The following is a 129,648-nucleotide window of genomic DNA, read 5'->3' on the forward strand; positions in this document are numbered from 1 at the left end:
AAACACATATTTCCAATGGTCTTAGGAATAATTTTATGGTTGGGGGTCACCACAATATGAGGAACTGTATTAAAAGGTCACGGCATTAGGAAGGTTGAGAACCACTGAAATATAGTGAATAATGTGCCCCATGTTGTAAAATATAAGAATATTGTAAGTCAAAGAGGAGTTTCATGACCATGTAAAGGCATGAGGGCGAAGCCAGAGAGGATGTTTTTATACATGTCATGGATCTCCAAGGTGAGCTGCATTTTTAATTATCCTCATATTATATAACAGCGGTGCATTTTTTCATTATAATACATCTATTTCAGTGAGTCATGTGACAGAATTTACATTAGGGAGCACCAATTATAAGGATATAATTCATTGATCTTTTGTATTATATCCTTATGGAGTACAAGGTGGACATCTCACATGCATCAACTTTCAGTTCTTTGTAACTTAAGCAATAGCAGCATGACAGACAGGACTATATTGTAATATATGCCCCCAACCATTAAAAGACTATTAAAAGTTACCTTGGAGTTCTGTGACCTTATGAAAGCTCTAAATCTGCAGAATTTTTTATATGGTCTCAAACCTTCTTTGTAAAACTGTGCTTAGCAACATAACTTGTATCAAATGCCTCATTGATTGAATTGTATTATAAAAAAAGAAAGAATAACCTAACCCCTTTGTATCATATGAGGATATTCGAGGTCACCTTGGTTACACAACCTGTATAACAGCACCCAGACTTGTACCTTAAGGCTATGGAACCCCTCAGATACTTCTTATATTTTACAAAATATGCTTCCCAGTAGTGGATGTGTAATCCCTTGTATCTTTAGAAAATAATAAGAGCAGTGATGGCACAAATAGACCTGTATCCAGGACACTCTGGATAGCATGTGATAAATGTTAAACTGATGGCAGTACCTTCAGCTTCTATGCAGTGTCCTGCAGTGCTCTAATAACAATATGCACTTATTGCAATTGTTATCTAAAAATGCCCACATGCAGGCAGATATTGGCAGGCAACCACTTCTGACATTGCAGTTGGCATCCTTTTGGCATCTGTATGGTCACAAAAAAAGTTGCCCTGCCCAAATGATATCTAACAGGGCATTGTGTTGATATCCATACAGCTGTCTGAAAAATTCCACTTGCAGAGAACGGCATCAGGTGTATGCTGTCTGTTATTAAAATTCGGTGCTGTTATGTGATATAATACTTGTCCCCAGGGTCAGCCAGACCTTGCCCAATGGGTGACCAAACTGGAGAAAGATCTACTGGTTTGACCTACTTGCCAGGTGGACATACTCTGACCCATTAAGACAAATGGGCAAACAATTCTATTCGCCTTCCTTGAGAACAAAAACTGGGTGCAGTATGCATAGGGTCCAGTAGATGGCGCTAAATGACTCCTACTTTCCCCGCTCCATAAACCCCAGTATATAAAGAGTGAGTCAGTCGTTGCGAAGCAGGGAAAGCGAGTCACATAGACGCTTATGAAGTTTTCTTTAACCCAAAGGCTGCGTGACACAGAAGAGACGAGGCCAGTTTGGATGATAATGAAGGATTGTCTCTGAAGCTGTTATGGTCCTTCCATCATAGCCCTGCCATCAGGTCCTCAAAGGTGCCCAGTGCAGAGTGCCAGGCACATGGATATGCCAGAATGATGTTGGTGCGAGTTTGGGGCAGAAGGTTTACCTGTCATGCTCACAGCTGAGTCGGGATAGCAGACAAAGAAAAGGTGAATTTCCATCAGGGCTACAAGTTAATTTCAAGGAAAAAAAGAATCTGACAGGTTGTTTTTTTATTTCTGTGCCAATTTTTTACAAGATTTTATTATTTTTTGCAATCTACTGTAGAGAAACGTCACCATCAGGCAGAGGGCAGGGCACTCCCTTAGCTGTGAGGGATGCTGGACCAGGTGGGCACCTTTTGTGGCAGTCAGCAGCAGTGAAGGAAGGGTGGGACACTTGTGGGTGCACCTGCTTTCTGACAAGGAGCATGTGGAGGGTGGCATTGCCTCTCTGGGGGGCACTTTGGGGCTTCTACACCCTGCTGACCTTGGCACAGGGGACTTTGGTGGACAAGAGATCCAGCATGGACAGTGGATTCCTGTACAGGCGTCTCAAGAGCCATGAAAAGCGAGAGATGCAAAAGGAGATCTTGTCCATTCTGGGGCTTCCCCACAGACCCAGACCCATCCATGGACTGAGTCCTTCCCAACTAAACCAGCCCGGGAAGCTCAATTCAGCTCCCCTGTTCATGTTGGACTTGTACAATGCCATGTCTGGACAGGACCAGGGAATGGACTTGAAAGACTGGTCACACAGGGCAACTTTGCACAGCCATCAACTCAAGGTCAAGAGCCTACTGGGCAGTCATTTGGGCAGCGCTCAGGACAGTGCCTTCCTCAGTGATGCAGACATGGTGATGAGCTTTGTCAACCTGGGTGAGTGCTGCCTGCTAGGGCTGCTGGGTGAATGTGGTCTAATGGTTAAAGAGCTTGGTCTTACTAATGGGTGCTACAGCTGTACTGGTGTCCTTGCTGCACTTTATGCCAGTCTACTGATTTCTGGCATTCACTGCCTATTTGTAATGATTATGAATTGCCTTAGTAATACTTGTCTAATGCACCTGTCCCTTCCCAAACGCTGTGCAGCTGGAAACATAAAGATGCATTTTATTTTACATACTAAGTGCTGACAAGCATATGGAGAGGGTGGAATTACAGGTTGCTGCATTCCCCTCCAGACCAAAAAGCAGAATGCTTAAAATATAAATCTAAGCTGCTGAGCTTTTCCAGCTTTGTAAAAACTACTGGTTCTCTTTTCAGAAGCACAAAAATTCCCGATTATATGGTAACTTGAAGCCATACAAATATAGATTTTTTACATTTTTTTGTGAGATGCAACGAAGTAACCCCTACCTGCGGAAAGACTTTTGCTTCTCCCAATTTTTTGTTTGGATACTGAATGTCCGGTGTATACAGTACATGTTGCTTTCTTGCTGTAATGACTTTACCACGGCATTGTAGAAGTTTCAGGGAAGAATATTCAAAATGTGAATTTAGAGCTCACCACAGAAATATTCAAGCACTTTCTGTTCATTCCTATGGGATTTTTATCAAATATCAAATGGTGAACACAAACATTCACCCATTAATCAATACGTTTCTAAAAATATCATAGGAATGAATAGAAAGTGGGTGAGTTTTTCTGTTGTGAGTTCTAATCTCTCTTTTTGATGAATCTGCCCCTTAGTCTAAGTGCGCATCAGGAAGTTCTGCTTTGGAGACAGCAATAGTTGCAACATCACTAGCGTAGGTGACACTGCAGTTTTCTTTTGGGCACTGGATAGGAATATGGCTCTTGTACTGAACAAAACAGAACATAGCCCACAGCAAAGATATTGATAAGTTAACACATTTTATCCTGGCATATAGCAGTCACATTTATTAAATAGATTCTTATGCATGGTTCCTGTGCCGTTTGTCAGCAGCCTGGAGTCAGCAGCATAAAAGCATATGTAGAAGTTTAAAGAACCATACATATATGTGAGGACACAGATGCGCTGTGGCACCCATCACCAGATTTATAGAGAAGCTTTTGTGTGTCATGAAGTTGAGGTCTCATGCTTCCCGGTATTGCACAGATTTATTTTCATACATGCGATGGCTATTACATTGATCAGTTGCAATACCATTTCTATGTAGCCTTTTTTAAGGCAAACTGTCATGTTTAGAAGTAATCATTTGTTTAACCAAGCAAACACCCTTGCATTTTCATGACAGCTGAGGCAACCTATGAATGAGATTTTACTGGTCACTCTGTTTGGGACAATGTGGCTTATTCCCTTCAGCTGAATAAAGAGACATATTTAGATATATCAGACTCCTGGGCAGATAACCCATTATGTAGATATTTCACTATTTTTAAGTAAATTTATAGCCAGCTTGAAGCAATGTTCCTTAAATCTTTGAAATTCTCGCACAATAGTGCTGTGTTGTTTTTTGTAATGTCCGTATGTTCACTCTGGTTTGGTCTTTCCATGCTACAGTATGCCAGAAATGTGAGTGTCCAATTAGGGCACAGTTTGGATCTAACAAGTAATGCAGTTAATACATACATTCCAAATGAGGAATGCATACTGTAGCTTTGTTACAAGGAGTGTTCTATTTCTCCAATAACTCATAGAGTGCTTTCTGACACTCCGGCAAATCAGCTTTCTAATCAGTGTGACACCAACCTATGGCATAGGATTCTGGCACAAGGAAGCCCATCCAGTCCAATGCACTATGACAGTAGTGAAAATATTAATATGTTAATTTGATTTAATTTAGCTGGGAATCACTTTTAGCCCTTTAAACTGAAAATCAATCAAAGAATCTCCTGGTGGTCTGGGAAAATTCCTTGTACACACCATGATCCTTTCGTTTTCTGTATTACTTTGCCTTTATTTAGTTCTTGTTTACTTATGTGTTGCATATTGCTATTCTGGGGAACAACGGCATCCATAGAAAATGTTATACTGCATTTACAAATTCCACGCCCAGTAGGCAAAACTGTAAACAATTATGTGAAAATTCATATATAAACATTTTCACTGCAAAAACTCAAAACCCAAACTTCATCCTCTTCAATAAATACCAGGTTCCAGTATATTCCTCTCTGACATTGCACAGTGCTGAATATCTAAGCTGAAATATTATGCAAACTGGTGCTGAAAGCTGCCATTACTGTGGTTCTTGCATTGTTTAAAGGAAAGCAGAAGGAACATTCTTAAATATGTTTTGTTGTATAATATAGTTTCATATTTTAAATCATATTTTGCATGTTGTAGATGTAGATTGATAGATAGATTGATATTCTTAATTAAATAAATAAATAAATAAGGGCACTGAAACATAAGCTTGTGGTCAAGCCCTGGCTGATACATCCCAGTACATGACTGTTCAGCTTGTCTAAAAGTTGCATATCATATTAGTGACTATTGATGCAAACCAAAGATTAGTTCTTTTTGTTTTCTTGTTATGTGTACAAAATGATTACAAAACACAGCAATCAGTTAGGTTACACTTGCCTTTATTGATGCATACATGGTTGACACTTGAGTTCATCAAATCCAAGGAAATGCCAATTTTTGGCCCAAACAGAAATCAGAGATGTGCAGAAAGATATCCAAGAGAAAAAGGGTGACATTCTAAGAAACAACCATTGAGCAGGGTTTTTTGTCACCCTCTCTTGGGGGACAGGCAAAAGGGAAGGATGAAGTTTTCAGAGTGGTAAAGACAGAAAAATACAGGAATAATAGGAAAATTACCAGCTGTGTGAAGAACAGCCATACAAAGCTTCCAAGTATTCTTACCATATGATACAAAATAATAATATATAAATAAACTTTGTCCATTGGCATTTTAACCCCTTTTAAGATTATAAGTGGGGTTGTTTAATGCTATAATCTTCACAAGTCTAATTTTCCGATTGCTCCATTTGATTAGGCCAATAGTGCAATCAACTGGAACTGCAGGAAGTGAAGAAGAGAAGTCCTCTATACTTCCCTGTGCACTCGCTGACTTGGTGCATCAGCAGATGGAATTTTCAAACATATCTGATCATCTGTGATCAAAAAGGATAGTAGGATAATCCATTAAATTAGCCATTCTACCTGCAATACATGTCCAGGTGGTCAGGCAGTATAAAAAAATAGGCCAAACTGTTCAACCAAATCTGGCTGTTTTTCCAAGAAATATTAGTAACCTGAGAATTGTCTGTCTATAAGAATCTATAAGAACTACTAAGAACATAAATAAATTAAAGCTGCCAATATAAAGAAATACCTTCTTGTGTGGCCTGATCAACAAATGAGAGATCTGTGCTTGATTTGGCCAGGAATGTTGTGCACCAAAGTGAACTGATCCTGTCTTTTGACCCTCCAACTGTAAATGTATTATGTAAATTATATTTTTGATAAAAGGTGATAGCCCCTTCAAGGCTTTTTGAACTAACCTTATATAGAAGGTGTCATAGATAAGTAGCCATGGTAGGCAACCATAGCATTGTATTTGGCCTTTGTAATATATTACTTTGGAGCTTTATAGCATCTGCAGCTATCACGCAGAACAACAGTGGGTATAATTAACATTTTCTAGTTTACTGTTATTGTACTTTATTTATACATGGAAACCAGGTCTGGACTCGCATTCTAAATAGGCCCTGGCATTTAAAGTACACAGAGGTCCAAATAGCCCCCTACACTGGCCCACTAAATAGTGACTGTCTATGGCTATTTGCCAGAATCCACAGATTGCCAGTCTGGGCATGACTGCCAAAGAAATATTGGAAATACCAATGACATATCTCTGTTTGATGTTATTTAGCCTACTTTCTAATGACTTGAAGTATTGTTGGTTTGATGCATTGGGGAGGATCAGAATCCCAGTGGCTTGCTGATGGATCTACTGCAGATAAGAGATCTGCTACAGGCTAATAGTAGTGGACACCGGGAACAACCCTACATGATATAAAGGAAGTGGCAACAAAGCTACAATTGTGTGAAGCAGACTTCAGGTAAAACCTCAAGGAATACAAGGAATATAATAAAAGTAATACAGTTGGATGTAGAATATAGGTCTGTTAGCTTTAATAACTGCTTTAGTTCAGCATCGTTTCCTCATAACAGATAACTTAGGAGCGACGTGTACATTTCTGCTGCCATTATACTGCTGCACCTCACTGGACTGACCACTGTTGGTCTAGAACTAGATATATAACAGAGGGTCAGGTCTTGGAGTCTGCACAAGTTTGAAATGATGGAAAAGAGCCATTTATAAGGTTGTATTTCCATGACATAAATCATGGCATTGCTGTGGCTCACATGTTCTCCTTCAAATGGATGATAAGTTACAATCTCCACTTGTGTCAAGATATGTATGTCACTGCTCAGTTTGAAAGAAATTGGAATCCTATCAATAAAATATTGTTTTTTTAAATTAACACTGATGCAAAACATCACTTTTCAAATAAAAACATGATGTCATTGTTTTACTGTAACTGTTTCTTTTTTACTAATGCTTGGCAAGAGTACCTGTAATTCACAGCATTTGCTCAACTTCAGACCTAAAATAACTGCAGTAGCAAAGGTTGTTTTGGTTACTCATTATTGGTCTTTATTTGTTTATGGTGCTGCATTCTGCAACTACCCCCTAAGCTCTGGAGTTTGAGGGAGTAAATACAACTGTGTTACTCAGTGAACATACAACTTGGAGGTCCCATTTAGTTTGCTGTTTTGCGGACCATTTAACCTTAAGGCGGCAATAAATACCATGGAGGGTTTGTTGGAGCCCCTGTGAACACTCCTTGAACATACATCAACCCAATGAGTTGTGGAAAAAAGCTGTATACTTTATGACATTTGAGTTTTATGGTATGTTTAACATTAAAGGTTCCCCTTATCCCTCTGGGATGTGAAATGTAAGGTAACATTAAAGGGGTGGTTCACCTTTAAAGGAAAACTATACCCCCAAACAACGTAGGTCTCTATAAAAATATATTGCATAAACAAACTCATGTAAAACCCTGCTTCATCTAAAGAAACCATTTTCATAAAAATATACTTTTTTAGTAGTATGTGCTATTGGGTAATCCTAAACAGAAAATTGCCATTTTAAGTTCTAAGGTCTGCCCCCTGGTATCATAGAATTCACAGCGCACACAAACAAGCCAAGGCACACATGCATGCTAGGCCATATCAGCCAATGAATGGACAAAGTTCTGCCTTTTGTTTCCATATTACTTCCTGTTACAGTTAGAGCTGCATTATTTATAGCCATGTGATCTCTGAGGGAGCACGCAGCCCATCACTAAATGGTGGATCAAGGGAAAGGATATAAAAGGGCAATATTTACCGATATATATATCCCAGTTTGGTGATAATCTTTCATAGGTCTCTTAACATAATATAAACAATCTGTTGGGTAAGTATTTATTCTGTGGATATAGTTTTCCTAGCAACTCTGCCACTGGTTTTCATTGTTCCATTCATTTTTTTTTTTTAAAGTTTTTATTTTTCCATTTTTCAACTTAACATAAAAGTACAAAAAGGACAATAATCAGAGGGGAAGCAGGGTGAAAGAGTATGGAAGAGGAAAGAGAGGCATAGTGTAGAGCTGGGGAGATTGGAACCAGTTTATCTTCATTGTTGTGGTATACTGTCTGTGGAGTTTTCTGGGGTTTCATGCAAGATCAACCAGGGGCCCCATATTGAATGAAATTTTTTTGGACAACCCCGTGCGAGGTAAGTCAGCTTCTGGTTGGTAAGAGTGTTGTTGACTAGAGTTCTCCAGAACGGTAGGGTTGGGGGGGCCAAGGATTTCCGTTGTAAAAGAAAGGCTTTTTTGGCGTAGTATAGAAGCTGGAGGTAGTAAAGTCTGTGGCGTAATGTATACCCGGTTGAGGAACTTCATTTGTATATACTTGTCCGCTATAGATATCGTCAAGTCTGGAATTTGCTTTAAAGCATCTACCCACATTTCTTCAGTTAAGCTAGGGATGTCACGCATCCATTTCTCACGTACCTTAGCCAGGGGTATAGTTCAGGATAGGGGCTTGATGAGGTTTTCCCTGCATACGTATTTTTCTAGGGTGGTGTCTTTCATTTCCACCGGTTTGGTGGGAAATTGGGAGTGAAAGGCGTGTCTGAGTTGGAGATAATTGAAGTGCATTGTTTGCGGGATTTGGTGGCTTTCTTTGAGTTCTTGGAATTGTTTGAGGTTCCCATTTACTAGTATGTTCCATTCATTTTTAATAAGGCAAAACACTTGAATGCTTTAAATAAAGAAATAAATAAAGTTGTTAGAGACTTCTATTGAACCATGGCAAATTTTACTTGCAGAGTTTCTTCTGGCAACTCACCTATTTTTACTTTAACAAATATTGGCTATTTGTGGTCGTAAAGAAGTATATTCACATTCTTCTTTTTCGTTATGTTTTTTTTCTCGAATTGTGAAAAAAAACACTTGGATTTTGATAAATCTGCCCCTAAAAGTTAATTTAAAGGTAAACAACCCATTTAATGAAGGAAAAAAACATCTATTGGTACTTTATATATTGCAGGTCTACAACTGCCAGAATTTCACCACTACATGATCTGATATATGGAGGCTGGGAAGTGTAGTTTTGCGTCAAAAGTTGCCATTCTCGTGTTTAATGCATGTTTTAGTGCCACATTTTTAGCTTACTCTCACAAATTAGCCTCTCACAGGCCAATGAACACTGTATGTGTGTTTGACCAACATATAGTTTGGCCTGTACAGTCTTGTACATCTGCTAACATGTTGGATCCTAACATCACATCTTAGTAGCAGAATAAAGCATCTAGGTGCTTACTAAAATTGAAGGGAAATGTCATTAATTATATCTTTTTTGCTGTGTGGTCATAGGTGTCACCTCTTGTGACTTCTGTGGTTTTAATATTATTATTATTATTGGTATTAGTTCTTCAGACTTCTGTGGTTATTCCTGAAAACAAGCCAAATGTTTGACACAAGTCCTTCCGGCAGGTGAGGGTTAAGTAGGCAGTATGCATGTTCCCTGTCTGTCTATACTACCCCTAATACTATTGAATATACATTTTCCTATTGAATGCAGATGTTTCACCAGGCAGGGTGCTTTACATTCAACAGTATTAGAAATAGAGATGAGTACATGGGCATTTTGTCCACTCGATTTTTTCGCCAGATGGCAGTGGTGGACAAAACACCATATGTGCCACTGGCCTTAGATGTGCTCCATGTCTAATAAACCATTGATATCAGCAATAGCTGGAGCAAACTTTGAACTTATACATTGTCTTACTCTCTTGCTAACAGGTGTTAGTGAGAGGTGAGCTAGACCTGTCCTTCACAACTGTAGAGTGAACCAGGTTCATCTTGGGCAACTTGTGGCAAAAGCATGATGACTTTCCTTTTCCATGATGTCTGGAAATACATCATCACAGTGAAAGTGGGCCTGAAGGGTGCATAGTTCGCATTACCACCACTAATGTGTGCCACTAAAATTGTTCATTATTAACTTGCTAAAACCCTATGCATATCTAGCAGCTGTGTAATAGTCATGTCCACAATTATTGTAACCCAGGCAGTACTAACTTAAATGTAAGTTGAGGTCACACACCAGGACTGTTCATACCCCCTGCCATGAGGCAGGCTTTAAACACTTCAGACATTTGTTATTGGGTTAGGACAGACCATGGAGACAGAAAGAAAACACAGAAGGCAACTGTAAATTAATTAGAGACTTGCAGAGACAAACATCATGAAAGTAAATATTTTGGAAAATCACAAACATTTTGTGGGATTACCCATTTTATAAATAGCAGATCTCATTTATCCTCCTTTCCACGCCAGAGGGAAGGCTAGTTCTTTGCATCATTATGTTCTCTGTTGAATTTTTCCTTCGTCCAGGCAGAGTTTCAGAATTCTGGTTTTGGGTGAGATCTGTGCTGAAAGGGCAAGGACATCACCATGACAGAATTATTACAAGAAAAATACTATTTACAATATTTCCAAATAGTATTTATTATATGGTAACATAGTAAGCACTCAGTGCGCTATACACATATGGTATTTTTAGCGAAGGCATATTAACATTTCAGATGCGCAAACAAACCAGACTAGGCCACAGTAATGATCATATTTGTATTTCTCAAATATTCCAGTCAAGGTCCAAAATGATTAAGACAGCTAATATTTAAAGAAGAAATAACTTGAATTCAGTGTGTGTTTTTATGCTATTTCTATTATGTGTTATGCTATTTCTATTATCTAATTAACCTCTCTGTCTATAGAGAACTAGGGGGCACAGTTAGGCAGTTTTAAGGAGAGATTAGATCCCTTTAATAAACTAGTCTTATTTCTAATGCTTCATCATATGAAAATGGGATAAACCAGCATTCCTGGGCACTGCCATTACTTTCTTTTAATCTCTTTGTGACCTGCATCACAGCTTGGAGTCACATTCTCTATGTTCCCACTGATTTACAGCTGCTGTAACTTTTTAAATTGTGTTATTCTTACTGGAATGATGAATTTAACTGGTTACATGAGAACAGGATGTGCCAAAAGAAATTTTCACATGGTGTTGATAAGAGAATGCACTCAACAACACATACTCAGTTGTTGCTGGACTACAAATCCCTCCATACTGTACACATTTTAAAGTGTTAACACATGCTAGGAGCTGTAGTCCAACAATGTCTGAGTTGTAGTCTTTAAGGAGAAGGAAAGAGTTAATCACTGCCAATTATTATTGCTAACCTTAGAGCTTTGCCGGCAGTCCTCTTCTCTGAAAAATTAGAGCTTGGAGAGTAAAATCCAAACTTTTAGTCTACTTCAAGGACAAGTAGCAAAATGCTGGTGTGTTCTTGAAGAGGAGTGCCAACCTGGTGTCAGAGGTTAGTTATAATCACTGGGGGATACCAAACAAATTGGTAAATTCGTATCAACGGCATATGTCTCCCATTTCAGAAATGCACGATAATCTTCTTATGAAAGATGACTGACATAGTGCTGGTTAATAGGATTCTAATTCGTGAATTTCTTTGCATCTGTAATATTTAAAAACTAGAGGGGTGTCGTGGGACAGTTCACAGAGGGTATCATTTTTTTTTAAGCATGGATCAACTGAACGTGATGTTTGATTCTAGTCAGTGGCCTCACTATGGAGGAAGCAGACCCCGTGGCATAAGCCATTGATTCTAATGCAACAATAGCTACATATGACAGGAAGATGGACAAGATGATGCTGGTATTGCAAGTGTTATTAAAAGAAACATATTGTTAGAACAGGCCCACCCTTTGTTTGAAACACAGACAGGGACCAGAGAGGATCTATAAAGAATTCCAATAAAGAGACCATTTTTAAATGTAATGACCATTATTAGCACAGAGTGAAACCAGCACTATGTATTATTCATTATTGCCTACAAGATTAGGGTTGGTTATTTATGCTTTATGTCTCCTTTAAGGTTCTGGTCTGCTTAAATCCTTAGATATTATGGTTAATTTATGTCTGCTGATGCAGTGGGAAACTTGCTCTTTTCCCTGAAGTCAGTTACATGTAAAACCACTTTTATTAAATGTACATGACCCAAAATGCTCACACTTCCAGATAGTTGGGCTTGGCCCTGCTCAGTCCTTCCTACTTTCCTTCCATTCCGTATTGATGCAGGGGGTCAGAATGTGGCAGTAGTTCCAGGGTTTCTTTTGTGCCCTGCATCAATAGGTGCAGCCGACTTGCACTTAAAATATTAGGTGGAGACGTCACTCACATGATGAACACTGGACATGACACAAGATAGGCTTCTAAAATATACAGCACCCAGTTTGCAACAAAGCACACACAGTTGCTTCAATTTTAGTTACTCAGAAGGCATTGCATTGTTAAAAAAAAAGCATGGCAACTGTGCTGCAAATTGCCCTTTGCGCATGGTGACTGCGGACGTAATTGAGCACTACTGTCTTTTCTGAAGGGAGAGCTCTCTCATTTGTCCCCTTCAATTTCCACTGAGACCCTGCGAACTCCACACAGATATGACAGGATTTTTATTTGTATGCAAACCTTTCTAAAACTGTCGGCCTCAGTAGCTATGGTTTACATGGTTTCTAAGTTTGTAGCTGCTCATCGGCCACAATTTTTTTGAGCATATGTTGATAAGAGAACTCTACTGAAAGAAGACAAATGATGTTGACCTTCCTTTTCACCCAGGATTCTGAAGGTAAATGCCCTTATACTGTAGATTGCATTATTGTAATATTTCCTGCTTTTCATATTGTATTTAATTACTGGGTTTCTGATGTTATCAGTTGTTCTTCATACAATAACCAAGTTGTTTACATCCTCAACAAAAGCTGAAGTTGAACTATTTTACTGGTCATTTTAAAGGGAAATTGCATCAGCAGTAACAAAAGGTTATTAAACTAACCAAATGCCTTGCCAGTAATACTTTGTCAGAAACATGGCATATATCATATATTCCTGTTAAAAATATGAACTGCATAATGAAGACTTTTACTCCAAGGCTGGAGTAGTGACTGCTCTATGACTTTTGAAAGGAATCTAAACTCAAACCTAAAGCTGCCCTACTGCACCCCCAGGTCCCTGTGGAAGTTAATGAAAAAGCAAAAGTTCTTTAACAATACAACCCTGATGGTGCTGAACTGAAGCCCTATAATGCCTTATCTTTATGCTATTATTTGTCTCTGTTTTTAAGTAGTCTCTTTAAGCACCCTGCAGTGTTCACTAATGCAGTCAATTTCCTGCAAATACTGCAGGTGGGGACATATTTACACCTATTTACCCCTGCAAGTGGGGACATATTTATACCTGTGACCCCATTTGCCCCCATGGCAACCAATCAGCACCTTCAGCTGGATAAAAAATCCAAAATTGAGCTTAGATACTTGAGGCAGTTATGTTATATTGTAGATTGTGCCTGTTTTTTTACACTTTGTACTCTGCACTGCAGGTAGTAAATACCTATAGCTTTCTAAGTAGACCTTGCTTATCTCCCAGGAAACACCATTTTGGGTTGCTCTGAGTATGGAAAACCTCAGCATTTGTCTGCACCACAGTAGTAGATGATGCAGCCAGCTGGCAGAAGACTTCTCGCAATCAGCAATATTGCCATGTAACCTTGCCTCATCTGAAACCATCTCTTATACAAGACACATAGACTTTCCATAAGTCTGACACTTCAATGAATTCTTCACCATCCTTACCAGAGCTGTCAGTTACCTCACTGATGGCTACCATATTGGGATTTACATGCAATTATTATCCAGAGTATCTTAGTAAATACAGTACTGATCTACTTATTCATAGTGTATAGTAACTATTGCAATGTACTGTATTCATGATATTCTTTCTGTACTCCACAAACGTATTGCACAATACGGTATTTCATTATAACATGATTTCTAAGAATTATAAAATACACTTGAAAACAGATCTGCAAAGGCTTTTGGGATTTCAGTGGCATTAATCATGTTAGCTAAATCCCAATTCATTATTTTGCTCTACTAAAAACTTGTGTCACCCTAAACCTGTTGTGTTTGATTACAAAACAACTTAACATTTTGCTCTTTGTTAAAATGTATAAATAAGAGTGTAAATGTGTTATAAATAAGTAAAAAAAAAAACAAACCCATTTAAAGTAAGTGCCAACTTTGCACTGTGATTTTGGCCCATTGCTCCAGGTCAATTTGTTTTAGGTTAAGTTAGTAGGATGACACTTATGCACCTCAGTTTTCAAGTAGTCCCAAGGATTCTCAGTCTGATTGGGATCAGGGCTTTCACTGGTAATTGCAGGGTTTTTTGTCCTTATTGTTTCTTTGGACTTGTCTTTGGAATCATTATCTCTTGTAGGATTTCTCTGTGCATTGTGCACCATCTAGTTTTCAATAAGTTTTAACAAGATTCACAGTCCAGGCTAATGTAACATACCCCACAGAATAATTCTACCCCCACCATGCTTTACAGTAGGTACGAGGGATTGCATGTGCACAAATGGGTGCAAAATTAAGATTGTAGTCTTGCCCAATAAAGCTCTTTCCCCTCTCCACAACCAGTAGCAGCATTAAAATGCAAATAATCTAAGAGAATCCCACCCAATCTGTGTATATCTGACTCCATGTTTCTTGTTTCTACAGCTGGAGTTGGAAGCACTGACACAAGTCTGTCTTTTATTCCTATTTCTGATTACAGTGTAAAAAACAAAGTCAAAATGACACAATACTCTCTAAATAAGATAACAATAAGATGCCTGACATTGTGCTGGTAGTCAAAATTCTCATTGGTGAATTCTCTTGCATCTACAATTACGGTTTTGGTCAGTAGACTTCTCAGTGGGGAATTTCTTGCATGTGTAATTGAATTTTTCATCAACTTTTATAAAAAAAAACTAGGGGGCACAGTGGGACTGATTTATGGTGGGGTTTAGATACCCTATAACAGTTGCTTTTTAGAATGGTATGTACATGTTCTATAAGTATTGCTCTAACTCAGTGCTGTCCAACTGGCGGCCCGCGACCCCCCTCTGTGTGGCCCCCCACCTGTCTGGCTGCTTTGATGGCTTACTCTTGTGTAAACTTTAAATGGTATCAGCACTGAGATTAACTGCCTGGTTCTCACCTCAGATTCAGGCTGTAATCAGGCTGTATTGTTTAAATATGTAATCCCCTGTGTTGTTCACACCTTTTAATCTCTGCATTGTTCACCTCCTGCAGTGTTCACACCTCAGGCTCAGGCTGTAATCACCCATATTGTTCCCCTGTTCACACCTCAGGAGCAGTAGAAACCCACAAATAATCCCTGCACACTACAAAAAGAACATATACTGAGGTGGTACTTCAATTAAAAAGTTTTTTAATATATAGTTTTTTAATATACAGTGCAGACTGTAGGAGCAGTGCCAGCATTGTGTCACTGAAGGCTGCCTGTGTGTGCCATACACACAGGCATCATAGGGCAAGCAGAGTATGGCACACACAGGCAGGGTAGGGAAGGCAGAGTATGGCACACACAGGCCAAGTATGGCACAATCCAGCCAAGAATGGCAAACACAGTGAAAGTATGGCACACGCAGGCAGGATAGGGAAGGCAGAGTATGGCACACACAGGCAGGGTAGGGCAGGCAGAGTATGGCACACACAGGCCAAGTATGGCACAAACCAGCCAAGAATGGCACACACAGTGAAAGTATGGCACACAGACAGGATAGGGAAGGCAGAGTATGGCACACACAGGCAGGGTAGGGCAGGCAGAGTATGGCAGGTTTTTGCTGTACTACAACCATTAATATGGGTATGGTCATGTGATAACATGGGTGTGGTTTCAAGTGGGTGCGGTTTCAAAAAGGGGAGTGGTCAAAACTGGCTTCCATTATCGGCCCTCCATCATGTAGGTCGGAAAAATTCTGGCCCTCGGTACAACAGAAGTTGGACAGCACTGCTCTACCTTATAACAACAATGGCAGACAAATAGCAGAGTGCTCCAAGTCTCAGCTCTAAGGGGCAACCATTTATGCCATAGCTTTGGTTCGGTAAAATGTTTTATTTTGCCTGAAATTAAGAAACCTTTCAAATATTTTTGCCTTTAATGCCCCTTTAAGAATAAAAATGTTGCAAATGGAAAGATCTTCAAGCAACATTAAGGCCTGAAATGGTTTGGAAGATGGCTTTCATAATGTATTTATTTAAATATATAAGGGTTAGTGGGAATAAACTGCTCTTTCATATGCTAAGTTTAACTCAGAGTGGATTTTGGGCTTGGTTACACCTTTACCACATGTGATATTTGTTCTGTAGTCTCAAACCATTTCTTGCTAAGTCCCCTAAGTGTTATATTTGAACTCTTTGAGCCACCCAGATCAAAGCCTCTTTAAAAATAAATAGCTCCCTCAATCTTTTGCCCATCCTAATTATGACTTTCTAGCTAAAATTAATTGCTTGGTTGACTTGGCATGAATTCTTTTCCCTAATGACGTGTTAGTGAGAGCAAACCTTCAGTAGGTTCCCTGTAGATGTATTTAGGATGAGGAAGTCCTCACTGATTCAGAAGGCAGACGTCAAGTATAGCTGTCTCTATTTATTTTAAAGACATGTTGCTTCTTACACCTTCTTAAGCAAATACAGGTTATATGTTTATAAAATATTTATTAAAGGGGATATGAACTTTATATAGTAATATAACTTTGCTTGGCTATTGCTGAACTACAACTCCCAGCCTACCCTTGCACATACTTTGTGTGAGTGAAGGAGATCTAAACCCTTTGTAACAATGTTGCATGTATCCTCTAGCTCTCCAAAGTAGCTCCTTAAAACATTATTACCGATGCAAAAACTATTCACCAATTAGAAAACAGCTCACCCAGGCCCGGATTTGTGGCGAGGCCACAAAGGCCCGGGCCTAGGTCGGCATAAACATAGGGGCGGCATGCCGCCCCGCCGCACGCAAATTTTTAAAATTTTGCTCCCATACGGAGCAATGGGGACCTCTCCCCACTGCTCTGTATGGGAGTTTTAACTTTGGCGCATGCGCATGCGCGTTAGCGCGGCGGCAGGGGAGGAGGAGGTGGTTTGCGCATGCGCGCTCGTACTGCGGGTGGGGGCGGTAGGGGGCGCCGAATGGGGGCGGCCTCGGGGCGCGTCATTTAGAAATCCGGCGCTGAGCTCACCAGTGAACATTTAGAGTTCCATATAAGCTGTGACCACCACAAATTAATGTACTCCAGGTATATTTTTTGAAAATACAATATTTTGTACTTTTTCTGACCAATTCACTTCTCTGCACACAAAACAGTTTCGCTAAGAATGCTGCTCCCAGAATGCATCAACCGTTGATAATATTTTGGAGCAAACTGGAATGTATGCTTAATCAACAGTTACCTTTACATTTTTTTTTTTTTCAACTTACTTTTTTATTAGTTTTTACAATACATGTAAACCATAATAATTATACCACTTAGTTTATCAATATATGGGTTCCTAACCCATAATCTCTGAAAGCCACTGTTTTAGAAAACAGATTATGGTAATTGATCACTAATTGATCTTCTAAAGATTAAAAAAGTGCAAAGAATATATATTCCCCTTGGAAGTCCCCTTGGAAATCTCTAAACTATATAATATAAATTTCAGATTTGAAGTTGAGGGTCTGTAAACTATGCCCTGTGGGAGGGATATTTTACCATTGTCAGTGGAGTTAGGACTCCCCAGATGACCCCCTATCTGAGGGGCACATTCATCAAAGTACGAGTTCAAATTACAAAATTTTCGCATCGAACAGTCGTAAACGGCGGGACAACCTTTCTGAATTTGACCCTTTTTGTGGATGATTTTGAAAGCCTCCCATAGGACTCAATGGCACTCTGCAGCTCCAACCTGGCCCAAGGAAAGTCACGATACCGAAGCTTGAGTGAATCTTAAACTTTCGTACTCGGCGCAGCAATACGATTTTGTTTGTAGGGGCCACAAATGGAAAGGAACTATTTTCTTTCCTGACAGGCTTCTACTGGAGGTAATCCATTTCCCTCATGTGTCTATTTACTGGTGAGACCATACCTTTACATCTTTACTGTCTCCTAAGGGTAACAGAGTATTATCCTTTGTAAACTGCTTAACATTTGTTATACCACTATGCTCTCACATTTGCTTCACTGCTCTTGTATTCAGGAAGTACCTTTGTCAGGTGACTGGGGATTAACAAATCACCTGTTTAATTAAGTTGACCGGTGCCAACTTCTTTCTACATATGATCTATGTGTTGAGAGTTAGAGTTTTCAGTAATTATTCCACTGTTATCTGACTAGTGCAGGTTTCCACTAGGGACCCCCATTTTCAACCATCAAGTGGGCTAAGGACGCTGGGAGCTGTAGTTGACAGCTGAAAACTGTTGAATTTCTCATCCTACTATTCCAAAGCTGTAGAACATCTGCTCAGTTTGCAATTTTAAATCACAAGACTTAATTTAATTTAAGTTAGTATTTTTATGGAACATTGGCATTCTGTTTTCCATTATTATGTCTTAATGTGCCTTTAAATGTAATTAATTCTTCTGCGCATGTTGCCCACGTTTGGAAAGCATAGACTGCTTAGCTATTTATTTCCCGTGAACAGCTGCATAAAACCAGGAGGAGCAGCTAACGGCCCCCATTTTGTTCATGTGCCCCAGTTTGAATAATTCTTCCTGCAGGTGCAAAACTGTGTACTTATCTTGTCAACATTAGCATTACGCTTGCCTGGCACAAGTTATTTAGGTGTTAGACGTTATGTTGACTTATGCCAAAGAGGTGACATAATGTCTATTGAAACGTAGTCACTGGTGACTGACAGGGAGCCTTAAAAACAGAAAACAGATCAAAGTTTTAAGAATGCTAGATTCACTCAATTAATTTGCAGCAGCAGGAGGGGAATCAAGGGAGCCATATTACGTGCTGTTGGTTTCATATAAATAAGCCACATTTAAATCATGTACTGACAAACTTACTAAACTTCTCAGCCATGAAGAGCTTCCTGTTATTTGGTACTACCATAAATTATAGCCTTCAAACAGCATGTGCAACCCGCTCAATATTTATATTGTGCACTATAGCATAGAAACTACACAAACAGCCAAGACATTTGCCAAGGTACACTTTAAAAAAAAAGTCACACATTTTATGATATATTCATAATAAAAGTTTTCAATAAAAAATCAAGTGGGTACAACCAATTAGGCTATTGTTGCATGATATCTTTTCTCTAATGGTAAAAAAAAAGTCAAAGGAGAAAACATTGCTGCTGCCCCTTTGTGTCGTTATAGACTTGAATACGATCTGCCTGTCACTGCTCACGTGAGGTGTGTTTTAGCCACGCCCATATTTTGCTCCCTGTATGCAGTGACAGGTGGATCCTATTCACACCTTGTACCTGTAGTCTTACATGGGCAACAGTTTTTCCTCCACTTGTATTTTTCTGCTAATGCACTGCTTGTGCACTTGGCACAAGTAAGGTGCCCTATTTGTATTGCCTATGCACTCCTTTTTAAAATGCTGAGACGTGCATGCCCCTTGAATCGACACTGCATGGTAGACAGCACTCAATCCAAGAGGGGTGGGCCAAGAGGCGCTTGCACCCCTTAGCGCTCTAGCATTTGTGCCCCTGGGTATAGCAATTGATTCTGTTATCCAGAATATTTAAGACTGGGGTTTTCCCAAATAAGGAGTATGTACCCTATTTAGAAAACCATATATTTTAGGTGATCCACCTGATCAGTTCTGGACATTTATAAACAGATGCCTCCTGATCCTCCCAAAAACCATCTACTGTCTGGCAAGTCGGCCTCATTTGGAGTTTGCAATTGCATCCCTGCCCAGCACCTGTCCAGCATAAACTGAAAATAACAATTAAAATGGTCTCCTGGGGAAAGATATCAATGTCTCAATATGTCCAACTTATTTCTTCTCAAAAATGATAAGTTTAGGAATAAATCATGAAAGAGTATCTGAGTAAAGACAAATAGACACTGGCATAAGCAAGAGACAGACTATCAATTCTATTGAGATCCACCCCTGAGGCTCTGCTACACTTGTACCACAACCTGTAAAGCCCACCTTAACCAACCTAAGGGTGAATCTCAGTAAATACTGCGATACCTATTTTAGCTACTTTTGTTTTTTCACTACTTCATCTTGTTAAATTGTACATTCTTGAATTGGGAAGCAGATAGATTATGTCATAGCTGCTGTTCTTTCCAGGGTATTGACATTGTTTCTCAGCATGTTTTAATTGCAAGATGTATCTTCTCAAGATTTCCATTGCAGTTAGTATATGGGACCTCCCATTGTGTACATCAGAAAAGTCCAGCTGGCAGTACATAAGCCACACACTGCCCTCGGCTGCTCTTGACACTGATAATTGCACTAATCAGGCCAGGAATAAAGTGGCAAATACAGACTGAAACAGGCTGAATGGAAAGGACATTTAAGTGACAAAATAGGATATGTATTTATAAAACAAGCATAAGTTCAAAGCACACAATCACCCACATTAAAATTTGAGTTACAAAGGTACTTCGCTTGTTCATTCTCCTTATGATTTGCACAACTGAAGTTATGCCATTTGTGGCTAAGAAATACTAGCCCACAACTTGTAGGCAACCTACCTACCTGAATGATAATATTCAGCTGCACTCAAATCCCTGTACCCAGGAGAACCGATCCCTACTGTAACTCACAACAGTGCTTTGCTGAAAATTTGCAGATATTTCTTAGAAGAGTGAAAGAAGCTATAATGCAGCACTCCTAGCTCACTACCCATGGAACTTATATTTTCCAGCTACAACATATGCATAACATTTGCAGAGATTTAATTGCAAAGTAGAGGAATGTACAGGGCAGCTGGATAAGTTTCATTTGGGTGAGTAAAGCAGCTGCGAGTTGCCAGATACTGCTTAAAAAAAAAATGAGAGGGGCTTATACAGGCACTCTAATTACACACGCAAATGAAGTTAAATTATTTGTGCTTATTAGTTCCGCTGATCATAAACCTCCATTAACACACATGGCAAAGATACAATTTTGCAGACTGTACCTAGGAAAAGGACAAAATAAGATGACAAAAAAACATGATTCTTTCAAAAACCACATACAAACCATCAGCTGTGTCCCATTTCATTGAAATAGGCTAGGGGGCAATGGTATCCTTAAGCCTTTGAGTTAACTTTTAATATGATGTAGTGAATTATATTCTAAGACAATCTATTATTTCACTTTTTGTTCGGCAGCTCTCCAATTTGGAGTTTCAGCAGCTATTTGGTTGCTGGGGTCCAAATTATCTTAGCAACCAGGGAGTAATATGAATGAGAGACTGCTATATGAATAGGAGAGGACATGAATAGAAAAATAAGTAATAAAAAGTAACACTAACAATAAAATTGTAGCCTCACAGAGCAATAGGTTTTTGGCTGCTGGGGTCAGTGACTCCCATTTAAAAGCTGGAAAGAGTCAGAAGAAGGAAAATAATTCAAAAAGGATCAAAAATAAATAATGAATATCAACTGAAAAGTTGCTCAGAATTGGCCATTCTTAACTTAAAGGTGAACCACCTCTTTAATACAGTGCAACACCAATGGTGCTTATGATTTAGCTGGAGTTTAATTGGATCCAATTTAAAGGGTTGGTTCACCCTTAAAGGACAATGAAAGGTTAATATAAATTAAAAGTAAGTCTAAAGGCATTCTTTTTAAGTACTTACTGCATATCTAAATTCCCAGATCCCTGCTTGCTTCTCTGAGATATGGTGCTGGCAGCCTACAGCAGTGTGAAGACTACAGTGACATCACTGAAATCTCTCTGTCCTTCCTGTAGGTGCCAGCGGCAGCCTTCCTATTCTCTGAGCATGTGTGTAACTTGATCCTGTCTGCTGTTCTGAGCTACACATGCCCACCAGCCAATCAGAAGCGGATCTGGCAGAGGGGAGGGGGGGGAGGGAATGAAACACATGTGCAGTATGAAGCAAGGAGGGAAAGGAAGGGAGAATACCTCTTTAGAGATGGCTGCCTGTTCTAGAAAATGTGAAGTAAGTGTGACTGAGTAAATATTTGATTAGGTGAGCCAAAAGTGTGGCGTTTTTACTAAACAATAGGAGGACTATTGGGCAGTATGCTTTTTAAATTTTGACTTGCATTATCCTTTAAGTGAAATATTAGTATGTTAACTCAAAGGTGAACAACCCCTTTAAGTGCTCTCTCTAGGAGACAAGCACTTTGATTGATAAATGTAGTTTAGTCTCCATTATGTGTGTTATCATTTGCCTTTAGTATGTCAGTATCCAAAGGTTAACTAGTCTGCAGTTTAAAACGCCGGTCTGCTGGTTAAGGGAATGACAGTTGCACTCATTTATAAATTAAGCATAATGCAGAATGATCTGCACAGGGAACAGATTTGCCTTGCATATGTTTATATTAAAAAAGCTGGACAAGATTGGTGTATGTACTGTGCTAACATAATGGAGATTTTTTTATTTGCACTGTGATAAAATTGCCATCAACGTTATATTTGCTCACAGTAACCGTTTCAAACACCAATCTCTTTTGTGAGCCATTTGTAAATATTTGTGTGCAATCTCACTGCAATAAGCAAGATAGGAAAGTAATATTTAAGCATTTAGGAGAAAACATGCACAACTATATGTGACTGAATATGCGCTGCACTACTTTTATAAATGACCCCCAATATCTCTCATCTAAATATCACATTAATTTGTGATGCAGCAGTATTGGGACTACCTCTCATCTCTCACCTCATCTGTGATTTTTGTTCTTAGTACTAAACAGTTGTGGTCCCCAGTACCTCCACTGCACTCCCACAGGCTTCCCCAATCTTTGCATCAGCCCACTCTCCCCTCCAAGCTGATAGATAGATAGATAGATAGATAGATAGATAGATAGATAGATAGATAGATAGATAGATGATAGATAGATAGATAGATAGATAGATAGTTAGATAGATAGATAGATAGATAGATAGATAGATAGATAGATAGATAGTGATAGATAGATAGATAGTGATAGATGATAGATAGATAGATAGATAGTGATAGATGATAGATAGATAGATAGATAGATAGATAGATAGATAGATAGATAGATAGATAGATAGTGATAGATGATAGATAGATAGATAGATAGATAGATAGATAGATAGATGATAGATAGATAGATAGATAGATAGATAGATAGATAGATAGATAGATAGATAGATAGATGGATGGCTAGATAGTAGAGATGTAGAGTTTGACAGGCAGTGCACTCACCCAAAAAAGGCAAGAAAGGCCCAGGTTCTGCCACTAAAAATAATATAATGTAGAACACAGAGCATTCATGGGAGTTTAATTGTGTGCAAACATTTATTGGTGTTAGTCAAGGTTTCAGTCCTACACAGAGGACCTTTATCAAGACATCACAAAAAGATAGATAGATAGATTGATGATAGATAGATAGATAGATAGATAGATAGATAGATAGATAGATAGATAGATAAAATTTTAAATGCACTTAACATCTGATTTTCTTAGTTTCTCAGTTTAGTTCATTTTATGCTCAATTGATTTCACACTTGAAATGTCTTTTGGATCATTTGTACCATGCATTCTTAGGCAGATTTATTTCAGTGAAATATAGTAAGCCTTGTTAATAATCACTGAATTTAAAAAAATGACTCCGGAATTTATTATGACAACTAGACTTTCTGTGACCTTTTGAAAACTTGTTCAGACCAATTAGAAATAATTTTGACACCTTAATAAGCACTGAGAATTTATGGTATTATGTCACTCAGTTTTTACCATTTACTGTGGAAAGACAATTAAATTACCAGACTGGTAGGCTTTGATTTCTCTGCTATTCAAATGAGTGACTACTTTCCAAATCATAGCCTTTTGTACATGGTGAATAAAGGAAAAGGGATTCTAAATAGGATATGTGGCTGAGAAGGTGAGGTAAGTGGGAAGAGACTGTTAAAATGAACATGTACCATCAAATCAGCCAGTGGAAAAGGAATTGTGAGGGGTGGGGATCCTATATTAGAGTAGAAATATATATCCATATCATTTACTTGAAAGGAGAGATCATTTAATGCAAGAAGATTACTCTGTATATCAAGAACAAACAATGTAACAAATGATTTTGAACAAGCAGTTGTGTCTTGGCTATAGTATTGTGTCATGGCTTTAACATCACTTGTTTAAGAAGGAACAGTACTCCCAGCTTATATGTATAAGCATATCAGTAGCCATATTTGCCTTTACAATACACATTGGTATATATGTAATAAAATAGGTGCTAAAATTGCACCAGTGCAGTTACACCATGCAGCACCACACAGCATATGATCAGACTACTGCAAGCAGGGACATACATGGGAAACTGCACTGCTTCAGCTTAGCACAATGGCATCATTTGAGACCATTTAAGGTTTATATCAGGGGCAATTTTTACTATATCAGGGATATTTTTACATAAATTGAAGCCAAACTGCATTTATTAGTCAGTGTTTGGATACATTCCGATAAAAGGGTTCCATTACCGAACCAAAAATGTCCCCGACATTTGTACTGAAAGGCATTTTTGGAAAGCAGCTCAGCTCCTTCAGATGCCTGTAGTGCACAGATGTGTTAAGGGACGTGTTATTCCCTGTGTTGGAGACTATGAGTCAGGTCACTTGTGCCAAAATGTTTATGTGAAATCATTACTGAGTCATATATTTGCATCATATACAACCTGTTTTACAATCAAAACAGTGTGCAACTCTGCCGTCAGCGAATGATTTGACTGTGTTTTCCCTCACGGCTCTCCAGCATCAAAGGGATGCAAATCACCTTCACCACTATTTCCTAGTATCTTGGTTGTTTGGGATGCTGCTAGCCCTGGCGTATATAGCATTGTTGTATTGTCAGATTTCAATACTAAATTGTTTGGCCTTGTAGCGAACTAACTAATGGCAGACTGAAGTAAATGTTAGGTGGGCTTTGATCATTGTGTATTTTTGGAGTCACAGCAGCTTAAATTTCTCTTTTTACTGTCCTGGGTATTAAAGCCCTCCACGGTAAGCACATTATTGGGGTTTAAAGGACTATTGAAATCTAATTACATTATTATTATCAAAAAAAGGTATTTATAAAGTGCCAACATATCCTGCAGTGTTGTACAACATAAGTTCATACACAAAAGAGATCACAAGTACAATGTGCAGAGTTTTACTTAATTCTACTGCAATTGTGGCCACAAGGAGGAATTACAAATGATGTGTAACAGAGTTGAATCAGATGCAATTGTGCTAAAAAAAAACTGGCAAAGTTTCATCATTTTCTGAACTTAAAATGGTGTCTGCACATTGGTTAGGTGCAAGGAAACCCTGGAATTACCACCAGTTTAAAGGTGGCGCTAGCTGCAAGGTCTCCCTGCTTCAATTGGCACATTTGCCTTTGGTGCAGCTTTGCCCTAGAAGGGGAACTAATTTATTCCAAAGTCTAAAACACCAATAAAACCAGTTCCTGGATCAACTTGTCACTAGAGTATAAATATGTGTAGCCATATATTTTCTTATTTACTTATAAGGTAAATGATGCTCTTTAGGCTACTGGTCGATGTATCGAGTTAGCCACCCGCAATAGATCTCTGCTACCGCGGGCGACTAATCTTTTAAAAATGCCTTTCCACCAGCCACAAGAGTCGCCAGTGGAAAGGCCTACGTTTCAGCAGGGAGAGAGCATCACAGGTATCAGATGAAACTTCCTTTTCTAATCCCATATTCTTTTGTTAAATCATGCATTATAAGTCTATTCATGTTTGTTGCCAAGTCCGTATATGTCATTTCTCTGGCCTTGTTGACTTAATGCATGTTAGTAATACCAGTCTAGCTTTTCATATGGATTTGGGATGCTCTGAGCTGGAAATAAGAGTTTACATACATGAACGTGTTACACAACAGCACACTGATTGCGTAGCATGACAATGTCTTGCTCAGTACTGGTCTTAGACATTTAATAAAAGATGCCAACATATGTATATTAGCCCTTGGACGTTACCAGTGGTAAGTTTATGATCGGGAGCATATTTATAAAGTGCACTGACTCTTCCAAAAAGCCACTGGAATCTGTCCATTAGTTCTGTGTTAATTTCGAACCCTGTAAACAAACACAGCTGCTGAGTGTTGGAACAGTGCTTAGGAGAATTAGCAAAGCACAGTCAAAAGGCTCCCAAAACCTAAAGTGACATATGCGTATGCATCATACCCTCAACAACCATTAAAAATGTTCCAATAACAATGATGAAATTGCAGAATTACAAACATACACATACAACATTCTAATGAAAAGCGAAAATGTTTTACATTTTATTGGTAACTAATAGTGGGCAGCAGCCTTATTGTAAATGTAATGCCTGAAACTCTTAGGCTTGTATTCATTTTTCACACTCAAGGCAAAGGAACAGTTTTTATCAGAATTTCATAAGATTTAGTATTTCTGCTGTAATAAGTTAATTCTTCAGGTCTGCATTTAGTTTAAATGTTTAGGGATAAATGAAAAAGACTTTTCCTAAACTCCAAACTTGGGAGCTGCTAAACAAAACTTCAAATAATAAAAAATGAAGACCAATTGCAAAAAGTCTCAGAATATCTCTCTCTACATTATACTAAAAGTTAACTCAACGGCGAACAACCCCTTTAACACAAGTGGTATATAAAAATATACCAATTCTCAGCGCTCTCGGTGGACTGTCTTGTGTGTGATCTTTGGTGCTGTTAAGATGTCCAAATGTATGCAGCTCCCTCTTAAACAACCCCTTTGATTGGGTCTCAAGAATGTATACAGATGCAATGATGGAAGCACATCAAAAACACAAAAATAAAACACATATAGTGCAGATGGTAAAGGCAAACTTGACAATAGTGTCCAAAAAAGCTTGACGCCTTTCACGTGCTGTATGGCACGCTTCCTCAGGAGCAATGAATCAAACACAGTACTGACAATAGTTATATATGGTGTGTAGATTAAGATAAGTACAAACGGAAGTGGAACGCGTTGAGCTTTTTTGGTCTTCTCCACTTCTCCAAAATTGTGAATAGCCTGCTCTATGCAGCTTTTGTTCTTAATAAACGTTGTTACACTATCCCGTGTTTCTTTTTCTATTATATCCTATTGAGGATCCTGGCTCTACCTTCAATCAAAGTTCTACCTTATCTATTTTGGTCCTCATTCATTGATATCTGATGAGCATATATATATCACTAGCATTAGTGGGTGTGAATTTACCGTGCATACATGACACTATTGTCAAGTTTGCCTTACCATCTGCACTATATGGGGGAGATTTACTTATCCACGAACGGACCGAAAGCGTCCGAGTGCGTTTTTTCGTATTGATCGGTATTTTTCCGACTTTTTCATCGCCGTTGCGAATTTGTCGTATATTTTCCGCGACTTTTTCGTCGCCATCGCAAAAAAATTGTATTGTTGCGCCGAGTACGAAAGCTTCGGTATCGTGACTTTCCTTGGGCCAGGTTGGAGCTGCACAGTGCCATTTATTCCTATGGAAGGCTTCCAAAATCATGCAAAGTCGGAAAGGTTTTTCCGCCATTCACAATCGTTCAATACGAAAAAATTGCAACGGCGACGAAATAATCGTGCAAATACGAAAAAATCGAGACGGCGCCGAAAAAGTCGCAACATTTTAGTTTCCAATCCGATTTTTTCCCTTTCGGGATTCGGATTCGTGGATTAGTAAATCTCCCCCTATGTGTTTTATTTTTGTGTTTTTTTATGCGCTTCCATCATTGCATCTGTATATAACCCCTTTAACACAGGCTGCAAAGGGAACCTTGGAGCTACCCCCGTTCAGAAGGTGGAGGCAACTCCAGGGTTCACCTGTCAATAGGCTCAGCAATGCTTGGTTCGAAATAAAGACAGTATGGACTGAGCAGCATCGACTGCAACTAATATGGGAAGTACAAGGAGAGCATTTTGATGGAAGTACACTGAGTGCAAGTTGCAAGTGCAAGCCCACTGTGGACATAAATGAGCCATAATGATTTATTAGAATAACATGTATTAAGGCTACATACAGTATACCACATTGACAATATATAGTTATTATGACCAAATAATGCACATGCAAAAACTGCAAGATTAATATATATGTAAAGCATACAGGTACAGGATCTATTATCCAAACTGCTTGGAACCTGTAGTTTTCCAAATAAGGGATCTTACTGTAATTTGGATCACCATACTCTATACTTTATACTAAAAAATCATTTCAGACGTTTAATAAACTTTTTTGCCAACAATATGGATTCATTCCACTTAGTTACCCTCAAGTAGTCAGTTTTTACCTCAACTGGCAATCTGTGGATTCTGGCAAATGCTAGAGGGACTGCTGTAAAATGCTATAGAAGGTCACTATTCATTGGGCAGATGGGAGGGGGTATTTGGGCTTCTGTGAATTGAAATGCCAGGGCCTATTTTATATCCCAGTTCAGACATGGATAGGGCATCGGAGAGGGCCTATACACAGGCATATAACTGCTTTTTAGGTCTAGAGGGGCTGAATGAGCAGCTTAAATCTGCTTGTACAGTATATGGGCACCTTATCACCTGTACAGGCCTCAAAGCAGTCCGATGGTCAGTTAATGTGAGATTGAAAGGAGAATGCAAGTCAAAATTTAAAAAGCATACTGCCCAATAGTCCTCCTATTGTTTAGTAAAAACGCCACACTTTTGGCTCACCTAATCAAATATTTACTCAGTCACACTTACTTCACATTTTCTAGAACAGGCAGCCATCTCTAAAAAGGTATTTCCCTTCCTTTCCCTCCTTGCTTCATACTGCACGTGTGTTTCATTCCCTCCCCCCCCCCCTCTCCTCTGGCAGATCCGCTTCTGATTGGCTGGTGGGCATGTGTAGCTCAGAACAGGAGACAGGATCAAGTTACACACATGCTCAGAGAATAGGAAGGCTGCCACTGGCACCTACAGGAAGGACAGAGAGATTTCAGTGATGTCACTGTAGTCTTCACACTGCTGTAGGCTGCCAGCACCATATCTCAGAGAAGCAAGCAGGGATCTGGGAATTTAGATATGCAGTAAGTACTTAAAAAGTATGCCTTTAGACTTACTTTTAATTTATATTAACCTTTCATTGTCCTTTAATACAGCAATTTCGGATCACGATGTGCTCAATGGTTTCATGTGTGCTCTGTGGAGTAATTAGCTATTTTTGGAATATGGCTCCATGATCATTATGCCATTGGGTGATAAATATAGGCAGGTATTGATGTCTGTTTGGCCATATGACTGCACTTTCTGAACAGATTTGTACCATTAGAGTGATACACGTTTTGGTACTAATTTGTAAAACACGTGTAGCACACTTTTAGCAGGAAGATGGTTGATCCAAACAAAAAATCATGATGAGAATTTCATAGTATACAGGTATCTGTGCGCTTGGTAGCATTACAGAACAGCTATAGGATTACATACATACTTTACAACAAATTATGACATGTAGTCATCTGATTGACTTGGTTTAATTTTACATACCCTAAACCACAAATTGTGTTGTGCAGTACTCATTTTAGGTTATAATAACTGCAAAATGCTGAGCAGCCGCTTATACCTTTATACGTTACATACTGACATTGCAGAGCACAGAGAGCAGCTGTGCACTGGCTCCCAGATGTCATGTTCTGGCTTTGACAAAAAGGAATCAGCTTTAAATAAGCCACATTGTTCACATTACACAGACAGACAATGATTTAGATAAGCAGTATGGTATTCGAAAAGAAATGTGTCTGAATTTGTGTGTAATTTCCACTTCTGTAAAGTTTTATGACTCTAATGGGCTGATGTAATAAAAGGCACTTAATTTGCCCAGGAGCAGTAACCCGTAGCAACCAATCAGCAAGTGACATTTACTGGTCACCTGTTTGAAAGCAAACATCTTATTGGTTGCTATGAGTTACTGCTACTGGGCAAACTTAGTATCTTTTACATCTCCTTAGGTACCAAGATAAACCATTCTTAATATGAATGCCACAGGTTTATTGAGCAATTTGATTTGCTTAAGGCTACCTTGAGGTTCTGGCCTCAAAGGGCAGACTAAACAAATCATAAGAAACCAGAATTGTCACTGGTGCAGTCTCTCCTGTAGACAGAGCTGGCAGTTTTATCAAACAGTGTTGTTTCAAGAATTCATGTCTGATGTTGCTTGACTACAGTTCCAGCTTGTTTTTATACTTGATAATATGTTAGAATATGCATGGAGTCATTGCCCAGAAATATTTGGGTGGAACATCACAGTGTCACGCAAAGTTTATGTGCCCTTAAATTTCTTTGTAGTAGTGTACTTTGTTTTTTGAATCACTTCCAAGCTGCTTCCATCTTTACCCATCCTTTCAGTCTAGGTTTAGATTTCCCTTTAGTCCTGTAACTATTTTTCCTAAATTAAATCTCATGTAGAATATACAGAGATAAATAGTTCCATTCCTGAAACCACTTATGGGGAATAATCCTCATAAATCAGTTCTGACAAACCTCTTTTTAATTTGGATGAAATGACTAAAAGGTGCTAGCAAAACAATAGGAGGAGCAGACCAGTGCGGAATCTGTTCTTCTGAGGAAGTCCAAGTAGAAGTCCAAATAAAACAAAACATTTTTTTTGTAAAACACAACCTGCAGATAGAAAAATATTACTAATATAAAGTAAAAATGGTATAATTGCAGTTTAACTGATCAAAACCTTTCTCTTGATTGATAGAGACCTCAAAGACCAAAAATCCAATTTTTCCTTTATTTTCCCATCTATCACCAGCTGTCATATCTGCATCAAAAACCACCCCAAACACTAGATTCTCACCCTTGCATACTGACCAGCCACACAGATTAGTCTCACTCCATTCTCCAAAAACCTTGCATTCACTATTATCAACATTTAATTTTAAGCCACTTGCCATACGGAAACACGGAATTAACAACTTTGCTCTTCTCCGACCCTCTTGTGATTTACACATAAGTCACATCTTCCATATAGCCAAACACTTTCAAATCTCTCCCACCAACCTCCAGTTACTTCTATCCCACGTATAAGAGACAAAAGGCATCATTGACTCATTCCAGATTTAATACACAAAACTGAGACAAAAACCTATTCACTTGTATCTTAATCACAATGTTCCAATCACTGGATTTACCTAAACATATGTTCATATTTTTTAATAAGCTAAACAAAATTTAAGAACCATTCTATGTTATGCTATTTGAATGCCATTGTTATAACTGCCACTCTTTGTTTTTTTCCTTTTTTCTTCCACAAAACATCTCATAACCATACAAAAGAGATGAGGTTTATGAATACATTTTCCCTGGATCCCTGTTTCATTAGTAATGTAGTATTGGTGCAAATGCATATGTGTATGCATATCTTTGTAATTAGGGCTTGTGTAAAACATACATTTTTTACAAGCAGTACCCTTGTAATACCCCTTGTATCTAAACAAAACAGTCACAACAAATGTGAAAGGAAGGGGCCAGGTTGGTCAAGTGCCCTAGGAAACCCAGCTGGCCATGTTGCCCCCACATGTGCATTAACTACAGAGGGGAGGTAAGCAACAAGAGGGTGGGGGGGGGGGGACAAAGACAATAGAAGAGGTATATGCACAGTAGTTTCTTAAAGAAACAAATCCCATTTATATTTCCACTACATTCCCAGATTTCTAGGACACAACTGGACAGTAGACACATTTTTGACTGCATTATTTTGCACTCAGGTCCATATGGAGTCTTGATACAGTCTGTTCCTTAGCTTTTTTTGTACTCTTCTGAGTACACAAATTGAACCATTATGCAGAAACCTGCAAACTTAATTTAGAAGTCAATTTGTTCATCCTGAATTGCAGGCAATAAATCTCAGCAGCCAGACAAAGGATGTCTACAACAGCAGCTGTTACTATTCTGGGTTATAGGAGAGTAACTAAACCCAAGAACCATAAAGATTAGGCTGATGTGGCCTTTACATAAAATATGTGAATACCTGCTGTTTAAAGGGGACTTGGAAGTTTCTTAACAGTACAACACCACCCAAAAGGTACTGTGCTGTGCATCACAACATATTAGCAAGGAAATACTTTTGTACTTGCTGTAGCTCAGCAACATAAAGAGGGAGGAAAGATTTCCCTGTGTGTTTTAATAGGCAGTAGCCTTTTTTACCCAACTTTATCCCAGCCTTTCACGTTCTTCCATAGACCCAGACCAAACATAAGATGAAAAGTGCCATTAAATCTACTTCTTTTATCTGCTAGACTAGCAGTATTTTCTATATAGATTGCATTTTGTAATATGTGATATAATTCTAATGCTTTATAAATAAAAAAGATATATTTACATTCTCAAAAATAACATTTAGTGATGAGCAAAACTGTACTATTTTGCTTCACAAAAACATTTGCAAAACTGCAGAAGAAATGCATTTGAATCAATAGGTACTTTTCTTGAGTTTTTTCTTGCTCCAAATGCATTGAAGTCAATGGGTGTTTTTCTTGCACAACATGCTTTGGAATCAGTGGGTGTTTTTTTCTCACACCAAGCACATTGAAGTCAATGGGTGTTTCTTTAAATGTTTCCAGTGTGAAAAAACTCAGTTGTTTTCCCAGCAAAACAAAACAAATAGCAAAATCACTAATTTAAAAAGGCAAAGCCAGACGCTGGAGGGTAAGGTAAGACCTTCAGTGTGTCCCAGTAAGCAGAATGATTATTTATATCTTTAGAAAGAGTTATGTCCACTGTTGTAAAACATCAAGAACACTTGTGTTTCATGCAGGAAAGACACATTAAACATATTCTACAAAAGTAAAAAAAAAATCAAAGGTTTCTAATCTGACTACGAAGCAGACTCAGGAACATTTCAATTGTTTCTCTATAAAATGTATCACCCACACTGTGCAGCCACAACATTGTTTTCTGTTCACACAGTATCAAAGTTGCATGATTCATTTGCACCCAGATGACTGTAGGCTCTCAGCATGCACTAGGGATCATGGTTCTCCATATCGTACTACAGTGCTCTGAATTTAACCCTAAACACCATTATTGATTTGACAGTTTAGTTATCCAGGGTGGCACTGATGCCTTGCAGCACTAGAAGACAGAAGGCAATGCGAGGACACTTTATAGATTCCGATAATACAGAGGCAGGCTGCTTATTTTGGAGAAACACAATCTTTTTGTTTCTTTTTCAAGACATTTCCCAAACTTTTAAAGGTGTGTCTCTGTGGTGCCCCACTGTTTTAAGTAAAGATAAACTATGTAGAATGGCCACAGACCAAAAATAAGAAATCTTTATATTTTATCAAAATGTATTCTTGGAGCACCAAAATAGTTCTATATAAGAGGACTGGGGAGAAGAGCACAAACAGTCACTACAGCTCCACCTCCCCTTTATTGCAAAACAACAGGAATTCTGGAAATGAGGTCATTTTTCATTTTCTATTTTTCATGGAACACCCTAAAAGCTGTTGCTTACCAACTGTTATTTAAAAAGGTCATAGGACTTTCCATTGCAGTGTTTCTCCACTCTAATGGTGGCTCGACTGTAACTTTCACCATAGTCCAACATAAGCAAGGGTGGAAGTATATTTAAATCTTTTGTAGCAACATCACAATGAATTATTCAAGCCAATAGCCAAATTAATTGCAGAGAATTTTCCAATGAGAGTATTATTATTATTAACATTTATTTATAAAGCGCCAACATATTCCGCTGCGCTGTACAATAAGTGGGTTTCATACAGTGGACATACAGAGTAATATATAAAGCAATCAATAACCGGTACAAGAGCTGAAGAGAGCCCTGCCCAAAAGAGCTTACAGTATTGTACATTATATGGGTGTACACAATGAACAATCAAAAAACTGCCTGGTGTTTTTACACCTGTCCATATTATCATTCTTTAAATACATTTTTTAGAGGAGAACACTATTGGGGTTATTTATTAATTTTCAAGTTTGTGATTTGGAGCGTTTCATTCTAATTTGAAAAAGCGTGCATTTAAAAAAAAAAAAAAAGGTTTGCGTATTTATTAATATGGAAAACTTGTTTAACTGTATTGTTATTATTATTCCAAAAGAGTTTTTAGTATTTGCAGTCATCTAAATCATTTTAAACCCTAAAAGTTTAACTTAGAAAATGTAACTGGCATATCATAAGTAATCATGTTACATATGAGATGACTGATATCTGGTTGAAGCAATTGCCATAGGAGAATATTATTGCATCTATTGGTATGTCTACATTGGAGCGTTGGAAGAGTTTTAAGGAAAGGTTTATGACTCCTCTAAAGCAAAGCAATGGCTGGTGCTGATTAGATCCTTGATTCCAAATTTTTTGCCATTGTCGGGCTCATCTTTATAGTACAGTGTTATGCATATATAATAAGCCAAAGATGTGTTCACACAAAAGCACATTTATAGCAAAAAGAGAAAAATCATCACCATCAGCTCCAACTATCATCTATTGAGAAAAGCAGGAATTAAAGCATAAATGCTGTTTGCCCCACAAAACAGAAGGGCCCACCTAGGTCCACTTGTGAGTTTGCTATTGTCCTGATTGGCCATTCCAGCCCTGACCTTTCTAATGAGCATATATAAAGCCAAAGCACATTCTCTCTCTCTCTGTCTCTCTCCAAATCTTCCCCCTCTACCATACCAGGGTTCTACAGGTACAGACTCTGTTATCCAGAAACCTGTTATGCAGAAATTTCCGAATTACGGAATGGCCGTCTCCCATCGACTCCATTTTAATCAAATAATTTGGGTTTCCCTTTTCTCTGTTATAATAAAACAGAACCTTGTACTTGATCCCAACTAAGATATAATTAAACCTTACTGGAGGCAGAACAATCATATTGGGTTTATTTAATGTTTGAATAATTTTTTAGCAGACTTAAGTTATGGAGATCCAAATTACAGAAAGATCCCTTATCCTGAAAACCTCAGGTCCAGAGCATTCTGCATAACAGGTCCCATATCTGTGCAGCATTTCTGTACTGGACAGGAAATATCTTAAACATATTACCACATTGTTATACCAATTTCTAATTATATAATTACTTTCATTAAAAGAGTTTTATATAATGTTTGAAGCTAGCATACTAAAGGACAGATTTAGTAAAATGTGAGATTAGATCTCACAGCCTCACAGCAGAAATATGTCTCCACTTTCTATTCATTCCATGTAGGATTTTTAAAAAGCGGATTTATCAATGGATGAACTCTAACTTTCATCCATTGATAAATACACTCCTAAAATCCCATAGAAATGAAGAGAAAGTGGGTGAATTTTTCTTTGGTGAACATTAATCTCACATTTTAATAAATTTGCTCTTAGTGTTTCTGGCATATTTTGTCACATTTGTAGACATGGCTGATGAAAATACACGTAACACTGGTAGCATTATTCACTTATGTGTCATTTGATATGATTCTTTAACAATTAAAAGTATAAAGTTAAATTTCCTCCCTGAAAGAGTGTAAGTAAACAGTCAAGTAGTACTGAAATATGACTTTTACAACTACGTCCCTATGGACCTCAAGAAAATATCTCTTTCAGATTCCTCTTGATTTTGGTGTAGGTGGATTGTGGCTCTTTACAGATGTTAATTTACTTTCCAAACAGCTGCATTTCTTTTCTTTTTCATGATTTTTTTCATATTTGTCAAGTCTCTGTGGAATTTTTGAGCAACAGCAAAAGATTCCTCCACAGAGGTCCTGAGTATCATTTCATATTGTGCTTATGGCTGGCACCTGTTATCCAACTGGGTTATCTATTTAGCATGTTGCTATTGACACTGAGTGCACATTCTGTGGATCTAATCATCCATACAACCTTTATTCCAAATGGAATGTTAGACAAATCTAGCGGCTTATGTTATAAACAGTCTACCTTTCCTTAACCTCCACTTCCCCTTAATAATATGGTAAACCGTTCAGTTTTATGTACATTACAAGCTGCCAGCAGGTAACTGCAGATTTGTCAGTGCGCTAAGGTCCTGTCCATTCTAAGAAAAGTAAACAAGCGATTGGCTTTTGACCAATATCAGCCTTAAAACAGAAGTGGTTCCTAATTTTGTCAGTCAGCTGGTTTGCCGTGTATTTTTTTTCTGGAAGTATACATGGTGAGCAGAAACTGAAACTAAACCAAACACATTTTTTAAAAAAAAAAAGCTATGCAGAGTAAAATTTCAAACAAATAAACAAAAAAGATACTTTATGTCATATCATAATTATTATAATAGGCTGCAATAAAACTGCAGTTAATTCATTTGTATTTCTTGCCTGCAAAAATGTGCATTAGTGTGTTTCTCAAACAGGAATATAACAATGCACAGTATCTTAACTGGCAGACTCTCAGTAATCTGGAGACAACCACAGACCATTACAGCTGTTGGAATGGAGTTTTGTTTTCTGTTCATGCTCATTGTAATTACTTTTGTGAGCAGACACAACATGTAGTTCCATTATGATTAATCCACCTGTTACTGTGTTTTATGTATCAGTTTAGCCACATTATGTGCTAGATTTTATTAGAAGGTACTGAAATGTGTTTGCTTGGGGTTGTTATATTTATCATAATATGTATTACTGACCCCAAAATACTACAGTACAGTATCTCAAACCATATGATTCTATCAAAATATATCAAAATATTGTTGCAGATACATATTGCTCGTGTGCTGTATTAAATGTTCCAGACTAATAGGCTGTGTGGGTTTTTATACTCACCAGGTTAATATGATGAGTATATCTCTGAGTGCTGTGCTCACAAAAGCATTGTGAAAGCCACTGAAGTAACATATAGTAAGATACACTGTACATACAAAAATTTTGTGGCATCTTACAAGCAACCTTCTGTTGGGAATAGAAAGGGAAATGGAACACATGCAGTTGCCATTACACTTGGTCAGTGCTACCATGAGGGACAAATATATACTGAGGGAAAGTTAGGAAGTGGCTGAGTTTTTTTGGACCCTACAGAAGAGTTCAAGTGTCCTCTTCAGTGCTTTTTGGCAGATAGCCATTAATGTGGTCCTTCCCTCTTGTGTGGTATAAATAATGGAAAATGGAACAGATTTGTGATTATAGTCCTGCGAATATCTCAAGTCAGTTATCCCAAGTAAAAAGTGTTTGTCTATGCTCAGATTTACTGCTGCTCATGAGACTAATGGATGGCTCTACAATAAATGGTTACTAGAAAGAGATAGCAGTTTCTGTTTCATAGTTCCATAAGTATCTGCTCCCTTGTTACCCAAAATAATGAAAAAAATGTCCCACTTGAGAGGCAAGAGGCAAATTTATCAAATCAACTAAAGACCACCACAGCAACATTCCATTGCTCTCTATTCATTTCTATGGGAATTTTAAAAACCTATTTATCAATGGGTGAAAGTTTGAGTTCATTATTTGATAAATATGCCTCTAAAACCCTAGGTGAGTTTTAGAAGCATTTATAAAATGGCATAAGCTAGAGTTCACCATTTGATAAAAATGCTCCTAAAAATCCCATACAATGAATAAAAAAGTGGGTGAGTTTTTCTGTGGTAAATCTTAAATTTTCATATTTTATTCTTTGTAGTATTTCAGTTATCAAACCTTTTGTGTAGCAGCTCTCCAATTTGGAATTTCAGCCACTATTTGGTTACTGGGGTCTTGTTTGGCTTAGCAACAGGCAATGGTTTGAATAAGGGATGGGAAGATAAATAGGAGAGGGGATAAATAGAAAGATAAGAAAAAAAAGTAATGCTATTACTAAAGTTGCCCTTTAACATGTATTTATTAGACATGTTCCTGGATTTTCAAGTGATCTGGTCCCTCTATCACATGCCCATATTCATATTATATTCAGATTTGTGTAGGAAAGGTGTATGTTTTCAAATTTGACAGTCTAAGGCAGTGGTTCTTAACTTTCCTAATGCCGTGACCCTTTAATACAGTTCCTCATGTTGTGGTGACCCCCAACCATAAAATTATTCCTAAGACCATTGGAAATATGTGTTTTCCGATGGTCTTAGGCGACCCCTGTGAAAGGGTTGTTTGACCCCCAAAGGGGTCCCGACCCACAGGTTGAGAACCGCTGGTGTAAGGCTACTATCCATACAACTACACATGCTTCCTTCGAAGGTAGTGAATTTCAGTAATGAAGATCGAGTCCCTGGTTGTGGTGCCCATCTTCAGTTGATGACTGCATGTTAAGTTATGCTTTAAGCACTGTCCACTGACTGTTAATGGTATTTGACCCATGGCATTAACTTTTATATTAATATTCGCAATAGCATTTTCTTCTTTTGCAGTGTTCCTTTAATGTTGATTATTTTGTGTAGGATATATGCATTTTTATAGGGATCTCCTTAGACTAGGCTTAGTCACTTCCCCCACCCTTTCTGACTTATGCATTTCCAAAATCAATACAACTGCATATCATCTGTGTTATAGTTGGTACCCTTAAGCGATTGGCTCACATCATGATTTTTTTTGGATGCCAATACATCTTTAAACACCCACTCCTCCTCATTGCTGCTTATGTGAATTGCTTGAAATTAGACATAATCACATTTGTGGTGAGAATCACAAAAGAATAACCCCAGCTGTGCTTCACACAATTTACAAAGACAGAAGTAAGGAGCAGTGGGAGGTGATATGGGCTGTTTTCATACAAAATTGTGTGGAACAAAAACCAGAAAAATTATGAAAGTGAAGATAAACAATAAGAACCATAGCAACTTTAGAATGAACATTACTTTTCTACTAAAAAATAAAAATACATTGCAAATCCCATGGCTAAACAAAGGTTAGCATAAGTTAGCATAAGTAGTTATAGTGTTATTAATGAGGTACAGATATTAATCTTAGGGTTATGTCCGACAGGGAGATTAGTCACCTGCAATAGATCTCGTGGTGGGAAGGCATATGCATTGCTAAGTTGCCTGAAGTTGCCTGCGTATGCTTTTCCACTGGCGATTTTGGGGAGATTATTTGCCCGCAGTAGCAATTTAACCACGGGTAACTAATTTCCCTGTTGGGCATCAGCCTAAAGATACTGAAGCTGTTAGCCAAAAAGGAATTGATAAGCTCTGAACAAGAAGAGAGACAAAGTTACACTTGTTAACACTAGAAAAAAAGTCTCTGTAATAGTTCTACCACATGTTGATTGGACACTGGATAGTGTCCTTAATACCAGTTCTTTTTGTGCAAGCACCTATACATCTGAACATTTATACTCCTGGCTACATGAACAAGTGCTGTTTCTAACAGAAACCAACAATTAACCCAAAAGAATCAGAAAAGAATGCGCAGCATGAACATTGTTTTTCTTTGTGGTCATGTGCAGGCGGAAAAGGACGAAATGTGGTTTGAAAATTAAATGCAGACAACCATTGCTCTCCTCTGAGGTCAGGAAGAAAAACATTTAACCCCCACACATAGAACAGTGGGTTTTCCTACTGATCTAGGGTTAATAATTTGAATACAATTGATCAGCATTTGAGCATCATGCACTAATGTTCCTGCTAAATCATCTGCTATGGATATTACACTCGCCGAGTTGTCAACTGTGGACTTGCAGCATCCTATCTTAACTTTCCTATCTTAAAAGTATCCAAGTGATAATAGAGTTTGGAGAACTAAAACAATAAAGAGATCCATTTGGAAATATTATTCATTTTGAATGATTATGTCTTCTTTTAGAGTAGGGGTAGGGAACCTATGGCTCGCAAGCCAGATGTGGCTCTTTTGATGGCTGCATCTGGCTTGCTGCCAAATCTTTAATAAAAAAAATTACGAGGGGCGTGGCCTGCGCTCAGTGGATTGAAGATGTGTTCTAATCCTTAGAACATGTCTTCTATCCGCTGAGCGCAGGCCACGCCCTCCTCCGCATCGCATCCACATCCAGCATCCTTGGCAGCCACCATACCTCAGCCAAAAAGGTTCCTGACCCCTTTTTTAGAGAGTACCATCTAAATGAAGAAAATTCTTTAGCAGTTATTTTTAGCATAGATTTTGAGAGCAGAAGAACCATTTGGTTAGTCGAGTCTGGACATTAAATAACTCATTCTGACTCAACTTAACTGGGTAGTTCACCTTTAAATTGAATTTCAGTATGATATAGACATTGGTATTCAAAGACCAATTTGCAATTGGTCTACATTTATTATTTTTCATCTTTAAGCTGTTTAGCTTTTTGTGCAGCTCTCCAGTTTGGTATTTTAGCAACTATATGGTTGCTAGGTTCTTATTTACTCTAGCAACCAAGCAGTGGTTTTGAACAAGAGACAGGAATATGAATAGAGAGGTCCTGCACAGAAACATAAGTAATAAAATGTATCATTTTTTTAATACATTTAATCTCCATTTAATCACTGGAAAAAGGCAGAAGAGTAAAGCAGATAATTCAGTAACTGTAAAATAAATAAGGAAATCCAATTGTAAAGTTGCTAGGAATAGGACATTCTATGTATGTATTGCCTGTAACACAGTTTTAATAATAAAAATATAATTTGTCAAAATAAATTCTCTATGTTATAAAATGCTCTCACCTATTTTAAGTGAGACTAGTTTTGGTAGATGCTTTGTTAAAAGGGTATAATAGTTCCAATGTGCAGAAAAATAGGCTGAACAGTAGTTGCAGTCCCAGCCTTCCCTCCATTCAGCATTTGGGCATTTCCTTCCATAGAGCTGCAATAGAACAACACCAAAGGCTGTTTGGTGCGTCAAATAACACACTGAACTATGAAACTCTGAAATGGAATAACATGAAATGAAATGGAATAAAATGGAATAACATTTTTATGAAGAAGCAACCCCCTGAATTGGCAGATCCCACATTTGAATAGGTTAGAAGCATTCAACAAAATATTACAAGGCAACCCAGTTAATAAATTAAACTAATATTGTTAAATAGCCTCACTCTACTTATTGCTCTACTAATATTACTTTTTTCCCACAATAGGCTGCAAAAAAAGGTTGAAGCTAACACAAAATAAAGAATATGAAATGTTACTCCACTAATTGTTGCATTTATATACCTCTTGCTTTGTTGTGTCTGATGCACTACAGACATTCAGTGCTCAAGGAACAATCTAAAAATAAATGTCAACATTCAGAAGTAATTATGAATTTAAAAGGGAAAGCTGTGCCTGGTATTGGTATTCCCTGGGATTCCAATGGTGACTTCAGGACCTAGCACCTGCCATAAAATCACTCCTTCCTGTGCTGTTAAATATATATATATATATATACTGTATTATATATACTGTATATATGTGTTTGTGTTCTGCAAATTACAATGACAGTCCTTACCAACTTAAACATACTAAAGCAGCTTGTTCCTGAGAAAAGAATATTCTACCAATGAATCTTTAATATGTTTACATGTTCAGCCTTGGCTTTCAGTGCTAAGCCATATTTTCAACTTCGGCATGCTCTGTTCTTTCCTTTAACAATTTTTTGTTTTGCTCTTTTTCTAGCCTGCTGCTGCTTTTTACATCTGATTTTTTATGCTTGCTCAACACTTTTCCTATTGTGGTTGATCCTCATTAAAGGGCCACTGTACATACATTGAAGTGATATCCATTGCTTGCTAGAATGGTGCTTTGAGCACTTTCCCTTACTCATGCAGGAGCCTTCCATTATAAGAAAAAAATGTCCTGCAGGTTTGTTGTGATCAGGGGCGGATTAACCATTAGGAATGCCTAGGCTATAGCCTAGAGGCCCATGTATCTTTTTTAATTTTCACCTCTACTCTTCCGTATCTGTTTTACGTACCTATTATTTGTGCTGAGGTGCCTGCCCAAGGTTTACCAAAGCTCTCTAAGCCATTTTGAATCGACACAGCATAAAAAGCATTTAGCTTTGGTGAAACTTGGGCACGCAGACGCATGTCAGCGCAAATAATAGGTAAGTAAAACAGATACAGAAGAGTAGAGCTGAGTAGAGCTGAAAAATAATTTAAAAGAGCTTATGGGCCCCCCGATCACATAGACCCCACATATTTTTCTTCACAGATACAGCCTAATGGGGGACCTGTACAAAGTGACGCCTAGGGGCCCTACATGTCATAAAAACGCCACTACTTGTCATGTATGTTGTTCAGTTCCACTGTTCATTTTATATTGGAGTGCTACAAACTATAGTTTCACCAGTAGGACTTTCCTTTGGCTCCCATCACTAATTGCATGACTGAAGAATAATTCAAAAGACTATCTCTTCATCATGTACGAATCATTGTACCCATGCCTTTGCAGTTGCAATTTTAATGTCTAAATCTAAAATAATTACTCAAAATTTTGTAACCAAAAGTTATACCAACATTTTTTTGTGCTTTTTTTGAATGACTGAAAACCACTTTGAGAAAGCAACCAAAGGTAGGAACCTTTACAGTAATAGTAGGGGATGGAACTGAAAGCAGTATAATGAACTATTTCTGCTTCTTATTTATATTTCCATAATCTAAATTTTGGCACTTAAAATCCAAGAAATTTCATCCCACAGTTGTTGACATTCTTGCAGCATTTGTTATGATTTAGATTTTCAACCCAGTGGAATTATCACTATACATTTTACTCAGGCAGCATAAAATACATAACACCTTTGGGATATGAACAGAGGATATCATATTTAATGCAGAGCAACTAAAACAGTTCTCTTATCTGTTTAACATTTTAAAAATTCTGTTTCTTTGAGCATATATAACAGTAATTTTGCATGTGTGCATAAATCTGTATTTATCCTAATTAAGTAATGTTGAGCCACTATAAAGTGGTTTTAGCAAAACAGAAATTATATTTGCTCCTGTAAAGCACAAAAAGTTGGGAGTACCTTGCTAAAGAGGTACAACAAGGGTAGAGAAATAACCTGTAATTATGTGGAATGTGCATAACTATACAAACATGGAATGGAGACCAGATTAGAGATACAACTATCATACTGGTTCTAAAAGAATTAATAGATAATGGTCCCATCTCAAAATGGTTATACAGCTGTCGTCTTAAGGTGGCCATACACGAACATGCATGAGACCCCTCTACAGGCCTACCCGATCGACATCTCACCTAAAATTGTCGAGATCTTGATTTGGTCGGCATCCTTGTGGGCTCTGGCCATTGCCACCTGCCCATAATTACTTAGGAAAGCTTTAAACTAAATTAAAGATGGCTGCACTTTCCACAGTGGAATGCACGGCTATCTTTACATTTTCCCTAGAGGTGCAGCCTGATTGATGACAGGTAGTAAGTAGCTGTGGTGTGCAGTAGTGGGGCAGAAAGGGGACAAGCAGTGGTTGGGGATTTCAGTGCAGCAGTGGTTGGGTGGTGGGTCCTTTACTCAGGCAGCTGGTGGGCCCTGGGTACCCCACTCTGACACAGGATATAACCCTCCATTTGTAAGAATTCTGCTATATGGTAATATAAGTGCAGGTGATTTTTTTTTCTATTGCTATATTTTTGGGCACTAGGCTAGATCATCAGTGAAATTGGTTTGTGATGAAATTCAACATTTTGAGGGGATAAACCTCCCTTTGTATAAGACATCTAGTCAACTTTTGGATGAATAGAATGCAAGTGATTTTCTGGACACTAGGCTACACTAGATCATACACAACAGAAGTGACTTCTAAATACCTATACATTACAGCCAGGTTTATGTAAGTTAAGTTACATGACCAGAAAGTGGGTCAAGCTAACAAAACAAAAAAGAAACTCAGGGGAGGTGATTTGTTATAAATAGATCTTTGTCTACAACATTTTTCAAATATATGCTTTGAAAAAAAATAGTAAAATCCATGCTGTGGGCATAGATTGTGTTGTTTCATGCCCCTAAAAGTAAACAATAAATGGCCACAATAGATTTTCTCATAGTCTCTATATTTTTAAAGCAAATTATGTTCTTTGGAAATAATGTGGTCAGAATATGGACATGTCATTAAAACAGGCTTATATTGTATGTTTTGTATTACCCTTAACAAAAAGGAAACCTGCCAGCCAAAGATAATAAAAATGCACTGTTTTCGAACAGCCTATTCTCTTTGGCCGTTTAACAAAGTTGCAGAGCATTGCAAATCTGTGTGTTCTAGGCATCTGTGTGACAGTAGGAAGGATCTGTGGAATGTTGACCATGCAGGGATCACTTTCACCAGTATTAGAGAGAAGCCTGACTGTGCCCCATTGGCAAAAATATTCTATGAGTTAATTCGTTTGGAGAAATAAGCAAATTCTCCAGTATGTCTGATACAGTCAAGGAACGTATTGTCGGGAGTTTAACATGATCCCAGTGTATAAAACCTGTTGCAAATGTGTCAGATTATACTCTTTCACTCAGAATCAAATAGTTTGTTATTTCTTTCATTCTTTTAAACATATTGTGATAGTTAAATAGTTAAAGGAGAACTATAGCATATCTAATGCCTAAAATGCAATAAGGATAGGAATTCTGTATGCTTAAGCCTTCAAAAGAGCCATTAAATGAAGTAACAAATAAATGGTAGCAAGGGCCAGAACTAAGGGTAGGCAGAAGAGGCAAAACGGATTAAAGGGCATATAAACCAGTGATAAATCAGTCCCAGTATATGTTTAACCAATAAACCTAATTACAGATGCAGGAAAATTTAACAATGACAATGCTACTTACCACACTATGGGCCAGTTTCTAACCAGTAAGAGAACTTTATTTCATAATTTAGCTCATAAAAGCTCATTAAAGTGGTGGCAAAATCGGAAACTACCTTTAGTAAGCACTCTCTTTATCTTGGTTGACTAGCACAGCAAACCTACTCACACACAGGTATGCGCCGGGGGGTAGGTGGCCGGCTGGGTTACCTAGGGCTGGGTCTAAGGGTGGGGGAATTTTACTGAAGTGAACTCAAACTTCACATTTTGATAAAGCTGCTGCTAAAAGTTAGCGTTAAGCCAGGGATAAATTTGCAGATTTTTTGAGAAATTGAATATAAAGGTTCAAGTTAATCTCCTGACTTTTGATACAGCTCTCAACTATATATTGCAGTTATAGTGTCAAGACTGCTATGTGCTATTTGTGTTATATTGGTTTGGTAGGAAAGCTAAAATAATGGCTTCCCCTATTCATTTTTCTAGTTGAACATGACAAGGATTTGTCACCACGTCTTTGGCACCATAAAGAATATAAGTTTAATTTATCCCAAATTCCAGAAGGAGAGGCAGTGACTGCTGCAGAGTTTCGGATATACAAGGACTGTGTCCTGGGCAGCTTTGAGAACCAAACATTCCTAATCAGCATCTACCAAGTCTTAGCTGAGCACCGAAACAGGTATGTTCCATAGCAACTGTGTAAGGTAATGTAATAGCTATAGGCACTCAAAGAATATTAATTTTTCATTGGTCATTTTTGAACACACATGCCCATGGCAGAGGTCATGAAAAAATGCTTATATTTAAGTCTCAGGTGCTTCTGAACTGATGATATGGTAGGTTAAAAACACTAAAACGGTAGTAAATAAGGAATGACTATTTTGAATGCCAAATCATACATACAGATTACCTACCTTCTTCTTATTAGTAAAAGGAGCCTTTTACCAGTTTTTCCAGTTTATACCATAAACTCCACTTGCGCATGCAGTAGAGTGTAGAAGTTTAGACAGCCCTGACTAATTACATATTATGCCAACTTTGTTACCAGTAAGAAACAACATATTAGCAAGTGTCAAGGCACAGTTACATTTTATTTCAACTGTAATACTTACTAATTGTGCCATGTGCAAAAGTAAGGGCACCCAAGTCACTATTTAGTATCACCTTTTTTGGTACAGATCACAGCTTGTAAACACCTTTTGATTATTCTGTTTTAGCTGGATCCCCTATTCAGATTTAGCTCCTTGGCTGAAGGTTTTACACTGGCATTGACAATATATTTAGTGGAATCCGTTCTAACCTCTACCAGTACTAGCACAGCCCCAAAGCATAATGGATCCTAAAGGATCCTAAAGGATTCTAAAGTATCCTAAACTCCATAAAGGATTTTTTTTTCATTAAAGGCTGCTCCTTTATATCTCCATGCAAACTTTTTGTGACCAAAGAATGAAATTTTTACTTCAGCAATCCATTCCTCAGTCCACAGCACTTGCTTCCACAAAGCCTCTGTCTTGTCTAGATGCTGTTTTATATTCCTCAGATCTTGCATTTAAGATGAGGTTGCAGGTAATGGTTCCTCCTGATGAGTCTTCTATGAAGATAACGTTCGTGTATACAACGTTGCACTGTGGAATGGTGGAACACCACTCCTGTGTTAGCCAAACCATCCTAAAGGTCCTTTGCAGTTATATAATAGTATATCTAACTTTTTGGACAGCATATTAACAATTATTTATGAACAAGTGGGAGGGTGTTTAACTTTTTGCACATGCCAGAATTACTATTTTCTTTTCATTGCATTTCCAAAAGAAAGTCTATGAAATGTAGGGGCAGATTTATCAAAATGTGAGTTTAGAGCAGTGATCTCCAACCAGTGACTTGTAAGCAATGTGTTGCTCACCACACCCTTTGTTGCTCCCAATGGCCTCAAAGTAGGTGGCCATATTTAAATGCCTGGCTTGGAGGCAAGTTTTGGAAGCAGAGAGACACAGCTTTACTCCAAGCAGGCTAGCAGTCCACATGGGGCTACCAAATAGCCAATCACAGACCTTAATTGGCACCCACAAAGAACTTTTTCATGCTTGTGTGGCTCATCAAAACTTTTTACATCTGATCTCATAAGTAAACAAGTTTGGGGATCCCTGGTTTAGGGCTTAATACATTAAAAACTAGCCTATGTTGTATTCATTCCTATGGGATTTTTAGGATCATATTTATCAGTGGGTGAAAGTAAGAGTTTACCCATTGATAAATATGCTTTAAAAACCCCATAGGAATAAACAAAATGTGAGAGAGTTTGTATGTATTGAGCTCTAAACTTACATTTTGATAAATCTGCCCCTAAATGTAACTTTGCATTACCATTTACAATTATGTAGTTTCCTAACATACTGATTCCTGCACTAATTGTTTCCTGCTTTTTACTTACACAATTAAAATGTAAAAAACTTATATGTAATTTGGCAAGGGGTGTCCATACTTCAGCATTCAGCTATACAGGGTCAGATTGGGCAGGCAGGGCACCAGTCAAGAAACCCAGCTGGCGTGTCCCCAGGCTGCTGATCTCCCTCCCCGACGCACCCGGAGGTAACTATATTGTACGCGCTTGGGGCGGGGGGTGGGGTTGTCAGCAGTGGTCCCCTGGGGCAGCAGAGCCATCTGGTATCAAGGTATGCTCTATTCTTGTCAGCAACAGCAGCCTTGGACCTGTTGGGGACACATTATGTGGAAATTGTGTGACATCATGCTTACCCAGAACAACTTAATAGCAGCCTTGCTGTCTGTACTATGGATATAACATACAAGCAACCGCAAACCCACGCTGTCACATCTGAAATGTCAGAGTTTAGCTAACGTACCCTTAGATGCTTGTCACCTCATACAAACAAATACCACACGGAACTTGTTACATCATCCAATTTATCCCCATTTATTAACAGCAGCAGACTCTACTATGTAAACATCACATAATTCCAGATGAATTTGAGGTCTTCACAGTCTCTCTCATTAGTGGGAGCAGTGTATGGAAACCATTACTTATCTTGATGTTTATATATTTATATTAACAGGGATGCTTTTCAGCAGGGTCAGGCAGGGTTGATGACCCTGTTCTGGTATTTCAAAAGTCTATTTGATCATTAATTTATAGCAGCAATTTTACTTTCAATTTAACATAAAATGACCTAGTGCTTTCAAAACAACCCTAAATGTTTAGTTGGAAAGCCTGTGCATATGTGCATATGTGAATACATGTGCATACCTACTCATGTGTTTATTATTATTATTATTATTAGTAGTAGTAGTAGAAGTATTCTGCAGCTCTTTAGAGAGATTATAAATTCACATAAATCCATTTCCATGTGGAGCTTACAACCAAGGTTTCTATGTGTACCCATCACTATGAGACTATTCACCACTATACCTGAATCGTAGGTCATCCTTCAGAATACAGAGACCATTGCCCTTTTCTGTTTATTTAGAAGTCCAATGGAGCCAGAGGGTCAGAAAGGGGGCATGAATAGGAGGACAGCAAAATCAGGCACAGGTAGGAAGGGGTCATGTGGAGTTGACAAGGATGGGGAGCAGGTTACTTAAGTAGGGGTGGTCAGTGGTGACTTCCTTACCTGGATGGTCCAGCAGCAGCACCATGCAGTAGGATCACCCTTCCATCCCCTTTTGACATGCAGGCCAGGTTGAAAATGGTCAATTCAGGAGTTAAGGCAGGTGACATTGAGTTGAGGACCGGGAGTAGCGACTCCCGGGTATATCACTTGGGGCAGAGGGGACAGTGTGGCTAGGCTTATTAGGGCATGGGGTCCTATGATGGCAACAGGGTAAATACCATCAATGTATTGCCACAGATGGGTCATATAAGACAACAGACACCTGTTTTCTTTTATGACCCATCTGTGGCAATACATTGATGGTATGGAATAAAAGCTCAGGACTGGGATTGGGTACAGGACTGTTTCTTTATTTTTAACTGATCCCTTATGTACAGAAGATACAAATTGCTTCCCATTCAGCTGAACACACAGTAGTTACAGTAGTATACAACTGAATGGCCAATTGGTCAGATATTTGCACAATTGATAACACATATATATTACTAAACTGCACTGATCTTGATGCCCTTTTAGTTAGTCATGTGTCGTGCCATTATATTTATTCATTATTTTGCAGATGGCTAACACATATAATAAATAATACTTATCATTGGAAAATGGCCAAAATAAACAAAAACGGCTTCATATTTTGGGTGAATGACTTCACGGGGCTTTGGACTTCTTACCACATGTGATGCAGAAAGGGATTTATTTAATTAACCCAGTAATCAGTATATAAATGTAAATGTTTCGCAGTGCTCTTTCATCTGACAGAAATAAGACATTTATCAAAATTTCCAACAATTTTAAAAACTTTTTGCAGTTTGTTAATTCTTGTCATTTTGTTGCTGAGTAGCATCCAGGAAGGATGCTTGGGAAAGTTATTAATGAGGTAAAATCAATAAACAATATAATAAACCACCCCACCAAAAATATTTGAATCCTATCACAATAAGTGATGTTTTAACATCTGCAGGAGCTGAGGTGGCTGCATTTCTGAGCTTCTCCCTGTGATTCATTAGGAATGTCATTTCATTTCTCATGGGAGCAAAGCACTTCACAGGCTGGACAGAGGAGAATTCCATAGTGGAAGCAGCCAGTTTTCTATTTGGAAGATTGACTGTGTTCTAGTCCATTATTACTGGCCAACAAACAGCAGCTGCTAGGTACAAACAAGGATACAGCATTTGAAATATTGTGGTATATTTAGCTTAATGCTTTAAAACACATTTTGTTTTCTTTGAAGTTAGAACATATTTATATAGATTGAAAGCAGTTATCTGGCAAAATTCTGCTTCCTTACTGCACAGTCAGTAAAATAGCAAATTTGCTAGAAAGACCTACTGTGAAAATATTAATGGGCCCTGCAGTTGTCCACAGACAAAGCAAAAGGGGCACAAGCCAGTAGCTGACAAGGAACCAATCAGTATAAAGGACCCAGTAAGTTCCTGCTTGAAATGGAAACTCACTATAGGTTTTTGGGACAGATCTTCTTCCCAGCAGTTTAAGGGGCCCTAAAATAATGTAATCATAGGGCCTAGTAACTTTTAATTATGAAACTGTAGAAACATTGTAACACTAGTGGTAGTTCACAGTGGCTGCTGCTGCCTTTCACACAATCTTATGTGACTTTCTGATAAGCGTCAGTGGTACCTTCCTACTGGCAGGTGACAAATTTGAGATACTGTGCTATGTACATGGTACTGTGTAAAATATCATTAAAAAACGGTGTACTTATCAAGCTGTGTAATGATTTTTTGTGATTGTGTGATGTGAGTAAACATAAGCAGCAGTTTGAAGTGATATGGGGAAATATGTAATTTATCAATCAGGTTTTTTCTGCATTTTTTTTGCATTATATTTTCCACCAGAACTTAATTGGTGCTTGAATTTTTCCAATTGACTTTAATGGATTACCAGGTCTGGAGGGGTGTAAAATAATGGTGTCAAATCCGAAGTTCAGACAACATAAACACACCCTTTTTACATCATAGCTTTTTACACCGTTTTTCTGTCATTCATTGTTTTACACAGTATGATAAATAGGCCCCTGAATGTGATCTTCACTAGGAAATAAATAATGATAAAATACAGGATAAGGACAACATTTTAGCCATTGATCCGTCCACTACTGCTACAACAGTTAAAAAGAATTATTGTTCAATGCCCATTCCCTGGTCTTATGTCTTACTAGTAATTCATTCAGGCACTTATAAAAACAAACCAAATGGCAGCGAAAAATGTAGAGTGGTGGTGGGAGTGTTAGACAGTCACCTCCCAATGTCAAACTGATATGAGAACACTACCTCCAAGAGAGCTGTGTGGTGAAAGCTTGTTTCAAATACCAAAGTAGCCCCCTACTACTTTGGGCCCTGAAACTACACACAAAGGTATACAGTCACCATGCTGTTTACACATGTGTAACCTTCTTGTTTGCCTATACATTTAATACAGTGTAGAATTTTCATTACATTGTTACATTGGGTTAAAAAACCTTTTGGGTTCAACCTTTCCAAGTAAACCCAGCACACACAAACCCATACTGACCTATCTATACACTCACATACTTAAACCCTATATACCAACATCAATACTATCTGTAGATATTAGTATCAATAATATCAATAGCCTTGGATATTCTGATTGTTCAAGAACTCATCCAGGTCCCTCTTAAAGGCATTAACAGAATCTGCCATTACCACATCACTAGGAAGGGCATTCCCCAACCTCACTGCCCTCACCGTGAAAAACCACCTACGTTGCTTCAAATGGAAGCTCTGTCCTCTGGTGCGCTGATCATTTTTATGGAAAAAAGAACATCCCCTACCTGCCTATAATCCCCTCTAATGTACTTGTACAGAGTAATCATGTCCCCTTGCAATTGCTGGCACTACACTGTACTTTTAGAAGTTAAGGCACTTTTGAGGCACTGATTTCAGAAGGCAGACCTAGGGGCACATTTACTAATCCACGAACGGACCAAAAGTGTCTGAACGCGTTTTTTCGTAATGATCGGTATTTTTGTAACTTTTTCGTCGCCGTCGCGACTTTTTTGTATGTCCCGAGATATTTTCGTTGCGTTACAACTTTATCGTATATTTTCTGCGACTTTTTCGTCGCCGTCGCAAAAAATCAGATTGGTTTTTCCGCCGTTCACAATTGCTCAATACGAAAAAATTGCGACGGCGATGAAAAAGTCGCGCAAAATATGATAAAGTCGTGACGGCAACGAAAAAATTGTGCAAAATACGAAAACAATGCGACGGCGACGAAAAAGTCACAAAATTTTCGTTTCCAATCCGATTTTTTCCCATTCGGGATTCGGATTCATGGATTAGTAAATGTGCCCCCTAGTGTTAAAGCCTGCTATGCTACCATAGGTACAATTGCTCAAAAAACCTAGGGGCCCATTTACTTACTCACGAACTGGCCGAATGCATCCGATTGCATTTTTTTCGTAATGATCGGTATTTGGCGATTTTTTCGGAAAATTATCGCGACTTTTTCGTTGCCATCCGAAAGTTGCGCAAAATGTTGCGATTTTTTCTTAGCGTTCGGATTCATTCAAGCTTCAGTATGGTGACTTTTCTTGGGCCAGGTTGGAGCTGCAGAGTGCCATTGAGTCCTATGGGAGGCTTCAAAAATCATGCTAAGTCTGAAAGTTTTGCCCGCCGCTTACGAGCGCTCAATACGAAAAAGTCGCGACAAGATACGAGCTAATCGTAATGGCTACGAAAAACTCGCGTTTTTTCGCGAAAATCGTATTGGTAACGAAAAAGCCGCGACAATTTCCGAAAAGTCGTAAAGGCGCCGAAAAAATCGCAAAAAATACGAAAAAGACGCAAAATGTTCGTTTTCCAATCGGAATTTTTCCAATTCGGATTCGAATTCGTGTCTTAGTAAATCAGCCCCCTAGTGTTGTCCCTTACAGCTGCAAATTAATTATGAAAAGGTTAAAAGAAATAAAAACATTAGGAGATCTAAATTGGCAAGTGTTAGAGATGAGTGCCAGAAGTGTGTGTGTGCTTATCCATTTATTATATTTTAAAGGATACTGGTGCTCAGTGTTATTTCTGTTTGTGGACTACTTTACGAGGGATTATGAAACTGCTTCTTTAAATTCACACTATACTGCCTAGATTTACTACCAATGTACCTCCACTACATTTTGGGGCACTTGATACATGATAAAAAGAATACAACATAACTTCACAATACTTCAAAAAAGTAAGAATGATTTGAATTTCATTAACATTATACAATTTTTGACATCATTTCTATTTGCAGATTGACCACTGATGTCACTTTCCATTGATGCTACCAACAGTGTTTGATGCTTTACATATAAAAAAATCAGGTGCATCAGAATAGATTTCAGATGTGTTTCATTGGGTTTATAAACAGCCGCCTTAGGGGCAGATTTATCAACATGTGATATTAATTAGAGTTTACCACATAAAAAATTCACCCATTTCTATTCATTCCTTTGGGAATTTTAGAAGTGCATTTATCAATGGGTGAATATTAGAGTTCACCATTTGATAAATACACTTCTAAAAATCACATAGCAATGAGCAATGGGTGAATACTTGTGTATGAAGCTCTAACCTCACATTTCAATAAATCTTCCCCTAAGTGTGACTTTATTTTCTTGGTATATAAACTACTTACCTATAATGTCCTGTGAATGCCAAAATGAGATTGACAATAAACACACAGGATGCAATTAAACCTCTGTACAATCATGTACACAACAGGTATTGGTCTCCTTTGAAATTTTCCAAATAATGTTTTTTTTTTTGCATGGATGTCCAGAAAAGCAACCTGAAAAAGAAAAGTGTAATTAAAGGAAAGATTTTTACATGCCTCTCTTCTATTTCCACTGTTTGATGGAAAATACATTGAAGGCTTTAGCAGATTACGTTTTTTATTAACAGGTTTAATTAAAGCTCTGCCATTGATGCGGATCAGTCAGTTTAACACCTGTTTAATTGAAGACTTTTGGCCTAGAACTAATTCAATTTGGAACTGATTTTTTTTCTGTGATTTATTTATTTATTTATTTTACAAATTAACAGCCTGCAGGATTAGGCAGAATTCAGTATTATCAGTGTCTACATCGGAGAGAAATTTAGATTGAAGGTAAACTAACCCTTAATATGTTTACTGTCTGGCATATGTTGAGCAATGGATTTCTTCTTATTGACTACTTATGCTAGGAATAAACTTAATGCGTCTTTAAGTATAGGTATAGGTTCAAGTACAAGGTACTGTTTTATTATTACTGAGAAAAGGAAAAACATTTTTTTTTATATTGTAATTATTTTATAAAAATGGAGTCTATTGAAGATGGTCCTCCTTTATTTAGGAGCTTTCTGAATAACGGGTCCTATATATGTTGTAACATCTGAAGACTTTTTGCTCTTTGCACGCTTTCTTCCTGCATTAAAAAAATCGCATTACTGTTGCCTGTATGAGCAATAAGGGGCACATTTTTGTGCCACCTGGTGCTCTTGCGATTCTGCCAGGGGAATAGTAATTCCAAATCTGTGAAAGAGATTCTTTGCAGCCCAATTCACACAATCAGACCAATCTGATTTTTCTGTATTGTTCATAAGGCCTATTATGATAACATACGTTTATATCTCCTGATGAGTAAGTTCTTTTTGCCATTTTTTATGTTAACTGCAGGGAAACCAATATCTTTTTGCTGGATACCCAAACAGTATGGGCTTCGGATGAAGGCTGGCTGGAGTTTGATATTACTGCAACAAGCAACCTTTGGGTTATGAACCCTCGGCATAATTTTGGCCTGCAACTCAGAGTAGAGACAAGAGATGGTAAGTCTCAGATGAGTAGGTAGGTAGACTGGTACAGGGATTAGTTTCTACAACCCCAAATCTGATGGTTAAGCAAGAGGAAGATACCGGGAGTCACATTAATGCAACAATAGGAGTATCACCTTTTGTGCAGCTAGAGGGTTTCCTTTATATTTAACTAAATTCAGCAAGAACATTAAATATTGTCTAATATTGTCAAAGTAATCAAATCCCTAATCCTATCTTATAATGTACTATTTCCTGAAAGTGTGCCTACAGTGCTCTCAAACAGAAGCATCATTGTCATAGTAAGGCTTTTATTGTCACTTTTCTTGAGCACCTACTACCCCACGGGCCCATAACGCTGGATATCTGCTTGCTATATATGTTAGTTAAAGGAAATGTAAAACTTCGAAACAAATGAATGTAAAATTGAGTGCGTATTTTACAGTTTACATTATTGTTGCTTTTAGTTTTCAAGGTATTCACATGAATGTATGAATAAATAAATTAATTAATTAATCAACCACCAACTGTTTATTGGGGACACATTTGACAGAAAATTAAGTTAGTGAGAAGAGGAAAGTTGTGTGATGTTGTCCTGTTTGGAACTGATCCGAGCAACATCACAAGAATTTAGTATTCTCACAAATTAATTTTCTGCCGACTGTGGTTGGTCAGATGAAATGAACAGCAGGTGACACTGTAGTTTTCAGAATCATTACATTTATAGTGTAAGAACTGTAAATTTCTTAAAAACTAGAAAAATATTGATGTGAAAGAGTTTAGAAGCACTCTGGGATTTTGCATTCATTTGTTTTAAGTGTTTACATTTCATTTAAATAGCATTTTCTCAAATATGATGTGTGTATGTGTAAATCTAACATATTGTAATTAAAACATACTTTAAAAATAATTTTCTTTTGCTGATAATGTAAATGTGTTATCCTGCTGTTAGGGCCGTGACAGACAGGGAGATTATTCGCCACAAATCTCCCTTGTTGCGGGTGACTAATCTCCCCAAAATGCCATTCCACCAGCTAGAATGTAAATCTCCGGTGGGATGGCATACGCGGCGCGGCGATTTGCCGAAATCGCCGTAGTTGCCTTGAGAGGAAACTTCGGCGATTTTGGCGCCGCGTTTGCCATCCCACCGGCGATTTCCATTCTAGCTGGTGGTGTAGCATAGAAATGCTACACATGTTTTGGGTTTTCTGTACCAGCCCAAGGCAGCCTTTAGCAGTAAAGAGTTATAGTTTAGGATATGCCCCCAGTAGCTCCCAGTTTTGTTTATGCTATTTTACAGCTTTTATATAAAATATAAATTAATATTAAAAGGCTAATTAGTAATTATACAGATTCACATTACATGGTAGCTCAGAAACCAATGCATTCTACATCAGAATTTCATCATTTGCCCTTTAACATCAGCTTGACAAACAAAGCCTATTTCTGAAGGGTAATTTCCAATCACCCTTAATATAAGTTTACTTAAAGGGGATACGATAATTTCTGAAGATCGCAAATATCATGAAAAAATCGTATTAGTCAAGATAATACCGTATTTGAGATCCGAAATTTTCGTTCAGAACGGCTGTAAACAGCGGGAAAACCTTTCCGACTTTGATCCTTCTGTGCATGATTTTGGAAGCCTCCCATAGGACTCAGTGGCACTCTGCAGCTCCAACCTGGCCCAAGGAAAGTCTCCCATAGGGCTCAATGGCACTCTGCAGCTCTAACCCGGCCCAAGGAAAGTCTCCCATAGGGCTCAATGGCACTCTGCAGCTCCAACCTGGCCCAAGGAAAGTCTCCCATAGGGCTCAATGGCACTCTGCAGCTCCAACCCGGCCCAAGGAAAGTCTCCCATAGGGCTCAATGGCACTCTGCAGCTCCAACCCGGCCCAAGGAAAGTCTCCCATAGGGCTCAATGGCACTCTGCAGCTCCAACCCGGCCCAAGGAAAGTCTCCCATAGGGCTCAATGGCACTCTGCAGCTCCAACCTGGCCCAAGGAAAGTCTCCCATAGGGCTCAATGGCACTCTGCAGCTCCAACCCGGCCCAAGGAAAGTCTCCCATAGGGCTCAATGGCACTTTGCAGCTCCAACCCGGCCCAAGGAAAGTCTCCCATAGGGCTCAATGGCACTCTGTAGCTACAACCCGGCCCAAGGAAAGTCTCCCATAGGGCTCAATGGCACTCTGCAGCTCCAACCTGGCCCAAGGAAAGTCTCCCATAGGACTCAATGGCACTCTGCAGCTCCAACCTGGCCCAAGGAAAGTCTCCCATAGGGCTCAATGGCACTCTGCAGCTACAACCCGGCCCAAGGAAAGTCTCCCATAGGGCTCAATGGCACTCTGCAGCTCCAACCTGGCCCAAGGAAAGTCTCCCATAGGGCTCAATGGCACTTTGCAGCTCCAACCTGGCCCAAGGAAAGTCTCCCATAGGGCTCAATGGCACTCTGCAGCTCCAACCTGGCCCAAGGAAAGTCTCCCATAGGGCTCAATGGCACTCTGCAGCTCCAACCTGGCCCAAGGAAAGTCTCCCATAGGGCTCAATGGCACTCTGTAGCTACAACCTGGCCCAAGGAAAGTCTCCCATAGGGCTCAATGGCACTCTGTAGCTACAACCTGGCCCAAGGAAAGTCACAATACCGAAGCTTGAATGAATCCAAAACTTTCGTACTCGGCGCAACAATACAATTTTGTTGGACAAATTTTGTCACAAGTACGAAAAAGTCGCGCAAGGTACAAAAAAGTCGCCGAAATTATGCACTGAGCGTTCGTGGATTAGTAAATGTGGCCCTAAGTATGAGATAGACATTGATATTAATTTTATATTTTTTGTTGTTTTTTTTTACTTATTTAGTGTCTTGTCCAGCAGCTCATCAGTTTGAAATTTCAGCAGCTATAAAGTTGCAGGGTTTTGTTTACCTTAGCAACCAGGCAGTGGTGTAAATGATAGACTGGAATATGAGTAAGAGAGAGTCTGAACTGAAATATAAGGAATAAAGAGTAGCAATATTGATAAAATTGTAAGCCCGCAGTGTAATAGTTTTTTGGCTGCCAGGATTAGTGACCCCCAAATAAAAGCTGGAAAGATGTAGCAGAGGAAGGTTGCTGAACATTTTTAGTAGACTTAGGGGCCCATTTATAAATGTACGATTGAGCCTGAATACTAAAATTTTGTATGATTTGCGTATTTCCTGCGATTTTTCGTTAATTTGCGTGACTTTTTCGTACTTTGCGACAATTTGTGCGATAAAATCATATTTGTCGCAATGAGTACAAAAGTTTCGTTATTCATTCAAGCTCCGTTATTGTGACTTTCCTTGGGCCAGGTTGAAGCTGCAGAGTGCCATTGAGTCCTATGGGAGGCTTCCAAAATCATGCACTGAAGTCAGAAAGTCAGAAAGTTTGTTCGGATATGAAAATTTTGGAACTTTCGGATCGTACCACAATATTTTCGTACAACCACAATCCAAAATTTTAACTTTTAGCGCACATCAGAAAATATTGGATTTAATCGGAATTTTTTGTATTGTGCTTTTTAATGTCCGAAATTTGGACTTTGATAAATGGGCCCCTTAAAGTATGGTGATCTAAATTACAGAAAGATCCCTTATCCAGAAAACCCTCAGGCCCTGAGTACAGTCCCTTACCTGTATATAAAATAGTTCCCTTTCAAATGGTTTCAAGTAGTTTAGATAGTTAAGGCATGGTTCTCCACATGACCGACCCTTTAATTACAAGTCCAGGTCCCGAATGTTCTGGATAATGGATCACACACCCTCAGGAGATCCCATACCTGTATTAGAAATACATTGAGCTGTTACAGCATTTCCAGACATAGATCTGCAGTTAATTAGAACTGTTAATTGTGTTTGTAATTTTTAGATAAACTGTGAGGAGATAATAGCAGACCAAACAAAATGTTTGGTGAATAGAATTTCACCAGCAAATGGAATGGAATCTGAAATGGATTACCTAGAACGGCAGTTGTTTTATTTGCAAACATTAAAGATGGCCGCAGAGGTCGCCAAGGGCTCTAGGGCCAAACAATTTAACCAAAACAGAGGGCATAGGCACTGTCGGTTCGGGGACCACATCAACAAGCGTAAAAATCAAACCTGCCCAATCGTGATCTGGCTGATTTCAGGCTATATGTCGGTCGGGGGCACATCGGTGGTCCCCATACACGGGCAGATAAGCTGCCAAATCGCCATCTGAAATTGGCCCGAGTATGGTCATCTTAAAGGTGAAGCCACACGGAGCTACCTAGTAGCAGCTACTTGTCATGGGTGCTAAACACCAGAAAATACCCTGCCATAGACAATACTGATACTTGCTTCCGCTAAAACACACATAAAGACAATTATCAGTAAATGATCAGCATTGTCTACTTTTGTAGCCACAACAAGTAGCAGCTACTGGTAGCTCTGTGTGTCTTCACCCTAGGTGGAATATCCTTCACCAGCAAAATCTATCATTGCTTGTTTGAGATGTTGGGAACTATAGTGGCTCCGTAGCTGAAAACTCACAAACCTGATGTTCAGGGGCCACTTATAATAACATAATCCAAAAAGATCAGTGGAGCGCCTTAGCTGCTTGGGGACCATCAATATCTCATGAAGACGCTCAGGGGCCTCCAGTTGGACAGCCCTGCCCTACCTTGTACCTATGAAAAAGATTCAGCAGCAGGCAAACGTGAAAAATAGTAAAAACCATAATAATTCTTTCTGGGTTTATAACTTTGCACCCAATGCTTAGGCATTTATTTTAATAACCTGCAAGAACCTGATAAGAAGTTCCGTTTGCCAACACAAACCTTTTTAAACCTGTGTATAAGCGTCTGATTTGGTGTTTCAATAAATTTTAAATCCTGCTGTAACAGTAATAAACTATCCACATCCCATACTGGGAGCTTCTGGTTTTATTTAAGGGAAATATGCATAATGTCAAATATGTTTTACATATTTGCTTTGGAAAATCCTGTGATGGAACACAAATGTTCAAGTGTATAAAAGTTAAAAAAAACTTCAAAATGATATTGGTACACAGCACACTGTAATATAACAAATGTTCTTACATTGTATTCCTTTATTATTTCTCCCTTATTTCAGTTATGCAAATGGCTTGAATGAAATACAAACATTTGTTGATGTTGGGTATAAAAACCCACAACTTCTCATTGTGCCAATATTTTTAGATGAAAACAAAACTGATAACAAATTGCTTGAAACTCTATAGAAAGTAGAAATGTTCTCATATCCTAACACTCTGGGCTGAAAGCTTATTTAAAGAAATTTGGATTCAGATGTGATGTTAGCTCCTTAAGCTTGAGGAATCCAGCACTTAAAGGAAAAGTAAAGCCTAAAAATGTACAAATGCTGTATTTTATATACAGAGCTTAGTGCATTGGCAGAAAGGATCATCACAGTAATTATCCAGGCCTTCAAATTTGTCCTCAGGAGTTCACCATGTTGGATCTTGTTAGGCCAAGAATGATCTCCATTTTCTACAGTATTTCAGTAGCCGTGACAAGTTACATAGTTAGTTACATAGGGTTGAAAAAAGACCAGAGTCCATCAAATTCAACCCATCCAAGTAAACCCAGCACACACAACCCACACCTACCAATCTATACACTCACATACATACACTATACACTATAGTAGCTCTGTGTGTATTCACCCTTAAGTGGGAAGAAATCTTCTGATGGCACCAAACAGTGAGTAGTACCAGTAACACAAACTTCAATGTTCTTATGTAGTAGTATATACTGTGTGCCATAGGCAGCATCATTCTCATACAGTAGAATAGGGAATGGCTGGCAGTGGTTTCTGATTGTAAGACTTTTGTAATTAAATATCCTGTATTTCCATTAAGCTCAGGGGATAGCAAATTTGCCATGTACTGTATGCTGGCTTTCACATAGCTTGAATTTATTCACAAGGATAGCCTTTAATGGAAATTATGTATTAGTAACTTAATGCCCATGCCATAGCAGCAACTGCTAGAACTATATAGATATATTACATCCACAGTGATTATTAAAGATTGTTGGTTGATTAATTTTGTGTTTGTAGATACTGGATGTGACAGAAGTTGTTGGTGGGATTTTCACTTCTAGTAGTACCAGCAGTACTTCAGTTCCATACTCATTCTTTTTATGGGGGCATATGGATAACACATGATAGAAATCTGCATCAGATTAAGAACTACAGAATGTGCATGTTTAACAGATCTCCTCTGATATAAGGATAGGTGCCAGGGGATAACAAGGATTGTATGGGTTCAGCGCATTTTAATGACTGCCATCCTTATTCAAATCAAAGCTTCTCAATGATATAGGCAAGATGCCCTTATATTAAAGGCACCTTACATTATCTAACTGTTGGAGTAAAAAATAGTTGTGTATGGCAGTTTTGAACATTGGACCTGGATTTTGAGAAGATCCACAAAGGGAAGTTACAAATACCTCACGCAGGGAAAGCTGTCTGAGCTGCCTCATTTGAAAGAAAACAGATACTGTTTATATATTCCCCGTAGCGCATTAGGGAAAACCTTTAGTCCATTCCACTGCAAGCAGTCTGCCTTTAATCAGACAAAAAACCTCATTCTACTGGTGGGTCTGTTCCTCTTCTTGTTGGTCTGTTTAGGGAGGCAGTGAAAATATGTTGTTAAGCAGTGGTGTAACGATTCACCTGAAGAATTAAACAGGTTGCCATGTTGTGTTAAAATGCTCTCAGGCAGATTGAAGATGTTCTACACAGTATACACAATGGTTTGTGTAGAAACTAGTGCATTTAGTAGCACATTAATGTACTTTATTGCAATCAGTCATATAAAGTCTATTTAAATGTGTCCAGTGTCCGGAAGCATAAGTGGTGGTGATTGAGGGGTGCTGAAATGTCATTTAGGCACAATAGGCTGCAAAACACAAAATGTTAGAAACAGCAATCATGTTAGCTGTATTTTATCTAAAACAAATTGTAGGAAATTGGAAAGCTGCAGTGATTGTGGTCTATTTGGACTTTGCTACTTTGCTGTGAAGTCTCCTGGGAAATATACTTGTTCATGGATATAAAATTGTCAGAAAGTTCTGGTACAGTGTTACATTAACAATATTATTATTTGTTTATACAGTAATTGCATCCCGCAGCACTTTACAGAGATTTCATTCACATCAGTCCTGGCCCTAGTGCAACTTACAGAGGACCCTATCACAAATATATTATTTGATTTTATTGGATAACTGTCCATCTAGTTTAACCTTTTAATATATCTTCCAGCATTCCTTAGCCATATTAGACAAAAAACACACATACAGACTGCACATATACACACATATATAAATTTTAAAGCTGCAGAATGTGTTTTCACTCCTTCTCTTAACCTTCAACCTTCTTAACCTCCATTCCTCTGCTCCTCACTACATCTCTTCTCTTGTGTCTCCATACATTCCTGGCCGACTCATCCATTCCTCACAGAGCAATCGTTTGGTTGCGCCCTCCACTATGCTGTTTCCTGCCTTAAACCTTTCTGCCTTGCTGCCCCTTACATTTAGAATGCCCTCCCTGATTTCCTCCGGAGAGAATCCTCCCTCAAACTTTTTAAAACTAAACTCAAAGACTACCTTTTGGAGCACTCACCCAGCACCTGATCTGGGAACTGGCACTTATATTGTAGTGTCACCCACTGTGACCTACAGCACTTATATTTGCCTATTTGTGTCTGTAAGTTACACTCTCATTTAGATTGTAAGCTCTACGGGGCAGGGACCTCCATCCTCTTGTCTCTTTGACTCTTAACTTATTGCAACTGTACCTTGTATTTATTTGTATACTTATACTTTGCATGTATCTATTATTATTTTTAAAACCCCCTGTTTGTATTAAAGGACATGTAAACCCCACACATAAAAGTTTAATCAATGAACAGCCTCTTTGAAATCTTTCAATACCTTCCACACTGGTTGTCCAGAGGTTAATGTAAGGCTGCAACATCCCCTTAATCACTTAGATTTCCTTCTCCTCCTGTAACCCACTCAGCCCCCTCCCTCAGGAATTTGCTTTGGCTGTTGGCTTGTGAGCATGCTCAGTTGTTCTAAGCTCAGATTACTAAACACACCCCCCAGTCTAGCAGCCAGTGAAGAGATGGCACTGCAGGTTCCCATAGAAACACAGCTCTAGCTGTCTGATTCAATTTTTTATCCCAACCAATTCTCCTGAGCTCAGCTCAAACAAAGCAGAACTTTAATCAAAGACAATTCTGCCTGTGCGAGCCTGTATTCTTGATGAAATGTCTGATTATGTATCAGAGGAAAAATGGCCACCAGGTGAAAGCTGCTATTTGCTTTAGGAAAATGTGATGGTGCTGGCATACGGAGGGGATATATGCAGTACAAATGATGCCATTTGGGTGGGGAGGCATGCCCAACTGATATACATTGTAGGCAAACGTAGGCTTTACATGTCCTATTCTACTGTACAGCGCTGCATACATAAGTGGTATTTTATAAATAAAGATATACATACATACATAAAGACTAATTCAAAAAAATTGACATACAGTATACAGATATGGGATCCCTTATCCGGAAATCCGTTATCCAGAAAGCTCCGAATTACGGAATGCCCGTCTCCCATAGACTCCATTTTATTCAAATAATTCAGAAATTTAAAACTGATTTCTTTTTTCTCTGTAATAATAAAACAGTACCTTGTAATTGATCCCAACTAAGATATAAATAATCCTTATTGGATGCAAAACAATCCTATTGGGTTTAATTAATGTTTTATTGATTCTTTAGTTGACTTAAGGTGTGGAGATCCAGATTACGGAAAGACCCCTTATCCGGAATACCCTTGGTCCCGAGCATTCTGGATACCAGGTCCTATACCTGTATATGTATTTATATTGTGCTCTGCTGGGTGTTTCTGAAGGAATGGGATTATACATAATGAACTGAGGTCATTATTAAAACACAGAATTATTAAAGAAGAACTACATTTTAACTAAAGAAATAGGTTAGAAATGTTGTACATTATGTTTTTGGGCTCCTGTACCAGCCCAAGGCAACCATAGCCCTTTAGCAGGGGAGATCTGTGCATCTGATTATGCCCCCAGTAGATCCTCATCTTCCTTTCTGCTGCTTCACTGCATATGCTCTGTGCTGCTGTCAGTTACCTGAGTTTAGGAACTGACTATACTGTATATATAGAATATAAATATAATAGTGTAAGCATGATTAGTAATTCATTCAGATGCACATTATATGAAACCAGTTCAATTAGCATCAGAATTTAATAATCAGCCCTGTAGCATCAACTTATATTACAGGCCAACCTCATTTTCTGCGACAACCCCTAAGTTTAGCTTACAACTGCTCAGACAGGGCCGCCATCAGGGGGGCACAGGGGGGACAATCGTCCCGGGCCCGGATGTTTTTAGCTTTAAAGGGGGCCCGGCTGTGCTAAAGTTTTCTTAGCTCGGGCCCCCTTTCATCAAGTCCGGGCCCTGCTTCCTCCGCTCCGGTGGCATCCTCCGCTATGTGCCGTTACTTCTGCGCTTTTATAAGGTTGCGCCCGTGCGTACTGACGTCACATGCACGGGGCGCAACCTTATAAAAGCGCAGAAGTAGCGGGGAGCCGCGGCACATAGTGGAGGACACCACCGCAGGAGGCAGCTGGGGGGAGGGAAGGTAGGAACTGGCAGATGCTTGGGGGCCCTGGGGGAAGCTGGAGGATGATTTGGGTGGGGGGCCCTGGGGGAAGCTGGAGAATGCTTTTGGGGGGGGCCCTGGGGGAAGCTGGAGGATGCTTTGGGGGGGGCCTGGGGGAAGCTGGAGGATGCTTTGGGGGGGCCCTGGGGGAAGCTAGAGGATGCTTGGGGGGGGCTGGATGATGCTTGAGGGGGGCCTGGGGGGAGCCAGAGGATGCTTGGGGGCCCTGGGGGAAGCTGGAGGATGCTTTGGGTGGGGGGCCCTGGGGAATGCAGCGCTATACAGTAGAGCAGATCAGTATAACAGGGGGTTATTAAAATAATTATAGATAAATACAAAGTATAACAATAAATACAAGGTAGAGTTGCAATAAGTTAAGAATCAAAGAGACAAAAGGATAGAGGTCCCTGCCCCGTAGTGCTTACAGGCTAAATACAGCAATAATAAATGACAACTTAATGATTTATGAGCATAATTTTCACCATGGGGTAATATGAATTAGCTACCACATATAACAATACTTATATAAATTACAAAGTGTGATATTTCCTGGGCTCTTTCACCAATAGGTTATAGGAAACTATTAACAGAAAAATCTTCATTCATCCTCTCAGGATACATTGTCTTAAGGATGGCCGTCCACCTCGCCTCTCTTTGTAAAAATGTTTTATTTATGTCTCCACCTCTAATTCTTAATACTACACGTTCTATCCCATATAACTTTAAGGGCTCATTAAATCCTCCATGTTTGGTCTGATAGAGTTTTGCTACCCCACTGTGGAGATCTCCTTTTTCTATTGTTTTTACATGTTCCATTATTCTTTTTGACATTTTTCGGAAGGTCTTTCCCACATACCTTTTCCCACAGCCACATTTTATAATGTATATCACATAAAAATCAAAAAATATCACATGAAATACAAAATTGGATATTTTTTCCCTTCAGGGCGGATCACTTCATATTTCTCACATATATATTTACAGATCTTGCAATGGCCACATTTATCTCTGCTTTTCCAAATTAACCAACTTCACATACTAACTTTCGGTGCCACATAGTGACTTCTAGTAATCATACCTTTTATATTTTTTGCTTTCCAGGCAGTCAATCTTGGGATTTTTCCTAGTACCTGATCATTAATTAGAAGATGCCAGTTTTCACTGAATATTCTTTTTTCTTCTTCCCATTGCTGATTATACTTCCTTATCAATCTAATCCTCTGGCTATCTTCTCTTACATTATTTTCATATAACTCCTTTTCTCTTTTTTCTTTACTAGCCCTTTATTCCCTCTGTGGATACTCTGCTCTGCTAATCCTCTATTTCTAAGTCTCTCTTTTAGTTCCCCAGACTGTTCTCTGAATCTCTTTGTGTCTGTACAGTTTCTCAGAATCCTTAGGAATTGACCCACATGAATGCCTTTTATTAGAGACAGTGGATGGTGGCTACATGCAAAAGAGAATTTACTGCAGTTTATTCTCTATATGTTTCTATCACTATTCTATCCCCCTTTATCTCTAGTAAAAGTAACTGTAATACTGTTATCTCTAATAACTAACTGTAATATTTTTATCATTAATACTGAGTAATTTAACAAATTGATGCAAACTCTCTTCTGTCCCCTGCCACAACATTAGTACGTCATTCACACCTGATCCACATTGATATAACTTCTTCAAGGCCTAATTCAGCTATTCTATTACACGCCAGCTCCTTCCCATGTCCTCAGGTGTAGGCTCACATATGTCACGTTCGCCCTTTTCTGGATATAATGTTTATCATCAAATACGAATGAGTTATTCTCCAATACAAATTTTAATGCTTTTAAGAATAAATTTAGTATTTTTTTTTTTATCTCTCCCCTCTTGTCTCCAAATAAAACCTACATGGCTCAATTCAGCACTGTGGGGTATCAATGTGTAAAGACCTTCAATGTCTAGTGATATCAACATAGTATTTTTATCTACTGTTATACCATCTAATTTTCTCAACACGTCTCATGTGTCCTGAACATAACATGGCAAGATATATAAAAAAGACGTAGGCATACTGACTAACCACTTTAGTCGGTCCATCTACACCCAACACTGTTGGGTGTCCAGGGCGTTTTATTTTTATGGATTTTGGGGATTACATAAAATGTAGTGGTTACTGGGTTCATTCTGTATATAAATTCAAATTCCTCAGCCAATGCTTCTCTCAAAAGTTCTTGCAGATTAAATAAGATTATATTCAGAGGATTCCTATCCAACACTCTATATTGAACAATCAGAATATCCAAGGCTATTGTGATACTAATATCTACAGTTAGTACTAGTGGTTGTATATATAGTTTATGTATGTGAGTGTATAGATTGGTAGGTGTGGGTTAGGTGTGCTGGGTTTACTTGGATGGGTTGAACTTGATGGACACTGGTCTTTTTTCAACCCTATGTAACTATGTAACTATATTGATCACAATTAGCCAAGTGTCTCATTACTTCCTTATGATACATTACTCGACCCATTATTACTATGTTACCTCCTTTGTCAGCCACCTTACAATCATTTACTTTTGTTAAATTATCCCTCAGTATCATTGGTTCTCTTTTTTTTCCATGTCAAGTTGCACCATCTGCACAAAAAGGCCTATGTTAGGTGCAACTGAGATGGAAGGCAACCATTGTGATTTTTTATTTAAATCTGTAAAAGCTATATATTGTTCTCCACTTTCAAAATTTTCAAACAGTCCTTTACATTCTTTTAAGAGTCAAATAATTCTATTCCCCTCCTATCCTACATGGTTAATTGTAAAGGCTTCTCTTCTATAATTTACACAATACATGCCCCTTACTAAGTAGGGACATGTCGGCCTCATTAAGCACCAGGCTAGACAAATTAACCCCTTGCAATGTATCATTCATTGTTCTAACATTTTACCATCTCCTTTTTCTGGGATATGCCCACTTCTGTCTCGAAGTTTTGGGAGAGTTCTTCCACTCCCATTTCTATCTTCCCTTCCTAAAGGGACCTGCATGTTGAATTGGGCTCTATCTTCCTGTTCCACCAAATCATTACCCTGCTATTTGCTGTTCCGGGGGGGGGGGGGGGGATATATACTTTCTTTATTTTATAATCATCACAATCCCTCTGAAACTTCTTTTTCTTACTCTCTTTTATATCAGATTGTAGTTTATCAATATCCTTCTTTAAATTGCTATTAAACCTCATATATTCCACATCATTCTCATAACTTTTTAATTTATCTGAGCTTCCCAAAACAACATTATCCAAATCTTTTAATGTTTTTCTTGTTCCTTTAATATCAAACCCATTAAACCTAGAGAACAAGTTGTAAAAAGATCCTCCCATTGTTGGATAAACTCTTTTGGTGCATCATTAACCACATTCTTCCTAATTCCTAAACCTCTAGGTATCATCTTAGGTTTAATATAATTTGTCAGATATCTCCCATTTTAATCTTGATTGTTGTAAGATTAATTTTCTGTGTTGTTTACACAGTAGTTTAACCTCTGGTACACTTTCAGTCTGATCACTTAGATCACTCTATGAGAAAACATCTTGTAAATCGGAATCCAAATCTAATTCATTTAGGGAAAATGCTATGATGTAACCTAACTACCACGGGAAATTATGCCTTTCTTTCCTCTGCTGTACCCTTTACTTTTCTCTTTTTCTTCCAGCATTGCCTGTTATGCACTTCTGGTACTTATTTATTTTTTACTATCCCAAATATGACAGTGTATTGGTGCAATATAATGTATACACACTTACACATAGATGAAGAAGCTGGAGGGCCAAATAGAAAGTGATGTTTTTGCTAAATCAACACACAAAATATTCTCTTTCTTTCTGTGCCTCAAACTTAATGTACTACATATACTGTCCTCAGCCTGCCTTTAGCCTGCATCCCACAATCCCTGCACACGTGATGTCAATATGGAAAGAAACATCACAGTGCAATGCATTGTGGATAATGTAGTTCCTGCATGCTGTCTGTAAACTGTGGAGAAAATGTTACAATTTGTAACATCAATGTTTTAGTCCCTTCTTCCCTGCCAGGATTCTAAATGATGCAGAAAGAGAAGAACTATTTTGCAGCTGGATTTCAGCATATAAAAATGGCATTTATACTACTTTTTGAAGGAACAGATTACAGTCAAAAGTATGTTAGGGGTTTCCGTGTTGTGTGAGGCTCTTTAACAAATTTTCGTTCAGAAGCGAGAGTTCCCCTAATAAATACGCTCCAAATGTAAGTTCATCATTGTGTTATATTGCATTATATTGCACATTCCTCTCAATGAAACCACACAGCCCCTAACATACAGTATCCATTTAGGGTAAAAAAATGTCAGTTTACCAACTATAAAAAATGGTAAAGCGGCAGTGGTAAAGCAGTCTGCTTCTTTATGGTAATAGCACAGGGGTTGCATTTATCCTAGGCCACTCATTGCGCCCCCTTCTCCCAAGTGCACGCATGCAAACAGGAACGAGTGCACACATGCACACTGACTGGAAGTAAGGTAACGCGGTGGGAGGGGTGGGGTGCGATGGGCGAGCTGGCCGGCCGGGCTTGGCTCTGGTGTTGTGGGATATACACCTCACCTCCCTTTGTCAGCGAGAATTAAGTTATCCTTATGTTATGTATATCCTTAAAAAAATCGTTTTTTTCTGGTATGGCACAATAAACATTACCACAGCATTAAAGGAGAACTCCACCCAAACACAACTTAAGCTTTTTGAAAAGTAAACATTATTTCAAGAAACTTTGCAATATACATCAGTTAGAAACTATCCAGCCTTTTCATGATTTTTAACGTAATATTATGGTTTGGAACAATTATCTAAGCCTTGCCTCCTGTTCTCCTGCTGATCTGGAAATCAGGATTTCAAATTATGCAGAAAGTGAAGAACTGTTTTCAGTTGGATTTCAGTATATAAAAATTATATTTATTCATACTTTTTGAAGGAACACATTATAGTGATAGGTATATTAGAGGTTTTTGTGTTGTGTGAGGCTGTTTAACAAATTTTGGTTCAGAAGCGAGACTTTATTTGTTGGTATATGCTGGCCCCCTCTTTGGTCATGCAAAGTGCAAAAAACATAGCTGTTTTTGCTTTACTTGCACAAATACAATGTATAGTGATATGCATATGGGAGTTACCATGACTCAAATGAAAGCTCTGGTGGATTGTTGGCTAAGTAATAAGAGAAATTATATATTAAGACCTACAGTTGATCTTAATAAACTGGTGTATATGTTATTTTATACTTTAGGGCAGCAGAATTTCCATTTTGTAATATGGGGGAGCTTGAACTTATATGCTATTTCCAGAAGCAAGGGATGTGGTGTTTAGATCATGTTCTCTATGCATATGTCTGTATGTGGCTTAGATTACTGCCTGTTACACCTTGCCAATTACATGCCCTTTGCCATTCTGGGTGGCACTTAATGGTTACAATGTACTGATGAGCCCAATAGTTGGCATTTGCTTAAGTGGTTTTACTTCTGCCATTTTAATAGCCCTTATTCCTAACGACCAGATGCCACACTGAAAAAGATACCAAAGAACAAAGTAAGCAGAGATCAATGTAAAGACAGAAACAATACTCAAATACTCAAAAATACAGAAGCAACCGTAGCCTGGCCATTGAAAATAATTGTCCTGATATGCAACCAGACTCCCATATAAACTGGACTGCCCTTGAGGTAAATCAACACTGAGATGTGTAGAAAGCAAGGGGAGAAGGGGGAGAAGTTGGGAGAACTCCACAATGATCTGCAATAGAAAGAAATGATTAAGGCCTATGTTTCCGGAGTTCCACTTGGAATCCAGTTCTTTTAAGTGACCGATTCTTCGGTCACTTAAAGAATAACATAAAACACTTTAGTACCTATGGGAGGGCACAGAAAATATATGAGAGCTTGGAAATAGAAAGATATGTTACCTGAGTAATGTTTTCAACTTTCATCACCACTTCTCCTTTATGACAATACTGACCCTGTAATACAGACAGAAGGGTTTGTTGGTTTATTAAAGCAGTAGCTAAATTATAAATAACGCTTAAAAAGTGGCTATGTGTTTGACCCCTTACTGTGAAACATAATAAAACATTCCTAATTCCTATTCCAGAGCAGTACAATTTAGGTAAAATAAATACAAACTAAATTCCGGACACTAAAGAAAGTAAGAGAGCACTTTTTAAAACCTAATTAAAGAGAATTCTTTGCAGTACTGCTGTGATGCTGCTTTCTGGGTGCCTGACTATGCCCATCTCTATATTGTTATACAGGGCAGAAAATGTTTGTTTGAAGAGAAGGGTAAAGCTGGCCATACACGCACCGATGATATTGTACGATACCACAATTTCGTACGATATTCGGTGCGTGTATGGCAACTTGACAAGGTGACAGATATCGCAAAAGGCTGCGGATAATGGTCGACTCGTCGATCGGGCAGATTGAAAGATTTTGATCGGTTGCCATTGAAGGTGCCCAAGCAAAATCTACATTCAGGGTTGAATCGGCAGAAGGTGGTAGAATTTTCGTTTCTACTTCAAAGCATGAGAAAGAGGAATACACACCACCGCTTTACCATAACAAATAAAAAACTGGACACACCAGTAGGGAACCATTTTAACAGCCCTCACCACTCCATAAACGATTTAAGAATCTTGGTCCTTAAGGGAAACTTTAAAACAGAGAATGAAAGGAAGGTATGGGAGTACAAATTAATGAAAACTTTCATCTCTCTGGAGAAGGGACACCTGGGCCTTGGATTTATGGCAAATTATTTAGATTAAGAACTGCCTGCACCCAGCCAGAAATACAAACATCTGTAGAGACACTGGACCGGTTAATCACATGGAATTCCATTCACTTCACACTTCAGTAACTTACCCTAATTTATATCAAGTCACTTTGATCCACATTATCCTGTACCTTATCTGTTTGTATCTGTTTGTCCCTTGCAGCCCCCACCCCCGTTTATAGTTTATATGACTTTGTTAACACCTTCCACACAAATATTCTTTTTTTCTGGTTATTTGATCTATGAGCTGAATGTTGTATATATATCAGAGAGCACCACAGCTTCATTGTAATCAGCTTGAAAAGCTCTGAAAGCTTGCTATGGTTATCTTAGTTAACCAATAAAGGTATCACTTTTATACCACTTTTGTTATTTTTTATTTCAAAAGGGTTACCCTGTAAACGTTTCTACTTCCAAATCTGACGATTCAGCCCTGAATGTCAGTGGAGTGTGGAAAGAGCGAAAATTGCTACGTGTATGGCCACTTTTAGGAAGAGGGAAGTTGGGGAATGAAATACAAAATAATGGGAGAGAAAAATACTCAGGTAGGTACCAAACAGACATCCAGATACACCCTTCCATCTATAAGTGAGCAACAAATATGACTTCCTTTTCTACTCACCTTATAACTTTCAGATAGGGGTCTGAGAGCCACCTTCTGCTGTTAAGGGAAAAAAAAGCTGCTATTAATGTTAAAGAACATTATTCAGTCCAACCCTTAATGACTTGTTAGTAATTACTTGTTTAAAACCAATAGCGTTGTATATCTAGGCAATCTTTATATATAATTTGAGGGTTTACTAAAGGTGAGAAAAGTTCTTCATGAGTACTGGCATTGTGCAATATTCTGCAGATCTACTTTTTCTCATTAGCCATAACCTGAGGGGTACTAAGTGCTAGCAATCTTTTATTGAATATGTACTAATAATACTAGATATGCAATTAAAGCAAAAGTTACATCATCAGAAGTGGGTGGAATAGAAAAAACATTTGCATTTTTTTAAAGTAGTAAAATATATATAAAATAATGTCACAAACCCGGTAGTAAGAAATGCGCTGCAGGCTGTGCACGTTTGGCGGTCTAACTACATAAGGTATTCAAGCTATCACCAGAATTCCTCCTTGAGAACGGCTTTCTGACAAAATGTCAGGGCATTCAGATTTTGGCCAGGGTATCAGCTCCCTTATTGCTTTATTCTTCTTGTGCTTGAGGTGGAATGTATTATATGTATTTGAACGTGCTATGTACAGCATTGTGCTGAAATAATGCTTTATAAAGATATCTCTTTTTGATAATACCACCTGTTTTTTTTGAGTGCAAGCCCTTTTTGTTTTATATGCATTTACCTATATGGGGCTATTTTGGGGCTTTATTGCACCTTATGTAATTCTTTTTTGCTGTTTACTAGTGTGCCCACCACTAATTCCTATTTTTGTAAAACCAACCCTGTCCTTACTGCCTGCCATCAGTGCTGGGCCAAAAAATTAATTTTGCTTAAACAGCAAAAATTAGATTTATGTAATTATGATTACATAGAAGCCCTACGCGTTTCAACCACTATGTGGACTTTATCAGAGGCACAAAAATAAAAAATAGGCAGGTCAGTGCTTGGCCAAGCTGGAAGGGCACCCTAGGCAAGCCACACTGGGTCCCCCCACCTGCACATGTGGTGATGAGTGGGGGGGCTGAAGGAGTAATGAGTCACCATCATGCACAGGATCTGAGGACCTGAACTCTCTCTTTCTCTTACCCAGGGGGTGTCCAGACTGAAAAGGTACTTGCCTAGTGCCTCCCCCACTGTTGTGTTCTAGGCACACACCTTTTCTGCCTACCCCTAGGTCCAGCCCTGTCTGCCATAGAAAGAAAAAGTAAGTGTGGTCGAAAGTGAGGCTTATACTACAGGGCTGACTATTAGACTCCTGAAGTTTCTGTCCTGATATGTAATATACTTTTATATTGTATTATATTAAAGAAAGGCTGGTGCTTCAGCCAAAAAGCCAGTTTCTTCTGTTTAAATAAACACTTTATTTTTTCATAAGTCCCATGAGAGCGGCTTCTATCTGACACATTGCATATCTATCTATCTATACTCCTTTTACACATTTGTGAAATTAGATATTAAAAACAGTACATATCATGAAAATTTAAAAAAACATTTTTTAAGTTATTCTATATTACATTATACTGGTAGTTTTATGGGCCTTTAATTTTTGAATTTTTGGGATTTCTTTCTATTAAAGATTTAAAGAACATCAGGCGATAAACATACATTTATTAACTTAAAAATGACAGATCCCCTTATTAACCTAAAATTAATCTTTTTCAGGAAGAAACATAAATGCAAAAGCTGCGGGTTTGGTTGGCAGGGATGGTCCTTACGATAAACAACCATTTATGGTGGCGTTTTTTAAAGCCAGTGAAGTTCATTTGAGGACAACAAGATCTGCAACAAGCAAACGCAAAAATCAGAATCGCAACCGCTACACCCAAGCTCAGGATGTGTCGAGGGTATCCAGTATAACTGGTAAAGTGTCTCTCACTTTTTAATACAGCTTTATAATTCAATTATTGTTACAATTCAGCAGCTGACCAACACTGCCAAGTTCTTCTCTACACACCTCCTGTCTCTATACAGTAAATAAGAGAATGAGGAAATAAAATTGCAATACCAGTACATGCTGAGAAATGGGATATTGGTTAAGTATGTTACCTGCAAAACCAAGGTGACTGTACATCATTAGGACATATTCCTTTTTATTTGAAAATGCAGTATTTACACAACTTCCTAAGTATCTTAGTATATTAGCATGGGCGTTGGATGGGCTGGAGGGTAGTTCAAACTTTACCCATCCAATGCCTGTGTGGCTCTTCCAGGACTTATGCTTCAGTGACAAATGAGGGAAAGCTGTTAGAAGAAAGATACAGACACTCCTGCCTTTCCTTCTCTAGTCTGCAGCTCTCATAGTTACATAATTACATAGTTACAAAAAAAGACCAGTGGAAAAAAACACTACAGGCTGATCCAACTTTGATGTAATGTCCTTAAAACAAGTCAAAATGAGGCTCAGTAGTGTGTGTGGCCTCCACGTGCCTGTATGACCTCCCTACAATGCCTGGGCATTCTCCTGGTGAGGTGGCGGATGGTCTCCTGAGGGATCTCCTCCCAGACCTGGACTAAAGCATCCACCAACTCCTGGACAGTCTGCGGTGCAACGTGGAGTTGGTGGATGGAGCGAGAAATGATGTCCCAGATCCGCTCAATTGGATTCAGGTCTGGGAAACGGGCGGGCCAGTCCATAGCATCAATGCCTTTGTCTTGCAGGAACTGCTGACACACTCCATCCACATGTGGTCTAGCTTTGTCTTGCATTAGGAGGAACCCAGGGCCAACCGCACCAGCATATGGTCTCACAACGGGTCTGAGGATCTCATCTCGGTACCTAATGGCAGTCAGGCTACCTCTGGCGAGCACATGGAGGACTGTGTGGCCCCCCAAAGAAATGCCACCCCACACCATTACTGACCCACTGCCAAACCGGTCATGCTGGAGGATGTTGCAGGCAGCAGAACGTTCTCCACCGCGTCTCCAGACTCTGTCACGTCTGTCACATGTGCTCAGTGTGAACCTGCTTTCATCTGTGAAGAGCATAGGGCGCCAGTGGCGAATTTGCCAATCGTGGTGTTCTTTGGCAAATGCCAAACGTCCTGCACGGTGTTGGGCTGTAAGCATAACCCGCACCCATGGACATTGGGCCCTCATATCACCCTCACGGAGTCTGTTTCTGTCTGTTTGAGCAGACACATGCACATTTGTGGCCCGCTGGAGGTCATTTTGCAGGGCTCTGGCAGTGCTCCTGCTGTTCCTCCTTGCACAAAGGCGGAGGTAGCATTCCTACGGCTGGGTTGTTGCCCTCCTACAGCCTTCTCCACGTCTCCTGATGTACTGGCTTGTCTCCTGGTAGCGCCTCCATGCTCTGGACACTACGCTGACAGACACAGCAAACCTTCTTGCCACAGCTCACATTGATGTGCCATCCTGGATGAGCTGCACTACCTGAGCCATTTGTGTGGGTTGTAGACTCCATCTCATGCTACCACTAGAGTGAAAGCAGCACCAGCATTCAAAAGTGACCAAAACATCAGCCAGAAAGCATAGGAACTGAGAAGTGGTCTGTGGTCACCACCTGCAGAACCACACCTTTATTGGGGATGTCTTGCTAATTGCCTATAATTGCCACCTGTTGTCAATTCCATTTGCACAACAGCATGTGAAATTGCGTGTCAATCAGTGTTGCTACCTAAGGCTAATGCCAGACAAGGCGTAGGATGGATATTTTCGGCAACGGAAAATCGCTTGCTGAAAATACCGCCCTACACCTCGTATGTGTGCCTACAAAATTATTCAGTGCTGCACAGGGTCGAACTGGGGGGTGAAGGGCCCACCGGGGCTTCCGCCCCAGGGGCCCTGGAGGTGCCCCCGCCGTCCGTGTCCCCTAACCCCCCACCCCCCCCGCAGGGCCCCCCACCCGACGTCCTCCCCTGAGTGCGTACATTTAACGCATCAGGGGTGAAGCGGTAGGGCAGGGGGAGCGCTAGCAAGGGTCGGCTCTGGGCCGTGGGGCCCACTAGAGCCGGGGCCCACCGGGATTTTTCCCGGTGTCCTGGCAGCCCAGTCCGACCCTGGTGCTGCACAGTTTGGAAAACAGGTAAGGCTAATGTCAGACCAGGCGTATGGCGTATATTTTCGGCAAGCTAAAAAACGCTTGCTGAAAATACCGCCATACCCCTTCATACTTGTGCCTGAACCCGAACGAATGGAATACGCTCAGGTGCAGGCACATGTAGCCAATATGTGCATAAAATGCGAGAGACTGCGCTTTTATGCATATATCAGCTACATGTGCCTGCACTGAACTCATTCCATTAATTCGGGCTCAGGCACAGATAGGAGGCGTAAGGCTGTATTTTTGGCAATCGATTTTCAGCTTGCCGAAAATATACACCATATGCCTGGTCTGAAATTAGCCTAATATATAATACAGTCAGTGGAAAATCATGCTCAAAGGAGGAGCTGCCCCTAACTGAGGATGATGAGGGGTTTAGTTCTATAGCCACTCAAGTTCTTTTTGGTATTAAATAATTAAATACATTTATTTCTTTAAATGTAACGGTCCTCTTTGCACCTGCTCATTATTAGCCCATATTCGAAAGTCTAACATGTCTTTTAAACAAAAATGCAGCCAATACACATTTCATCAGCTAAGATCCCTCACTCTGCTTCTCATTAGGGAGCAGCCAAAGAAAGCACATCTTGACTGCATGCTCAGAATTCAATTCCATCAAAAGAAATACAAGCTTTTTGGATTTTCAACATTAACCTCTGCATAACTCTCATTAACCCAAGGGTTAAAATATATGGGTTTCCAATAGCAATTATGCTCATCTGAACTTGCCATGATTACTTAGATCCAGCTCTGTGCATTAGTATTGAATTGTGTATATCTGCAATGCTTCGTTATTATTGCACTGGTAATTAGTTTGGAATTCCTCAACCAAGTCTGCTGTTTCCCTAAAAGTTTTTAATTTCTTTTTTTTTTTTGCTATTCCTTGCAGGCCTAGGATTTGAAAGATTAGATTTAATAATAGAGGATTACAAAAAAAAGATGATTTAAAAGTACAATGGTTCTGCCCTGTAAATACATTACAGATGTGTGTACAGTACTTGCGGGTTGCTCAGTGAAGTCCCTGCTATGCGCTGTGATCTCACATGGCAAAACCAGCAAGGCCACCTTATTTTTACAAATTCCTGAAATTACAAGATAGTGATAGTCATAGTGCCCATATTGCAGCAGAATACTGACGTGTGTAGCCTGTGATTGCCTCTGCAGCAGATTCAGTTTTGCAACATTATCTTCAAATGCAATTTGGATAATTCTCTGTGTGATGCTTCCAAAAAACAATGACATTTTCTCCTTGGCATTTGTATAATCATTTTTCTTTCATCTATGATGCTACAAACCACTGTGGTGCAAAAGGGCTCTCGTTATATCTAGCCTCCTGGCCAAGGTCCCTTTTCCAGAACAGCTTGTTACCCAGCTATCACCATTCACTTGCACCCGTTAGTGCTCTTGAACTTACATTCCCTAGGCTTGTAAATGAGCCTTCATGACTCACCAGCAACAGCTAAAAACTATAACCAAACATTTACCCCTTTTGCCCCCTAATTTAGCATCATTTAAGTCCAGACCCATGGAGCAAGTGCTTTTCGAATGAGCACTAAGGATCATGCCCTTTAGGGCAAGCACCCATGGAGCAACTTATTTGCCTGCGATAGATCACTGCTATCACAGGTGAGTGTCTGCTCCGAAAAGGGTTTCCACCGGCAACAATAGAAGTCGTCGGTGGAAATCCCTTTGCGTCGCTTTAGTTTCCGAAGTCTGAAACTTCAGGAGGAAAATTCGCTCCACTTTGGAAACCAAAGCGATGTGAAGGACTTTCCACTGACGACTTCTATTGTTGCTAGTGGAAACCCTTTTTGGAGCGAGCAGTGATCTAAAGTGGACGAGCAAGTCGCTCCACCGTGGGTGCTTTCCCTTAGTGATCTAGGACTTGCTTTGGGGGTCATAGTAAATGGCCCAGATTGTATCTCTGTGCTTTTAAATAAACTAGCATCAGCAGATAACCTGAATTATAGGAGAAGGAAAGGTACTATATACAGGGATGGCCATGCTTCTGTTCCCTTTAAAACTGTAGTCTGGGCCTGTGCTTCTGTTCTCTTTAAAACTCACTGGCCAAAAACTTCTGATTCCCTCCTCTTTTCTCTGGGCAGGGCAGGCACACCTGCAGTAGAGTGAAGTAGCTGGCTTTTTTGCTTCTAAGTTTAGCTTTTCAATCTCCTGCGCATGTGCCTGCCTGGATACTGGCTTCTACAGAAATACAGTATCCTGGGCCAGTGCAATTTTTAGCAAACCGGAGTACCAACACGGCGTATCGGGTAAGCAATTATAATTACTGGGGTGCCTAACATTTTGGCATCCCCAGTGAATATACCTTAAGTTCTCCATTAAATATGAGAGCATGCAGATCTCTAGAATTTAAGACAAGGTCATGTACCTCTGCGGGTTTTTGAAAATGATTAGTTACTCTTTAATTAAGTTTTCTTTAACAAGAGTGGTTGAATGTGTTTTTTGGTTATTTTTTAAGGCTTTAGTAACCATTTTCTTCAAACTTTTTTTGTAACCATTTTAACCACCTCTTAGATTAGAGAGGCAGGATCCTTATAGAAATATGTTCTTTATTTACTACTCCCTGGGGGTCAGTTTTTGACCTTCCTAAAACTCTTTAGCTTCTCAGTCAGTATAAAGATCATATTAATCCATGTGTTTGTGTAGCCTTGGAATTTGCTTAATACATTCAAACCAGCTTCTCAGCACATTAGATTAAACTAAGCTCTAATGCAAGAAGACAGCATCCCTTACATTTCCTTTTTTCAATGTTCCCAGCCTTTCATTTATGTTAATATTAGTCAGTCAGTAATTATAATCCCAGATTTATGTTTGCAATATCTGTCCATTATGAGAAAAAGTTCCTTCATTCTGAGTTGCTTGAAGTCATCATTTGATGCTGTTGCCTCAACCCACCTGGCTGCTAGCTCTTGGTTAATAGAAATTAAAACTGAAATAATTAACTGCGCTGTAATATTCCGTTCGTTATGATTTTCTTCCATGGAAAATCACCCTTGGTAAATATTTATGTGTTCTTTGCCAGCACTTAACTTAGGAAAAGCTGTAGGAAATCTTAAATTGCCTCAGATGTATATGTGGGAGGGGGAAAAAAACATGGGGTCAGAATTTGTTTTCTTTAAAATAAAAAGCAAGTGTCACTGCAAAAAGAAACAGCTGGGACCTGCTATTAAGATGGTTTCCTAATTGAATCCTTCATACTGAGTTGTTTCTAAATACCAGGCTCTTGTTTGAGCCACTGAAGCCTACACTGATCAAACAATTAGTAAAAAGTCAGAAAAAAATGATTTCCTGTACTGTGTTATTTCTATAGCTGCACTGGAGAAAAATGGCAGTAATATGCTATCAATTGTTTCCCGGCCTTCTGTATTTACCTTAAAGGTATACTGACACGTGCAGATAAATTTCCCATATCCAGTCATTATTAAAGGGCACTAGAAACCTTCTCTAAACCTCCCCTTATTTCTCCACTAGATATCTAAAGTAAAGTTATTTAAACCTTATTAAACACGTAACAGCATTATCCAGGGTAAATCATATTTTAATGCTTTTAGAAATGCATGCTAATCACATAAAAACTCATATTGCATTTTTGTGTGTTTCCCTCCCTCAACAAAGAAAGACCTGAAGACTGTAGAGCCATGAGAAGCCTTATGGACTTTTCTTTGTATCTGCATTCTGCCCATCACCTTTGTATTTTTGTACTTTTTGGGTGACATGAAAGCACAACCTTGAGCTTTCCATAAAAAGGTAAATAACGTGGCATTTTGGGATACAGCTCATTATGTAATCCATTGGATGCAGTATAGCAATTATCCAAGGGCACTATTGCTCACTTAATATACTGTATATGGAATAGCACCAGGCTTCTGGATCACATGCCAGATTACAATACAAACTCTTTCCCTTATGTTCCCTTTGTCTTTAGGCATCAGAGTAATAGGGGAAGGTGCCAGGAAATGAAGCGTCTCTTCTGCTTTTATTTAACCTACAGAATTAATTAATAGCAAAATAAATATATTATTTCTTTCCACAAATAAGTACAAAACAACATGCACCCATAGTTTGACAGATGTCTTTATTAAAACATGGGCTTTGCCATTTGGTAAATGTTACGGCAAAATGAAGAAAATGCTTGACAATAATTACAAAAAGTAGAAAGAGAACAATAATAATTTTGGCATAATACTGAATTAACATCATTCCACTATATTGGAAGAATAATGTTTAGATGCTTTACTTTGTTGGCTATTTTGCTAGTAGTTCTTGTTCCTGGACTAACACAGTAGTGTTGTTTCACAAGGATTCTTTGAAAACACAAAATGTGAGGCCTGTGATACTGGCTGTTCCACTTGCTGTAGGCACAGTACCCCCAGCACCAAGATTCATAGGCAAGGGAGACCTCAGCATAATTTCCCATAGCACCTCTTCCAGCTCTCAATAAAACTGATTGGATCCAAGTACTTTGATTACTCAATCAGTTTCTACGAAATATAAGCTTTCCCTCAGGTAAACAACTTAAACTGAAAAGCAGAGCTTCTGTTTTAAAATTCTACTCCTGGTGAGAAGGCTGTGTCCTTTAGTTCCTAGAAGCCAGCCAAAACTCAGAAACCTGATCTAAGCAGGCAGTCCTTCGTTAAAACAGATGTTTTTACACTTAAGTGCGGTTTTGGCGGTAGGACCTTTTGTCTTGTCTTTAATGCTGTGTTGTGGTAGCAGATTCAAGTCTAGCAGAACTGGCTACTGAAGGCTAGGTTGGAGGTGACATATTCTACACATGTTAAGGATTTAGTCATGACTGACTCTACAACCTGATGTGTCTATTGAGCAACCAAAAGGTTCTCTCAGTAGGAGAAACATATAAAACAAATATAAATAAAACAAACATATATCATTCTAAAATTATTTTAAGTGCTGTCAATGAAGCACAATGCATTATGGGCATTTTAGGGTGTTTCTTTTATTTTTATGGTTTAAGAACTGAAAGAAATGGTGGCTTGCGGTACCAAAAAAACAAATTAATATTTGAATTAAAACACATAAAATTCATACTGGTTGAAGCTGTTAACTGAAACAGGAACATAGCAGATCAACTGCAAAATGTCATTTTCATTTTCACTTACAGCAAATAGGAAAAAAAAACAGATCAACCTGCGGTATTCTTTCTTTTTTTTATAAATTCCATTGCAGCCTGATGTCTTTGAAGGAAAAATACCAGTGCTGGAATGTAATACTCTCTATGCTGAGCAGTTGTTTACCTTGTAATGTATATTTAGCACCATTATGCAAGGTTCTCTGTTTTATACTATACATTGGTTCACTGACATACTCTGGTAGTGTTAGGACTAGATAGACTCATATCCTCCTCTGGGGAAGGCCTCTGCAAGGAGAATGGATGGCTTTGTAGCAATTTGTGTTTAGTAGTAAAATTATGATGTAAAAAGCAACCTATAGATTGTATTTCACCTAAAGTGTCAAACAGCTCACACAGGTATATACAGCTCCATGCACACTGCTATCATGGAAGTTGTTTCCAGCAGAGCAAGACAGAGGGGATTTCATCTAAGGAAGAACATTTTTATTTAATGATTGTAATTTATTTCTATTCCCCATCAGTTTAGGTAAGAAGACAAGTGTGATTTCTATTGCAATGGTCTTAAACATATTTTTCTTTTCTCCACCAGATTACAACAGCAGTGAGCTTAAAACAGCATGCCGGAAACATGAATTGTATGTTAGCTTTCAAGACCTGGGGTGGCAGGTGAGCGAAAATATAATCATTTTGTGATTGGTCAATTGGAAATGATTCATAGCATAGTGTTCTCTGTATGCCATTAACAGTTTGTATAACTTAAGCTGGCCCCAGCACTTCCCTGTCTTTAATGTGAGACTAGATCTAAAAATGTAAGTTATTCAAAACATCAAAATTTATATATAGTTCTATGTATCTAGATTTACTTAAATGCACTTGATTTTTAATAACTTTTCAAATACTTTGATTTTCAATTACATTAATCAAGGACACATAAGGCTGATTTATAAAAGGTCAAGATGATTTTTTTTTTTTTTTTTCCACATAAATTGAAATTTTCTTGCTGGTGTTATTTTAATGAAAAGGGAGCTTACAGCTTCCACAATCCATTCAAACAAATGGGCAGTTGTTATACCATTAGAGTTTATGGAAACTTTACCCAATTTTTTGTTTTTTACACTCAGGAAAATGCCAGCAACAAATGATAAATACTAGAGAATTAAAAAAGTCACAAAATGTTCTGCAGCATTTCTCAACCATGGACTTCAGAAGAAAATTGGAGATAAATATGCCCCCTAGAGGGGTTACTATGAAACATGAGTGGAAGAAAAAGCATTTTCTTTCCCTAGTAGCATTTCTTTCTACATAGAAAATCTAATATAATAAAATATTATAGTAACTTTACTAAAATTTACAAATAGTAGGCACTCAGTTTAAAGGGCACACACAGGTAAAGTCTAATAAACCCTAAAGCTTCAGACAGTCCTATGTGCGATGTGCAGTCAGCAGTCACTTTTACCTGCTGTATCACTGGAGCAGGTAGAGCCATCACCAAGTTGTTGCTTAATGTGTTTGCACAATGTGCTTAGAGTTAATATTAGTGCCAAGCAAATATTCACACTTGCCAGAGCTCCCTCCCAAAACAAAAGCAGCAATAATGTGCGCACCTTACGTTTTGTCCATGTTTCAGCCAGTTCTTTGTGCTTCTCAAACTATTCCAGCTAAGTTTGGTAGATGAGTACACTGTTACTGTACTTAGAAAGTCTCACTCCTATCAAGATAGACACACTTTACCACAAAATGAAAATAATATCTCTGAATGCCAATGTTTTTAGTGTATATTTTGCCCTCTAAGGAAATGTGAAAGCCTCACACATGGCAAATAAAAGTAACAGAGCTGACATAATTCTTGTGACAAATGAATGCTTCCTTAGATGTGTCTCCCCTGAAAGCCTCATCTCATCATTTGTAAGACTTCTGCTGCTCAGCTAACCACTGTCTGTGTTCTTTGCATTATTTGTATATTTTTTTTTTGCGTAATAAGGAGTTTTGTACTTCTTTATGGCCGCAGTATACTTATTGGCAAAGTTTGCAACAGGGATGTACTTACGTGAAACTGCCTGCACATGTTCTAGATTGATAACGGCAGCCAGCTCTTTCAGAGTTGCTAATTAATTTTTCCCTACATGTTGATGCAAAATGTCATTATCATGGACTGTCCACAGCTGTCCCTGGTTAAAGGAGTCTTTCCTTTAGACATCTATGTGAACAAAGCTTACACTAATGATCCTTGTAAAAAATCAACAACTTGAGTAAACTTCCTCACTGTAGAACCTTGCCAGACATGCCCTGACAGATACTGGTGGCTTCTTATGGTCATGGTAGGCAAAATATTAAGGAACTGAGGCAGTTTGGCATTTTTATTAATGACCCCCATTGCTTAAATCATATACAGAATGTTGATTTAAGAATCTGATTTAAATACCTTCCCTATACCTTATTTTGGTAGATGTTTCATTTGTCATTTAGTTGTATATTGTCATTCTTAAAATGTCGGTCACCCATTGACTGTGACACCACTTTAACCACAGGGAAAAAAACAAGGATTTTATAGTTGCATATTTAAATAATTCCAAATAAAATACAGGCTTATAACACCTCTACAAGACACAACAATTTACTATGGTCCTCATTTTTGTTTCAGCCAAAGACAAATGTTGGAATGCAAATATAGTATAACGTTAATGTTGGCACATTTGCTACTTTCAAAACACTGATCCCAACCTACACAGCAGGAAGAGAACTTAAATACAGAGACACAATTTTATGTACAGCAACTACATTATTTAAAACATTCCTGAAATATAAAGTGAATTGTGATGTTAAAATGATATATGTTGAGAATTGCTTTCCCACTGTGACACAAGATGTTCAGCTCAACTTCAAGGTCTTTCTTTTCTTCATCAGTGCTCTCCGTCACCTGCATAAATCCCCATTTAATATCCTCTGAGGTCTTTCATTTCACAGTAGGCCTTCAAAAACAATATTGTGCACTGTGTGAGGAAATGTGGTCAAGATATCATTGTAGCAGCAGTCTTCCTGAATAATGTAGCTAACGTTCAGAATGAAAGCTGCTCAGCTAATCAAGCATTACCACTCATATCCTCTGTAAATTATGTTCCCCTATAACTGGATGTGGCTTCTTGCCGTATCATGGCATTCCATTCCGGACCCAATGATACTTCCGTAATACACTTAACAAGAGTAGTAAAAGCCATATGTAAATACAGTAGGAAAACATTAAGGGAAATTGGCCATTTTGGAAAGACTTTAACCATTTATAGAAGTAAAACACACAAATCAAACTGGATGGATGGTTTCAAAGAGTAGAACACCATTTTGTCACTCTGGATAGCATGCCCATCCTGGACTTTCTGATTTACTACAGTGTGCACTATCACCTTCAGGAGACACTTCTGAATTGGTTCTATATGACACACAATAGATACATTTCACAAATGTACCTATATACCTCTATGTAATAGAGGTATGTACCTCTATAAATTGCACCATAGAGTAAAAATTAAAAAAAAAACACAATATCCAAAATTTCAAAACATGAATTATATGACCTTAGGATTTATGTCCTTTAATTACCCTAAATACACCACTAGGAACTTGATGAAGTAATAACACAGATAACGAAGACATTGAATAGTGTTCCATGTTTCTGGTCACAAGCCCTCCCTGAGGCAAATCTGAAATGGTTACCATTTGTTACTGTCTAGTTTTTTAATGTTGCTCTTAAGCTTTGTTAATACACAGAAGAAAGAAGGGGCAGTTTACAATGGGAGTTTTGTAGATCTTTATGTTAGTTGTATTTTTGTTAAGAACCCTGTTAATCTAAAAGAAAACAGCCATCTTTCCATGCAGTAATGGTAAGCAGTACATGAGTGTTTATTGCATGCTCAGAAGTTTCACACTAAGCCTGCAAAAAAGGAAATGTACCCTTTAAAGTTTCTAGATTTCCAAGACCTCACTACATGTTTAATGACCCCATAAACTGTAGGTTCCCACAGGCTGGACCCTGTGCCACTCTTGTTTCAGTCCCTGCCAGTTTATACCTACAGTATAGTACATTCCAGAGCAAATTATAGGCACTGTCTGCATGAAATAATTATGAAATATACTTTCATGTAAGAACTGAAAATTACAGCTTGAGCAATGAAAATATCTTATATCAGTAAACACCAGTTTTTCCTTGAATTGCCCCATCTTTTGTTTCATAGGACTGGATTATTGCACCAAAAGGATACGCAGCCAATTACTGTGGTGGAGAATGTTCATTTCCTCTCAATGCGCACATGAATGCTACAAATCATGCAATTGTGCAAACATTGGTGAGTAAACAGCAATACAAAGCATGATAAGATGTTCATTTAACTGGTGCACATTTATCCTAGCCTTTACTCCTTAGAAGATAGTGGGGAGCAGGGGTCAGTAGCCTTGATGAAAGTTGTGCTTTACATTTTTAAAATGTAAAATAAAATATTATCACCTGTCCAAAGACCCCAATGTCTTCTTGTAAGAGGGGTCCTAAAAATAAATGTTATTATTACCCTTCTCCTATGATTGCTAGTAAAGTGTAAAGTTGGAAATGGAACTGTGACTCTTACCTTTTGGGGTAAGGGTCTATTGTATGCCATTATATAAAAACAGCAGAAAGTTTTTATTTGCGGGTCCCTATCATGTAGGGAGAAAGCCAACCTTAATTTCCCACTTCAAAGGGAGCACTATCCTGTAGCACACCATGCCTTGGTATTTACCAATCATAATTGTTACTTTTTTATTCTTTATTATGAGTATTTTACATTGGTAATCCATTTCCATGAATGAAGCAGACACATGCATACTTTCACTTAAACATAAACACAAAATATATTTCAAGCCAAAGCATATCTTTCAGTCATGTACCTGTACCAACCTTTTTGTCTGGTTGTATTACTGCATATTTATAGTTTTCAAGGTAAAACTGTATATTTATAGTTTTTAAATGAATTTTATAGGTGCATCTTATGAATCCGGAGTATGTACCAAAGCCGTGCTGCGCTCCCACCAAGCTCAACGCCATCTCAGTTCTTTACTTTGACGACAATTCCAATGTCATCTTAAAGAAATACAGGAATATGGTGGTTAGGGCATGTGGCTGTCATTAGGAGAAGTCCAACAAACATTTGCAAAGAGATCTGATTGCATTAAAGCTGCAAGATTATGTGGAGTGAAAGGGAGGAACTGGATCCTGATACTGATTTATTTAAAATACTAGAGACTGATACCACAGAAATGTATTTTCATTTCCATGAGATATGAATTGTTTCTCAAAAATGGACAATTTTAAGGTAAAAAGGAGAATCTTTCAAAATAGTGTTTTGCAAATTTTTATCCATAAAATAGCTTGGATCAAGCTGCGCTTCACTGTCTTAAAAACTAATATATGTTATAACTATTAACCCTACAGCTGCTGGTGCCCCAGATGTCAGACAGAGGGTGGGTCTGCTATATTCTGAAAGAAAATAGATGTGTTCTATGATTCATAAAATCATTTTGAAGATGGCTTGAGATCAGCAGTACTTGTCAATGAATTATCTGTAAATAGCTCTCTCCAAAACTTTCTGATATAACTACTTGGTTTAATACATTAGGAAATCATCAGCATACGGGCAGACCCAGCCTAGCTATAAGCCTTACAGTATATTGCACTCTGGGCCTGAAAACAATATTTAGGCTCCATTGTGAATTTTGACCATCACATTTTTTCCATTCACTTATAAACGTCATATGTCATAGAATTTATCATCTCTATTTATCAATCTTGAAAAACTTAAAAAGGCCAGGATTAGAACTGGCACTGTGCCTAAACAGCACTCAAAACGGCAGTCATAGAGTTAATATTGAAATACATTTTAAACTGCATGGAGACACAGCCTGGGAAGGGCCTGCTCTATCCTGTTTTGCACACCACTTGGATGTCTGCTCTGTGCAACAGTGGTCATTTGATCCCTCTTTAGCACCATTATCTTTATGTTTCTGTACTTTCTACACACTATATCTAACTGGTATTTCAAACCTTGAACCATCATCAAAGAGAATATTTGGTTTACTCTTTCTTTTAATAAAATAAATTATCTCTTCCCAACAAAAATCCGGATTTATCGTTATTCACTATAGGAAGGAGCACTGTACTCTACAGGACTTAAATGAAAATTTACGCAATCATTTTCAGTTCTTGTTGACACCCATCACTCAAAAAGCCAAAGGCCTGTGACACACTGTAGTAGTTGTAACCCTCCCCCTCCTGCAGCTGGTTTGCATTAACATAAATGGAAAATACATTTCCTATGGCAGACACAGGTGCTATAAATTGGGCATCACTCTGGAATGTTCACTTTGAGCCCCCTGGAAGGGCAGCACAGTCAGGTTGCCTGCCATGTCATAGGTTTAAAGCATAAAAACAACAATAAATACCATAAAATTAGTACAGATATTTGATCTGTTATCTGGAATGCTTGGGACAAGGGGTTTTCCAAATAAGGCATCTTTCTGCAATTTAGATCATACATTAGTCTTCTAAAACTCATGTTAACATTATACATACCCAAAAGGATTGTTTGTGATCAATATGGATTCATGCATTTTAGGATTACGTACATGGTCCTGTTTTATTATTACAGAGAAAAAGGAAAAGAGTTTTAAAAATGAAAATTGTTTGCTTAAATAGACTTTAGGATTATGAGTTTCCGGATAAGAGATCCAATACCTGTATTCACATGATTTACAGTTTTCCTATAGCTAAATATTTAATCATGCAATATCAAACTTAAATATCTGATTGTATTAGAATAGGAGACTAATGAGGGAGAACAAAGTTCTATTTTATACTTTTGCTCAGAATATTATATTCACTTTTGCAGACAATATCATGAGATGAAAATTATTACCGTGTCCTAGGAGTTAGGTCTGTTCTTTTGCCTTGTATACTCAGCTAAATCTAAATTGTAACTAAAAACATTAATATACATACAGCTGAAAATTTTAAATTGACATTTTTTTTTACATCAGACAACCCAATATCTATCAAGTATTCTTTACTGCTTTATTTTCGTAAACAAAACATTCATTTTGCTTAGCCAGTAAAAATAAAGAAAAGTAAAAAAAAAAAAAAGAAAAGTGAAAAAAATGTATTTTTCCTTCTGTATGTATGTATGTATATCTTTATTTATAAAGCGCTACTTATGTACGCAGTGCTGTACAGTAGAATTCATTAATACAAACAGGGGGTTAATAAGATAATAGATAAATACAAAGTATAACAATAAATAGAAATAAATACAAGATACAGTAACAGTTGCAATAAGTTAAGAGTCAAAGACACAAGAGGATGGAGGTCCCTGCCCCGTAGAGCTTACACTCTATTTCGGAGGGTAACTTACAGACACAAATAGGCAAATATAAGTGCTGTAGGTCACAGTGTGTGACATTCTGTCAGCACATCATAAAGAGAGTGGTATGCCCATCCAACGTTCCATGCCCTGTGTTTGCTGCTTTAAAAGCTCCCTCCCCCCAGTGTTTTAACAGCAGTACCCAAGAAAAAATACCAAACTGAATGCAGACAGGAGCTCCTGAAGTAAAGAAAATGTATATCTCATGGCAGCATGTTACAGTCCCTTCTGCTTGCATGTCCTATGGGAGGCTTCCAAAATCATGCACAGAAGGATCAGAAAGGTTTTTCAGCATTTTACGATCGTTCAAATAAGAAAAAATCGTACTTTTCATCCATTATATAATCAGATACGTTTTTTTCGTATTTTCGAATACAAATTTTTTTAGTATTTCGTATTTGAAATATCGTGCTTTTTAAACGTACGAAAATCGTGCTTTGAAAGATCTGCCCCCAAGTAGTTGTTTTTATAAATGCCACTTTCTCTTTGACATTGTGTTTTAGAAAGGTTCTGAAAGACACCTACAAGACTACTTTCATTATAATAGAAAGGAAGAGACCTCTTGGAGCTTCACTGTTTGTTCCTTCAAAGGAATGTCTTTTTAATTGGAAGGTATAACCCCCATACGTAATAAAAGGCATTACATTTGTCCTGTAGCAGTAACCCATAGCAGCCAATAAGGTGACCAGTAAATTCTACTTGCTCATTGGTTGCTATGGGTTACTGCTCCTGGGCAAACATAGAGTCTTTTATTACATAACCTCATAAATAAATACATTTTATACTGGAAAGCAATCAACTAATCCTACTCATTTTGGCACTCGTATAAGATTATCTGGAAGTTATAAATAATGGGTAATATCTCCTCTATGTAAATAAATCAAAAGGCCTCTAACGAAACACAACGAGGAATGATTAGTGTCTTATACTATGGGGCCCATTTATCAATGTACGATTGGTTACGATCGTATTTTTACTAACTTTTAAAACTATGCGTATTTTCTGCAATTTTTTTCGTCAATTTCTGTGACTTTTTTGTGCTTTGTCACAATTCGTGAAAAAAAATCGTAATTTCCATGCTTTGCAACAATTTGTGCGACAATTTGTGCGTCAGAATCGTATTTCTTGTGCTTTGCGACAAAAGCGGATTTGTCGCGACAACTACTAAAGTTCCAAAATTTTCGTATTGAAAGGAAAAGAATTGTATTTCGTGATTTGGATTCGTACTTTAATGAATGGGCCCCTATGTCTAATTCGACCACAGTGCAGAATTAAGTATTTGGGACCCTACTAAAGATAATGTGAAAACTCTGAGCTGTCACTCTGCTTCTTCTGCTTCTCTTGTTGAGATAGCTACGGTTAGAAGACAGAAAGACAAAAGGGATTGATCAATGCACATTCCCTGGTCCCCTGTTTCATAAGTAAATTGTCTATTAGTTTCATGCTAGTGCATACAGTATATTGACAAGAAACAGGGGTTTTTAGTTACAAAATTATGATCATAAGATTGGTAAGCCACCATACCACGTCAAGGTAAACCCCGTATGGTGGTCCTATCTATTTACCTCTGGTCATATTTTTCAAAGGCTGGCACTCCCGTGCACTATTGCCATTCTTGACCTGGGGGCTGGTTTGAATCAGAGGGCTTAGTCACTCCCATGCCTTTTGCTTATATAGAGAGAGATTGCCTGGTTCCCCAGACCAAATCCTCCCCCGCTTGCGGCTTGTAGAGGAGAAGACTGCCCATTAACCAACACCCATTCTTTTTAAAGGCATAAGACCACCATTAAAGGGACAGGTGTGGGGGTGCTAAACCCACATGGAAGTTTGGCCATTCTTCCTGCAGAATTAAATCTGCTAAAATACATAAATACACAAAAAGAGGTTGTGGGAGCACTCCAAGGCTAAATAAAGTATACAAATACAATGGAAGTGCAACTGATCTGGCCAAATTAACTACAAACATACAGAAAGACAAAAGGGATTGATCAATGCACATTCCCTGGTCCCCTGTTTCATAAGTAAATTGTCTATTAGTTTCATGCTAGTGCATACAGTATATTGACAAGAAACAGGGGTTTTTAGTTACAAAATTATGATCATAAGATTGGTAAGCCACGGTTAGAAGACAAGCTAGCTTTATGGTCAATGAGCTAAAATCTGAAAGGTTATTAGACCCTTTTAATAGCAGATAACTTGAATTTGATGTCTTATATTTATTCATAGTGAGGAAAAACTGGCCTCCACAGAGAAGACAATCCTAATAGTTTAACAAGCAGAATTTGTACCTTGCAGATACAACAAAGGAATTGGAGAATAAGTTTTCAATGTAAAAAATGTAAGATCTAATTTATTAAGAAGGCAAGATTGATTGTATATATTGTGGCACAATCCTATCCGTAGATCAAGAAATGAGAAGGATTAAATATCAAATCCTTTTACGGGCTGACAACCACATTGAAAAGGTCAATATCTATAGAAACTCCTTGAGCCTGAAGGCATTCCGTTGTAAACCCAAGGGATCTTGTAAACCCAAGGGACCATGCAGCATTAGTTGCAAGATATGATACCACCTTTTAAAAATCTAACTGGAGATATTATAAATATATCTGTTGCTATCTATTGATGTATGTTCACAAGTGCTCTGTAAATCAATAGTGCAAGAGGCATAAAGGGCTGACAGGATCTGCCAAGAGAAATAGAATTTGTTGATACTACATGCCTAATTGTACAATATCCTCAAAACAAATTTGCTTGCGTAGAATCATGTTGGTAAGGAGACTAGATCTATTTCACTGAAACCTTCCTTCTTTCTTATGTTAAAGTATTTCACACCAAAAGTACATTTAGAAAAGCCCCAACATCCCTACCACATTTAGGACACTGACCTCAGAGTACAATTTGGATAATTGGGATGAAGGAAGATAAGCTCTATTCAGGAATTTTACTTGTATATATCTGTCTCTGACAGAAATAGTAAGTTCTAAAACAAGGTTCAGTGCATCTTTCCACAAGGGACGTCAATCTGCCATTTCTATTTTGGAGCAGTATAACAGTGTGGAATTTTCCAAGGAAGCGTCCACTAAGGGGCACATTTACAAACGCACGAATGCTCGAGTGTTCGTGCGAACGCTCCAAGCGTATTTTCGGAAAGGTTTTACCACTGTTTACAATTGTTCGGTACGAAAATTTCGTGACTTTCGGACTAATACGATTTTTTCGTAAGCATTTTCGTGAAATTTGCGATCTTCAGAAATTTTTGTTTCCAATCCGATTTTTTCCCATTTGTGATTCGGATTCGTGGATTAGTAAATGTGCCCCTAAGTCTCCTGAGCCACTAAGGAATTGGGACTGGAATGTATAGTGCAGTTATGAACAGTGAAAAAAACCATTCTGGGGGAAGTAGAAGTCCTTTTGCAGGTCTATAAATTGTTTACAAGTGCCTCTCTTACTATGTTCTTCAGTGTTAGCAATATTGTCTATTATTGCTCCTTTAACAGAAGTATTTTTAATACCCCATAAACAAAGTGGCAAAACACCCAAAACAGTTCCGTATGGACTTGAATAGGAATCACCTGAAAAACTCCCCAAATCACTCCATGTAGTCTAAAGGTCCCCATACACCATAAGATCCTCTCGTTTGGCGATGTCACCAAGTGAGCGGATCTTCTCCAGATATCCCCTACCTACGGGTGGGCGATATCGGGAGAATCCAGGGTAATTCGATCGTTTGGCCCTGGGGCCAAATTATAATGGCAGGTATAGGAAAAGTTAGTCCGGGGACTGCATTAACGAGCCGATGCAGTCCCCAATTCGACAAGATTTTCTAACCTGCCCGATTGAGATCTGGCCGATTTGAGGCCAGATATTGGTCGGGCAGGCCCGTCGGGAGTGCCCATACACGGGCCGATTAGCTGCTGAATCGGTCCAAGGGACCTACTATTGGCCCGTGTATGGGGACATTTTAGTTCAGTCCCTGAACAAAGGTAACAGAGCATGTGCAGTGAATCAGCAGAAAAGAAGATAGGGAGCTATTGGGAGCATCTTTGGAGGTACAAATCTTCCCAGCTAAAGGGCTGTGGTTGCCTTGGACTGGTACAGAACCCCAAAACATAAAATGCAGAATTTGTTCCCTACTTTTTTGTTAAGCTGTAGCCGTTTTTTGTAAAAACAACATAAGCTTTATCAGAAAGGTCTATGTAAATACAGCCATAAACACTTGCAGAACTGCTGCTCTGAGCCCTCAGTGAAAAGAAACACCAAGTTTCTTTCCTTCTGTTCTGTATACATGGTCTTCTGTATCAGACTTCCTCCTCTCAGAAAAATCCTTCAGGGCACAGCACAAATTGTGTAATCTCCTCCCTACTGTAATCTGAGCAAAGATGTCTGAACACTGTTGCCTGGAAGTGAAGTCAGACCAAGCTTAAATGGCTGCTGCTATATTAAAGGGATACAGTCATGATTTTTATGGTGTACTTTTCATTTCTAAATTACACTGTTTACATAGCAAATAATTCACTCTACCATTTAAAGGAGAAGGAAAGGCTAAGTCACTTGGGGGTGCCAAAATGTTAGGCACCCCCAAGTGACTTTAATCGCTTACCTTTTACCCCAGAGGCTGGTGCCCGTTAGGAGAAAACAGCACCAGCCTGGGGTACCTGTAGTGTGCGCTTCCTCCTTCGATTTGCCGGCAAATTCCCGGGACAGGCGCATGCGCATTAGAGTGAAAAGCAGACTTCTCTGTTAAAAGTTCGGCTTTTCACTCTACTGCGCATGCGCGCGCGACAGAAGATGGGAGGAAGTGCTGCAGGTACCCCGGGTTCGTGCTGTTCTCTCCGAACAGGGGCACCAGCCCAGGGTAAAAGGTAGGTGATTTAAGTCACTTGGGGGTGCCTAACATTTTGGCACCCCCAAGTGACTTTGCCTTCCCTTCTCCTTTAAAATTTTATTCTTGAACCAACAAATTTGTATTTTTTAGCTGTATTATCGGTGTGTAGACAGCAATCTTAGTGCATTGTGCCTGAGCCTGAGCTTTCAGAAAGACTCAGTGCTACACATTAGAATAGCTTTCAGGTAACCTATTGTTTCTCCTACTTCCAAGAAACTGGAGGAGTAGCAAGCCGGACTTGGATTTCTTACTACTGAGTGCTATTCTGATATCTACTGGGAGCTGCTCTCTTGCTACCGTCCCATTGTTCTGCTGGTCGGCTGCTGGGAGGGGATGATATCACTCCAACTTGCAGCTCTGCAGTAAAGTGTAACTGAAGTTTATCAGAGCACAGGTCATATGGCTGTGGCACCCTGGGAAATAAAGAATATGGCTAGCCCCATGTGAAATTTCAAAATTAAATATAAAATTATCTGCAGGAGAAGCTCAAAATTAACTGATGCGTTTTGAGGCAAGTAACCTCTACGAAAAGGCTTTCCACCGGCAACAATAGAAGTCGCAGGTGGAAAGCCCTTCGCATTGCTTCAGTAATCCAAAGTCACGCAAAGTTCCCTCCTGCGGGCAACTTCACACCCTTCACAACTTCACACCTGCGACTTCTATTGTTGCCGATGGAAAGCCTTTTCAGTGCAGTTACTCGTCCTCAACAGCACCGATCTATCCCAGGCGACTAACTAACATCTGGTAACATATCTGTGCATCAGGCATCAGATAATGCCATTGGCCAGACAAAGTTTGTTTTTAATTCACTTGTTTTCTAACTAAAAGCACAGACTTTAAATACATCAAAATTTTGCAAGGTCTATTGCATTTTTTATTCTAACTCAGGTTAATCTTATAAAAATAATTAAGGCTGTGTGCTTTTTATTGTACAAATCAACTGCATTACCCAAGGGGCTGACTGTCTAACCACCATAACAATGTAGGGCATTGAAGAGAGATCTCTAAGGTAGGGTATGGTTTACATTTGCACTGCAACCTACAGGAGCATTGTACCGGTCCCAGATCGGACTCTCCAATAATATTAACAGATCAGCTCGTTAGAGTCTAAGGCAATTTATAAAAAAAAAAACAAAAACACTTTGCTGAAAAGCCTTTTTGGTTTCAAGGCAGTGCTATGTGAGTAGCATGAGGCATGTGAATACTTTGTTTTAAGAAGGCTCTCTGTGCCAGTATAAGGGTGAAGACACACAGAGCTACTAGTAGCAGCTACTTGTTGTGGCTACTACAATAGAAAATGCTGATCATTTACTGATAATTGTCTCTACATGTGTTTTAGCAGAGGCAATTCTCAGTATTGTCTATGGCAGGGTATTTTCTGGCGTTTAGTAGCCAGAAAAAGTAGCTGCTACTAGTAGCTCAGTGTGTCTTCACCCTAAAGACACGACTGCATGTTTATATTCATTCACCTGGTTCATCCTGTCTTTGATCTTAATGACCCACTTGCAGTTTTAGTTTTGTCTGTGAAGCTGTCTGCCTGACTCACTGACCAAAATCTTTCTATAACACCCTTAAAAAATAGCTGGAGGGCAAAGTAACCAGTCAGCCAGTCATTCCTAAGAAATGGGAGCATTGTTACAGAACAGGGCCATAAATTAAAATCTCCATAGGAGACAATTCTGGATAACTGATCCCATACCTATCTTTTATTTACAGTGAGAGAACTTGGTGGGCCTAACTGCACTGGGCATGTTGGTGGATGGGCAATTTGGCACAGGGTAGGGGGGAAGGGTGGTTAGACTACTGCACCAGGGAGGAATGATGAACCTTGTGTACCCCAGTCTAATACTGCAAGTATAGTTATTCACCCATACAAAACACGTTACAATGCTATTATCAAAGGCAAGTTCAACACAAGAATTCTCCACTCAGCTGTATTTACTGGTACAGTCGCACTGCCAACGAGAAAATGTTGGAAATGCTGAACAATACAAAATGACCAAAGAAATACATTTTGTAAGGATTCATCATCACATTTTTCCATCAGGTAAAAAAAGGGTTATTTGCAGAGATACACAATAGAAAATGATTTAATTTTTGCAGTGTACAGTCTTCTATGAGCCATGTTGTCAACAACAAACCAATAACAGTCGTCCTTTTCTTAAAGCCCGTTCCACCAAATAAGGCACTTCAGCATATTCCAGATCCACAGTAAATTAAAAAAAATCTAGAAGTGCAGTTAGAAGGAATGTCATTATTTTGAAGAATACCTGTGGATCACAGTTCTCATTGAGAGGTACTGTCCTGTATAGTGGTATGAAACTAAATCCTGAGAGGTATTTTGTAGTCTCTCCTTGACCATTGCTTAAGGCTAATATCACAACTGGTGGATTTTTGTATTAAATTTTTATATTCAAGCAAAACCTACCTATGCCGGTGGTGACATGTGGTTACCATAAAATTAATAAGGGGCCTGGGCAGTTTCAGGCATCTATGCACTGAAAGAAACACCACCAGATGTGACATTTGCCTAAAAGTTCAAACAAGGTACAACAATGACTTTGCCATTTTTCTGTGTTATAAAACACCAAGATAAATCACCCAAATTTGACACATGTATTAAACCCCATACTGCATATAAAAATATTCAGTAACTTCATTGCCCAGTAAGGCATCTCAAACCCATAGGGTTCAGGATGGGTTTAAAGTTCATCCCTGGAATGACGCAGGACAAAGTTTTGTAGTGTTTCTAGATCTCTAGCGCCTTCATGTTCACCAATTTTTTCCCCTGCACGGAAAAGCAGCAATGTTGGGTAACCACGCACCTGTGAGTCAGACAGAGAGAGATAAATAAATAAATAAATAAATAAATAAATAAAGGGTACAGGCTGTATATACCTGACCTAAAACATGCTGAAAGTGATGGCTATTCAGCTAGCCGGGAGCAGAGCTACTATATTAATCTAATTTACAGACAGGGAATACATGGTTTCCTTAAGCATGAGTTGTTACAGCAAGAAATCCTTCTTAAGTCATATGAAAAGTGACCAAAGTTAAATGGTAATTTTTGTTTGCATTTTTATTCATTCAAGTAGATTTTGTGTCTAGTTGAAATTTTGGACTAAACTATAATTTATCTGTTCATGTTTATTTCTATCAGTGAGCTTGGTGAGTTGTAAGAGGCTCCAATAAAATAGCACAACATTCGGCTAGATCCTATACAATCAATAAGGAGAATTTATCTGCCAATTCAATTCCAGATTTTCCAAAAAGGAAAACTTCAGATGGGTTTTCTGGCACATTATGTGCTATGTCAAACTCTGAAAAATACTCAGAAGATCATTAGTGTAAACCATGACCAAAACCAAACACTTTTCCATTCTAAACAGCAATACAATATTGCCCATTCTATGGACAACACACTGGTTAAGCATTTACTCCACTTGCATAAATACGTCAGGGTTAGGTACAGGGTGGTAGAGTATAAATACTCAATGCTTATTCATGGTCTTCCACCTCATCTTTAGTGAGCACAAAAAGATGCGAGACAGGCTGAATTTCAGCATAAAAATGGAATTTCAGTGCTAAAATGCCGACTTTGAAATTTTAAAGCAAAAATCCACCCTACGTGCACTGACAGAAAGATAGCCTGTATACTAAAGACAGTGTTTTTTGAGTGCAGTATTCTCTATGCTGGCACATTTATATTCATGCAGACATTGCCACACTGGCCTTAGTATCTGCTAATTCAGTTACCCACACCTTAAAAATCAATGCACAAGTAACATAATAAAACAGAAAATATAGCCTCCTTTTGACACAAACTTACAGGGGCACAAAGAAAGAACAAGAGTTTTACTGTAAGTGTGCTGCCTCTTAGTGGTAGAAGCCAGCTCATTTTTCTTTGCTAAGAGCAATGTTCTCTTTATAAGCTTAAATATTGCCATGTTTTCCCATGTTCCTTTTCCCCTCCCTCCCATCTTGTGCTCTTCACTTTCTGCTCTTATCTTTAATGATTTGTAGCCTCCTTATGATTTTAGTTGTAAGTTGAAATTATTGGCCGGCATGTCGGTCTGAGTTATGGTAATTCTTTCTTGTGAAGTTTTTAATAAAAACGCATAAAAACCCAAATGATTTTACCTTCCACTTCTAGTTTTAATGAAGAGAAGAGGGTGCTCTCTAACCATGTCAGTCAGAAGGTAAAGAGTTTCTATGCCTGAAGCAGAATACAGGACCTGACTTTGCCTTTTATAATTCCATTACAGCATCAAAACAATTTCTGGCCGCTAAAGCATGCATTCATGAAAAGCATAGTGTTCACTTACCGAGAATCTGTTGCAGAGCGCACGCTCAGCTGTGCAGTCAACCTTGGCAATTTTAACATCACTCATTCCAGAAAATTCTTTTTTGGAGAGATCCTCCCATATTGGAACTAGGTTCTTACAGTGACCACACCTAGGAAGATTAATTTGTATACATATTCAAAGATGAAAGAAAAAGACCTCCTCATAAAAATATCCTTAGAATTGCTAGTTGTTACAGCTTCCTGTCTTCGAATGCCATTAGTTAACCTACGGTTCTTTAAACTGCAACAAAACTATAACAAAATTATAACATTGAAGAAACCAACATTTGCTGTTAGTTGCAAACTGTGTGCTAGTACATACCGTATATACTCGAGTATAAGCCGATCCGAATATAAGCCGAGGTACCTAATTTTACCTAAGAAAGCTGGAAAAACTTATTGACTCGAGTATAAGCCTAGGGTGGGAAGTGCAACCGCTACTGCTAAGTTTCAATAATCAAACAAATAACAGATATAAATAAATATATAACTTTAGGGAAAGAAAAATGCTACAGCAGCAGACAAAAGCAAGTTTGGGAAGGCTAAGGAAGCTGCCATACTAATTATCAGGTACTTGGACCCCAGTGTACCCACCCAGTGTCCCACCACAGTACTACAATAGTAGTTACAAGGGCAAAATAATTCTTGATGCTGGACTTAGTACAAATTAAATTTTTGTAAACAACAAGTTATTGTACCAATTACTTAATCTGGCTCGTTGTGCAGATGGATGTGCAGATGTAACGCGCTCGTTGCGCGCACCCACCCTCCCTTCCTCCGCTTGTGTCCGTTCATACTTCCCTCCCTCCACTTGCGTGCATACCTCCCTCCACTTGCATGCATACCTCCCTCCCTCCACTTGCATGCATACCTCCCTCCACATGTCCACAGGTGTCTGTGCGAACCTGCAGTTGTGCGCACTCTGGCTCTGACTCTGGCGCTCCTCCCCTCCGAGAACGGACTAGAATAAGTGCGTGCGTACGTGGATGGATTTGGCTAAGAAATACTTTAAGAGTGAAAAACTGTTGCATGCATGACATGCTATGCATTAAGTATGCATTTGATCACTCTCTCTATAATATTATATTAAATTATTTGATGTGTAAATTGGTTTCTGACCTATTTAAGAACATGGTTGGTTTTTACATTTGCTATTACATATTACATAAGTTTTTTCACTACATTTGTCTATAAAAGCTTTACATTTTGGGATTGGCTAGTTACTACAGGAGTTTTGAAAGCTCAGTGTACACATTGCAGCCTACAGTTTTACTGTACAGCAGGGGTTAGTAACCTTTTTCATATAAGACTCATACAGTTTGAAACCTAGGGATGCACTCTTCAGATTTGCTAATACAATGTGATCACACCAGGATTTGACAACTGCAGGTTCATCACGCACTCTGACTCTGACTGTTGCGTGCATACCTCCCTTCCGCCACATGTCCTCAGGTGTCAGTGCATACCTACAGTTGCGCGCACTCTGACACTGGCACTCGCTGGTCCCACCTCCCCCGAGAACGGAAGCGATTCCGAGTGAACCTGCATTTGCGCGCACTCTGACTCTGACACTGGCGCTCGGTGCGCACATCTCCCCCTGAGAACGGAAGCAATTAAGTGCATGCACACGGGCACACGGCCGTCCATGGGGAGGGGTTGCGCGCCGTTCAACGAGCGCCAGTCAGAGTGCGCAGGTTCACTCGGAATCGCTTCCGTTCTCGGGGGAGGTGGGACTAACGAGCGTCAGAGTCAGAGCCAGAGTGCTCGCAACTGTAGGTATGCACGGACACATATACTCGAGTATAAGCCGAGGATTCCTTTTTTAGCACATTTTTATACTCGGCTTATACTCGAGTATATACGGTACATATCCCAGACCAAAAGCCCCTTTGTGGAATCACTAACTGCTTAAAAGACTTGGAGCAACAGCCAAAGTAGTGCTGAAGTTGTAGTTCAAAAACTTCTGCAAGTTGCTCAGCTCAGCTTGAAAATAGTAGTACCAGAGGCATGGCAATCTAACCCCCCCCCCCCCCCCAAAAAAAATTATCTAAACTTACTCAGAGTGTTTCTCTATGTATGTTTTTAATTTACGTTAGTTTTCTATTTAGTGGGTTTTCTGATATTTGCAGTTTTAGACTGCTAATTCCAGACTTTCATCCCAGCAGCTTTCTTTCACTCGGAACTGCTAAGCCAAAAGCCTTATGAATAGTCTAAAGTGAAAAGATGAATAGATTCCCTTTAACCATGGCATCTTCAATAGGATATTGTTTAAATCAGCGCCGCTTAGTGGGTAGCACTTCTGCCGTGCAGCGCAGGGCCCTGGGTTCAATTCCAGCCTGAGTACTACCTGCAAGGAGTTAACATATGCCTGAGTCTATGTGGGGGTTTCTCCCACACTCCAAAAACATACAGTGTCAGTTTAACTCATTTCTGATAAAACTTACCTTAGTGTGTGTGTGTGAGAACGTAATAGGAACATTAGATTGTAAGCTGGGGCAGGGACTAATGGAAATGTGAAATCACTGTAAAGTGCTGTGGAAATGTGTCAGCACTAAAAAAATACCAGGAAATAAATCTAAAAATGATTTCTCTGATTAGCAGGGTAACTTATTGATTGGATCACTATAGAATTAAAGACACAATACATTCCATGTGAAAAACCATTAGTTCAAACTGCCTGTTTGGGGTCCCAAATACACACTGATGACTGATGACCATACAGACTAGACAGAAATTAGCCTATATAACCAACTTTTATTATTGTTTTTTAAAATTGTCATTAGGTATAAAAATAGAGTTTGCAGAGATTTAGGGAAAAGGCAAAATTTCGAACAAAATATTGTATAATGCATATTGTTTAAAACTAATGTTAAGTTCTAATATGGTATAAAATACCTATTTTAGAAATATTGATACAGATTTATTAAAGCCGGCCTGGATTCACCTGTTTTAAAACATCTTCCTGCAATAAATACAACAGTTCAGGGGAGAAGTTAAAAGTCGCACTAGTTATTTCCAGAGCCAGGATACTCACCAGGGGGCGTAGAACTTAATAAAACTGACACCTGTAGCAACAGTCTGGTCAAAGTTGCTTTCACTGAGAGACAGGACTTTGGACTGAAAAAGAAAATGGATTTTCACAGTTAATGGAGATGTCTGGTACTAGCTGTTCACTTTTTAATGTTGTGTGTCTGCTAGTAATGCAGTTTTCCCCCTCAACTGCTCAAAAAAATAAATGCTCTGTCCAGTTTACAGCAGCATGAAGGAGATGGGACAACTTCATTCCCAGCATTCCCATATGCTTCAGTTAACACACAAATAAGTTAAGTATGAGTAATGCCAAAAATAAACCTTGCTTGGTAGCAAAGCTACAATATGAGACAGCCGTGTCATTATTACAACACGCAATAATGAGATCTGTGTTTCTCTTGTCAGAGGTAACATATGATTTTTTTGTGATGGACATGCTGCTTCTATGTTTGTCTGTACAAAATGCTCATTATTATCACACACAAGTCAATCATCATGTCAAGCCTTGGCATTGCTGGTAAATCCTTAATAGTTTCTGCAATCACAATGGTTACCTGACCTGACCCAGTTAACAACAGAAAAGTCTAGGGAAAACGACCATATATGAAACTTTATGTACCTTCAGCATAATCCACCTATACATAACCAAGCTCACAGCTCCCAACTGAGCAAGAAAGGATTTGCTGCACTAAGGCAGCTACTGCGCTGCATGTACATTCTTTCAACCAGGAAAATATAGGAATTCTATTCTATAAATGAATTCTTTCATGACAAGTGAACTGGAGAAAAATGTTGAATCTTGTTTTACTGTAAGCAAATTAACATATCAAACTAATGCGAATTCCAGATACTACTCAGTTCTTATATATATATATATATATATATATATATATATATATATATATATATATATATATATATGTATATATATATGTATATATTGGCACTGGGATAAGACAGAGAGGTGGGGATCACTTGCAATTTGCAGCAAATGCCCTGTACTTAAGGAAGATGTCCGCTCTAAATTAACTTTTAGTTATGATGTAGAGAATTAAATTCTGACACCATCTGCAATTGGTCTTCATTTTTTATTGTAAGTGATTGTTGTTCAGCAACTCTCCAGCTTGGTGTTTTAGCAGCTATATGGTAGCTAAGATTTAAATTACCCTAGCAGCCAAGCAGTGGTGAGCATTGGAATATGAATAGGGGAGGCCTGAATAGAAAGATAAGTAAAATAGGACAGTAAAATTTTAGCCAGACAGAGCAATCATTTTTGGCTTCTGGGGTCAGTGACCCCCCATTTAAAAGCTGGAAAGTGTTAAAAAAGACAAATAATTCAATAGCTATAATAATACAAAATTAAGACCAATAAAAAAGTTGCTAAGAATTGCTCACTTACTAAAAGTTCATGTAAAGGTAAACTACCCCTTTAATGTCAGGTAAAGCCTGGATTAAAGTACAGAGCACTTTCAATTTAAGAAGATTAAAAACCAGGTATCTTTTAACAAAGTGACATAAACTAATCTGACTTTTTGACCAAACATGATCAATTGTCACATACCTCCACTGCCACAGGCTTCTCTACTTGCGGTGGAGTAGCATCCTCCTTCTGTTCCTCCTCTTTTTTTTCTTCAGCGGGTTTCAGTTGGCTTTCGGCATATTCTTTCAGAGAATCCAGATCTCTCTTTCCCTTATACTGGTCAACCTTGTTTGGGACAGGAGAGCAATAATTGTATAAACTGTTAAAAACAGCGTGTACATTGAGAGATGAGCAGGGTTAAAAAAATATGAAAACTGTATTTTGTTTTTAGGATTACAATGTAATTTGAATCTAGTTACTAAATTTATGTGTGCAATTTAAAAAAAGAAATTAACATCTTCTAATGGCTTAATCTCTGAATATTTAAAACATTATTGAAGGAATATAATGAAAGCCCTTAATAGAAAAGCAATGTACAACAAGAAAAATCCTAGTGCATGTAACAGAACTAAGAAAAATCCATTAGCTGCAATAAATAGATAAATTAAAAACTACACTTTTTTTCTTCGCATTTTGTGAATTGTTATTGCATTTGTGACTTACTCACAAAAGGACAGTGTAATTCTATCCATATAGATTGAAGTATAGCTTTGATCTTCAGTACACAAAAACCATATTATAACATCAGAGAGTCTACTAGATTACTAAACCAGAGGTCTACAAAAGGGTGACTAGCCAAATAAGCAGATATTTTACCATTATGCCCACCTTGAGGTGCTACCATGCAGGCCGTTTAATTTAAGACCCCATTAACATGCATATGCGGTCCTCAATCCGACAGGGAATTCAAACCTACACAATTGATATATGCCTGATTTTTGTCCAGATATTGGTCGTCCATGCCTGTTGGCTGGTACCATACATGCAAAGGAAGGACCAAGGCACCAGCTTTTATTTGTTTATAGCCATCTTAAATTAATCAAGGGATTAAAGGGATTGACATATGCCCCTTAAGAAAACCAGCTGGTTGACTCTTTACATTACAGAAGAGGCGCTTAAGGTGGGCGATAGGATCATCACGTGAAATTAAAAAAAACTGGATGCCTATTCACTAGTAGAACTTTCCTAAGGAACAAGAAGGCCTCCCCGTGAGATTTCATTTTCACATGTGGAATGGTTGTCTTACCTTTTCCCCATTCCTGAACCACAGCAGTGTAGGATATCCACGCACTTGGTTATCAGAGCACAGCCCATTATGTTGAGTGCAATCAACCTTTTAATAAAAGAAAAATGTATTTTTAGGCAAGGCTTCCTCAGGGCAAAGTACATTATTAAAAACCTGGGTTTATAAACAAAGGCCAATTTTCCAGCTAGAAGTCTTAACACTTTACCTTGGCGATTTTAATACTATTAGAGTCCTGGAAGGTTGCTGCGAGCTGTTCCCATGCAGGAGCCAGAGCTTTACAGTGTCCACACCAAGGTGCAAAGAATTTGATAAAATGGTTTCCTGCAAATAAACATGGATGGGTAAGAAGCAGTCATTTTTACTTCACTATAGTTTTCAATTGTAGTGTGCAACCCAAGGGGTCAGGGAAAAAAGAACATACAAAATAAGGGTAATGTCCCACAAAGGTAATCGACGGGGGAAATGAATACGCATTGCTTCAGTTTTCCGAAGTTGTGCAAAGTTTACTCTATGCGTAGGCCTTTCCACTGGTGATTCCCTTTGTTGGCGGTGGAAAGGCACTTCGGAGAGATGTCGCCCCCGCTGAGCATAGTTCTATTGAGGGCGACTTATCCCTCAGTGGGATATTACTGTGAGGAAATAATCTCTCTCTTTTCATTTTTACCTATTGCTAAGTTTCTGTCATATACCATTAATTTAACTAAAAGACTTGATTTAGCTCAAAAATAAAGGCAAGAAGTAAGATTTGTACACAAAGCTACTCAACAAAAATACATTTTACAAACACCGGAAGAGGTAAAATAAGCTCTTAACTGGGTAATAAACAGGTAAATACTATTGTATGTATAGATACAGTTCCTGCCCACAATTGCCACAGTATGCACAAGCAATAACATACCTTCTGCGATATGCTCCTTAAAGTTGGCTGCAGTAAGCTCATACAGGCCTTGTTTCAATTCTGGAACTTTAGCAGGCTCTTCGACTTTTTCTTCAACCTTGGGTTTCTAAGGAAAAGTATGGAGATGTAAGACTGAATGCTCATAGCATTCATGCAATTTGTACTTTAAAGGAATAGTGACACCAAAAAATGATCATGTGTTGAAGTTGTTAAAATATAATGTACCGCTGCCCTGCGCTGGTAAAACTGGTGAGCTTGCTTTAGAAACGATATACTATAGTACATATAAAAAAGCTGCAGTGTAGCTGTGGGGGCAGCAATTCAAAGGAGAAATGTCTTAGTTTATGTCTGCTTTGTAACCTATGTAGCCCAGTGATCCCCAACCAGTGGCTCGTGGGCAACCCTTTGGATGTTGCTCCCAGTGGCCTTAAAGCTGGTGCTTGATTGCATAAAAACCCAGTGTAATTGCCAAACAGAGCCTTCTGTAGGCTTCCAGTCAACATAGGGGCTATCAAATAGCCAATTATAGCTCTCATTGGTACGTCCAGGAACTTTTTTCATGCTTGTGTTGCTCTCCAATACTTTTTCCATTTGAATGTGGCTCACTGGTATAAAAGGTTGGAGATCCCTGATGTAGACTATGATGATGTTCTACAGAGCATGTCTGTGTATGTAACCTGTGCCATTTAGCCCTATTTAAATTGCCTCCATAGCTACACAGCAAAAAACACAGCTACACAGCAGATCAGTTTGACCAGGCAACAGCATTATATTTTAATCACTTTACAACACGTTAATTTTTTTGGTGTTACTGTAGAACTATAACATACAATATATCATTATGTTTTTCTGAACATATTTATATAAAATATGATGAATACAACAGCTACTTAAAGTGGTAGGTCACCTTTGAATTAACTTTTTTATACATTTTTATTGTGTATTTCAACATTATGCAAACAAAACAATAAAAGTTTTGGCATAAAAAGGTAAATGACAGAATGTGTTACAAGAATTGTGGGTTACAGCTAGAGATTAAGTTACCCTATCTCCAGAAATATTGGTATAGGCCAAGATGAGATTATTTGCAATCTTAAATATTGAAAATGGGATAAAGTCTGTTGGGGTTCAACCACAATTTAAATTAAGCCACAAACACCATACTGCATACCAGTAAATATGAAGACAGCCACAAGTCAGGCACCCCACTTTTTGGAGGGGTGATACCAGAATAATGACCTTATGCATTAGGATAGCTTTTTTGGTATAATAAAGGAGGTGAAGATAGTACAACCTCTGCCAGGACAAGTGAATATATAAGGTGAATTTGGTGTTTGTTAAGTCTAGCACCTTTATGCAGAATCACTGGATTTGTGGGCACTCCCAGAAAACATCAAATAAAGTCCTAATTTCATATCTACACACTTATGACAAGTATCTTAGGTCCCACAACAAATGTTGCCTGTCTGTGCAGAGTTTAAAACACTAATTAAAAAAAAGTTTAATTTATATCTTATATATAAAAAGTTTTTACCTCACATTTGCATGATTATGCTAGTTTTAGCTTAATGAATGAGGCAATAATAACATTTTGTGTAAATATATTGTAAACATTTTTATTTAAAGGAAAAATAAAGCCTCCCAGGCAAATGTTTAGTAAGCAGCAGTGCCCCCTCTTTAATCACTTCACTGACATTTGCCCCAACTTCTCTGTGCCCCCATAGCATGTCCAGAACTACAGAGCTGCTTGACAGCATTGGTCACACCTGTTCCTAGCCGCCATCTTGGTGATCAGCAAGCAGCAAATGCACACTGCCACCCAAACTGGGATATTGGGGTACAGGGTTGGACTGGCCCAACAGGGCACTGGATAAAAACCCGCTGGGTCCTAGTCCTGTTGGACCTCTATTCACCGGGCATGTTGGTGTGGGCCAGATTGCTGCTGACCAGTTATGAGTATGGGCTGGAGAAGAAGGTATTTAGAACTCTTAAATCTTGTTACAGAAGTGGAATTACACAGAAATATAGAAAACATGAAAAAAATGATTTCCCGGGGCAAACTAAAATTATCCCTCAGGAAATGTCCCCAACGTGAAATGACAAATGGCCCCAAGGCTCATGTAGCTGTGGGACTGGGTTTAATGGCACCGACAGATTAACTAACAGCTAAAGGCAAATTCATAAACAAAATGTCGGGAAAATGACAAAATCTGAAAACTGTATGTTTAAAAGACAAATTGACAAAAGTGGAGATAGAGATTTGTGAATTAGGTGGAAAATCCGACAAATCTATATCCACTTTTATTTTGTCTCAATATCAGCACTTTCGTGAATTCCCCCTAAGAGTAGAGGAAAAGTGTACTTCCCCAGTCTGACCTACACCCAACCCGAACCAGTCAAATTTCAACCCTGACCTAAGGATAAACCCAAAGGCCAATTGCCCATCACTACCAGGCTGCCTTTATAAAGCTCCAGCGTATTCTATGTAGTACAGGAAATTGCGTGGAAGGCTGTAGAAATCTATATAGCATGGATGATAGTAGGTTGTGAGCTGATAATGCCTGAAATGTTCTGAGCAGTCCCTTGCCACTATCTGCCATAGGTTTTTAACCTCTGAAGAAACCCACAGTCCAACTCTGCAGCTAGGAGAGTTTTGTGATCCCCATGAAGACAAGTCTTCTGCTCTGGGGTAAACCGCTTAAGGGTAATGGCACATTTCTCGCTAACACGGGCAACAAATCTCACGAAAATGCCTTTCTGTTCATGAATATTTCGATCACAAGCTGCAATCACCTACTTTGGAATATAAGTTCTCCTTAAAATAAGTGGTTATGTGCTGAGGAACTGTCCAGGTTGGGTCATATATTAATATACCGGTTGTGGACTTTTTTGTCCTTTGAATGTAAATTCTACAGGCATTTGTGAATCTTACATTTTTTGCTGCTTAAGTTCCTAAGAATAAAAGCAGAAACTAATTACGAGTATAATACTTGAGGAAGAAAACAAAGCCAGATGGCTGTTAACAAGGACCACAGCAAATGCCTCTCCATACTAAAAGCATCTATACATGCTATGCAAATGAACACCTGAGAAGAGATATTTTGGTATGTATGTCTCACTTGTTTCCTAAAGTATGCCTTCGCTCTTCAGATTTAGCTGTTCTCTATAGTGAGCATAAAGCTGCAATGTTAAGAAAACACATTTACAAATCACATGCATGCCCTTTGTGGTGAAATTCTTTAGCTGTAATATTCCCAGATGTATTTCTAGAATTCTACAAAGATCGCAACCCCAAAGCCTTCCTATGATGGCAGACAGAGAACACTAGAGTTATACATATGTGCTATGCCCAAAGCAAGAAGCCCAGAGTCTGTGTTCATGATAGCAACTTGCGCAAACCAGATCCTTACATATTAAATGTACTAATGCAGCCCTTGCCCAACGAGAAACAAAACTACCAATTTTAAGACAGATATCTGTCAGGTTAGCCAATCTGTGGGCCTCATACATGGGCAAATAAACAGCTGACTCAGTCGGGGGGGGGGGGGGGAGTCATCAGCTTTATCGGGCCATGTGTGGCCAAATTAAGAATTGGCCTATTTGATTTGTGTTAGTGGTCTCAACTGGGGAAGAGTTTTATAGGTGAAAAAAATATTGGGTAGGCCCACTGAGCTTATACGGATATCTAGCCACATTTGACTAGACCTCAAAACAAAACATTACTATAGGCACTGCTGAAGAAAAGTTTTTAAAACATGTTCTACGAAAAGCAATAAGCATTTATGATATATAGTATAAAATACCTGCAGTAAAATAACCTCTTCTATGAAAGCAGAAAGGTAGGCAAAATCTTTTTATTTTTATGTTAAGGAAAATCTTTCCCTACTATACTTATCCCTGCATCACCTGACTTAACAACTATGAACAGGCTGAAAAACATATGTAAAGGAGTCAGTTTTAGTCTTTTCAAGGTTTGTAATGAGACCGGGTGCCCAGCATGCATGTGGAAGTCATTAACTCAGAGCTTCAAGGTGGTTTTCTATCTCCCAAAATGCCACTGACATTTTTAAATCAATCACATTTCTAAAAATGCAAAACAAGTAGTGTGCAGTACCGTGCTTCCAATACACAAAGCCAATCCCACCCCCCCCATCCCGCGCCTGAATCCTCCTGACAGGGGTTAGGAATAATTACACACGCCATTAGAAAGCAAGGATTTCCTGCATACTCACTTCTGGTTCATCATTTAGAGTCTGGAGCATCCAGTTTTCCAAACTCTGCAAGTCCCTGGGTCCCTGGTACTTCACAGCTTCTTGGCCTGGTCTAAACAGCTTTAGCCTGGGAAGAACAATGGAGCGGAAACATATTAGTCACTAGACAGGCGATTTACTATTGGCAGGGAAGAGAAGGCTTCAACAGGAAAACAATTAAGAGAGATTTCGCAGCACAAGGGGAACAGAAAGCCAATTGCAGTCAGGCTACACTTCATTCTAGAAGGTTTCTTTACAATAACACATTCTGCGCACAGGTCAAAGCTTTGTATGCGGGAAGTGCAAAACATACAGGAGGTGACTGTCACTTGGTCCTAAGAGAGCCAGCACAAACAACTGGTACTTGTGCCAGGGAGTTAAAATATTAAAATACATTTCCAGAGAAATCCTTCAGGCAACACAGCAGCTATTATTGTAATTAAATGTTTGCTGACGTAATTACTCCTGGTCTATACCATGTTCCATGCAATTTACTGTATAGCCACTAAGCCTTAAATGCGGTTAACTTACAGACAGCAAAGGGCCGCCGTTTGCTGTCTACATCATTGTGTGTTATAATTTGGTTCCCTGTATTATTAAAAGTACTGAAGATGAACATCAGAACAAGCTAAGAGCTTAGTGTATGCAACTAAAGACACAGTCGTAAAAATAAAAAAAAAAGTGCTCGTCTGCAAATTAATACAATGTGGTATGTTATCTGGCAAGCATCAGAAGCTATGTGGTTGTTAAATAAATAGTATTAATTGTTAGTCTTCTCCCTTTGTCTAGATTTCACATATACCTCCACCCTTTACCATAGACACTGGTATGAAATTTCACGTACCATGGGAGCAAGCTTTGAAAGGGTAAGTTTTCTGGGCAAAATCTGCCCAATGTGAGCACTGACAGGGCTTGGGTTTTCATTTTCTCTGCCGCGTGTAATGTTATAAGTTAAAAGATCCCCCCCTCCTTGTTGAACAAGAGTTAATTAATAGAACTTGTGCTGAACATACGTTTTGCTTTTTTTTTTAACCATGGATTTTTTTTTAGCTAAACATGGAAAACAAAAATAGTAGCTACTCATTGTTTGGTCCTTCTGAAGTAGATAATTCGATAACCAGAGCAAACCCCCCCACCTCCCCAACCTTTTGTTGTGACTGTTTTGGAAGATGGGGTCCATTATGCAGGGGGTTTCTGTGCACTGATAATATAATTATCTACCCCGAAAGAACCAAACAGATTAGTTTCACTTTCCCTGTTTAGCTCAGGAAATATAAAAAAAAAATGTTTCACAATTCAAACCACAGGCAACAAGGTTTAAAGTATACCCCTTAAACTTTAAGCTATATGTATATGAGATGCCTTTTTATAGTACATGTGCTAACTGGGTGCAAAGTGTTGCAAAGTTCACTTGTGAACCTGTGTAGCATAATTCTAGGTTCCAGGAAATGTGTAATGTACTTATTCTTACTTTTTACAGAAAAACAGAAATCATACTGTGAGCCAACTGGGTAGCTCTTACATCAGCCCTAACCGGGGCACCTTCAGCCTCCCTAAGCAAAATAAATTCACCATCAGCGTATGGTTTCAAATGAACTAGTGCATACATTAAGATATTCTTTTAAGCAGTTTTAATACTGATCCCTAATAAAAAAATATTATAGCTTAAATTAATTTTATATACTGGTTATACTCTTGAAAAATGTTCATTTACTGAGGAAAAAAAAAAATGACCACCCAACCTCTTCAAATAATATTGTTATAGGTGCTGTTTATTTGTGTTACATTAGAAGTATAGTTGTAAAATTATATACTGTATTTTTAAAGTACAGAGCATTTAAATTGTGTTTCTAATAACCTTAACTTCCTAGACCTCAGCATAACTCTGTTAGAGCTTCTGGCTGGGGGAAGAATGATGTGAATCTGTTCAACGTCCCACTGTAAATTCTCCATCTGAGAGTATTTTTTGGGTATCATGAGTGCAACACCACATATACAGACTAAATCTATTTAATATCTATTCATATATCATCTAAAAATCCTAAGACCTTTGATGGAAAGAAAAACAAAGGGAAAATGTCATTGTTATACATCTCATCTTATGAGCTTACGTGGGGTATCCTCTGACGCCATGCTCAGTGCATGTGGGCATATCCGTAGTACAGTCAACCTTGGCAATGTACGCTGGAGTCTTTGACATACGGTTGTATTTGTCCCCAAGCTCATTCCAAGTGGGCTGCAAACGCTGGCAATGACCGCACCTATTCAAAACAAACATCAGAATTTACAAAAGTTCCTTAAGGGCAGTGATACACGGGGAGATTAGTCGCCACGCAACAAATCTTCGTTGTTGCGGCCGACTAATCTACCCCGCAATGCCATCCCACCGGCTAGAATGTAAATCGCAGATGGGATGGCATACGCAGTGCCGCGATTTGCCGAAGTCACCCAAAGTTTCCTCTCAAGGCAACTTTGGAAAATCGCGATGCCGCGTATGCCATCCCACTGGCAATTTACATTCTAGATGCTGACTATGGTGTCTATCTACATATAAGTAAATTGAATCTCAAAATTAGTTTGTTTACTATGATCTAATACTTTAGGCAAATGTCCCAATTTAAAAGCAATAAACAATAGCAATCCAACAGCTTAAAGGGGTACTTTATCTTTAAGTTAACTTTTAGTATGTGTTAGAATGGCCATTTCTTGGTCTTTTTTCCCCCTTCTTTTTCTGTCTCTTTCCAGCTTTCAAATGGAAGTCACTGACCCTTGCAGCCAAACCCACAGATTTAATCCATTGCCTGGTTACTATGCAAACTGCACCCTAGCAACCAGATACTGAAATTCCAAAATGGGGAGCTACTGAAAAAGAAGCTAAATAGTTCAAAAACAACAAATAATGAGAAATAAACAATATAATTGCAAAATATCTCCGAATATCACTCTCTAAATCATACTCAAAATGTATTTATATAGGGTAATACTATGCCTGAGGGATTGCAGGAGAAAATGCTTGTGCCTCTCTTCTGCATCTACATTTGCTACTTAGAGATTTAGTAAATCTACCCAACTATTAGTAACATATTACACTGATTAATTTACAGTCACTAAGTTTATCAACTATAGTGGATATAGTGAAAAAGCTTTTTAATCAAGGGAGACAGTAAGTGGGTGCCCCCCAAGGACACATGGAACAGCTGATGGTCCCCAGAGGTAGATACATTTGTTAAACCAATCACGGTTAGTGAGGGTCTGGTAGCATGGCAAGATCACCCTAACTACCTGACCATATTTCCGCTTTCTTAAACTTACAATCATCATCATCATCATCATCAATTCTTATAGCACCAGCAAGTTAAGCTGGATATACACGCTGAAACCTCGTTTTGTACAATATTCGGGGCGTGTATGGTGGATCAACGAGGCAACTATTATCGCAAAAGCTTTGAATCTTGGTCATCATGTTGATCAGGCGGGTCAAAAGATTTTAATCAGGCACCATTGAAAATCTGTATTTAGGGCTGAATTGTCAAGTGGAGGTCGAATCCTATTGTTTCTACCTCCGTATCTGATAATTCAGCCCTATCAATGGTCGCAGGAAAGATCATAATTGGTACGTGTATGGCCACCTTCATGCAGCAATTTACATTGCTTAATAACTATACTTAGCAAACAAGTGTTACAGAATGAAAATGGTATCAGGAAGCCCTGTTCACATTGGGCTGTTGCACATTTATCTATGGGTCCATGCGCTACTTTTCCCTTTCTTTAGTCCTCTTCACCTCTAAAGTACAGTAAGCATTCAGTAATTATGCAAAGTAACAATGGCTGGAGGGGCACGCCAAAAGGTACATGACTGCTTTGGGCCTATGCAAACATGCAAGCACCAAATGTTTACAAATATGCAAAAAAAACTTCCAATGAAAAACATTATGGGTAAATTTACCAAAGATTGGAGAAAAATTCCCTTCTTTTCACGTTTTATCACTTGTCACTTCTGTTTTATCATTTTTTTCCTAAAAAGTTGTGAGACGTTCCCATAGGAACTTTTTGAGACGTCTCGACCTTTTTTCTAAAATGGATTTTTTGTTTTCCAGTCTGGTTCATTTATCAAAGCATTGCTCTGCTTAGTTTTCGTCTAGTTCCTAGAACATTTAAGAATTAAAAAACGGTTATAACCTATTAGCTAATAATTTTAGGTGAAAATCCATGAAAAGTAAAATGTTAATAGGTTAGGTTGATAAAAATGGATAAAAAAATTCTTGACAATTTAGATTTTTTTTAATAAAATCTGGAAAGAAAGGAATTTTTCCCTACTGCTGCTAGATTTGCCTCATTTCTAATAGCGTGTAGAAAAAAAGTGGCAGAAATATTATAAGCTTTGAAGCAGCTGTGAGCCAAAAAATGACAAAACCAGTGTAGTTTGTAAGGTTGCTTAAGATACAATTCTACTGACTTAACTGGTTTGTACACAAATTCATTTGACTTGGACAAATACCTTCCCATACATTAAATACATAATTTATATCTACACCCTTTATGTATTACTTAATCAGAATGTATGCAAATATCTTGTTGGCATTACCATCTACAGGTATGGGATCCCTTATCCAGAAAGCTCCGAATTACAGAAAGGCCATCTCCCATAGACTCCATTATAAGCAAATAATTCTAATTTTAAAAATGATTTCCTTTTTCTTTGTAATAATAAAACAGTAACATATACTTGATCACAACTAAGATGTAATTAATCCTTATTGGAGGCAAAACAAGCCTATTGAGTTTATTCAATATTTAAATGATTTTTAACAGACTTAAGTTATGGAGATCCAAATTACGGAAAGATCCCTTATCCCGAATACCCTTGGTCCTGAGCATTCTGGTTAACAGGTCCCATACCTGTACTAGCAAACAAAAAATTTGAATAAACCCAATAGGCTTGTTTTGCCTCCAATAGGGATTAATTATATCTTAGTTAGAAACAAGTACATGGTACTGTTTTATAATTACAGAGAAAAAGGAAATCATTTTTAAAAATTAGAATTATTTGCTTATAATTAAGTCTGAGAGATGGCCTTTCTATAATTCGGAACTTTTTGCATAACGGTTTTCCGGATAAGGGATCCCATACCTGTAATGCATAGGCCTTTCCCATGGTGGACAGGCTTTTTAGAGAGATTAGTCATCTGTGGTAGCAGGGCTTTATCACGGGCAAATAATCTCCAATGGTCATGGAAAAGATTGTAACTGTAACATGTATGGCTACCTATACTCTGTCAGTCCACTGACAGATGAGATTTCTGATGCGCAAGCAATTAATGGGCATTTATCACCACTACAAGGCTTGTACAAAAGATAAGCAATATTTGCCTAAAGGTAATATAAGTAAATAGTAATAGGTAGAATTGAAGTTCAGCATGCACTTTCTTTTTTTATTCAAACAGACGGAGTTACAAGGGCTACTCCATGTTTACAATTCTGCTTAAATACAAGCCTGAAGCGTGCATACACAGGCTAATTGAGCCAACATGCTGCATACTCAAACGCCCAACTCTTCCCTTTAGTCTAACATCTCAGTTTACCTATATCCCGCCCCAGAACAACCCCCTAAGTAAATGCTATGAATCCTAAGCCACGTCAGCAACTCACTCCCACATAGCTGAGAAACAGGACTGCTCTCCCAAAGGGTATGCATGTCTATGAGCACTGCAGGCACATTCTGCAATATGAATTTGCATTCTACTCCACATCATAAAATAACATAGGTTTGCTTAACTGCAAATCTGAGGACCCTTGGCTAAAGCCTGGCTAAGAATACTCAGAGAGGGGGAGCTACAGGCTTAACACCTTCAGGGCTCCTGTGTCACAGATTGCATTATGTTAATACAAGGCAAGATGAATCATTAACTCCTTGGCTGCCAGAGACATGAGAAGTGTTATACAATGGATTGCTAAACACTAGACTTTGCCCCAGACTTTGTGATTAGCTTTAAAGTGAACACTATTACAAAAATTAAAACGTTATTTATTCTATATGAACAATAGGTTCAAAGCCATCTCTTTGTAAAGTAACAGTTAAGAACAATTTTAAGCACAGTGAGGTAACTGGGCAGTAACTGCATCCCCCTTGGCATCACTTTTAAATAGCTGTGTGTGGAACGTGCAATTCACAGAGACCCATATTAGGTGCAATTCATAGGGGTGTTGGGAGGAGTATATGTGTATTCTGAGGATACAGGGATTCTGACACAGCCCTACCGGATATTCTTCAGAACACAGTACTTTTACAGAGGAAGCTGAAAGAACTTTGAATTTTGACCCACTTCCCTGACTGCGTTGATCATGGCCTTTATTGTCACTTTGAGGACAGTAAGTTACCCATATACACTGGCCCCTGATCCATACTGAATACCAATTCTATACATAAGTGGCTGAAGTCCCCGCTGCCCATAGATACCTGGGGCACCTCAGCACTTCTGTAGGCCATGCAGCTCTGCTACTCACTAAACTTTAGGCGAATGCAAGAGATATAACGAATGATAAAATATTACATCCAATAAAACAGATTTCCAGGACTGTATTAAGGCCTCATCACTTGTATAATCACCAAGACCTTTCTATGCTATAGCAACACTGTATTTGGTTAAAGGCCATGTAAACTCCCACATATTATGATTTAGCATCACTATATATAAGTGGTATTCAATTAATTCAAATACATAAAAAAATAAGTGAACAAAAACCAGCGAAACTGGGCCTCCATCTACTGCTGAACTAAAACTCTCGCACCCCGGTCCTTTGCACACGGAAACTGGCTTAACACAAGCCTAGGTTAGACTGATAAACTGATTTTATATGACATATTCCCATTGTCCCAGTGATCTCTTTACCAGGGAGCGAAGAACATGATGAAGTGCGGCTCTTGCTTGATGGCATGATCGAACATATCGGCCGTATAGAGGTTCTTCTTATGCGGGTCTTCATCTGCCCCTTCTTCCCAGGGCTCCCCTGACACCCTGGCTAGCACCGCACATAGCAACAGAGCACTCGGAAACCGCAACATCTTTACCGGGCAAGAGGGACAGAGAGAGAGTGAGGCCTGATCAAATCAGGCAGTGAGGGGAGGAGGAGGAGGAGGAGGCAGAGCTGATCTGCGGGCAGAAGAGGAAAGCGAGAAGGAGGAGGGAAAGAAGGAGGGATCGTACCACGGTGACAGAGAGTTGGGGGAGGAGACAAAAAATATTTCTTCAATAGCCGTTTGGGGTTAGAGTAATGGCTTCCGTTCGTGAAATTCAGACATATCAATTTTTTTCATTCTGTTATTTATTCATTCACTCATTCCAACGTAAGGCCAGTAATACAGGAAGCCTCCATTTCCTTTAATAATTTCATTTTAGACTAGGATAATGTCGTGCGACTTTCCCCCAAAACTCTTGCGAAAATGCAACAAAACACATTTTTGATGTCGTGTTAAATTTGTATCATTGTTTCATTCAAAGAAACCCGTGGAACTATTGCACAGTGTGAGGATCATACTATCTCGCAGAGGGCAAGGTGGGCAACATCTGGCGCAGGGCCAGGGCCTACATGTAGATTACATAACCAGTACAGGGAAAATGATAAACGATGGGAAATAAGAAAGAAATAAAGATGTTACAAAACGCTCTTATGTATGGTGTCCAATGGGTTCTAAAGAGCCCATGAGTTGCCTTCCCCTGGGCTTAATGGAATTTCCCAAAGTTAAGCACTTGACAAAAGTCCAGGTTGGACAATAACTTTATAAGACATCTTAGGTGTCCCTCAGCTGCAATGGGTCTTGCTGCCCTAGGAGCTCATGTGCTGTTTAGGGCTCTGGCACACGGGGAGACTAGTCGCCCGCGACTAATCTCCCCGAAATGCCATCCCACTGGCAAAAATGTAAATCGCCAGTGGGATGGCATACGCAGCACCTCCTCTCGAGGCAACTTCCGCGATTTCAGGGAAATCGCGCCGCCACGTATGCCATCAGACATTTACATTGTCGCCGGTGGGATGGCATTTCGGGGAGATTAGTCGCCTGCAAACAGGGAGATTTGTTGCGGGCAACTAATCTCCTCGTGTGCCAGAGCCCTTAGGCTGTGTGCAATAAGATGGGGTTTAGCTCCCCTATGTCTTTACAACCCTACCTCTTCACATTTCTAATGTTATTGGGCAAAAGCCTTTGTACTTAGTTACAGTTAAGTCACTATTCCCTATTGGTCTAGTTAGGTTGACCACACCCCTTGCAGATTGATATAGTGTCTAGCAAATAGGTGTGGCCTGCTCTTTGGCTGCCTTCTCTCTTCCAGTGCAAAGCCCCATTGAGCCTTGGAGCAGAACATAGGCCCCAGAAGCCATTTTACCCCAGCGGATACCATCCCCTCTGGAGAAGTCAGGGGCAGGGCCCCATAAACGAGGGTTAGCAACCACAGCAGATTTGTCATAGCACTTTCTAGGAAAGTGACATAGTGAGATCTAGTAAGCAAGAGCAGTTTAATAGCCCCAACAAAGGAGAGTTAGTTTCTGGGAGTATCTTCCTATCCGGCAATGTTGCCTCAGTGTAGGACCACAGAGTAGAGATAGTGAAAGGTTAGAATAAAACCTTGATCCCTACTTAACTGGAGGACTCATATACTAGAGGTTATCAACCTGAAGGACAAGATATATTACCAGGCTACCTCCACAGGGGTATCAAGCTGAAAGGTGTAGTTTCCCTGCCCAGACTCTACCAAGAGGTGGGGTAAACCAGTGTACATCCTCCCTTCTTCCTCAGAGTGTGCTGTCAAGTAACAACTACCTCTGCTTGTGTGTGAGTATTTGACAACCCTGTTTACCATCGTGTCTTGGACAATAAACTTGTACTATAGTTAAACTACAAGAACCTTTCTGGCATCCATATTTACTACACCTGCACTACACAGCTATAGTGAGTTGTAGTTTCACTACACCCTCAGCTCCATCCAGGTCTCTTCCACCTAGCGATGGCCCATCCTGTTTAAAGGAGTCGCATGTAACCCATGCTCTAACCCATCACTAGCCTGGGTTTTGTCTAAATATAGCCAAACAAGCGGTACATTTTTTTAACCCTTTACTTGCCACAGATCATACAATCAATGGTGCTGGCTGTCAGGTTCCTGGCTGTGAAATATTGTAAATATTTTAATTATTTTAAATATTCTAATGTAGCTGGTGGTCAAAATTTAAACACCCACTATCGAATGGCTAAAATAACCCTATTGGTGTATTGGTGCTTGTCAGTCGATTCTTATATCAAACGGGTGCTTTTAAATGATCCTATTTGTAGGCGATGGATTTGTATCAAGATAATGAGAGTTGCAGTTCAGTAGCTAGGGGACTACAGGCCGGACATCTATGACAAAGAAACCAGCCACTCAACATACCTGGAAAAGAAACACATCTGCTACACTGTTACAAGAGTCAGGACCAAGCCAAGAATAGAACGGCATAAACAAATACGGCTTTCAATTACAAACCATTAAACATTCATAGTTAACATTTATTGGAAAGTTGTTTATTTTATTTGCAAAAATAGTTTTTGGGTGGAGATGCCCTTCAACTGGGCCCTTTAGAATTTGAATTTGCCACAACTGTAAATTGTTAAATTATCTTTCTTGATATGATAATATTGTTCTATTAACAACAACATTGAACTACAGCTGAGGTGCAATGGGAATTATGATAGCATTGTATTATCATATTCCCACTATTGAAGAATATAGTTTGCCACAGTTCATTAGAGAGACATTTCACAGCTATATATTTGTTTAATATTGTAAGGGTTATTTGATATTTAAATGGGCAAAAAGAGCAAATGTCTTTTCTTTGTACTTCTCTCCCCCTCTTCTTACAGCATTTGTCATTTTGCAACAAGGGCCTGAGCACATTTAATTTGTGCAAGAGGAAATTGGGGGGGGGGGTACTTAAAAGTATTAAGAGCTTGGTCTGGGGATTAATTCTGTCAAATTGCTTCCTCCTTCACTGCAACCATTTTATAGGCCTGCAATTTAAGTGCTACCTGTTATCACCATGAACTTTTAGTAATGGGTACCTGAATATCCAGATGTACTGGGTTGCATTTAAATCTATAAATACCTGCATTACCTAACTTACTGTATATACCATACCTTATTTAACAGTGGTTAGTGTGCCATCCTAACCCCATTTAGACATCTAGTCTAATTTATGAAGGCAACACAATGTGCAGATTTTCAGACGTAATTTTTTTACTGACAGTGTACCATTTTTCCCATATTTCCCTTACTTAAATACACACACTATATTTCATTCACCACAACATAACAAGCACAAAGAAGGATATGCAGAGTTAAAAACCACATTAGTGTGCAATTCACTTAGCACAAAATGTTTGCTTCCCCTGATGCTGGAATTACCAGTGAGTACACATAGCTGGTAATTTTAGGGTTGCCTTGCATATTTTTGCTGTTATGTTATGTATATATACATACATACACACATTGTGTATTTTGGTGTTCCTTGTTAAAGATTTTTATTCAACTTAATACTAAGGAATTATTGTACTGAAGAAGGAAGCATTGACACAGAATAACTATCCAGCCCTGCAATTCTTAGTTTGAAATTGCCCAATAGAAAGGCAATTTGGGCTAGATATTGCCTAATAGAACTGATATAATCATCCCTATCATTCATACAGAGCACATCCAATCAGGCACAGCTAAGCAAGAAGAGAAGATAGCTACTGACAGAATACAGTAGCTCACTTGAGTCTGCAGTCTTTTACACAATTGCACAACATTTTGTAACACCCAACAGAGATGTTTCAAGAGTTGCAGAAACAGTCCCTGGTTTTGCCTCTCTGTCCCTTGAAATTTGAAAAAATTATCCAACAACACAGCATTATATCAATTAAATTATGGCTAGAAATCAGCTGTTAGTGCCACCTCTAATTATATTAAATATATATTTATTTTGGAGCACTGAGACCTGCAGATTGCGCCCACAAGTAGGGGCTCCACAACTCAGCATAAATGCTCATATATTGTAGTGCCTCTAAAAGATTATTTTTTTGCTTAGAGTTGCCCTAAGACTGAAAGCTTCTTCCCCAAATTTTCCAGCAACATTTTTATACCATACCAGGGCTAGGGAGTGCAGAAACGGACACAGCAAAAATGGCACAAAATACTAAGTCAGTGAAAAAGTAAGTACATGCCATGTAAAATGTTACTTTGCAATCATTCATTCAGCATAAAATGAACAGATATGCCATTGCCTTTTGTGGTAAAAGTAAGTGCTCCCATGATAATGACAAGTAGACATTTCTTCTTACATTACTTGGGGGAATTACTTAAAAAAGGAAAACAAAACACAACTTTATAATATTTTCTCATTTTGTTTTTATGTACCCACCCTCCTGAAACGCTTATATACAATTTTTACATTCACCTCCCTTTACCTCAGTTCCTACCCTATAGTTCTCTGTTCGCCTTCCATCTAGCAACCAACATTTTTCTTTTCTTTAGGTCCCATTTGGCAAGAATCATTGTGTTTATCTCTTCAGGGCATTCAGGGAACAAGCAGGAACTCATCCCAGTGTAATGTGCATAACTTAGAAGAATTATTCTGTGCTTGCCTTTACCATGTCCATTGTAGTCCAATATTTTGCACTATGACAAATAGATATTGCCATTCTGCTGTCTAAAACTAAAGGAAGTGACTTATTGATTGCAAAGGCATGACAGAACATTGAGCTGCATAATGTTGGCAGGATCTTTTGCTAAATATTGGCAGTAATTCCAGCTATTTTTATTTTTTTACTTTAATTGTTCTTTAACATGCTAAATTTGCATTTCTGTTTATTTAAATTACACAGTGGACTACAGAATGTTAATAGGGCATTATATTTGTCATAATACAACATATATCCCCATCATCTATCAATATTGTTAAAACAAAGAACAAATATCAGTATGTTGAAAAAACTGTTTTCAAAACTTGCCATGGGGTGTATTTACTTTTCACACACTGTAACCTGTGGCTGTGACTTTGTAGCATCTGTGAATGCAATCTCAAACAACTGGGCTTGTTGACTAACCTTGAAATTGTTTACCACTCATCCAAGCATCTACTTTAGTTCAACTGAACAATAAGTGGTGACAAATGAGTGGTGAAACTTTCCAAGGTTTGTCAGCAATTTGCCTTAGCCCCTTGTATGCTAAAAGGGATGTGGTTCCTTTTATCTGCTGGAGATTTGATAAAGACCTGAATAAGACACTGTTCATTCTGACCCAACAGGAAGCATGGTATGGCATTTTATCACTTTCAGAAAAGAACTGTGGAGCAAAGAATCCAAATATATTTTAGAAAGACTGTACCACTATTGCAAGTAAATGAAACAGTGTACTGAACAATGTTCCCTAGACTTCATGTCCCTAGGTATGCTACAATCAGTCTAAGAGTTACAGTTTATACTATTTCCATTTATTTGTGTGCTTGCAAAGGAATATACATTGTTATATACACAGTTCCATGCCTGTGACTTATTTTCTAATTTTGCTGAATAATCTATTTTAAACTGAATATTTGTTCCTGTTATACTTTTTCAAAGCATTGTCATTTTCACTGGGGAGTATGGCAATTTGCTAGGCACCCCTTAGTGAATATAATCACTGGGTTCTGAGCTGTTCCACCTCTTCACTGAAAAATGCTCCAGCCCTGGATACATTCTATGTGCACACCACACCACCATCTTCTTCCAGGGGTTCATTGCAATTATCCAGGACCAGTGAATATACAGCAGAGTGAAGTGAAGTGAACATTTTACTGTACTACCACCAAAGCAAAAGCAAAGGAAAGCCGCACTTTTGTAGAGCTGTTCTCTGCAGCAATGATAGCTTTAAAGGAGAACTAATGTCTAACTAAAGAAATAGGCTAGAAATGTTGTACATTATGTTTTCGGCTTCTGTACCAGCCGAAGGCAACCACAGACCTTTGGCAGTATAGATCTGCGCTTCAAAGATGCCCCAGTAGTTTCCCATCTTCTTTTCTGCTGCTTTCCTACACATGCTCTGTGCTGCTGTCATTTACTGAGCTTAGGGACTGATGCACAATATATCTACAGTATATATCTATATATATATATATAGATATATATATAATAGAATCACAATATAAGGCTGATAAGTAAATAATACAGATTATAATTTATATAGTGCAAAGGGGGCTCTGAAACCAGTGCAATTAAAATCAGGAATTAATAATCAGCCCTGTAGCATCACCCTCTATATCATGGCAACCTAATTTTCTGCTTGATAATTTGCGATGACCCGTAAGCTTAGCTTCTCAACAGCTGCCCAGAACCCACTGAGCATGTGATTGTCACTGACAAAGTGTGAAATTATATCTCACCACAGAAAATCTCACCCACTTTCTATTTATACCTGGGATTTTTTATACCTGTGTATCTATAATTGGGTAAAAGTTGGAGTTCACCTATGGGGTGATTAGTGTCATCTCACTAATGAGAACAACCCAGAGCAAATCTGTGAAAAAGGGCCAAAATCAAGCTGGTATGTACTTGCCCTAAATTATTAACCATTTTGAAGTTATTGCTGCAAAAGGTGGCTCAGTATTTAAATACATTCATTAAATACTAGAGCAAACAGCATTTTTGTTCTTGTATTATTCTTAAATTGGAACCTTTTGTAAAAACAAAAATTCTATATGAGCTTCATCTAATGAAAATAATAAACTTTAAATATAATCAATTACACATTTTGTTCTGTTTTATAAATAGTCATCTTACTCTTCAGTATATTTCTTTCACCAACCTGTCTCACTTTATGCCATAGAGCCTATCAATCTGCAAAATCAGGTATGTCTGTACCAAAAAAAAAAATATATTTCTTTCAGGAAGTTCATATAGCCCAACTGAATTAGTTCAGAAAGGAGGGTGGGGGGGTTTATTTTTGCTTTAAGATTTTGTTCTGACATAAAGGGATGCCACATGAAAATAATTTAATGAACTGAAATAAAAATATAACAGAGAATGCAGGAACTTTTGTAAGGCACTATAAAAATACATGGGGTTATGTAATAAAGGGCACTAAGTTAGCCCAGGAGCAGTAACCCAAAACAACCAATCAGCAGGTGGCATTTACTGGTCATCTGTTTAATAGCAAATATCTTATTGGTTGCTATGGGTTACTGCTACTTGGAAAACTAGCAGTAACCCATAGCAGATAACCCACAGAGATTATTCTATTAGCAGCACCAATGAAATGCAATGAAAAACCTTAAGGTTATGTTAACTAATGTATTATACTCAAAGCTGGTTAAGAAGTTGAAAAGGAAAGTATTCTGCCATAAAAATCCCTGTTGGTGCCACAGCAGATGATACATTTGTGATTTAGAGAAATGCCACACAGGGCAGCTTAGTTTTAAGATGCACAATTTAAGTAGCCCAAAATACTAAACTGAAGTACCTGATGCAGGCCGCATAGGGTGTAAAATGCCTAACAAGTGCTTATTACAATACTGGTCTACTTGCACTTGAGAAAACCATGTGCCGAGTGCTTAAAGTGCCAGTAGCTCTGTGTGAAAGTTTCCATAAAGTGTAGTAAGCATGCCTCCCAACATTTGAAAATGACAAAGAGGGACAAAAAGATATTCCACATGTAGTGCAGCATAATTTTTGGCAATGCCCACATACAAAATGCAGTAGCCATCACTATTGCATGACATATTGTGGCCCAAAGCATTCCATGACACTTGTAAGCATTAAACAACACAGTGCAAGCTTTAGTTCATGACAGCCACAGTGAAAGTCCCCCAGCAGTTCATGACACTCATTGTTGCACAAGTATTCCAGTGTACAATGTAAGTGGGACTACAGTGAAGAGTGTAAGGCAATATCATTTCAGAAATACTTTTATTAGTGCTGTCTAACTTGCAGCCTCCTGCTGTAGCTAAATTGTAAATACCACCATCACTTGACAGCACGTTTTACTGTATGTATAATGATGGATGCTGGGAATTGTAGCTAAATAACAAGAGCTGCAGAATGTATTTTAGATATTGATGGGTGCAGGGAGTTGAATCTAACAGAACCTGCAAGAGGTAATATAGATGATACACTGGGCCCCCATCAGGGGTCCTGTACCTGTAAGGAAGACTGGGGTTGAGGGAATGTTGGCCTCAAGTTTAAGTATAACTCTGGGTAGGGAGGTAATCTGAAGGAGACTGACGGAGAGAGCTCAGAAGGCAGAGAGATGGAGGGGGTAAGCAGGTAAACAGCATTAATTTGGTAAGACTTGTATCTAGATTTGGGGAAGGAATTGGTAGGAGCGGGAGACAGGGAGGCTTTGGTCATAAGCGACTAATACAGTGGCTTGCAAAAGTATTTGGCCCCCTTGAAATTTTCCACATTTTGTCACATTACAGCCACAAACATGAATCAATTTTATTGGAATTCCACGTGAAAGACCAAAACAAAGTGGTGTACACGTGAGAAGTGGAAGGAAAATCATACATGATTCCAAACATTTTTTTACAAATAAATAACTGCAAAGTGGGGTGTGCGTAATTATTCAGCCCCCTTTGGTCTGAGTGCAGTCAGTTGCCCATAGACATTGCCTGATGAGTGCTAATGACTAAATAGAGTGCACCTGTGTGTAATCTAATGTCAGTACAAATACAGCTGCTCTGTGACGGCCTCAGAGGTTGTCTAAGAGAATATTGGGAGCAACAACACCATGAAGTCCAAAGAACACACCAGACAGGTCAGGGATAAAGTAATTGAGAACTTTAAAGCAGGCTTAGGCTACAAAAAGATTTCCAAAGCCTTGAACATCCCACGGAGCACTGTTCAAGCGATCATTCAGAAATGGAAGGAGTATGGCACAACTGTAAACCTACCAAGACAAGGCCGTCCACCTAAACTCACAGGCCGAACAAGGAGAGCGCTGATCAGAAATGCAGCCAAGAGGCCCATGGTGACTCTGGGGGAGCTGCAGAGATCTACAGCTCAGGTGGGGGAATCTGTCCATAGGACAACTATAAAGTTGGCCTTTATGGAAGAGTGGCAAGAAGAAAGCCATTGTTAACAGAAAACCATAAGAAGTCCCGTTTGCAGTTTGCCACAAGCCATGTGGGGGACACAGCAAACATGTGGAAGAAGGTGCTCTGGTCAGATGAGACCAAAATGGAACTTTTTGGTCAAAATGCAAAAAATTGATTCATGTTTGTGGCTGTAATGTGACAAAATGTGGAAAAGTTCAAGGGGGCCGAATACTTTTGCAAGCCACTGTATACATACTGTGGCAGCAGGGGGAGGGTGCCGTAGACGGGCAGAGGGCAGCAGAATTTAATCCATCCTGTTGGCTTTGGAATCTCAGCTGCAACATCCACAATGCACTCTTTCGGTGCTTCCCGCCCAGTCTAATCCTGACGTCACAGTAACGAGCAGGACATTTAAACAAAATCCTGAATGATACAAATTGGGGCTGTTCCACGAAAAGCTCATTTCTACAGTACCCTTGGCAGTTTGTTGCTGATGTCTTTTGTTTCTAGATCTGGATGTTTGGCTTTTCTTCTGAGTTAGATGTCAGTGCTTTGTTAATAAATATATCTACACAATAAGGTCTGTTTGCCATCTATGATTCAAGATACTGTATCTCCTCATTATAATTTTTTTGCATTGCCAGGGGCCTCTCTTTTCTAATTCCTGATTATTTTTCATATGGCAATCCATGATGTCTTGGCACAGGGCTAATCATATACTGGTATGGGACCTGTTATCCAGTATGCTCTAGACCTGTTTTTTTTTTTTTTTTATAAGAGGTCATTCTGTAATTTGGATATATATATCATAAGTCTACAAAAAAATAGTTTAATCATTATTTAAACCCAATAGGATTGTTTTGCCTCGAATAAGAATAGTTTTTTTAGTTAATGTTAATGATTACTGTGTGCAGACAATTATTTTTATTAAAGAACCCATGGATTAAGGTAATGATATTTAAAACATGTTTATTGGTAGCATAATCAGTTTAAGGTATGTCTGCATCACATAAATGAGTACCTCCGGCAAAATAAAAAAAGTACTAGAACATATACTTTTGAAATGTCTATTTGGTAATTTATATACTGTCTGTGATTAGAGGTTTTTTTTTACCCACAGTGCAGCATTTTCCCCATAATTCCAGCACCACTGCAGCCATGAAGAGGTAATTCCTGTAATGCAGTTGCAGGCAATGTGTTAAAATGCATGTGTACTTTCCAGCCAATGCACTAGTTGTCGGGATTTTTTAATTTCCAAGTCTATGCACGATTCTTTAGGCACTAGTGTGTTGCGCCTATTAACGTAGGCTACTTTGGGAACCCTGGAACTATTGCAACCTAAAAGGTGAAAACACTCTAGGGTATATTTATCAAAGACTGACGTGAGGGCTCACCCCAGTCTGCTAGAGTGAAATTCTACCACTCTCCTTTCATTTCTATGGCATATTTAAAGACATATTTATCAAAAGGTTAACCTTCACTTTCACTCATTAATAAATACTCTTTTCAAAATCCTTTATAAATGAATGGAGAATGGTGGAATTTCACTCTAGCAGACTGGAGCAAGCGATAACTTTATGATAAATATACCTCTCTGACCTTGCTCTCCAGAATTTTATAATGTATCACACTTATAGTGATAGTGTATTGCCTTTGACATTTTGCAATACATTATTGAGACAGCAGGTCGTGAAGACGTAATGTATCTTTGCAAGGCTTAAGCTAATATAATCTTAATAAGTGTACAGATCTAAAAAACAATAAGTGCATACATTTTGCATAAGGTCATTCATTTCTTAAAATCAGACAGTCATTTACAAACTATAAAGCCAATATACATGCCTTTTATTCATTAGCTACCAATAAATAAAACAATTTCTTTTAACTGCATGGAGAATCCTAGTGCTCATTGCGTATAAACCTAAATAAGAGAAATGCCATCGCTTCTTCAGGATGCCCCCTAGCCTTTCACCTTCTCCCCGAAATTTGCTATAACAGACGTATAATCTTCTTGGCATCATTAATGTACACGCAGACATGCTAACTGATAAATCCCTTCCCATACAGACGTATAGGAGCCCGATAACAAAAGGGGATTTGTCTAACTGCAGATGCAGGGATGGAGGGCACTTGTCATCAAAATGTAAAATAATGTAGGGGAAGACAGTAATTGCAGTCCTTCAAAAGGAGCTGCAAATAAAACTTATTGTAAAAAAAATGAACAAAGATGAGAGGCAAACACAAATAAATGCATAAGAAGCATAAAATAACCTACAGTCTCCTGTAAACACACTTTAACTATCAGGATTGGTGGGGTTCCATGCTGAAGTTAGCAGGAGCCCAAAGTTAACCCATTTTTTATCTGGGTTGCTGAAAGGAAGGCCCTGCCAACAAGTAGAGTGGGGATCCAATGGAAAAAAAGCCTCACTCGCTCATGACCATACTCTGATGCATCCCAGCTTTGCCCCATTATGCCAAAACCCCACTTATAATCCACCTAAACTTACACACTCTCCCACAAGCCTCACCCCTCTTATAAACTGTGTACTGCACTTTTATGTCTCTTGGGGCCCCTTCAGCCACATTGCTCCTGACTGCAGTACCCCTGGACCCCCCAATGGTTGCCCTGTGCAAACAAATATCGTATATTAAAGGAGAAGGAAAGGCTAGTAAAGAGTTAATCTTAAGCTGCAGGCATACCTTCAGTTCTCTCAATAGTGCCTCTAAGTCTTCCCATATTTCACCTGTTCAGATGATCAGAAGCCAAACAGGAAGAAAAAATGCTGAGCTGCGCAAAGAAAGTTCCCATAATGCCTCGCTCCTGCATAGATACCCAGACCAAGCGAACATGCTCAGTTAGTTAGACTATGAGTCCGCTTCCTGCTGATTGGCTCAGATCCACATTCCTAAGGGGGGGAGTGAGCTCTTAGCATTCTTGAGGGAGGAGGGAGCAGGAGAGGGGAGAGAGCAGAGAGCTGCGTGTCTCTGGCACAGGAATTACAGACACAAGAAATCTTTTCACAGAGAAGTCAGTGCAGCGTTTCTGTGAGTGCTTATGGCTGTATTTACATAGACCTTTCTGATAAAGCTTACTTAGTTTTTACTTAGTCTTTCCTTCTCTTTTAAACCACAGAAAAAACAAAATTATTTAGCATCTCAGTCATCACAGTTGCAAGCTAAAACTGCCATTGGTACAAAGTGCAACAATTCATTAAATGGTGCTAATTTTTACACTTATTCTTCAACATGCCATTATGTTATTCAGACATGATGAGCTAATGGTTTCTGAGCAGTGGTGGAATAGCAGGGTATGCAAGGATAAACATATGAAGTGTCCAGAAATAATAGAGGTCTCTTTGGGTAAGCTACGTGCATCTGGTAAAGATCCCTGGAATAATAACACACAAAACGTGCTTCGAATGACTCAACACTGGAAATGTATAAACCATGTCTGGCAGGGACTGATAACCTGCAGGTTACAAGTAAAGATGTCATATCACAGAACTTATCTTATCTGTAAGCCAACTGCAAGTTGAGGAAACTATTTAGTACTGCATGGAATTGTCATTTAGATTTGTACATTAACATTTTTACCAAGCAGAGAATGTGGATGATTGTGCACAATAACATCATTAGCTAGTTGCCCTGGTATGTAATTAGATGGCGTGATTCATATATTCCTAGACCAACAGCGCTTAGCAAAGTACACTAATACAGCTACAATCCGATATTTACGGCTTTTCATCTGAGCACATTCTCTGTATAATTTAATGAAAACAACTTTCATATTAGTTACAGATGTAAATATGAGAGATATTAATTAACTCTCGTAAAACATGTTGTGAACAGACTTATTAAGAATTACATACATAAATTTTATGGGAGAACATGGGGTTATTATTGCTAAATGGAGAAAAAATGTTTGAACACAAGAAATGGAAAATAAGAAACTGTTGATACAATAATTTAAAAAATTCATCGTTGAGGCTAACAGCAGTCCAAATGATATCTCCACGAGTGTATTTCAGCTGGTCGATAAATTCAAACCACTCCAATACATGTGTTGTGAACTTGAATCCCCAACACCATCACTGGCATGCTTCAATAGAAAGCCCACTAGTAGCCCTTGGCATTTCACTGCTGGATGAAATATTTAAAGGAGAATGCAAGTCAAAATTTAAAAAGCATACTGCCCAATAGTTCTCCTATTGTTTAGTAAAAACGCCACACTTTTGGCTCACCTAATCAAATATTTACTCAGTCACACTTACTTCACATTTTCTAGAACAGGCAGCCATCTCTAAAAAGGTATTCTCCCTTCCATTCCCTCCTTGCTTCATACTGCACGTGTGTTTCATTCCCTCCCCCCCCCCTCTGCCAGATCTGCTTCCGATTGGCTGGTGGGCATGTGTAGCTCAGAACAGGAGACAGGATCAAGTTACACACATGCTCAGAGAATAGGAAGGCTGCCGCTGGCACCTACAGGAAGGACAGAGAGATTTCAGTGATGTCACTGTAGTCTTCACACTGCTGTAGGCTGCCAGCACCATATCTCAGAGAAGCAAACAGGGATCTGGGAATTTAGATATGCAGTAAGTACTTAAAAAGAATGTCTTTAGACTTACTTTTAATTTATATTAACCTTTCATTGTCCTTTAAGCAGAAAACTGCGCTGTGTGCCATTTGCCTAAGGACCACACTTGAAGGAACATATTTTAATTAGGACCTCCAGCCCCAGCTCATGACAAGGTCACAGATATAGGAGAACATTGGTGTATCAGTCATTCAACCATAGTTTCAAGAACATCTCACACTAAATGGCCTCCTACCTGAGCTTCAGGGGCATTTAAATAGCAAATAACCAATATTTCCAAATCTCACCCTAACTGGCCTCCAGGCACAATATGGGGTCCAGTCATACAGTTTGGGAACCACTGGCCTAAAATAATACAACCCCAAACACACAATATTAAGACCAGAAACCCACAAATGTGCACTTTTTACTCAAAATTACTTAGTAGCACTTTGCTTTGTTTTCAATTGGGTTTTCTAACCCAAGCTGTGTTAATGAATTATCTAAAGATCCACTGGGTGGGCCTATGTGGCAGGAATTAAGTCAATCTGTTGGTGGGTACCAAAATTCCCAGAAGTGTTTCTCAATGTCAGTTTCTTGGAAGGCAAAAGTCAAGGCCCTTGCCTTGGTCAATGTTTTCAAGCAACCAGCACACAGTGCCAGTCCAGCTGATTCCTATTGAGATAAATGGGACGTGATGGCTGCATGTGTCATTACCCTAAAGGCTTACGTTGATTCTTTGAAAGCCTCAAAATATTATTCTTCATATAGTGACACTGTGGAAACATCCCTTTTCCTGGAATCACCAGGCCCCAAGCATTCCAGATAATATACTCACCTAAGGTGGATATGCTGAGAGACCATGCAGCTGCAAACCACTTTATTCAAGTGAAGTAATAAAAGAAAATGTCAGGGTTTCCTTTATAGTGACAGTTGCCTAATAGTAAGAAAGTTTACATGCTA

The 129,648-nt window shown here is 38.7% G+C and overlaps 2 protein-coding genes across 2 annotated transcripts; one reads left to right on the forward strand and one right to left on the reverse strand.

Moving 5' to 3' along the window:
- Positions 1 to 1,961: 1,961 nt before the first annotated feature.
- Positions 1,962 to 86,664, forward strand: bmp6 (bone morphogenetic protein 6). Its single transcript, NM_001112907.1, is given in 7 exon segments — positions 1,962 to 2,446; positions 45,217 to 45,409; positions 54,027 to 54,175; positions 73,015 to 73,212; positions 81,115 to 81,191; positions 84,752 to 84,862; positions 85,529 to 86,664. Coding segments are annotated over 7 exon segments (1,326 nt in total). The 5' UTR covers positions 1,962 to 1,998; the 3' UTR covers positions 85,679 to 86,664.
- An 8,105-nt stretch (positions 86,665 to 94,769) lies between these two features.
- Positions 94,770 to 115,152, reverse strand: txndc5 (thioredoxin domain containing 5). Its single transcript, NM_203855.1, is given in 10 exon segments — positions 94,770 to 95,674; positions 97,175 to 97,304; positions 100,229 to 100,311; positions 101,786 to 101,929; positions 102,891 to 102,977; positions 103,096 to 103,211; positions 103,789 to 103,894; positions 108,021 to 108,126; positions 110,150 to 110,299; positions 114,929 to 115,152. Coding segments are annotated over 10 exon segments (1,218 nt in total). The 5' UTR covers positions 115,102 to 115,152; the 3' UTR covers positions 94,770 to 95,551.
- Positions 115,153 to 129,648: the final 14,496 nt, after the last annotated feature.

This window comes from Xenopus tropicalis, chromosome 6, assembly GCF_000004195.4.
Source record: "Xenopus tropicalis strain Nigerian chromosome 6, UCB_Xtro_10.0, whole genome shotgun sequence".
NCBI classification, from domain to species: Eukaryota; Metazoa; Chordata; class Amphibia; order Anura; family Pipidae; genus Xenopus; species Xenopus tropicalis.